This window comes from Aphelocoma coerulescens, chromosome 1 (assembly GCF_041296385.1).
Source record: "Aphelocoma coerulescens isolate FSJ_1873_10779 chromosome 1, UR_Acoe_1.0, whole genome shotgun sequence".
Taxonomy (NCBI): domain Eukaryota; kingdom Metazoa; phylum Chordata; class Aves; order Passeriformes; family Corvidae; genus Aphelocoma; species Aphelocoma coerulescens.
In genome coordinates this window covers 17758042-17888830 of record NC_091013.1, presented here as the reverse complement: position 1 = coordinate 17888830, position 130789 = coordinate 17758042, and the positions used below count along the sequence as shown (strand labels likewise).

Sequence of the window (130789 nt, the reverse complement as noted above, 5' to 3'; positions counted from 1 at the left end):
CTCGGCGCTGAGAGTGACACGATGCGCCCGTAGGCACCGCTCCGACGGGAGGCTTAGCTCCCTGCAGAGCATGCAGCCAGCACTGCACAAACACTGCTCCCCATGAATGCAGGTGAACCCACAGGGCTGATGGAAATGCTCCTAGCTGGTATGGAATAGGGGAAAAAATCAGTTTAAAAAATGCAGGTTTGAGAGTGCAGTAGCCTGCAAGGGAACTCCTGGTATGAAATTGTGACAGACAAAACAAAGCGTTTTCTCTCTACAAAATGGGTTCTGTCTTCACATTACATCTGCAAACAGAATGACTCAACAGTGGAGAAAACACACCTTTGTAAAACACAAAAATACCATGCTCTTCCATAATAGAATTCTGTGTGGATTTTCAGAAATGGCAAAACGTCACCTGTGTAGGAGGTAAAACAAGTGTCCCATGTTATCCAGCTGGTTCTCCATTCTGTCTATTGCAACATATTCAGAGGCATCTTGGGAAATGCCTTTACATGCTATGTATATAAACTATAGTTAAAATGGACTGAGAAGCATTTTCCTTGGGAAAATACATCCCAAGAACATTAAAGGATGCTTCACAACTGTATAAGGTTCTAATGAGGAGCTAAGAAATTGATTTACTCACAGCAAATGTTGATTTTATAACAGAGTTCTCTAATCACAAAGTTAAATTATCTGTCCTTTAAAATTATTCTGGTGGCCAGTTTGTTGCATGTAATACAGCAGTGTAAGCAATTATGTGCAATTCCTGCTGTAATCACTGGGTGGCATTTAGATGTGTTGGAAGAGTTCAATTTTGGATGACAAATGAAACGGAATATTGCATTTTATACAGAGTAATGAAGTGTAAGCAGCAGACCAGTGACAGAAGTAAGAATGCAGGTAAATGCTAGATATAGATTCATAAAAATTCTAGAATAAATATATAAAATAGGTCATTAAAACACTTTAAGATTACTGTAAGGTGCTTGGTGATAAGTAGTGTCACCAAGGCTAATCTCAGGATAAGCTTGTTATTGAGAGAATAGTGACTATTAGTCTTGTGGCTGTGTCCCAGACATCACCCTACTGGTCAGGTGGGATCCAGGTACATTGCTTATCTCACCCTTAGGCTCACATAAACTATGGAAAAGCAAACAACCACTGGGCTCCCATGATGACCCCAGGCAGCCCTGGGTGCACCAGGATGGCCCCACACAGACCCAGGTGCAGAGGCCACATCAGTCTGTGATGCTGCTCCTGTACAGGTCAGACTCCCATCCTTCCTTCCTTCCCCATTCCCTCCCTCCCTCATGCATATCCATCTTGGTCACTCCTCACCAGACGCAAAGGGCTGTAAAAATGCAGCTGCCTCACCAAATGCAGCAAGATCACAGTGAAACAGGCCCTACCAGTTAGGAAACAACTGGGCAGCAAGTTCCTCTCTTCCCTTCTATTGTACAAACCACTGCTTCATACTGACAGAGATGTAAGTGCTGCTGAGCCCTCGTGGTCAGTGAAAGTATGAATTCAGTGTATAATGAGGTGCCTTCTTGTTCCAGCAAAGGATTAGAAAGAAAGAGATCAAGTTTTGTTTGTCGTCTGAAGGACAAAATCAAGGAAGAGAAATCTTTTAGAAAGAAAAACTATGCTTTGTCTGCTCTTTGAAATGAAGAAAAACTAATCACAAACTGCCTCCTTCATTTTGCTTCTAGAATTATTTCTAGACAGAAGGGAAGGGGGCTAAGAAGTTTTTCTGTTTTAATCACAGGTCTGGAAGTTTTTACCAGGAAAAAACAAGCAAACTTTATATTATTGTGAAACTGTAGAGCAAAAAAGTTGGGCAAATAAAATGCTATGAGGGAATTAAACGTTTTCTCTACACAAGAATGCACCCTCCCTCATCTCTAATATGGAAACCTGGGGATTTTGTACTGAGCAGAAAAGTACCAGCAAAGACTTAAAAGTATGTAGCTCCCATCAGTATTTCCCTATTCAGTCATCTGTAGATATATGACTGTTGAGATGACCCTTTCCTTAATATTTGCAAAAATGGTACTGCTGGATGTAAGTCACTGTGTATTTATTGATCTGAACAAGTATGCTTTAAGAGGACAGCCCCTTAGTTTCCATCAGAAATTCTACTGCCACAATGCACATTATAAAGGAGCCTCTTTTATATCCAAGGAGGAGGTTGTTTCTCAGAAAAAAGTGGCCACAAGTCTTTTATTGAGCCATTTATTTCCTCTGCCTCCATCATCATCACCCCTTTTCCAACAAACACAGTCAGGGCCATGAACACCAATTGTTGACTTAGTAAAGTTGCAGAATTATGAAGATTTCCTACATACTGCTTTACTTCCCTCATGCTGGACTCTCTCTGGCAAAAAGCAAGAATTGAAACAGGAGGTCCATCTAAAGGGAGACATCTGCATGAGACTGATGCATTAACCTACTCACCACAAACGATCCCTGCTGCATCCTAATCACCACACGAACACGACCCGTCTCCAGTCATGATGTCGAAAACGCTCCCTTCCTGATGTGTTTGCTCTTCAGTCTGCCACCTGCATCCACCCACTGGCAGCTGAGTGCTTCACAAATGGATCCATCAACTACTGCTGGGAACAGAAAGTCAGTGACTACAGTCAGTCAGGGGCACTCCCTGTTCAAACTGGAAATAGAGATGTTTATTTTTCAGCATTGCAAAGTTACATCAAACCACCCACCTCAAAAACAATTTTATTTGCTTCAGATCTGAATCACGAAGTCTCTGGGTCATTCCCAGCCTGGCAGCAGCTGCAAAGATGGGGCTGTCCAAGCCTGTGTGTCCTGGTCCTCTGTGTGCAAACAGATAAATCAGTGCACAGCTCTTTCTCTGGACTGCCTGTAAAGGTACTCCCAAGCTGGGATCTGCTCCTTAATTTGGTAAACTTCATTTTGGTGGCTATCACTGTAGGCAAGAAACAGACTGATGGAGAAAAACAAGGATTTTTATGAATCAGATTGTGTTGAGGGGGAAAACAGTCAAAATAACTCACAGCACAAGCCAGATACTCCGTTATGAAGCTTGAGGCACTTCCACAGATATAAATAAACCCACAGCATAGTACCCTGCCACCATCACTTTAGCAGAGTGTGGAGCTATTTATACATGCAGGAGCACTATTTCTGCCACCACACCCCCGCAGCATTTCCTCCGGGTGAGAAATGCCACCAGAGCCGCAGCTGGGGCCACCTCCCGCAGGCTGGGGACACACTGCAGGGCACAGGGCATCCCCAGGGCCACCGAGTGCAAACTCATGGGGAGAATCTCCCAGAGAGCAGAGAAGTCTGTGAAAAAGTTGTCTTAAAATTCTCTGTGCAGTTTTAAGAAAGACATCCACTGCTCATAAACACAAACAATCTCATGGCATCATCTCCTACTTTACATATTCTCAACGGCCAGCTGCAGACAGATGTGCTTTCACTTATTGGCATCTTAGTCCACCAAAAATTATTAATCAGCAGACATGCTGTAGGCTAAAAATAAGTAAATACCAAAGGGAGATTTAAATATAATTTTTTCCCTCCGTATTTTGCCAATTTCAAATAATATATTGAAATCACTTCCGCTTTTGGAAATAATATGCCATTTTTCAGGTATCAAATGACCTTCACTATTCTTTCTTTAGTGATACAGTCTTGTTTTTAAGACAATATAAATTCAATTTTTTTTTTTCTTTCAAAAACCACAATTTTGCAAGTGTTCTTGTAATGGCAGGATGTTAGAAATGGAGAAGCACAGCACAGTTTACTGAAGTAAGATTTGCTCTGACTCATAATAGATTGGGAAGGGATTACAGCACAAAGGTGAGGTAAATCAATACACATCACCTGCAATGAAAATAAGAATTGTAAAGCAATAAGGGAAGAGTAAGCCCTGTTTAAATGTATAAGACACAACTGAGGAATTGTTTTTTTTAGTAAGTAATCTGAGGTAACAATGTTGTTTAGAACCAACAGATGCCTTTGAAGCATTTTATCAGGATCAGCTATCTTGTAGAAACTTCTTAAGCTAAATAAGAGATTCTGTACTAACATCACTATCTCCACAAGACTACAGATAAAGTATATAAAGAATGCCTCAAAGCAAGGAAGCTGATTTACAAATTGAAGTCACACAGATCATCAAAATCACCTCAGAGTACCCTACAGCTAGCTTGTTGGTGGCCTAATGCTTCTGTTCTTCATCTTTCAGACTCATAAGATAGCCTATGTAGCTTAACTATGTTCGTTATTCTAGTCTCACTTTTTTCACTTAATAGCACCTGTCACAAGGATGCTGTGTGAGTAGAAGGGTAATGGACAAAGAACTCCTTATGTTTTCATTGGCATACTCAAAATAATTTGGTAATTCCTTTAGGAGATGCTTATTTGAATATCTGTAAGGACTCTAGCTTTCAAGTTACTTTTTGTGTCTCTAAAGCTTTATGATAGAAGTTGGAGACATGAACTCACAGGAACATGAACAATTTCAAATAAAATTGAAGCATCACATCTGTTGCCATTGTAAATATAAGTAGGAACAGAGACTCAAATAAACAGTGCCTAACTGCAAGATAAGTGCAAGTCTGAATTTATTGCTCTGTTTGGAATTTATTAGTTCTTTGCCTTTAAATTCAGAAATGCAGCCAAGTCGTACCTACTAAAAAATTACACTAATGGCTGATAAAAGCCTGGGCAAAGGAGTAGAATATTTGTGAGTCTGGGTCTGTGAAACCCACTAACTCCCCTGTTAAGAAAAGAAAAGCAGGTTCTGAATCATGAAGCCTCATCACTCTCTTGCATGAGGTCAAGGTTTAAGCTAAAGAGGTGTAAGAGGTGTAAAAATGAGTTCAGGATGAGGGAAGGGGAGGCAGTGGAGAATGTGAGGCATTGCATTGGATTCCAAGAGTTTTAAAAATTGACATGCAGAGGGAAAGGGCAGTTAGAGCTGTATGCAGATGAACCAACACCTCCCAGCCACATGAAAACAAAATGCTGACAAGTCAAAGATTCTGTGTTTTTTTAGAAGTGAAGATTCTAGTTTTTTTAGGTGTACAGCTGCCGTGCTGGCATGGGGGGTACATGAGGTGGGTGAAAAAGGCCGTGTTAGGAAGGCATGAGAACCAGTACTGGGCAAGATGATGGCTCATGAATGGCACACAGTGGTGTGAGAAGGGAGCTCTCCACAGATGAGCTGTATCACTGGGTAGACTTACAGGGGTATGAGCAGGCTCATATACAACAAATTCTTAATAACTTCCAAAAAAAAAAAAAAGGCGCTTCAGATGGAGTTAAAGGAATCATTACAATAACCTCGGGCTATCTACAGCCACTTAAATCATTCAAATCCCGGATCATTCTTACTGTTAATGTGCTACTGTTTTAGACATGCTACTCATTTATAGAAGGTTAATGTGGATTGTTGAAGAATTCAATTCACTCTGGGTGCTTTCAACAGCCAGTAAGAAAGAACATTTATTGTAGAAGGAATCAATTTCAAAATGACAGGACTCCTCTATTCTTTATTCTCTTTAATGTTATAACATGCCTATTTATCAAGAAAATACACCAGTTTACACAAATTCCTACCTCTTTAGTGGGAAAATAGAGGAGGGATTTATTCTTTCCCCAGGTCTTTTTATAATTTTTTTTTTATTATACACTATATAAGATTATACACTTTTTTTCACTCGATTTCTTAGTTATAACTTCACAAGAAAATATAATCACGTTTGGGGAAAACACAGTAAGCAGGGATCATTTATTCACCCTATTTGATTAATTCTGCCAAGTCTACTTCATTATCACACTCCTACAAAATACAGGGAAAAGTTTTTAAATTAGCTATTCCTTTCTCAAGTTAAACACACCAGTACTAAAGTATCATGGATTTTACACACCGGGTCACATGCATCTGTCTGTATATATTCAGAGCACATTTTGAAAAATTGAGATACTTTGAAATGAACAAAACTAATATATTCTTTCCAGAAAAATAGTAGAAAGCTGATCTGTAGCTAAAACCTGTCACATTTATTGGCAAGGTGGTGTGTACTATTGAGGTACTTTGCATTGGAATAGTTACTTACTTCAAAAGTAAGTGAAGAAATAAGATAGTGCCTCAGGAATTTTTTTTTTTTCATTTCTGCATTTACACAGGCACTCCTCTGTCCAAGTGGCTGGTAAAATATGGAGTAAACTGAAATTATAAAATTCTTGAGCATTTTAGTAAAACTATCACAACAGAAACACCCTTTTAAAGTAACTAAATACAAATCATGTACTTTTAAAACGGGGACATCATTAGGGAAGAACAATCCCAGTAAAACCATTAGCATTACATCATCAGTGATTATTCCCCACTGGAATGTGTAATTTCAGCTCTGTTCCTGCTGAGGTCACAGTTTCTGTTCTCCATAGGGTGGCGGTCATATTTACCTTCCTGTCATTAATTCACAAACAGTCTTTGGATGGGACAGTGGAAGAAAAGTCCACTCCTGTGTACAACACAACAGCTACACTGACTCTCCAGCTTGGGGAAGAATTCATAATCTAATGAATGTGATCACAAATGAGAATTCTCACAGACACTGCATATTCTAAGAAAGGTCATGGGATCTTCAAATTCAACAGCTCCTCTCCTGGACTATTTTAGCCTGTGCTGACAAACAAACAAAAGCTGTCAAACAGGGAAGATTGCTGAACTGGCCTGACTGTCTTGTATTATTTCTTCTTACAGTTGTGTTGAAAAACACATGTAGCTCCAATGAAACAAAATTTTCTTTGCTTTCTCTGATGTAACTATCTCATGCAGTTGATTTGGGGTGATTAAAGAAGCTGGTATAGTGTCTGCATTCCGACACATAGAGATGATTTGATAATTAGGAGATTTCATACTATTTTGAAAAAAGAAAGGAGATTCTGATAAAACCCCCAGAAATTCACTCCTTTCTGGAAGCTTGTGTGTTAACAACTCATATCCAAATACAGTTTAAAAATTCTAGTAGTATACTAACCCATTCAATGAGTGCTGAATTTTCCTAAGTGAGGTTGAGAAGAGGCAAAATTAAAAAAAAAAAAAAAAGCTTAAAATGTTGTAGGCAGCATTAAAATCTATTATCAATAAGTAAAGTGGAAGTGTGAATGGGATTCAGCTGCAGAAATCTTACAAAACAATCAACCAACCCTTGTGCAGCTTATCAGCATAAACAGTCATGAAGAGCTGGTAGAAAGCTCAGGTCAGGGCTGTGGAGGGGAAATGCTTTTTTCTGTGTTTCACAATTACTTACAACACTTGAAAATTTCATCCAGTTTGTTCATGACTTTTGTGTATAGGTTCTGTGATTTAGCAGTTTGGGAAAGAACATATACCTGCTTCCTACAGGACAAAGTAAGGCAAAGTTGTTTTTTTGCATTTTAGAAGTGATTGTGGTTTTAGTTTTCAGTATTTGATCACTGAGGCAAGAGGAAGAGAGAAGCACGGAAATACACAGTAGAGCCTGTGCAGAGGGAATAGTACACTTTACAGAATAGTACACACTTTACAGAAACAGCTGACTCCCACCAACCATGAATTTTGGAAGTTTTTGGCAGTTTCTGTGTTTCTGCTCTTGCTTGAGAACATTTCAAAGGCAGGATTACAAAAGAAGACATCACATGTTCAGTTCGAAACTGTAACTGGGGCTCCGGGGACAGGGAAGGGGCAGGTACGCTGGTTTGAAGGACTCGCTTCAAAGCCTTTCCTTTCTGCCTCTGTGCGCAGGTAAGGATCACAGCCCGGCACATGAGTCACCGCCTCTCCATTTAGACAATAAGGAGGAGGATTAGTTAACCTGGGACTGCTTTACCGACCTGTGCCTCTGACCTAAATACCACAGCTAAGCACCAGGGTTCTGTGAATGTAGGACTTGAGGCAGGAACAGGACTGATACAAACCTGGCACTGGTCAGCCTTTGCTCTAACCAAGCGCTTCACGAACATGCAGCTGCTGTCTTGCACCTATGAATTATGAATTTCTCAATATATTCACGGAATAAGGCTGTCACATACCGCAAACCTGAGGTCGCAGAAAAGACCAAAGTAGTATCACCTCGTTAAAGCAATAATTAACATGACTAAACAAGCATTAAACCTCCTACCCTTTTGCTTTTCCTCTGGGAGGATTTTATTGGCTAGAAACTCCTGCTAAGTACTCATGTTCACCTTGTCCTTACCCAAGGATGATGCATGCCTAGAGTGCAGAAAGGAAAGTGCTGAAAAAAACTGCCACCAAACCCAAAAATAAATGAGACTTGGCAACAACTTAAATGCTCAAATTTATAATTATTTGACATTTTGCGTTAATTGCATTAATTTCTGATTTAATCACTTTCCACTGCTTAAAACTTCATTTCTCCCAGGGAAGTAGAGAAGGGAGGAGAAGGAAATTACCACTGTTTGAATACTCCTTTTGCTGAGCCTATCATCACTGTTAATAGCCTCTAATGAATAACTCACTCAGGGATAAACATGCTACCATCATTATTTTGTCAGCAGAGTCACTATGACTCAGAAGAGAGCAGTCATATGACTGTCACAGTTCCCAAACTGTCAAAAGATGTGGGAAAACAAAAATTAGCAGCTGAGAGAGAAGGCTTAACTTTCACTATGAACAATTGAGCAGTCTGTGGCTGATTTGAAATACATACACACACAAACTTAAAAAGGAAGTATTACTGTCCAACAGAAACCGCTCTAGACCAGACAGTTTTCTTCTGCCTGAGAGGCCTTAGAATGACAGAGAAAAATCACTGTAAGTTAACCTATTTGTTACTCCAACTTGGCCAGAAAAAACAGAATTCTTTGACACACAATCCCTCTTCTTAGGGTCTTAAATCATACTGACTTTAAAAGTGCTAAGATGGACGTAAGAGTGCATCCAGGCATGACAGATCATACTTCCTATGTCAGACTTCCCTTTCGCATCCCAGTCTTTGGAAACATGTAATAAAATAGCCATTGCAAAGTAAATGTCTGCACACAGAACACTGCCATGGCCAGAAGACTGGAACCATTCCATAGATACCTGTCAGAAACCACTGGCATCTGCTGGTTTCCAGAAATCAGAACTATTGGGGTTAAGACAAGCTGATTCTGGACATAATTTTACTGCCTTATCAAAGGCCCCTTTGTCTGAGTTTATGTGACAGGGTTCTCAGCTCTGGAGGGAGGAATGTTGACCAGCAAGCAGCAGCCTGAGGAGATTATTACATGCTGAGAAGCAGCATGTGAAAGTCTTCCTTCCAGGACTGGTAAGCTCTGGAGACCAGTTGTTCTGTTAAATCCACCAGAACTGATGAATTCAGAACACCAGGAGCCTGGCTGTGCACAAAGCCACAGCACACATTAGTATCAACGCTGGGTTGCATTAATTTGGATCGTGCACAAACAGGTAGTGGTTGCTACATGCAAACAAAAAACCCTACAGGATTACATATACACACCCGATGAAGCAAAGGGCTCTTCAAAGGACTTTCTAACCTACCTAGGAGCCAGAGGTCCCAGGGTGGGGACTGACCTCCCAGCTGTTAATCCTACAGAGTAGTTATATGTGTTAGACTAAGTGAATGTGTGGTGTGAATAGTTATCTGCTATTAGTAACAGCATTAGTAGCAAAAAGCCTTCTGTTCCCTGAGATGTGTTTGTCTCCCAACTTGATCTGCTATCATGGAATCAAATATCCAACTATTTTATCAGTTATTTCTTGGCAATACTAATTCCCCCATAACTAGGACTGCTGCTTCCACTGATTTAATTTCTCAAATGACTTGTTCAAGAAAGTACTTACAAAACCCACTTTATGCAAGATCTCTCTTCCAAGAGTTTCTTGGAAGTCCAGAAAATGGGACTCCAACTGTTCATGACAGAAATATGGTTAGCTTAACCATTTTTCTAGTCCATGCAATTTAGACTTCTCCTTTGAACACCAGCATGTGCAGACATTAATCAACAGGAGAGATCAAATAAATAGGTTAACACCTTTGGTTGCTTTTACTGGTGAAAGGCAAGTTTAGGAAAGCAAATACCTCTAAACAAAATGCCTGCTGCTGCCACTTGAAGATAAGGTTCTAGAGAGCCTGAATCTTTGTTAATTTTTCCATTTTTCCTGGCCAAAAACCATGCACACCAGCAGAATCCTTTCAAGTGTTTCCAGGAGACCTTTAGATTTTGGCACATAAAAGTATGGCACAGATGCAATACACCTAGCAATTGCATCACTACCATTGAAAGTTGTGCCATGCTATTATGCTTTACTAGTCAGTTGGAGAACTGCTCCCAGGAATCTTAGAGCTGTTAGGAAAGTGTTTAATGACCTCATCTGAAGATTTACAAACCAAGCATTCATGCCTCAGGAAAGTCTCTTTAGTAGGAATATGTTGTTACTATTCTACTCTAATAATTTCACTTCTACACTGCTGTGATTTCACTGTTTGGTTCTTTAACAACTCCATGGAATTAGAAACTGGCAACATTTGTGCTTAGCAGCTTCTCTTCATTTGTCCCACTCTGTTGGTTCAATAAAGGGATATGAACACAAAAGGAAGTTTGTGTTTAAAGACAGACAGACCAGTGATGGTTAGTTACAACACAAGAGCAGGCTGCTACAGTAGTGCTGACAAAAATCAACTGCTGGACTGTTTACACTGCTTTGCAAAATCTCCTTCAAGTGCCCTGAGCTGAACAGTAGCTTTGTTGCTCTGAGGGTTTCTGCTCAGATGGCTTAGCAAGGTCTTGCCCTCAGCTGCAAGCTAAAGGATTGCACTTGGAGATTTTTCGCTTCATTTAAGCGAAATATAATCAGGAACTTCTGGAAGTTCCAGTGACAACTGACTGCCAAACCCTAACAATGGGTTCTTAAGCTTTGATTATTGCCTGACTGTGTCTTAACAAAGAAGGAATTGTAAAAAAACCTCAACCTTCTCATCTAGTAAATACTGAGTTTCAAATACTCATGACAATTTCTTAAGACATTCTTGACATCTTAATGGAAGATTTCCCTTCTGTGAAGCTAAAAAGGAGTAATTGAATACTTTGAGTATTTCAAAAGTGAAGCTATATCACTAAACTGGATTGAGCTTACAAAGCACAGTTCTCTTATTTACTGTTTTTCAAGCCAGTGTTTCCCATTTAATGTGCATCAGTTCACTCCTGTTGCCAGTATGAGAAGATGCCTTGGACTGAAAAATGTCACCACTTAATGCTTCTAGAGGCTGTACATACGGAAGCTGAACCTTCTGATGAGAAAAAAAGAATTATTCTGAAACATCAGTATTTCTTTGACTCAATAAATATCTTCTACTTTTCCTGCCAGACTTCTATTGTCTTTCATTTTAGAGAGAGTTCATGCTAGAGATGTCAATTATTAACTGTTTGCAGAGAAAATGAAAAGCAAAACTCAGACAACTTCAGAAAAACGGTGACAAGCAATAGGAATATTTTACTTACATAAAGCAGGGATCAAAGGAAACAAATTATTGTGACTTGGGATTTTCTAACCTTTCTGCCCCTCATGAAGCTAGTGGGAAAAATTTGATTTAAAAATTACTATCTCAGCAAGTAGTACAGGCCATTCTCTTCCTGGAAGCATAAGCAGGATCTTCTTCAAGATAATGAAGGGACAAATAATAGTAAGAAAAGAGTTGCCCAATATTACTTAAACTACTTTTGAGATAGGCCAAAACCACTGAGCAGCTAGCATCAGCAGTCATCTGACTCTGGGATTGAGCAAGCTAATCTTCTGACACGGAAGCTAGGTTAACATCCAAGGAAGGACAGTTTCCTCCCAGATTTACTGGTGAGATCAGCCCTACCACTAAATTGTGTGGGAACGGACCTCTCAAACCTGAAGCAGCCTTACTATGCTTGAAATTTGGTTAAGAGGCCTGATCTGGTTCTCCACCTCCAGTAAATACTCCATAAATCTGAGGGTGGACTCCAGAAGACAGGGCTGAAAGGTACAGTTTTCTTCCTCAAGTGGAATCACTAGAAGTTATTTAAAAGGTTTGACATATCATGAAGATAAACTGCCTCTTCTTTGAATTTGTCAAACTCCACACTCAAATTATGAATTACAATTGGTTGTATAACTTAGGTCCTCCCTATACCTGCCTTAAAATTTCTAAAAAAGGCTTACATTTTACATGTGTAGTTATCTTTCAAGTTCAATAGAACTATTTTAAAGACTACACACTTATTAATTTTGTTTTATAAAATAGTTCTTTTTTAGTCCAAGAATTATGATTTTGGAATAGGAATTATTAGAAAATATCTTAAGAATGTATTTTCAAAATCTGTAAAAAATAATGACTTAATCTTTAATATTAAATTCTTCCCATAGTCACTAATGAAAATACCAGTATTTATCTCTAGAAATAACACAGAAATGCTATAGAATACAAATCAGTATAAGTACCCATGAAAACATAAATATTATTTAATAGTATAACTTTAATAAAAATTTTTTCAAAATAAATTTAGTCAATAGTTTCTAGGATTTGCTCAGTCTCCACACAATCACATCTGAACTGAGCTGAGCTTCTGCTATTTTCAAGGCCGTTTTCTGGTAAAGGGCACCATTCATTGTTTGGTTCATACTTTGCACATTCTTTTCCTGCTCATTCTGAAACTTCTTTCTGAATTGCTGGACTCCTTCCTCAGTGTCCAGTAAAGAAGCCAGAGGAGAATTACTGATTTTCTTGCCAGACTCATTCCCCCATGTCAAGCTGTTTTCAGCTTTAGTTTCTTTTAAGAAAAGAGAATTCTTCAAGGTGAGCATTTCCTTTTCCAAAGCCAGTGCTAACTGTTCAGTAAGTACTGCTTTGCTTCCAGATCTCAGGAGTTTTACACTGCAGCTTGGAGGGAGAACTCTAGTAAGGCTGTGAAGGCACTGGAACAAGATGGTCAGATTTCTGTAAAACAAAATGATGATGATGTCAGAAAAAGAACACTCTGTAGTTTGCACCTATCACAGAAATATCCTAGCCAGATAAAAGATCAATGCAAACACAGGAATAAAAGAGACAGAAAATACAATCATAGTTAGCCCATAAACACGGGGCTCACTGTTAATGCGAAAGGGGATCAAAAGTGAATAGTACCAAGAAAATCACTTTTCAAAAGGAACCAAAAGTCTTGAGACTTTAAATTTTACTGATTGATTTCTTAAACATTTCAGCCTTTCTTCTTACATAAAGGAAATCAACTCCTAATTTAAGGAAAAGACTGAACCTCACTCCAAAATACACTCTTAAAAGTTACACCTTTTCTTTTTTACTTTTTAGCTTGAACTCTTCAAAAGAGCAACATTTGTCAATATTCCAGAAGTACTTTTTATGTTATAAGCCTCATCCAGCTAAGTCATAAATTATGGCAGTATTACTAACTTGCTTAACCTGGTTTAGGAAATATTTGTCCAAAAATCTGCATAAGAAAGGACATCAGTGAGACTTCAGATTATTTCCTTTTCATAATCATGGTAGATAGGAAATAAATATAGCAGAAACATGTACAAAATGAGACAACATTTACATTGCAATATTAAACAAAAAAATGACCTAGCAATAATTTTTAATTTAACATAACTTGGCATTTGTGGTTTGGTTGCTTTTTTGTTTTAATATTCCCATAACGATTTTTTTTTTAATTAATACACAATGAAGAAAAAAATTACATATTATACTAATAATAATGTAAGAAAAAAAGAATATAAAATTATGATGCAGCAAAATGAAGAGAAGGAATAGTACCAAGCAGGTATTAATGGAGAGTAGACTTATTTGTAATTCTGTGTTCTAGCCTGGACAAAATTAAACAATACAGTTCAGGTTCTGCCACAATTCTGATCTGAAAACAGCTCTGTTACTGCTGATTGTTATCACATCACATTGGCAGCCTATTGGTTACAAATTCGGTTGCTGTTTATGGTACTAGTGAGAAACATCATAAAGTTAAAAAGGGTGTATGGAAGATGAATATAAGCGATGCTTTTCGAGTTATTTTACCTGCAAAATATTGTTAGAACACCTTCAAATGGATTTTTCAGGGTCCAATTAAAAATTGTACCATGGACATTTCCTGCTTTATGACAGAATACGTTGTCCTGACATTCCTTAAAGGGTGTGCACTCCATTTCTCCCAGTAACCACGAACTGACTGGAGTCAATGTGAAGTCAGAAGACACAATCTGAAAGGAGAATCTGACAGACACTGCAAGGACAGCAAGAATATCTTCCACAGAACCTGCAAGAAAATACAGTAAAAAAAGGTATTTGAACTAAATATTTTGATCACGCTGCATGCATTAAATGAGCTTAGATTTTTGGCTCATACTCCCAGTTTTTTTGAGAAGCATTTGCACCTGAATCTTTGGGAATTTTCAACTGAATTCTTATCCCTATTCTGTCAAGCAAAACAGTTGATTAATGGAGCACCACCAATATAATGAAAGCACTTAAGATAAACATCACCTTGCCAAAAGAAGGCTATTAATAGCCTCCTGTGATAGTAAGATGACATGTTGGCTTTAGCAGTGACACAGCATTAAAGGAAGAAAAATTAAAATTCATTGCAAACAATAAAAAGGATATTTCCTGAGCAAAAGCCCAGTTCAAAATCAATTCAATCATGAATATGAAAAAGAAATGAAAATAAATTACCTTACCATACATGTAGATGAGGAAGAGCTACAATTACTTTGGTATTATTTAAGAGGTAGTAGTATATCAGAAAAAAATCTTATGTATCTAATTACAGTAAGTATCTTATTTATAGAAAAAACATAGGCTTCAGCATTCCGTACTCAAACTTATCTTCAAAATTATCCTTTCCAGATACCCTTCATCACCAATGCTACCAAAACCTTACAGCAACTCATTAAAACATCTTTTCCATTTTGAAATTTCCATCTCCTATTTCACCTAGCTTTTAATTCACAAAAGGTCTATGTAGCTTGTGTTCAGAGAGAAATTTAGAGTAAACAAAATAATCAAATATATTTATTTATAAATCCAAAGGTTATAAATCCATTTACCTGTACAGTAACTATTATCCCTTAGCATCTTTACTGAATATTTGCCATTTGAAATATCTTCCAGACTTAACAAAATTTTCCCACAGAGTACAGCAATCTTTTTGCTCTGCTGTAAACTATCATTCTGATGGTTTTGCTTCCTGGCATGCAGAAGAACTACACAGCACACACGATGAAATGCCAATAGTGGTGAAAGGCTGGTGACAGCAGTGAGTGTCTTTGCTCCATCCAGCTGAATACTTGAAGATCTCTTAGGAAACTCTTTTCTCAGATAATTCTTGCTATGCAAGTCCAATTTCATCTTTTTTGGAGGAGGTTCAATTTGACTTGAGGAGACAGCCAATGCTGAGAAGGCTTTGTTCAGCTTAATGATTTTACTTTGACACTTGATAATTGGAGAAATCGAAGAGAAGTCTTGATCCATCACTAAAGATAAACTGACATCACTCAGTGACCTGTGAAAATCCATACAATATGACTGCACTCCCAGTTCACATTTTTGTCTTCTGACAAATAACCACAACTCTGCAGATGTATACAGACACTTAAGACTAAATTCCAATACCATTCCAGATTAAGTCACAGACTTTGCAAAGAGGCTAAGTCCTTCACATGACTGTTTCATATGAACTCAGGATAAAGATTTTTCAAAATGTGAACTGAATTTTCAAAGAGCTTCTAGGAGTTAGATGCCTCATTTCAACCAAAATAATTTGGATATTTAATTCAGCCAGAAAAAGCTGAAAATTCTACATAACCTATACACATAGTCTATGACATTTATAAATTATTTTCTAAAGATTTAACTTTCTTTTTAATAAAAAACATGGCAAATATAAATTCTGCCCTTTTGAGGACTAAAAGGTCTTCTGATACTGTACATTTATATAGATATTCAAACAAAATTGAATGTAGAGTAAAATAAAAGGTTTAAGACATCATTACATTGAACATGCAGCAATTTCCTGAAATGTATGGAGTACTTTATTCAACACAGGGTTCTCTCAATGAAATCCTAGTATTACTGTTTCAGATCCTCTCTCAATGAATATATTATTCTGTCAATCAATTAAATCTCAAGATGTCACTGACATTTGAAAGTCTTATGAATGTCTAATTTTCTTTACAGAGAAGTATCACCATCTCATAATGCAATCTATGATATCACTGCAATCTCACACTAGTAGGAAGCACAAAAATAATCAATAAAGAATTACAGTGATGGGGATGGAGAGAACACAAGTCTTTTTCCCCACAAACACAGGTTGTTGCACACAGTTCTGAACTGGAGCCCAGAAGACCCAGTTCTGCTGCTGGCCTGCCAGGTAACCTTGGACAAATGGCTTCTCCACAGATCTTTTCTCAACTGTAAAAATGGGGGAGAGGGCTAGATTGCTGCTGGTTTTTAAAATCTGCTGAAGATCTCTGAAGTTATACAGGAATGAAGCGTTTCACTTTAAAAAAAAAAGCAAAGGCATCATCATGAAAGCTAAAAGAACAAACACTAAAAAGGCAAAAACCAATCTTTTGCCTCAGTGGCTCTTAAGAGAGGCTGTCAAGAGGATGAGGTCAACTTTCTTGTAAAGTTACAGCAATCTGGCAGTTGAGAAAGAATATACCCACAGCTCCAGCAGAATGGCCAGAGGGCCTAACAGGTCAGCTCCCTCACAACCACCTGAGTGATTTTCAGTGGCATCAGTAGCCTTTGAGCTCAGCCTAACAGAGTCTCAGCTACACTGCTTGTGGGAACATGGGTCAGAAGGTAAGTTTATATTACACAATTCATATTATGTTTTATGTAATTCTGTTTTTTCACATTGTGTTTCAAATTAGTTCCCTCTCTGTAAGAGAAAATTACATAAGTCGTATTTACAACTAGGACTGAGTAATTAAAATAAACAGAATAAACAATTAAAAGATGATAATAAGAATAAACAATTATTTTGAAGGTTTAAGTATTGTATGGCTGATTTTTCCACATAATTTACACAATATGCAAGCTTTGCAAATATTTTGATTATATACTTGACTAGAAGAGTTCAATTCAAAAGCTAAGTATTTACTTAGTTGGCAAGAGAATTTAATATATTTTCTTTTGTGCTTCTTGAAGCAAATCAGGAATGGCAAGTCACTAACAGTAAAGCACCAGGAACTAAGCTAAGACAGAGTTTTATTTAGAACACATACTGATGTCAGCATTGCTATGTCAACATGGACTATAAAGAACCATAACTTTTGTCAAAGAAAACTCTTTTGTAAAAAGTCTCCAGTAATGTTGCAATTATACTCACACAACTGATTTCTGCCTGTACAACATATTTTTCTACACAGTGCTAGAGAGAGATAAGCAGCAGCAAGAATGCTGACAAAGACACATTTCAAACACTTGACAAGCAGATGTTCAAAATGAGAAAGTACAAATTTACTGCAGACCTTAAGCTACATATTCATTTTCTATAAAACTACCAATGAAATTATTAGATAAGTGTATATACTCACAAGTAAAATGATTCAGTTAGTTTTACTCCAACCACCAGCTTGTCACCCACAACACGCTGCCACAATTCCTCTGTGAAGTGCTCTGGGACTTCAGACACCAATGATGTCTCTTTACTGAGAGAATGAGGAGGATTTTCTACGTCATCCCAGAGAGACACGAGGCCTTCCTTACAGAAAAGTGTGGTTTTTTAGATAAATTAAGTAAGATATGGTTCTTTTTATACTGCATTACTTCATGTTTTACCACAAGTGACTGCTGGAAGAGCTTTTAAGATACACAAAATGAAACATATCTATCAACTAGCTTATTCTCTACAATAAATAGAATTGAATTTTCTTAAAACAGATGATATCATCATGTAAAGTATAACTTGTTCTCTCCTTGTAAACATCACGTCGAAATCTTGACCTGTCATACAATTAATTGTCCAAATATATAAGATGGTAGAATTTATCTTATATTATTGCATTTAGTTGCTCAACACTTTGCTGTCCAAACCTGGAAAACTTGAAAGATATCACAACAATAACTGAAAGGGAGATCAAGACCATTTCAATTAAATTAGGAGCCTTCTTTTGAACAACGTATTAAGATAAAAATTTTCCCAACCTCCATCAGCTTCTTAGCCCACAGTTCACTCTGTCCCCATTATAAAATCAATTTTGCTCACATAGTTCTATGACAACTCCCTTTCTGTAACATGTTAGATTACAGACAGGCAACTGTGCCAATGAGAACTGTACACTCCCCTCGTGTTTGTTGGTAACTCTGTTAGAGGTTGCTCCTCCATACCACTCAGTTGTCAGGAGGTATTGTGCACGTCAATTTCAAGTAGAGACAACTAAATTTACTCCTAACTACATATACTGGCAAGTTAAGAAAATGAACCAGATTTAAAAAGCAGACTAATGAGTTTTGATAGTGGCAAGCCCTACAGGTGGAAGTGGTAAGTGGTTGAGGGCAGCACCCTCTACAAATGGCTTGGCATAATTCAGAAGTGATCTGGCCATCTCCTGCATTTTACCTGTTTTGCATTTGGTAGAATATGGGTTCTTTCTTCAACAAGATCTATTAATGCTCTGCAAGACTCAAGAATAACCCTCTTTTGGAGTCCTAAATGCTGCTGTAGCTCTCGAACAGAAGTCCAACCAGCCTGTAAAAGAATCATTAGACTACTGCACATAAGAAAGGACACTGAAGCTATCAAAATACCTTTTTGGCTTTTTTTTATTTTTATGCAAGTATCACAAGTAACATTTCTAAAAAATGTTCAAGTCAGGCTACTCTGTTTCTAAAATATGAATCTCAGAATCTTGGTCTTTCAATATTAAGCCTAGAGTTTAAGATAAATATTAAGGTAAACTTTATCAAATTATGTAGATATTCAGATATATTTCTGTAGATATCTTTCATTATTAATCCTGCTTCACTTTTTCATGGATAGAAGTTTCATTTTCTGTTCAAGATTTGTAATGATTATTGACCAAATAAATATATTGAACAGTTGACAGATTTACAAACAGACACACACGTTGGCTATGTCTCAGTTAAACAAAATACAACAAAAAAATCCCCCAAAAAACCAACTGGAAAAGCCCACAAACCAAACAACAAAGAAAAAAAAAATCATGCCAGCTTCTCAGGTTTTAAGAAAGCTCCTCAAAAGCTATTATCTGGAAAGCAAGATCCTGAGAAGTCCAGTGCTGCCAAGGAGAGAACAAACTCACCTCTGGAATGCAAAACCAAACTTTCCTCTTCCTCATTCCCTTAGAAAATCCCCCCAAACACATAACACACAAAACACTATTATAAGCCTGAATAAAAAAGCAGTTCTTGTAAGTGAAGTGATGTCCTCTGCTCAAAGGCAAAGGGCACTTAGACCAGCAGCACTCTAATGAAAAGTTCTGTAAAAAAATTACCACCTATCAAACTCTGAATCTAAGCATCAGATTCCAAGCAATAATCCACTGCCAGACTTGAGTCAGGAGACAAAAAGGAAGAGTTAAGAACAAAGACGAGTCTACAACACCTTCCTAATTTAGGTCATCAGGATACTAAGCCATCATTTACTCCCACTGGGGCTAAGTCCTGAATAAACAACTGAGAAACAGAAAGCAAATGGAGAAGCACAGATGTGGAAGCAGTCAAAATCGCCAGAAATTCACTGTTGTATGCTTGCTGACCTATCTGACTTTTGCAAGGCCTTTTTCCTCATAAGCAACACAAGAAAGAGGCCTGAAATTTACCACATGGCAAACCCAAGACTGAGTTGTGTCCCCCATCAACTCTCTGTCACAAGTGACAGGCACATCCTTCCTGCTATATGCCAAGATGTACTGCACTACAAGCATCGGCAGGAGTTACAAGTTTTGTGCTGTGAGACCAATAAAATATACCAATAAAATAAACTTCTGAGAACAGAAAATAAACATGAACATAAAAACAAGGCAGTCCAGAGCCAAAGTAATAGAGCTGTGAGTAAAACCAGAATTATAGTCCTTACAAAACTGTCAAGTAATGGGGGGAAGAACAGACCAGTGAACATTAAGACACTTCTCTGTTTCTGCCAAAACAATCAACTAAAACCAAGAGAAACCCTGTAACCTCAGCTGTTGCAATGTAACTGCAGTATTCTGCCAAAGGATGTCTTCCTCAGAAGATAACTAAACACATGTTAAAGTGAAAAAATCTTCAAAGGAGAAAAGGCTGGATTCAGGCTCAAAAGAGTGTATACAAAATACACAGTTCAAGAACGCACAAACTGATCTATTTTTCAATTTCGCTACCTGCAAAATGCAATTTATATATATTACTGTGTATAACTTAAATGCAACTTACTTATACAGTGGACTGTAATTCATTCCTGCCAAAGTTCTCAGGTGGCTAAGAAAACAGCTGTGCAGATGTGAAGCAAGGGTTAAGGCAACAAGGATGAAAAAGGGCTGCATCTGCTATTTCATTTTGCTCTAAAACACAAGATTCCATGGAGACTGTGAAAACTTGATTTGATAGCAAATTTCTAGAATACCTGAATTTTGATGACAAGTATCAAGAGGAACCACTCCAAGACTAAATAACCTTTGGAAATTCCCAAGCTAAGCAGAACCCATGCAGTATTGCTTCAAAACAAGCATCCTTGAAATTCAATTACACATTAGATTATAAAAGCCAGCAAGAGTACTTCACTGTTCAGCAAATATAATACAGAACAACGGGGATTTCAACAAGGAAGCAACTGCGAGGTTAAAAAAAGAAATATCTGCACCTACTTCCAAATGCACCAGCTTGACAATTTCAAAGATTTACAGCATTAAAACACAGTAAATTTCCAACTTGCTTACAATCTTGTGCTAGCATGTAGCTTTGAAAATTAGAGATTAAAAAGATCTAAAAGTATAGAAATAAGTTAGGTCTTATGAAGGATTCTGTGTCTGTAAGAACTGTACCAGCACACGATAGATAAAATATCCAGCCAGCGGCTTGTTTCCAGCAGAACCAGTAGAAAGTGCAAACCAGATAATTCATTTGATCCTGACACAGATTCAGAGAGCTCTGCAGCTGGAAGCCACTTGGTGTATTGAAAGAACACAGTTATGTAACATAGAACATACAGCTGTCAATGGCAGGGTGGAGAACCTTCATTACAATTGTGGAAGAAGCAGCAAATAAGACACAGAAACTGATTTCTGTTTTGTAGAAAAGGAAAGCAATGTAATGAGTAGGGCAAGAAAGCAGCAGTAAGGTAAGTTTTAAAATATGACTGTCAGAAAAGAAAAAAAAAGCAGAAACAGAAAAAGATGCATTTGGAAGGAAGATTGCACTTCTGCATGTTAAAGCCAATAGGGCTCTAACATGCAAACTGTAAAAATGTAGGATTGGAAAGGACCTCAAGAGGTCCTCAAAATTAATCCAGCTTCTATTTTCTTGTGCCTTCCATGAAGGAAAAAACCATTTTGTCCACTGTTCTCCAAACAGCTTTTATCTGCACAATATCTCTTCAGCCATTTTGTTTGTTATTAGAACTAGAAAAGTCTTCTCCTTTTCAGTCTTTTCCTAATGTGTCCTAAGATGTTATTTATTAACCGGCAAACTATTGCCAATTAATTTGCTTCACGTTTAAAGGCTGGAAATAAAACTGCCACAATACCCTACTTAGTTTTCACTCATTCTCAAGTGACAGGAACAATTACCTCATATCTCATCTTTAAAGCACCCTTAGCAAACTAACAATAACCTCACATCATTGACTCAGTATGAGATTTACATTCTCTCCTAAAGCTTTTTTTTTAAATAATCTTCCTATTTTGTCAAGTATTACCCATTTGGTATAGCCTAATATACACACTGCAAAAGCACATATTGGTGAGTATGCTGGGTGGGAAGCTCTAGCAAGTTTCCCTCAGGTTGTCTTATAAATGATGCCAGTTAAAAGAAGGATACATTTTAGCTTTATCTACAGTACTTTTCAAAATTATCCTTATAAAACCACTAGTAACAGGAGCACAAACATCAGAAGGCGGTAAAATAAACACGATCACCAATTTGTGCAAATGCACTCACTGAGAACCTGCCACTACATGACCAGAAATCTATATAATGGGGAGCAAAAGAAGTAAACATGCTAATTTTTTTAAGCTGGTATTTAAACATCTATGAGTAAAATGACTGCTAAGAAGCTCTGATAAGATAGCTTCAACATTATCTCAAACTTTTAAAAATTAAATTAGACCTCTACAATTACCTAAATGCACTTATAACAACAGAGAGAACTGAAACACAGACTACCACTGATTCAAGAATAAATACTTAACCATGTTGTCCTTTTCCCTGAACCACTTCTTTAATAATAACAGTATCATTAGCCTTACCCTTTAGATAATGTAATGATACAGAACAGTAATTTATAGAAAACATGGAGGCAGAACTGTTGAGTACAAACCTGTAATCTTGTTTCAAGGGCTCGGACAGTAAGCAAACCATTCTCTTGCAATCCTTCTGCAGCAGGAACATCATGTTTATAATTGATACTACTCTGAAAGAAAGAAACAAAACCAAAACCCTGAATGAATTAAAAAGCTGAAGGGAGGGTACAGGCTGCTACACAGCATTATAAAAATCTGGGGGAAAATACAGCAACCCAGCAGAATCACAGTATGTCTTTTAAAAGAAAAATCCTATTTTCTGAAAGCAAATACAATTTGATAGTACATAATGGAAAAACCCAATTATGAGAAGATAATTAACAAGCACTATGGCCTTAATTAAATTAAGAGCTCTCAGCCAAAAGGTAAGAATTGTGGCAAAACTGTTATGTATGTGAAGCATTTGCAACTGCATTTATTTCCCAACAGAATGTTGATACAATCAAAAAAGCAAAATAAAATCTTCAGATAATTTAAGATTACAGCAGGAAATATTGTATTCAAACTTCAGAGCATTTCACAGCACACATCCAATTTCACTTTGCATCAATACTTTAATGATTTGTTGAGGTTTTCTTAATTTAGTAAGCACAGACTGAGTAGCTGAGAAAAGGAAAGCTCAACTTACTGCATAGTTGACCTCCCCAAGATCTGTTATTTTGAATGTACTTAACACGTCTGTATTGGAGTCATCCTTAAAAAGCAGTAACAGTTGCTCACTTCCAGAGCCAATAAAATCATCCACCAGAATACATTTCACTTTTGGCCATTTGGAAACCACCTACAGTAGAAGAGGTTTTAAAATACATTTATTAGAATAAATCTTGTATTTGAGATCTCATTTTGATGAAGTGTGCTCTCCATTAAGAGGGAGCCTATTCAGCTGTGTGAAATACAGTAATATTTAGAAGTTTCAAGCTCTCACTCTCACTCCATCATTTAGAGCCTATGTAACTCTGGGAAAAATTAGCCATTTCTCTTAAAAGAACACTTTCCAAATTACAGGTTGCAGAGAGGATGACAACTTTTCAGTGTATTCAAACAGCTTAAGAGCTGAATGTTGTAACATTTATTTAGAAGCGATAATACTTGAGGATCAGTTAAAGGCATTATACCTTTGATATTGAGACATATCTTTGTTTCACAGAAGACTTAAGTATGATTGAAAGTTAAAGACAAATTTTTATAATAATGCCAACAACTAAATAGTACAAATTTTTGTTTCCTAAGTTATACAAGTCTTCCTGCCAGATTATTACAAAACCCTAGCAGAAACTTTGTCTCTCCTAATTTTAGGAGACAATAGCAAGGACTTTTCTTGTCATTTTCATAAAACAACATTTTCTAGAAACAACTTTTTGTTATTAGGAAATGACACTCAATAAGCTTTGATGTTCCAATGAGAAGTTTATGCTTTGCAATGATATCAGGTTCCTTCTAACACAAATCATCTAGGCACATTCACAATTGTTTTACAGCTTCAAGTTCTCCACTATTGCAGTTTTCAATTAGCAACAGAAGCTTTGGTCAGATTCATAAATGTATCACTAAATGAGAGAATCCCAGCTTCATTTTCAGATAAATAAGCAAGCAATGGAAGCAAAACAATGTCATACTTTAGACAGGTTATTTTACCAGCAGCAACAATAATAAACAAACAAACAAGAAATCTAAAGAACTTAAACATGCAGATTTTCAGTTGCAGGACTTTCAATAAGACAATACATACAAAAAATGTATCGGTAAAATGGAGCTCTTTAAAGCCACCAGTACCTGTAAGCTGTCTCTCCTCTGTACAACACAGCTATTTCCAGAGGCAAAAGACACAACAAATAGCAAATCATTGCTACTGGTTACAGCTGGTTTTACTGAACATGGCTTTTCATAAGGAAGCTCACAAACACCTTTAGGGACACCATTTTGGAAGCAAATAAGCTGGTTCTTGTGTGTTATGGCAACAAGTGATATTCGGAGCTGTTTTTTCCATCTCTCACTCTTGCAGATGTAGACAGAAGATACCACTCTGCTGTAAGCATGAGGCATGAAGCACGTGCCAGCCAGCATTTTTTGTGTTTCAATTGCGTATCCAAAGAACTCACTACCCCAGATGGCTCTATCTGAAACAGAAAACCCATCTGCATCTTCAGTCTCTGGCAGGCAAGCAGTTCTTATCCCTAAGACAGCAGTGCCTTCATCTACAATTTCACCTGTCCATACTATAGAAGAAAGCTGAACAGGAGCACTTTGAACCACACAGGTGTTGGAAGAGATGTAGAACAGCTTGTTGGCATGTCTCCACAACACAGATGGGCCAGTAAACAACCTGATGTCTTCTTTCAGCTCATAATCCAATTTAAAACAAAAGGACTGCTCAAATTGATTTGAACTGTGAAGCAACAATACAAAGTATTTGACATTGTTCCGTTTTTTCTTCTTCATCAAAATGCAAGGAAGAGTAATCCCTGTTCTGGAATCTGTTGTGCAGCTACAACAAATCATTTCAATTTTTGAGTGACTGGCATGCATGCTGAATACTCCAGAAGACTTCTGAACAAACAGCTTAGTGTCTCTGTTGAACGCCATCCTTCTGACACATAAATTCATTGTTTTATCATCTGCTTCCTCTGCATGCTTTGGTTTTGACAGCTGAAATACAAGGACTTCGCCATTGTAGGACAAGAATTGATCTTGCTCACTCAGAAGCATCTTGATTTATCTTTATGTATATTCCTCTACACGAAAACCATATGTGTCCCCATTTCTGTCAGGCTTATTTCTTTATGGAAATTTTAACCTATCTGGACATTTTCCATCTACAAAAGCAAACAAGAAAAAAAAAAGTTAAATTGTTTTGGGACTAGCTGAATAGATCCTTACGAAAAAGAAAAACTATGTGTTGCAAAGCAATAACATAGAAAAATTTGAGAACGAGGACAGTATGTGACTTAATCTCACAGATTAATAATGGTGGTAAGCAATTTTGTACTGAGAGATTTAAGTAACAGAAACATTTCAGAAATATTTCTTTACCAAAGTATGAATTCTCTGGTTATCAACAGCTGCACGGCATAATATAAATTGATAGAAACCAAACCACACACTCACAATTTGTGTGATTGCATTGAAGGTGTCAGTGCCACAAATATACTGATCAGACTGGAAAGTAACGATGCTTTCAATTCTCAAATTAAAGAACCTTCCCTCGGCCGTAGCGTTTATTAATAACGATAATTCATTTTTTGTTAAAATTATAAGGCCTCGAAGGAGAAAGTTCTCTGCAGAAGCATCCAGTCATTTTGCGGGCAAGTAGGCTACCTCCTTCTCTCCCTCCTCGCCCAGAGAAGGCCCGGGGACCCCGAGGGAACCGCAGCCGTCTCACCAACTTTCACTCAACTTCCGGGGTCCGCGGCGACGCCCCTCGCCCGGCTCAGGCCGTGTTGCCGCCCTCCCTGCCCGGGCCCCGCGAACTCCCGCACAGAGACCGGGTATAGAGAAGGGCAGTGACCACGGGCTCCGCGCCGGCGGGGCCGCTCCCGGCGGGGCCGCTCCCGGCTGCTCCGGCGGGGCCGTGCCGCGGTTCCCGGCCGGCCGGGCGGGCCGCTCCGAAGCTCCCGCCGCGGGGAGCACGACGGGAGCGCGGGCGGGGTGGAGCCGCCGCGAGGGGCGGGGCGGGGCGGGGCCTGTCCACCGCCGGCTGCCCTGGGCCCCGCCCCCCGGCGGAGTCACGCGCCGCTCCATCCCCTTTTCCCGCCGCCCCTCGCGCTGCTGGAGCCGTCTCAGTGCGGGTGGCGCGGGCGGACCCGCTGGATCATGGCTGAGGTGAGTCCCTACGCCCCTGCCCCCTCACTGCTGCCTTCCTGCCCACCTGCTGGGCCTTCCCTCACCAGCCGCCGTCCGCAGCCGCCCGGGGTTGGCGGTTTGGCGGGACGGGTGGCCGGGCCCTGCTGTACAGGTGAGGGAATGGGGCTGTCTGGGGCCCCGGCCTTTCCTTTCACGGTCCTCCTGTTTCTTGTTTCCTTTCAGCAGCGACAGGATAAGGCGGCGCTGATAAGCGAGACCCGGCGGCGTTTCGAGGCGGAGTACCTGCCAGGTGAGCTGGGAGCGGTGGACGTGGGCTCTGGGGCTTGTCCACTGTCGCTTTTCCTTTCGGGGCGCCAGGTACCCCACTTTCCCAAGTCTGTGAGCGTATGTGCCCTTTCACAGAATCGACTGGGTCGGAAAAGGCCTCCGAGATCATCGAGGCCAGCCTGTGACTGAACACCTGTCAACCAGACCATCGCACTGAGTGCCACGTCCAGTCTTTCTTTAAACACCTCCAGGGACGGTGACTCTGCCACCTCCCTGGGCAGCCCATTCAAATATTTAATCAGTCTTTCTGTGAAGAATTTCTTTCTAATGTCCAATCTAAACTTCTGGTACACTTAAGATGTCCAAAGCCATGGACGGGTACGATGCACCGCAGGTTTCTGTGCTGGCTCTCGGTGCTCTCTGTCTGCTGGGTCGCTCTCTTGGGCTGCGGGGTGTGTTGGGGTAAAGCTCTCCTTCGTTTTCTCTTGCAGCTGTGTTTGGTTAGCTGTAGAGTGGGGTCTGGGACACTGCTGTGCTTGGTGTTCTTTGGACATAAAACATGGCAGGGAATGGAGGCATTCTGACCTCGCCGAGTTTGTCAAAGGAAGAGTTGTTTTTCTGGAGTAATTTGCACTTGAAATTTATGCAGGCCATAATTAAGATCATGCTGCATGTCCAACTTGATTCTTAAGTGCAGGTGCATTTAAATTTGTAAATGAAGGCCGGGAGATGCTGGGGATGCCTAGGGGAAAGGGAAGACTGGGGTAAGCCTAGTGTGGTTTCCTTTTATTTCAAAGTTAATTTGCATTGCTTATATTGGAAAAACGTAGAGTACACTAACAGCTGCAGTAAGCAGTATGTTTCATTATGACTGTCTAGAGACTTTCTATTGAAAACATCCTTCTGTGTAATTTTTAATGCAAATACAGTAAAGTCCAGTAATTGTGTTGCCTGCATCTCCTTTAATAGGAGCCTCAGTTCTGCAAACAAATGCCTTGCTTTGATGTTTCTGATCAGAATTATTGAGGTTATCTAGCTATCTGTCACCTTTATGTAATGGTTACGTGCTTCTATGACTTCTTTGCACTGGGCTAGAACACGCTCTTGGAAAACTTTGAAGGTCTTGAGGGTGGTACAACTTTGTCTCGTATGGTTACTCTGCTAACTTTCAAAAAGGAGACTATTTTGGCCTTGGTTTGAGATGATCTTTATTTTTGATGACAAAATTTATTAGAAAGTGTTGAAGTAGAGAGAGCTTATTTTACCTTTTGATATTTATGAGTGAATAAAGATATCTTTGCAAAGATCAGGCTTGAATGAGTGGAGGATCATCTTAAATGCTAACTTTTTCTGCCTCTAAAAGTTTTCAATTAGTGTATATTTTCATATGGTAGGTGATTCAACTTGCTTTGGATTCTATTATCCCAGAGTCACACTCATAAATAATTACTTCAGAAGGCCTAGGACTGCTCTGGGACAGTAGTTGTGGAAAAGGAGTATTACTCCTTCAGTTGATCTACCACTTAAAATCTTGAAATTCCACAAGTTTCTCCTGTTGTAAGGATGCCTCTGTTGGGCTGGCTGATACAGCCATTACAATAATTGAATACTGTTGCAAGGTAAGCTGTAATCCTATTTGCAGTATTTTGAACACTTTTTCTCAGTAAGCCCATTTTTGGGTCATGGTTTAGGGCTCTTGGCCCTTTCAAGAAAATAGGATTAAGACTTTTTTGAGTTTGTTTTTAAGATTCTGCCACAAATTTAGGAATGCCACAAGCAAATTAATGTTCTCATGACCACATTCAAGAGTGTAAAACACATGATTTTAATTTTGTACTGGTCTATTAACCTTTACTGTTTAGGTTCTAAAATGTATTATTTTATGCTTCTTAATCAAAGGAATATGGGGGTGCAGGTAGGCAGACACCCTCAAGCCTGTGACTTTGTGGTGTAAAGGTACAGATGATTGCTTCACACCCAGCAATTTCAGTCTGCTTTCAAAACTAAGGGCACTGCCAGGCTACACTGAGAAGCTGATCCTTCCTGTAAAGTTTAGTGTGGTCATAGAGTTGTGGGCCTCTACAGAGCAAACTCTATTCCATTTACAGGTGAACTGCAGTTGTTAAAGTTTGAGAAGTTTTCAGGCAGGTTTTTTTCTGGAGGTTGCAGCTGCCACTGTTTTGTTTTCCCTTTGAAGAAAACAATGTAACTGGTTATTCTAGAAACAGTGATTCTGATCTTCAAAAGTGAAGTAGTTCTTCCATATTCTGTAACTCCCAGTTACTGGTTTCCCTCCTGCCCCTCCTCATGCAGGAAGAATTGATATTGGTCAAAAATACTGTGATGGTCTTACAGTAATGTTTATTTTTGTTATGAAATGAAAACTTAGAGGGTCTTTGAAATCCTACTTTTTCATTGAAATTATTTATTGGCAGAATACATTTTTTAGATTAAAGTAGAATCTACAAAAATATATTATTATATAGATGATTCAGAAAAGTCTAATATTACAGCATGTATTTTAATTATTATTATAGTAATATGCTGTGGCCTTGATAATTTTCAAGGCTGGATGGGAAAAGTTCTGTTCAGCAATTGAAAGCACCATAAATCTGGTTTTTTGAATTATACAGTTGTTTCATTTATGTGACCAAATCAGAAAATGCTTTTGATAGTCAGATATAGTGTGAAAGATGAAGTATCAGAGAACCTCACTGGCTCATCTCCTCAGAGTCTGCAAGAGAAGTTTCTTGCTGAAGTTGTTCAGCAGATTTGGCCATTGAAGTGTTCTAGAAGGAAAGCTTGGCCACTGTTGGATCTTATCTGCAAAGCAGTGTTTAATATTAACGGCGATCTTGTGGTGGTTTTTTCTCTTCAGTTAACTTTCTAGCTGGGTTCCAAAGACAGCTTCAGCTCTTGTGAGGAATGTATGTCCCAATAATGAAACCTTTGCATTTAAAAGGTTTATTTCCAATAGTGGAAAGGTCATGTTAGTCCAATAGACTGGCAAATGCTGTCTGATGTGCTAGGCAGATGGCACTTTGTCTTCACTGATTTTGGGGCCTAATTTTTGTTTTGCCTCTTTGGATTCTTTGTGAGAGTTGGTGATGTAAATGATTTTGCTGGTGAAAGGAACAATGAAAACAAAAGATTTTTTTTCTAGTACTGACTGGCACTAACAATGTTTTCTATCAAACAAGCATGTCTTTTTCTATAGTGAATTTCCATTCCTTAGAGGATTTCTAAAATTAGGTTTTATTTCTGGGCTATTACTTTCTATTTTAATGTTACAGTGGAAATTGTTCAAAATAAAGTCTTGTTAGACTTTTTCAGTAAACTAGTTTTCTTCACATTTCCTTTTGTATATTAACCATTTCTAATTGCCTGTTATTTCCTGGACCTCCCCATTAACGTTGTTTTCCTTTCTTTTAGGCAGAGCTTAATTTTTGAAAAAGATTTTGCAAGAGAGGTTTCCCATCCTTCCAATGTAAAGGATTAAATTTCATCCTGACCTTCTTTAAGCCAGTAGCAAAGGTGTTTTGTTAATCATATGGGTTGATTGTAAATAAAATTTTTGACATATGGGACACCCTTAAAAAACAGTGATAAAACTATTGTAGAAGACTCTTAAAGTAATGTTTTGCATACCTGCATGTATCTTTTTATGCTCTGAAAAGTCTGTTTTCCCTGGTTCTTGACTTTCAAGCTGAGAATGGTGGAAGAATAAGATGGGAAACATACTTTCATAAAAAGTTCTGTAAGATTAATGATTGAACTTTTTATTGAAAGTAGTCTTTATTGTCACTGAGAATGTTCAACTTTGCTAAAAGTTTGTTTACTGCACTTTGTGGAGGCAAATATTTTATTTATCGCTGCTTGAGCTCATTGAAATAATTCTTTATTGGATGGAAATGGTGTTCGGTTTTTTCTTCATCCCTGTCCCTTTATGGCTACTTTTTTTACTTCTTTAATTGTTTCTAGTTTGCTGATTTTTCTCATCTAGCAACTGAAGGCACATACCTGAATTGTTATAGTACTTAGCTTAATGTTTGGCATCAACAGCCAATTAAAATGGGCTTTGTCTTTGTAGCCAAAGTCAGAGAAATAATTGTGACCATTTTAGACAGAGACTTCTTGGCTGAAATAGCTTTGAGTTAAAATAGTTAAATTGAGTCTCTTTGTGTAGTGTAACACTTGACATACTTTTCTAGGTTGCTTTTTTTTCCTCTACTTTGTACAATTAAGTTTTTGGTTTTTTCTCTATTAAAAGGCATGCAGTTGCTGTCCCTACTTAGCTTTATATATGGCTTGTTCTGTAACTCTACTTTTCTAGATAAGAGTTTTTTCTGAAGGGAAGGGTCATTTCAAGTTTTAAAATTCTGAGCTTCTCTGGATTAAGTTGGTGTGGGGTGTGGGACTTTGCTGTTGTGCCTGGTTTTGAGTTCTGTAGTTATTCTTCTATATTCCTGTTGAATATTGTCAAATTTGTATTATATTTTCTAAAGCATGAACACTAGAAGAAAACACAGCAGCACAATGCTGTTCTCTTGGTAATCACAGAATGGGTCAGGTTGGAAGGGACTGTAGTGGCTTGTCTGGCCCAGCCTGCTCAAGCAGGGTCATCGCGGAGCACAGGGCACAGATTTGCATGCAGACAGTCTTTGGATGACTCCACACCCTCTCTAGGCAACATGTTCCAGTGCTTGGTCACAACAGTAAAGAAGCTCTTCCTCAAAGTCAGGTGAAACTTCCTGTGCATCAGTTTTTGCCATTGCCTCGTGCCCTATTGCTTGGCACCACTGAGAAGAGCCTGGGCCCATCCTCTGACTTCTCCCTTCAGACACTGACAGACACTGATGAGGTCTCCTCTCAGTCATCTCTTCTTGACGCTGAGCAGGTTCAGCTCTCTCAGCCTGTTCTCATAAGAGAGGTGCTCCAGTCCCTTAATCATCTTTGCAGCCCTCCACTAGACCTGCTCCAGGGGCTCCTGGCATTGTAATTAAATGACATTGACAAAAAAAAAAGTGATGTAAAGAGAAGGGATTTTACAGTTTCTGCCTCAAAGAACTTAATGAAACCTTCTAATGAAAGTATTGCAGTGAAATTTGTGTGCGGTTAGTTTTGTGTAATTCTGCAGTTGTTTTCAGAGCTGTTGTCTGTGTTATAGAAGATCCTTTACGTTGAAATGTAGTAATTAAGTGATACAGTTTCACTGGAAGCTTCTCAGCTTGAAGAAAACAACTATTAAAAGGGCAGAATGTGCTCATGGAAAGAACAGAAGTCCTCACTAAAGCAAAAAAAAAAAAAGAGAAGGCAAGTAATATAAGAAGTTGCTGTTCAAACAGAACTTTCTTCTTTTCTCTTGACCTCAAATGCTCAATGGGAAAATGAAAGTAACTTTAACCAACTATTTCCAAAATAAAGTTAAATACCTGGTCAGTTTTGCTCACTCAAATTTTCCTGAGGAACTTTCAGTTAAAGGAATAAAGAGGGCTAATAATGGCCACATCTCCTTGCTACTGTCACTCCCTTATGCGTAACTTTGAATTTGGCAGATTACGCTTTTTCTTGCATTTTTGTATCTGAGTCTTGCTTAGTTTCTGCAGTTTTCTGGGTCAAAAGTATTGCAGCATCCCAGTTTTGCCTCTTCCCTGGGCTGTGGGACTATTCTATGATACAGAAAGGTTTGAGTGTCTTGGACTGAGGGAGCAACCAGATTTCCAAGCCTCTGGACTATGAAATGTTGCACAAAAATCTGGCCCTGCTGCTACACACGTGGTTTTCAGTAGCTCGTTCTGAACAGAAGTAGCTGGTCGTGCTGTTCCTTGTGTTACCTTTGGGGCAAGTGATGTGGGTTCCAAATACCTTATGAAATTCTGTTCATTATGGACTTAATTACAGAGATGTCTCTCTTCCTGAGCTGAGGGGGCCTAAACTTAATGTCTCAGTGTCCTAGTGGCAGTCCTGCAAGTGTGAAGAAACAAGTACCTAATTTTCATTTGAGAAAAGCATCAGTATATGTTTACAGGTATCTTAAATGGATAGGCTTGGAGATTGTCTGAGGTAAGTTACTTCAGTTTATAGTTTCACCTGAATTTCCATATGGATGCCTCTCAAATAGTGTTTCTTTTTTGGCCTCTTAGTTGTGCAGGATGTATTTAAATTGTATTGAGAATCCCAGATGTCTTATTTTCTTTCAACTAATTCTCATTTAACTCCAGAAGTTTCTAATAATACAGTAACTACACTCAAGTGTTCCATGAGTGATTTAAAATTAGAAACATTCTGATAATTTCACAGCATAGCTTGAAAACAAGTTTCCAGATGTCTGTAGAATTATGCGATGTACAGATTTGAAGAGGAATTCCTCCTCTGAACTGAAACTTTTTCAATAACTGGGTGCTTGGAAGGACTCCATCAATTTTATATCACTCTGCTTTTTGTGTGTGACATAAAACACCTTTCTTTTGGATTCACATTCTCATTCTAAATTTTACTTAATTTGTCACAAGAGTTGGATAAATCAGGTAAAAGTCATTCAGTATTCAGTACTCAGTACTGTTGTTCTGTCAATCTTGTTAGGCTAACCTGATTCAAATACTGGCATTCTGCAAGTGCTTGTGGATGCAGAACTTGACTATCTGTTTCCCCTGGTTTTAGGGGATATTGTAGCATATATGTAAATTCAGATTACATGTGCCTTGTTGAAAATTTAGTTAGAGAAGAGAGGGAAAAGTACTTTTTCAACTATACCTATCTTTGAATTCAGCTTGCTTTCCATTGATGTTGGAAGTTTGGATTAAACATTTTCTGTTTCTCTTTCACTTTCATTTTCTTAAAATATCCACAAAGTTAAGTGTCTGTTTTTAAAAATATTCTTTAAGTTCAGAGTTTGGGACAACTTGTTGGTGGCCAAGAAATGTGTTCTGAGGTTTGTTCCATGTAATGATATGTCAGTTTTAAATTACAGTTTGATACAAGATGCACAGTTCTCTCATTTTGACAGATGTGCTCTCGAACAGATACTGAAAGCAAAGGCAGCCTCAGAAAGTGGTGAAATGATCTCCTGTTAGTTTTTACCTGGTAGTGGGTTTTCTCTTTAATTACACAGTACCTAAATTCCTTATTTATATAAGATATATGTGGGACTGATTTCAGCGAAGTACTTGGCTGATTGATTAGCTGCAGTCACTCATAGCTGGAAGCCAGTGTGTGTTAGAGATTATTAAACCAAGGTGAAGTGGTTAACTTGAAATAAGTACTGTTACCTTTTCTCAGACAAAACTTCCTAAATCATTGGGGGAACTACAATTTCAAATGAGCTGTTGAGACTACAAAATTTCACACCCAGGGATTTTTGCAATTCATCCGTGGTTCCTCTAGAGCCACAAACATTCCAGTCTGGTGCTGAGTGATCACTTCACTAGGCTTAGTCAGAATATAGGAAATCAGTTGTCTGGTGCAAGAATGGAAATGAAGAGAAAAGGAACTTCAATAGTTAAAAGTTTTTAGTGGATTAGAGGCTTTTGGGCAGAGGAGAAAGTAGGGGACTAAGATTAAGGAAAGTGGGATTAAATTCTAGGCTTATCTAAGGAACAAAGTAAAGTAGTGGGATGGGATCAAGGGAAGGAGAAATCTGAGGCTTAATGAAGAAGGAACGTGGTAGATGATGTATGTGAGAAGCAGACAGATGTGAAAAGATGCATTGGGGGACTGCAACTATAATGACTCTTAGTGAATGGACACATTTAAATTAATATATTCTTACAGTTACATTGACTAATTATAGCAGGAAACAGTATAATTTGAAAGACAAGAAAAATAGGTCATAGTTTTTGCATGTAGGCCAGTAAAACAATGTATATTAGCAGAACTTAATGGTGTCTTTTTCTTAACTCCTTCCTCAGAGTTAAGATGTCTGGTGTTAATACACATTCCCAAGCCATCCCATCACAGTTTTAAAGAGTTGTAAATGGCTCTGAAAGCAGTTTATTGCTGCTGATAGAGGAAGAGTCTTTCCAGTATGTGAAAATTAAATCTCTTATTAACAGCCTTAATTTTTTCCATGGTAATCATGAATTTAAGTGAATAGCTTAAGAGTTTATGGTTTTTTAGTAGTTAGCAGAGATATGTATCTATTGCTTTCAGAAGGCTGTTTCTGTTATGGGCTCTTGATTTACATTCTATTTATACCAATTTCTCAGAGGAGCATTGATCTAAAAACTGAGCATTTGTTTAAGCATATCTACAATAGAAATAGGTTCACTTAGCATTTGTGTTTAAACCTTCCTGTCTAAAAGTGAAAAAACCCAGAGCAGCAGCAAGTCTTGTTTCATCTGAAGTGCTTCCAAAAGTGTGTAAGCCTGTTACTGTGTTGCTAATATGATACAAGAAGATATAAGAAGCCTTGGGGGCATTTGTGCTAGAGTTGCATGCAGTTCTTATTGCGTAGCATAAAAATTTATGACAAGTGTAAACTGTAATTTTTTTTAAAGAAAACAATTTTGTTTAATGCAATTATGTATAGTGAGTACTCAAACCCACACATTTGAATAGTTGTTGTCAGACATTTTATGGTCTAACATGCTGATGCCTATAAATTTGAGAACTCAAGCATGTGCTAGTGATGTTTAATATATACATTCATCAGTACACAAACTCTAAGACTATATACTAATTCATGTTAATTACAGAAAACTGGTTTTAGGAAGATTATACCTGTCCCAAATGCACCTTGTTGTTTTCTAATGTTTTTTCTTTGCGTAAAAATCACAGAAAATATTTTTATAGTGAGACTAATCTTGTAGTGTTCCTAAATATCATTGCAGAAGATAGATGGTTTTCATCAATTTATCATGCTGTGCCTTATTTGCTTAAATTTGAAACTGCAAGAGAAATCCTATGTACCTAATAGGTGCTTATAGACATACACTTGACAAATCTCTTCATGTTTTTGTAGCAAATGCTATAGAGACTAACTTATTTATTTCCTAGATAAATCAGATAAATATGATTCTAGAGATGTGGAAAGACTTCAGCAAGATGATAAATGGGTTGAAAACTACTTGATTTGGCGTCATGATGTTGTGGATGATACTTTAAAGATGATTGATGAGAGCTTTCAGTGGAGGAAAGAATACACAGTTAATGGTAAGCTATGTTACATAGTGATTTTGAAGGTGTGTGTTGCTTTCCTATTGAACTATCACTGACCTCTACATGTAGTTTCATTAAGAACTTCTTAAAGGCTTGCAAGTACCACAGAGAGCTAAGCAAGAACTTAAAAATTAAAAAAATAGAGAGAGAAAAATTATTGCTTTTTATGTTGACCAGTAGTCTCTCCATTTTGTTGTGGTTCCATATGTCTGTTGAAAGGGTGTTTAAGAGGAAGGAAGGCAGCTATCTCTTGTTTTGTCTTTTTGCATCATAGAATAGAGTCCTTAAAAAAAAGACCAATAACAAAAAACCCCACAACAAACAGGGCTCTCTTGTTCATTTTAATAGCCCTGGTCTGGTGCATTAAATAAGAGATCTCATTCTTGTGCTGTGAAAATACTTTGAAGGTGAACACTATCTACAGGACTTCACCCTCTGAATTTAAGGATAGAGCATGGTGGGGGAGGCTTCAAATATGAAAAAAATAAATGTTTGAAGCATTTTTTTCTGTAGATTTTTTTTCAATTATTCTTACTTCATAAATAGATCCTACTCTAGCATGAATAGAAGATAGTAAAGATTTCAAATTATCTCAATATTTGCATTAGTTTAATAAAGGCCTTGGAAAGAGGCTTATAAAGATGTTTTTGTATTTTTTGTTAGAATTTTGCATTTTTAGTGACTTCTGTTAACAACGTGATTATTAATGTGATTGCTGAAATAATATTTCATTTGGTTTTGCAGACTTGTCAGAATCTGTCCTTCCAAAATGGTTATTTGAAATTGGTGCTCTCTTTCTGCATGGATATGATAAAGAGGGCTATAAGTTATGTAAGTTATACAGAATAGATTCTTTTCAGTCATTGATCATTATTTTGTTTCCAGCATTTTACGAACAGACATACGTATGTGTTGGTTATTGTTTTTACTTAAAAAGGTAATTGGATAATAAAGTATTTTTTTATCATAGAATACACTGAGTTGGAAGGGACCCAGCAGAATGATGGAGTCCAACTCCTGACCCTGCACAGGGCAGCCTCAGAATTACACCATGGGCCTGACTGTCAGACAGGCTTGGTGATGTGATCACTGTCTCAAAGAAGAATATAATAGTTTAATGTATGCTCTGTGTTTGAGTAGGTGTTTATCTTAATCTTGAAATACACAGTGTAGCTAACATGCTGTATTTAAAAACATTTGTTTCTTTACATGAAACAAAGTACTATTTACTTTAATTTTGCATTTGGAAGTAAAAGACATGGAGAAGAAATCTGTTTTTTACTAAGACTTTCCATGTTTCAGGGAGAAGAATATTGAGCATATCTAAAATTATTTTCAGGCTTGTCTAACTTTGATATTGTAAAGGTAGTAAAAATGAAAGTCACTCTTCGCATTACTGCCCTGAATATTTCTTTTCTCACTTATTGTATAATCAGTAACTTGGTTTCAGACATTTTTATAAAGTCTTACTTTGAATTATGCCTGTAGGGTTTTTTTTCCATAGAAAAACAAGTCTCTGTATGACTCATTTTTTTTGTTCCCGAAGAATATGCACTGGGCTTTCATTTATACAATGTTGCTCACCTCCAGAAATTTTAAATTTTATTTTAGAAAGATCTGTTGCTTTTTATATAATTCTTAATGTGTGTATAAGTAGTTTTTCAAAACACATCAACTGCAATGCTGTAGAAAACCTAAGCAGAAAAGGAAACATTAATTTTGCAGCAATACTTAGAATATATGCTGAATACAATATTGTCTGAAGACCATGTGTCTTAATTTTAAATTATGAAATGCTAATCTAGGTAAGTAGTCTTTAAATACACAAAAAGTGGTTTTCTACTTTAATGTTTCTTCTGGAGTGTAGTTCTTTGTATTTTCAATTTTTAAAAAGTTACAGTAAAAATCAGTTAGGGGTATGTGAAGAGGTGTACAGTTGTTTTTCTGGCTGTTCAGTGATCACAAAGTCAGGACAAATGTAGAATATAAACTCAGAGGTGTTAATGCATTTCAGTGCATCCTCTATAGTTGTTTGCATGATGTTTTCTGTTAGCTTGGATCTTTCATTTCAACTTTTGTGTGTGTTTTTGTCCAAGTTTGGTTCAAAGTGAAACATCATACAAGAGATCCTAAACAGCAACTTGACAAAAAGAAACTGGTTGCTTTTTGGTTAGAACATTATGCCAAGAGAGATCATGGAAAGCCCTTAACAGTGGTATTTGACATGGCTGAAACTGGAATCAGTCACATAGTAAGTATTTTTACTGTCTTGTCTTGATTGCTTTTGGGATTATATTACCTGTGTTCCTAGAAAAAAGGAAGTCTCTGTACGGTCGTTGACACCTAAATAACTTAACAATCATTGACATTAGTAATATGTAGGGCTTTTTCCCATGACATGAGCAATTTCCAAAATCTTTTGTTACATATTAAACTGTGTCTTTTGCAACATGCTGAAAACTTGATTTTAGTTTGGTGACTGAGCTAAGCTGGTTTAGATTGCAAGGTTGAGATCTTGCCTATCAGTATATATTTACTGATTTAATCTAATAACTAAAAATCTCACAGATTGTCTGTAGGTTAAAAACCAAAATGTATTTGTATAGAATAATTTAAATTTTCTTACCAAGTGCCATGTGGTCCTGTTATTACAGGTATGGCTGAAACTTGTATCTTTGTGCCTTTTTTTTTTGTGGTGGTAGTATGGCAAGAATGAATTTAAATATAAGCAAAAAAAAACCCACCCCCAAACCCAGTTCCAAAAAGTTGTTTATACCTAGCATAGGCAAGATTATTAATATTGCATTTAGGACCTTGCAGCTCTGCTTATGAGGAGGTATTTTGGCAAATAAACATGGTGTGATTCTGTTTTGTGAGGTTGGTGCTCTTACCTGTGCAGTGACAGCTGTCTATCCATACTCCTAAAGATAATACTGGAACCACAGCTTTATGTGACAGGAGTAAAGGATTGTAATAATTTCCTTGGTGTGAAAGACTAATCTGATTTGGGTTTTATGGAGCATATCCTGAAGCAGCTTTTTTTCCCCCTGTGTCTTTGAGACTCCAGAGACAAAATCTCAGCAAGTGCTTCTGTAACTGTCCTGTTGTACAGTCTTCCTCTGTTGTTAGTATATTTATCACAGAACAGGAATATATTTTTAATGGCTGTTCATAGCCATGTGGAATAATTGATAAATTTCTCCTAAAAGAAAAAGAACTTGGATATCTGAGTTCTTTTCCAGAGCATGCCTCGTTTGTTTGTTCCATTGCTATGGATATCTACTATTACACTTTTATCACTGGTATGCAGGAGATAATTCTGATAGCTCATGGCTTGTTCCACCAGTTCAGGTAACTAGAATAGATGCAGTTATTGAATGGTCTGTGAAATCTGCACTTCTAATTCCAGACTTTCATCAAAATAATGGATCTATCCTTCTGCTGTCTGGTAGTGCTGCTTTTGGATAGGCAGCAGAAAAGAGAGCAGCATCCTGATTAACGGAGATTCTCCTAATCATTCTGATCTATCGCTGTGTTTATGCTTTTAAATGAAAGATACTGCATTTAGTACAAGCAACAGACAGTTGAGATAAATGCTTCTATTAGAGGCCACCTTCTGCCTGTAAAGATGTCAAACTTTCAGTTAGTTTCTAGTTGCTGAAGCCACTTAAAAAGCCTTCAGGTGGTGGGTAGACCTCTTACACAATGTTAGTTTTTTGAGGTTTTTTTCACTCTGTCCACAAGTGTTTTGGTAGTGTATTTACATCAACCTAGGAGCCCCTTCCCCATTCTTACTGTTACGACAGGCTTTGGATCCTCAGCCAGAAACACTCTGTACTATTTCTGAAAGTAGTAGTAGTGGTCACTTCTGTTAAAAGGACTGGGGAAAGTACTCATGGCAGGCTTCCCACCTGAGTACCTTATTGGGGTATCTCTTACTTTGCTTCTATACCTGTTTCATAAAAATCCTTCCTTGCCCTTTACTGTGTAGCCAGTTCCATTATAACTGGATTTTGCAAAGGAGACTGACTGTACTATTTATGTGCAGTTGCTCATTGGATAAAGGCATCCTGAAAATGGGTGGTATAGAAGCAGCTCTTTTGAGTGCCCACAGTTTCTCTGCATGCCACCAATTAATACTAAACCAAACAATTCTCTTCAAAGGAAAACCTATTTTTTTTCCTTTGTAAATACAATACTGAGTGCAGTAGTACATTGAACAGTATGTGGGATAATTATTGATGGGAAATTTCAGTATATTGAGTACTCTTCCATCTGTCGAGCTTCTCCAGTGCTAAAGGTTTATTTTTCCTGTATCTTCTGTGCACTTCTTAAGCCCTGTTGAAACTCTGCAGTAATTTATATATCCTAGTTATTGCACTAATCATAGGTCTATTGACTTCTTTCTTAGATCATAAGGGGAAGTGTGGCCACAATTCTGTAGCAGTTTAATGAAGGAAAAAGCCTTGCATTGTGTTTTGAGGATGTTTGTAGTGTATATAAAATTTGAACACAGTTGGCTACAATATAACTATCTTGTGCTATTCACTAAATGCCTTAACTAAGCCTGTATTTTTTAATATTTTGGTTTGCTTAGCATTTATGCTGTGATTTACTTTTTTTTGTTGTTTCTTAGGACTTGGATTTTGTCCGGTTTATTGTCAATTGTTTTACAGATTATTACCCAAACTTCCTCAGTAAGTATTGTACATTAAATATTAAGCACTGTAGACTTGTGTAACAAGAGCATTTCATAATATGGTAGAAGATAGGGAAGATGAAATGTTTTTTTCCATGTATTTTCTGGAGTAACTTCATGGAACATGTGAATGTTATAGAGTCAGGATATTCTTGTGTCCTTAAGTCAGCACAACTTTGTATTGTGAATAAACTCTACTTTCATCAAAAATCAACTGTCTTTTTGTGAAGTAATAATCTAATACATGTTTATACATAGTTAAAATTATTATAAGCATATAATAGAAAGGAATTGACTTGTTTTCCTTTGCTCCCTGTTACTTGGGTAGAAGCTTTACAAACTTTCATGACAGTGTGTATCCTTTATGAGTCTTCAGGGGTCAAAGAATGAATGGCTCTAGAAAATTATGGGGAGCAGTGATTTCTTCTGAAAATGAAAATGGTTTATTTTGAAAAGGCATTTTTGTGTGCACACTTAGAAAACCCTGCATTCTCGCCTGATAACTTTTTTAAGCATAGGCAAACACTGCATAGTTTATGCTAGCTCATCTTAAATATGTTGTAAATTTTAGGTGAAAATATCTGTGAATATTGAAATTCCATACAGCAACTGCTTAAACTCTGAATATTAGATTTCAGCTTGCTGATCAAAGTTCAAAGCTTTGATCAAATATTAAACCTAAAGGCAAGGGCAACATTGTTTTTTTTATTTTGACATTCAAGAGGAAAAAAATTGGGACACTTAAGTATTTTCAAATTTCTATGCTAAAATAAAGAATATTTGGAAAAAATAGATATACAAAGACTTATGTTTGTTTCTTTGTGAAGTAGGGGGTGCTGAATGTACTTGTTAAACTTTCTTCTGTTCAGTAGCTGCTTTTTTAGGTTGGATTGAGATCTTGCCTTTCTTTGCCTTATTTGGGAGATGAGTTATTAGTAACAATAGCTCAAAAAAGTAATATCCCAGGAAGTATATGAACAATGTATAACTTGGAATTTTATTACCTGTTTTCCAAGCAAGCAGCTAATGTTTCTAAATAGCAATAGGTTTGTACAAAATTGCTTTTACAGGAAAGTGAACATGGAGGTTTGTAAAAGTGAATATTTACTTTTTACATGCACATTACTGCTGTGCTTTCTCTTAAACAGAGAAATACCTAGCATGTGGTATTCAGATTTTTTTTTTTTCTTTTCAGCAAAGATAGTAATATTTGAAATGCCATGGATAATGAACGGTAAGTTGTTTTTTTCTTTTCGCATTGTGATAACTTTTAAAATATAGCAGCATAAATAAGAAGCATTTTTCTGCTCCGTGTAGATACAGATGAATAATGAAGTTTGTTAAACATGCATCTTTAAATCTGTTAGTTTAAAGGTTGCATACTTTTTATTTTTCCTTCTATCATTGTATTTTGGATCATACTTTACATGAAGTTTGTATTTGTCCTGCTGTTTTTAAAGGTTGGGAGACCTTGATAAATAATCTATTTCTTGAATGCTTTTTAACTAGAATCCTTTCAGCAATTCAATCATCAGCAGTGATGGTGACTTATAACCAGCTCAAAACTAGAATACCCAGTTTTAAGTTAGATGCCTGACACTGCATGCTGATGTGGTTACATTTGTTCTGATATGGGTATTTCAATAATTATCTGTAGCTATAATGTACAGGATAGATATATTATTCCTCTTCTGTTGTCTTATGAATATATATTTTTATGTTGGCTTTATATTTTCGTACATATTCATGTTTTACTATCACTGAAATAACAATGGTCTTTGTAGATGCTCTGTAGATCTAAACAAATATCCTTTACATCAGCAAAACATTTCAGCGACAAAGAGTGTATGTGTATCTTTCCCAACCTCCCTCACACAGATTTGGAAATACAACTGGTTTTGCCCACTCTGTACTTCAAGGGCTATATTCCAAGACAACAGAGTTGTCAGTTATTAAATCAAAGATACTTTTTCCATTTTCTCTGTAAATAATACCTTTTTCCCTTGCATTGCTTATTCCAATCATAATAGATACTACAGAACCTGCTCTGAAAGTATCTTGAGGGATGCAGCTCACTTGTGTTAAGATCTACCAATACACTGAAAAAACCCTACAAAAACAGCCAAAATAACAAAACTCCCTTCCTGATGACTTCTATATACCTTTTGTTTTGTTTGGTGTTTTGTTTTGTTTTTTAAAGCTGCATTTAAAATCGTGAAGGGTTGGCTTGGCCCAGATGCAATAAGCATGTTAAAGTTCACAAACAAGAGTGATGTGCAGGAATACATCAGTGGAGAGTATCTGCCACCTCACATGGGGGGAACTGTAAGTATAATAACATCTCATGTTTCTGTTATGATAGATTGAGACACCTCTATAAATCCCATATGTGGCGTCGAGGGTTGGCACCTCACAGATGAGAGATTTCTTGAAATTGTTTTGCCAATGATAATTTTAAAGTCATGGTAATATAGAATAGGTTAACTTCATGAGAATTTGGTATTGGCACTCTTTAAGTAAAGAACTATTTTTTTCTGAATCATTCATCCCTTTATAAGTCAATGGAAACCACTTAATTTTTCTTAAAGGTCTGAAAAATTATCTTTTTTAAGTGTCATTCTTCCTTGTACTTTTATTCCTCTCTGATGAATTAGAGGTGGTGTTTGTTTATGAAACAAGTTCTATGAACAGAAAGTAGGTTTCATGGTTCTAGAACTAGGTTCTAGAACATAGGACTCCTGTTCCAAAGCTATAATTCACTGAAGACAGTTATATTGTAGCTATTTTTCCTTTGTTGTCTCTAGGGCTGCATTTTAAGACATAGCTGTAGAAGATTGTCATCAAAGAGTATAGTAGGGCTCCAAAGTGGTACAAGCAGCATCAGTTTAACAGAATCAGAATCCAGTTTTAGTGCAATCTAAAGAGTGGAACACCACAAGCAACTTGCACAACAGGTTTCACTCTTCACAAGGCTAGTAGATCAGTATTGCATAATCTTTAGAATAAACTTGCAGAAAAATGATGGTTTAAAATGTTTATAGGCCATTTATGGTAGTAGAGTAAGCCCACTGCAGGGGAGTTACTTTTAAATGGTTTTTTTTCTACCTTTTATTTTCTGAAGTACTTTTGGCATTATGGCAGTAACAATATGGAGAAAAGGAGGGTTGTGTTTCAGCAATAGTAGGGGAGGACATGTTCCTTTGTATATGAGTTCAGGGTAGTGTTATTGTGGCCAGAACATATGAAACTTGTTTGGGGAACATAAAAGGATGTTAACCTTGATTTTTATTTAACTGAGATTAGCAGCCTTTAAAAAGTGCATGTGATTCTTGAAGAAAAGATACTGTTTTTCTCCATGAAAAATTGCTGCCCCAACTCCCAGTCTCATGCAAGAACTTTCTCAGGTGGAAGAAAGCTGAAATTGCTGCACCACAGGAGTGGGCATTGAGGGAAGGGCTGATGATGTCTGAAGTGGTTTCAGTAAGGAATGTTGTTTAGCAGTGGTTCTGGGCCTGGCTCCTGTGGTGTTGTCCTATTGTTGCAATAGAGGGGCAAGTTTTTTTCCTCATTAAAGCTGAGTATCTCCCATCTGCTTTTTAGACTATAGTTCATTATGTCTTTAAAGATAGAACCTATGGTTTTGCTAAATACCCTCCTGAAGCATCTGATGGAACATGCAGTCTTGTAGTTATCTCTAATCCTGCCTTGGGCCTGAAAGGTCTCATTGCTGGTTAGTGATTGTTGATCAAGTTGCTGGCTCCATGTTGCTCATCTTCTGAAAGCATTAACAAGTTTCAGAATCACAGAGGCAGCTTATCCAAATCATTTATCTGGGGTAGGAAGTTGCAGTGGCAGAAATAAAGTAGTGGAATAGTAGTAAACTTGCTTGACAAGGACTCCTGAGGTTTTGACAGTTTCAGAAAAACAGCTGTATCTGCCTATTAAAAGCCCTGTATTTTGAACCAGCACATGCTTTGTCTAACTACTGAGTTTCACTTGATGGGTGTTTTGAGCTTTTAACCTCAGAACTGTCATAATTTGGAAGAATCGATAGCAAATACTGAGACTCCAAAACTGTGCTCTGGATCTTTCTTCCCGAGGCTTCTTCAGTGTGAACAATAAAGCAGGATCTTTGCATCTCTCTAATAGCAAGGAGTTTTTCAGTAACCAGACAACAGACAATGGTTTTTCTCAGAATTTAACTTTTCTTCATGTCATTAACCTTCGCTTCTCTTACAGCAACTAGGTAGAGTACAATTCACCATTATTAGTATTGTCAGGCCTGGCATTTTTTCAAATGCTGTATCTGACTTGCACAAATTGATTCCTTCCATTTTTCTCTCAAGTGTTTGGTTTTGTTTGTGAGGGACTTTTTTTTTTGCCTTCTTCCAATTCTCTCTCTGTCATCTTTGATTTCTACACGTTTAGTTACAGATCTTCATATTTGCAACGAGCATAATGCCAGTGAAGAGCACAGCACTGTGCATCCTTTGTATTCAATACAGTAGCTGTAAGACTCATCTTCTTTCTGCTGTGTCCCCTACTAGGATCCAGCTTTGAAAAGCCAGGTCTTGCCAGATGTAAACAACTAGTGAAGCAGATCATTTGGCAGGTTAATTTGGAGAGATACCAAGATTCCACTGCACTTATGTTCTTTGTGTTCCAGAAGAATGTTAGAGACTAGTTCTGGAAGTAACAAAAAAAATCCATAGAACTAATAATGTTGGAGTCAGTGACTACTTCTCTTGACTAAGGGAACTGTTCTTTGTCTCTGTTGGAAGCCTCCAAGCTTCAATGTCTCAGTGAAGTTATCTTTAAGCATGTTTTAAATCTGTCTCAGGGTCACTCAAAAGATGAACCGGAAACTTTCCATAGCTTTAAAGTCCCTTGATCGACTGTCAGCCAGCTGAGAGAAGGAGGAATATTACAGGCTTGATTTGAGACAACTAGTAGGCAAAGGTGTCTCCAGAGTATCAAAACCATTAAAACTAATTATGGAAAACAGAAACTTGGATTTTGCAGGACTTTGGAATATGAATTTGATCGAAGTTCCATTCAAGTCTTCATCAGTGTCTGTTGGCTGTGGCTATTACCATACTGCTAATCCATACATGCTACGCACCACATACGTGGCTTTGAGTGGTTCTTGTCCTTAATGCACAGAGGTCATTTTCTTTATAGCAGGTTTGTTTTGGAGAGCTTGTCAAAATTGCCCAAGACAGATCTAGGAGCTAGCTAATGCTAGGCAGCCTGGAAAATTAGGGTTAGATGCTCAAGAGCCACTTGGTAGTATACATTTATTACTAAATGAAAAATACTAACATCGTGTTTCCTGGCTTTCTTGTCTATTGTATCACACATTCTGCCATTTCCAGCTGATGGAACAGTCCAGTTCTTAAGGCATACAGATATCTGACTGACCAGGGAGATTTTTTCTCTCCAAGACTATTGTACATATAGTGTACACTGTGATGCAAGGCATGTACATACAGTAGGGTTTTAATTTGCTGTTTTGCTCAGTCTTTCTTTATCAGAAGATGGATTTAACAAGGATCAAGATTCCCTCAACTGGTGCCAACATTGAACAATGTATGCAGCTGCTGTGCTCTTCACCTGGGTATCTAAATTGATAGCCCACAGGTTTTCTTGGAAGTACCTTGTATAGGTCAGTGGCCTGAAGTTAAGACATGGCTAAGCTTGCATATGGCTTCATGACTGCTGTATACATGTAATCTTTGAAAATATCACTATGATAAAGACACCTCTACAAAAATTGCCAAAAATAGTAGCATGAATTCTCTAGATCTGCTATAAGAAAGAGCCATAAGTCTGTAGAATGAATGTATCAGGCATTGAATAAATCAGTCTTGTTTACCTGGCTGAGGCTTTCACCCTGTTAGTAGATATACCCATGTCACTGAAACTTAAGCATTGTAACTATGAAGTGTGGACTTTGACTTGTCCCACTGATGAGATTTTGTTCAGCTGTTGAAGATATCCAGCAGCATGGATTAACAAGGCCAAGTAAAGCATGCAGCAAAATTAATTTCCCTTTATTAAGGTCACTTTGTTATATGCCCTTCATCCTATGCTGGAAGGGAGTGAAAAGGCTTTATTGGTTTGGATAAGGGGAAGCTGGATATCTCTGTCTTGTTTTTGCAAATGGGGGATGTCAGTGTTCTGCAAGACTACTGGAATATTTCTAGCAGACTGGAATCTTTTCTTCTAATAGTGATTTAGTCTGTAACTGATACTTAAAGCTTGTCCTTCAGGCCCTTAATAGGATATTGTTTGAGCCAGGGAATACCTGTTTCATTCAGTTAGAGGTCTTTGACTGTTGCTACAGCCTGAAGAATAGATGAGATTTAGGCCTTGATTATAGATGAGCAGGAGGTATGCTGTTTTGTTTGTGGTTTCTTTGAATGGTTCCATTTAAGACTTTTCCCTTTTAATTTTTCTTAACATCACATTATTCCTTGTTTTGAGAAAATGCACTTAGTTATGGAGAGCTCTCTTGAAACACTTTTTTGTAACTCCCTGCTGAGGGAGGCATTGTTTGGGGAGCGGGGGCATTGCTCAAGTCTGCCTCACAGGAGTCAAAGCTATGTTACTTTTCTCCATTGGAAAAGCTGGCAGACTAATTCAGTTTACTCAATGCTTAAAACTGTTTGAAAATGCTGTAGGAACAGAGATCCCCATTCAAACACTCTCTGGCATTACTTTTAATGAAACTATTTTGAGAATGTTAAGAGAATTTCTAGTTAGCAAAAATTGTTTTTTACTGATCTTCCAATGGATCTACCTTTACCGTAGAGTCATTGAGAACTTAAGTATTCTGCTGCTGCATTACTCAGATGTCTTAAGCATGGTCTTTAAATCGATTTGGCATTCCAAAGACTAAGATCTGAATTGCAGGATATGCTAAACATCCACACATTATGTTAAACTTCAGGGATTATTTGGGGTTGTTTCATAATTTTGGGGTTTATTTCCTTTTTTTAAGCAGACCATTATGAAACTAACATACAAGGAACAACTGATGCTTTTCATCACTTTTGTAATATTTTTAGAAATAGCTATCATAAGTTTTAAACCACATTCTTGAGAACTTGAGAACTTCAGCAATAAGACTCTGAATGCTGATCCTTGATAGCACAGCTTGTGCAGTTCTGCTGTGAATATAAATAACAGTTATAGTTTACTGGCTTCATTGGATGACTATTTATTTGTCTGTGGATAAAATAGAAACTCTTGGTGTCAGCTTTCTGTATAGGGGTGCAACTTGAAATAGATAAATGAAACAAAAGTAATGTGAAACAAGAAACAATGACAGTATTTCCATTTTAAAAACCCTAGAGAAGGCACTTCTAATCCTCTTGAATAACTCATCTGTTATAAATCTCTTTATCTTTTAGGATTCTTTCAAGTACAGCTATCCTCCATTGGTTGATGATGATTTTCAAACTCCTTTATGTGAAAATGGGCCCATTACAAGTGAAGATGAGCATGAAAGTAAAGAAGAGATAGATGCAGACACCAAGGAGGCTGGGGAGCTGAATGAAGCACAAAACCTTAATCAGAAAAAGGTATCTAACTGAAGATTTAGGCAAGACTAGCTAGATGGTTACAAAGTGGGACAAGAGGCATATAATTTTGGTTACTTGTCTGTCTTTGTGTTGTATTTTTTCAACAGTTTTTCTGTCTTCCAATTTGACTAAAGAACTCAGGAAAACAAAAATTATAGTTGCAGTTTCAGCGTTGACTCTTGGTCTATTAAGACAAGTTTCTGCTTCAGAATGCATAAAATGTGCACTAAATATTTAGTCTCTCTTGGAATATAGTGAATTGTGCAGTAAAATGATAAAAGTTTCTGTATTTTGTTTTCAAAGGCTGACTTTCTAGTTGGTTTCTTTTTAATCTTGGGATACCTAGCAGTGACCATGTCAAAATAGGTCTCGTTTTCTCCGAATCTTAAATCAGTGTGTACATGAGAAAATATTAAGTTAAATATTTATGCACTACTGGATGTTAATTTGTTTTCTTAAATTATTGATAAAATTTTAACATATGAATGTTTTCATTTATTCTCAGGAGAAATTGGAGTATTCCTACTCCATCAATCATGTTTTGCAACATAATCTTCCTGCAGTGTTGTTTATCCAGAAATAAAGGCATTGTTTTACACAAGTTCATATTAAGTGAAATTTAGGAATATGTAGTGATAGTAACAGTAACTGGGGATATTGTTCTTAAAAATAGCAGAAAAAAATTTGAAATTCACTAGCTTATTGTCATAATTAATTTTGGAATATGACTTGCAAAACTTCTGTTTAATGGAGTAGAATACAATTTCATTTACTGTTCCAGGTTTGTCAGAATAATTTGAAACGTACAGCTCACTAAGTAGTCCAGCTGATATTTGCAACTTGGCCAGTTTAAAAAAAAAAAAAAAGATAATTTCACTGACCTTAAGGTCAAAAGGAAGCATTACATAACCACAGTTAGACTCAGTAGCTTGTTTTGCTTGTAGCACATTTTTCAGTCTATGATTCTTAGATATGGAAACATGGAGAATTTCTGCTCAGTGTATGAGTTCCTTTGGTGCTTAATAAGCCTCAGTGTTTGTTGGCTTTTAATTTGCTTGGGTGACTTAGCTTTCTAGTTAAGGTATTTTGGCTTTTTTACTTTTTTTACTCTTGAAATACCATAAAGCAAATAATTGTTTTCACTTTTATACAGTGTAACCAAGGTGCTACTCATTTTTTTTTTCAGTACAGGGAATCATGAGTGATAAACTTGGTTAGTAAGTGCCTGTCCTGTAGATGCTTCCACTTTTGTGTCACCCCAAGACATACAGTAATATTTTTTCCTGGTAGTTTATGTAGAGCAAAGCCCAACATATAACAAGTGCAATGTATTTGCATACTAACCTTTTACTATCACTTTTATATAATTATAAACAAAAAGATGCTGTGTGGGTTCTTTTTATACAGCCTATTTCATATAAAGTTTTGTATTCCTTTCATTCCCATACTTCAAACTTGCATGAACTGAATTCTCTTCATGTCTTTTCTCTGTATTAAAAGTGGAATAAAAAGGAGGCTAAACAAACTCTTCAGCCAGCTGATCTGGAATCATGATGTCACTAATTCTTTCAGTCTTCTGCACATCCCCCCCCAGCACCTGCCCTGTTTTGCATGTATTTTCTTAATGTTATGGAAGAAAACCCTCAGAACCTAAGATGTGCCTGCAGTTTTGAAAGCACCAATTCAATCAGCATTATTTCTTTTATGTTCTGCAATACTTCAGTCTCATCTAAAAGCAATGAAGATACATTTAGCAACCCTGCAATGCAATGAGTTGTGGAATTGGTACTAGGTTTTCTGTTTGGTGTTACAGTGATTGTATTGGGGCATCTGTTTTAATTTTAATTTGCAGTGGATGAATAATACCAGTGCTTTATAATCTTAGATATTTGAAGTGCTATAACTTAGTGTGTCTGGAGTTTTCAAAAACTGACCTGGGCAGCAGGAAAATACATGGAAAAAAACAAAGCAGAAGTTTTGTTTCATGCATGTTTAATGTGTTATGTAACTTCTATAGTAAATCATTTTATTCAGTGGACTTCAAGCAGCTTCAGGGAATGAATATATATAATGCTTGGTCTGTAATATGTAAACTGTTGAAATAAGCCTCACCATATTCTTTAAAATACATGCATGGTTCTGTAACATGTAATCCAGGTTTCTAGTTAATCATTATAACTATCATTTTTACTCAGATGAATTCTATAGAACAAATTTCCAAATCAGAGGAAACTGACAAAACAGAGGTCAAACCAAAAAATGCAAAGAAAGCATTAACCACTTTTAAAGGACCTTTATTACATATCAGGTAATAATAATTTTATTTAATTTTCTTTTTACAATGTGCCTTGGACATTTGAATACTTAACTCTAGTTGGTTTTCAAAATAAACTTTTTTCAGACTATTAGAGGAAAAGAAATTATAAACAACTTTTAAGAAGGCTTTTTGAAAAGCTCAAAGAATTTTTCTAGTTTTACAAGTTTTTAGTGAATCTTCTGGTGTCACCAAAGATTGGCATGCTTTTTGTATGAATAGGTGTATATTCCATAGAATTGTAGAAGTGTTTTGTTTATATTGAGAAACCATCTGACTAAGTTAAGCATGTCCTTACCTGTATTGAGAGCAGTGGTTGACATTGATGGCACTGGCTTAACAAAAAAAACATGTTTCATCAAGCCATTTTTCACTGTTGTATCTTGCTTGAATTGTTTTAGCTTGTGATGATATAAATGTCTACACTAGTAGTTTCCTCTAGTTAAATTTAAGGAATGGGTCCAATTCATTTTATGTGGAAAGGGCTCTATAAATGACATATCTACTCAGAAGGTTTTGTTGTCCGAGATGCTACATCTTGCAGTTAATTTGCTTTTTATCGTTAAACTAGGAAAAATAAATCAATTAGCCAATACAACTTTTTCTTTTCACTGCCTTTCAGGTTAAGATGCTTGTTTAGAATTTGATTTAGATGGTAACTTTTATTTTCACTTTCAGTTTGCTATTAGATGAATGAAGAAAATATCTAATTTTTAGGTAATTTCTTAGCTAACTTTTTAAGTACTGTATTGATTAGTTTTGGAATGAATTTGAATAATGATGTGCTCATTAGCATAAATATATTTTATATGGGTAAATTTTTCCTAATTTGGAAATGAAAAACCTCCTCTATATAGCCTTAGTTTCTTGTATGGCAGGACAAAGGCATAGACTGCAGAATTGTGATTATAAAGAATGTTAAACATTTTCTGGAACAATCACAAATGTAGATGTGTTTTTCCATCCACTTTTTAATTAAAAAAAAAAAAGGGGCACAAATCATAAGCAGCCAACAACAAAAAAATCCAAACAAGCTAAAACACCTCCAACACCCCCAGAAACTGCCTTTTTTTTTCTCTCAAAATACTTCAAGCTGTCATTGAATAGAAGTAACTCACATGGACTGCACCACCTGGAAGCATAAACTTAGTGAAGAATAGCTGTGTTAATACTTGTAGTCTTGCTGTCATGGAAAATAAAATACTGCTCTCTCCATTGTCCTTGCTGTTTGTTTGTTTTGTTTTTAAAGTAAACTCCTGAGCGCAGGTGTTGCTCTTCCTTAATGCTCTCCCTCTGTGGAAGCTAGAACTAGTTTTCATCTTCCTGCACTGATTTACAGGACATTGAACTGAAGGTGATTGAACCAATAACATATAGTGCCATTCAGAGCCAGTTGTAGGCACCTATCACAGAGACCATAAGCTCTGCCCCCAGGAATTAACTTGCATCCTTGCTTATCTCCCAGCATTGTCCTATGAAGGGAGCAGCCTCGAGCCTGAGCGCACAGCTGAGGCACTGCAGCTCTGGCACCATAAAATTGTGGACCAAAGCTGGGCCCTTGTGTTCTTTTGTTTCTTGTATTTTTAGTCATGCTCATGAATCAGCTGTCTCCCTCATTTAGACCACAATTGTATTTGCCATGTGTACCTTACAATGAAAGGCTGCCTCTGACTTTCCTTCTCCATAAATGAATTTGTTTGGTCAGACAAAAAGCAGCAGTTTCCTTGCACCGTCTGGAAGAAGAGCAGCTTGTGCTGTGTTGTGGTACAAGAATTTCTAGTACAAGCTGGTTATGTCACACACATCAGAGTATAGAAATTTTTGCTTCTGTAAAAACAAACAGCCAAGCTTTTTTATTTAAACAACCCCCCCTCCTCGTAGCTACAGACCAACTACCCCCAGTGCTGTGGAACTTGATTTCACAGACGAGCCATACAGCTGTGGTCCCCAAGCCTTTCTTTTTTTTTGATCAATGGCCATAGTTGGTAGAACAAGAGAGATCAGGCTTGATCCCTTGATCTCTTTTTTTGTGGCTTGTTTTGATGCTAGTTAATGTTACCTTGTTTCACTTACGGTTCATCTTGCAATTGCTGTTACACACAGCTGCAGTAGTATGGTATTAAGATAGCTAAAATATTTTGTAGCTACAATCCTTCCCTTCCCTAGCATTGGTTACTTAAACTGAGAATTTGGAAATGAAAAAATACTGAGAGGAGGCGGGAATTACCTGGTTTAAACCCATCAGTTTTTTAGTTTCTACCTTATTTGGCACACTTCCTTCTTTCCCACCACAAAAGAAGTCATGTGGACTGACTAATGCATTGTAAAACATCAGCACCCTATCATCCCAGTCGCCTTCCTTCCGGCATGGGCGTTCACACTTGTCCTACAGCACCAAAGGGTTTTCTTCTCAGCTCATACACTGGTTTAAGTGGGAGGAGAAAGAAGGACTGGTACTATAAAAGGAGGTCTTTTGAGGAGGAGGTCAAAGTAGCATGAATTTGGCATTCTAAAAAGAGGACATGGGGGAAAATAATCACGTGTTTTGAAAAAGAATATGCAGTTCTGTAGTATGGAGTAGTACAGCAATTCTTTGTGTGCTCCTAATGTGGCATAATGAAAAAAAGTTCTTCACTTGCTACTCAAGTTTCCTTTCAATTTTTATTATATGAGCATGCCCTGCCTTTTACCTACTCATGTTCATTTGAATGCTTATCCAAAATGAGTTGTGTTTGATGTGGTTTAAAATATCTCCTGCATGACTCTTAATTGTGCAAGAATATTAAAAGCAAGCAGTAACTTTATTTATGCATGTGATAGCACAAGTATGTGAAGACTGACTCTAAGTACAAGAGAATTCAGCTGTCGTGGTTGAAATGATTGCCAGTCATGGATATCTGCCTTCTCTTATGTGTGCACTATATCCATGACAAGGATAGATGTTCGAGGTGGAAATTACTCCCTGTCTGTGACACCTTATATTCCTTAAAATGAGGATAAATTAAAACCAAGGACGCTTTCCCTTAACACACTGCCGAAGGATTAAGCAGCTGACTGTATATCTGTTGGCTGTTCCTGCTGTTACAGATGGCAGAAGTCAAGGGCAGTAATCAGCTGAGGCAGCTAGTTCCACTTGTCATGAGTCAACCCTGAGCTTCACTACAAAATTTCTGCGTTTTGTTTTCACGGCTTTTTTTCATGACAATCTGTTTATGCTGACTGTAGCTGCAGGGTAGAAAGTATTTTATTTTCCTGGAGGTGTGATCAGGTTTTTTTATGATCTGTTTTAAAGATAATCTGAAGAAACTAATTCTTTTAAAATTTCCTATTAGCCCAGCAGAGGAGCTATATTTTGGATCCAAAGAAACCGGAGAGAAAAAATGTTTGATAGTTCTCACAAACGTCACTAAAAATGTAGTGGCTTTTAAAGTAAGTGTTTTATGTGTGGCCTGGTTTACTAAATGTGTAACTTTTTCTTGTTTTGTGTCAGGAGGAAGGATACTATTAAATCCATTTTATAGACAAATTTTTTTATTGTGTTGTGATGTCTGAGGCAGGTTAAAGAAATCTTCTGGCTGAATTTATCCCTATGATGTACCACCTTAAAGGGGATAATTAGTATTACAAATCTTTGAAGCACTGACTAAAAAAGAGCTAAAGTGATGGTTAGTTTTTTAGTGAGAGTAATACTTCTTGAAAAAGAAAGGCTTGAGCATTAAAAAGTCACCTTTTTAGAATTTTTAAATATTGGCTGGAAACAAGTTGCTCTGAAATGATGCAGATCCATCTGCAAATGTCACCATCAAAGGAATTAATACTTATATTTGCTTCAGAAATACTGAGTTTACTTGCATCTTTGTGGGTTTTTTCCCATCTTTTGCATTCTCTGCACATTAAAATAACTTAAAGTTTTCATATTTTCATATTTATTATAACACATTCTTGGCTGGTTTTAAATATGTATGCAAAAGAAAAGTAGCAAATGCAAGAAAACAAAGGATAAAAGCAGTTGAGAGGGAGGAGAAAGGAATAGGCAAGAGTCCTGTTGTGCCTACAAAATGATATATTTTAGAGACTTGTCCTAACAGTGAAGCTTTTGGGGATTTAGTTATTACAGAACGAGAGGAATTATGAAGCAACCGTAGTTTGTGGATGCACTTACTGTATCCTTCGTATTTCTTGTTTATAGGTGAGAACAACTGCACCTGAAAAATACAGGGTTAAACCCAGTAACAGCAGCTGTGAACCTGGCACATCATTAGATATAATAGTCTCTCTTCATGGTGGTAAGTAAAAAAATAGATTTTGTAAGAAATCTGGGCAAGTTGTATTACTAGGCTTATGCTCTAGACACTGATGGTTGTATGTGCTTGCCGCTGCGTAGGACTGACTGGTGCCCATGTCTACTTGACTCTTGTATGAAAATGGTACTATTTGTTAAAAAAACATGGGTGTCAGAAAAGATTTGAGTAACTGGCTGTACTGATTTACTACTCTGCTCAGGCATAAGCAGCTGTTGTCTGCAACCCCTTTTGTTTCATATCTTAAAAAACAGAGAGTCTTGAGTGGCAGTTTTCTTGCTGGTTCATTATTACAGTGGGAGTTTATCTGCAGTATTCCTAAACTGTTGCAAGCACAGGTGAATTTTCTGGAGAATACATTCTTTACAAAATGTTGGGTTGTCTTTGAGCTATTCAGATGAAACTAGTTCTGTTAAAATAAACCTATATTATTTTTTGAAAACTGTAATTAGAATTATTGAGCTTTAGAGAATGATTTCCATATATTTATTTGTAGTAAATCAGTGTCTCGTGTCCTGCAATAAACAAGCTTTCATTTTGTGGTACTTCTGTGCAAAATACTTCTCTCCTCCTTGTAATATTGTCATTTTATCTAAGCACACTGTTGCCTTTTTTTTTTTGTCTTCCTTGAGGGCAGGTTTTGCAGCTTCTTTGCAGGATCGTTTCCTTATAATGGCAGCAGAAATGGACCAGTCTTCTGGAGCAGGTGTGCCAGAACTGACTCAGTTTTGGAAAGAAGTCCCTAGGACCAAAGTGATGGAACATAGGTAAGCATATGGTTTTCTGTTAACAGGGGTTTGGGGTTTTTTTTAGCTTTTATTATTTGGCTGAGTTCTAGCACTTGTATAGCATAATCAATGAACGATTCTCCAAACTCACTTGTGGGCTTACTGACCAAAATACATTCCTGAGACTTTTGCTCTGTTTTAACTGATTATGTGTGGGTTTAATGTATAAAAGTTCATGGTATTCCGTACATGCTCTTCTTTTTCTCTTGTTGTTGTTCTTGTGCAGGTTAAGAGTTAAATGGAAAAAATAGGAGTGTATGTGACAATACTCATGGACAATAGGGGTTTTGGTTTTTTAATAATTTAATAAGAATGTGTCGCTTGAGTTTTCTAAAAGGAAGCAATCAAGGAAAGCAGATGTATTAAATGCAAAACTATTTTCTAGACAATATTAAAAACATTCCCTTTCTACTAGGGAAAATCAGTATTTTATAGAAAATGTCTGTAAAACCTGTCACATGTTCATATGTGTATTTTTGATATTTAGCAGTGAAAAAGTCATCTAGAAAAATCACTAAAAAAATACATTTTCCCATACACTTTTTTAAATGTGCCTGTTGCTCTTCTCTCTTATCCAGTCACATTGGGTTGTATCACTGAACATGTCTAGGAAAAGTTCCCTGCAGTTTTGACTGGTTTTTTGCCTTAGATTTTTCCTGGGGCTTTTCTGTGAGTTTTGCAGGGCTGGTTTTTTTGGAGCTGCCTTTACTCCTTCATGGCCAAAACTACTGTGGAAAAAGTATTTTGTGAGTCTTGATGCCTAAATCTTGCTCTGTGTTTGCTTCAAGTGCTTATCCCTTATTTCCCTTTTGAATAAAATCTGCATCATGTGAGTGACCTTACGCTTCCTTGCATAAGTGTCGCAGTTTATTTGGGTTTTTTTAAGACAGACCCTGAAACAATAGAGAGAGGTTATTTGCTTACAAGTGTGCTGTATACATTAGTTACTGATGAATACAAACCTGGCCTTTACTTTTTGTAAACCTGGACTAAATGTAGTGTAATTATAATTACTGTCTCTTAAATTTTAAATGTGCAGGTACTTTATCCGCTTAAGATGGATTGTTTACTGTTAATTATACAATGTTGCATTAAATTGTGATTTTTGGTGCGTGTTCTTGTTCCCTTTTCACAGGCTCAGATGTCATGTCATAGAAAGTAGTAAGCCCTCTTCTCTGACATTAAAAGACAATGCATTTAATATTCCAGCAAAAACTAATGAAGATTTACATATACAGGTAATAGTGCATTCCTTCGTGCTCAGTACTCAGCAAAATTATAGAATACGCTAGAGATAAAAAGAATTTTTACTGAACCTTTTTGGTATTTTATAAATTATACTGTTTGAACATCTCAGCAATTGAAAGTAACTACATCAGTGATAATGATTTAATTATTTTGTTTAATCATAATGATTTAATAATCATCAAATTTTCAGTGGAGTTTGCTCATCTTCTTGTGTATATACAGATCTGGCATATCAATGAGCGTTAGTAGTATCTTTTGCTTCTGAGTGTAAAGATGTCACCTGCCTGATACAGGCCATACTGGTTATCCATAACTTAAGATTTGAAGCTCCTTTAGTGGAACAGATTCCTGAAGTATGTAGTGATAGAAAAGGTATTGCTGAGATACTGCTGTGAGAAGGCTTTTTCTTTTCTTTTCTGTGGTTATAGTTATTGCCAAAATAGCTCAAAATTGCCAAGTACTTTCAAGTGCAGTAATTCTAACTTAATGAAACTGTTCTATTTTCAGCTAACTCATTTACTGCAGATTAATAAAAGACTTGAAGAGCAGATGAATCGCTGCCTCTGGTTCCAGCAGCTGTCAGTTGTTTTATCACTGCTATCAGTTACTGTTGCTGCCTTCTGCTTCTACCTGGCCTATGCCCAGAGAAGCTAAAAAGAATTGCTGTGCCCTGGATGTGCCGCTGCCTATCATGGTTCGTTGGAGTCAAAAAGATTGCAGTGCTGCACTTGGATTCTGGAACTGCCAAAATGAGGTTTGTGAGCCTACAGCAATGAACAAGGAACAGTTTACTGGGGAAAGAAAAGATAGAAGAAATGAATGACCAGCAAACGAAATTACTGAAATTATTCTCTAAGTTGACACTTACAATAGGGCATGACGAAGATGTTAAAGCTAGGACCTATTTTCCCTGTACAACTCAATAAAAACTACTGAACTCGGAGGAGGAAACCAAATACAACATTATTTAAGACTGTTTTGCTTTTTTTTCCTCTATTCAACTACTTTAAATACAATATTTCATTTCTTTCCATCATATTCATTCTTACATTCTGAATCACTCCCATTGAAGATGCAAGCAGTCATCTTAGTGTAGTCCAAGGTTAATCTGTTCATCTAGGAAAATTTACAGAAATTATGTAATACAGGTGGATTTTTTTATATAATCTGTGTATGTACATGCACATAAAGGAAGATATTTGTTGTTAGTAATTATTTTGATAATGCAGACTCATTGCTTTCATTGGTTAAATTCCTTATTTTTGTGCTGCTTCTAAATGAAAAGTTATTGTAAACATTTCTTACCAAGTAACACACGCACAAGACAAGACATTATTCCTATTGGTTTTTTTTTTTTTTGGAAAGCAGCTTGTACTCAAATTTCAGAAGGAGTGTAGGAGTTGACTTCTTTACTGTGATGGCTGATTATTAGTTCATAAAAAGGCTATTAGTCAGTGTAAGAACTTACTCTGAGTTGTGCAATATGGTTGAATTGCATATGAAATTAAGAAAAAAGCAAGTCAAATCCAGAAGATTAAATACACTTGAAGGCAACATAAAAGTATTGCATCTGCCATTTCACAGAAATTGTTGTGGAAATGGTGCAAAAAGCTAGAAAGAACTTTGATAACAAGGATTCTTTGTACTCATTGCTGTAAATATGTATATTAAAATGATAAAAGCTTAAAAGGAGACTGATGGTATCTTTCATACATTTAAAATTTTCACTCTTTAAGAGTTTTAAAAATTTAAAATAATTATGTTGCTTGAATTAATTTTTGCTCAAAATTGGCTTTGTAACAGATTTATTAGTTTTGTCATCTGACTTCAGTAGATGAGAAGTGATTATTAAGGAAAAATAAAGGTCATACTCTACTTCTGTCTTTTTGCTTACAGTGTGTTGGTGATGTAGGATCATTTCTAGGAAGTAGAAAGGGGCAGTTTAAAATAATAAACAGATTAACTAATAATGCCAGCAATATGATTACTAAAAAATGCCATGTAAAAAGCAAGTCTGCGGAAATGTTTGGTGCACAGTCTTCTGTCCTCTCTTAATTTATAAAATGGTTTACCACATCTGCATTTTTTTAATTTTTCACTAATCTTATTTCTGCCTAGTTTGTTTCTCAGTATTTTGTATTCCTAATGAGTTGGCAATTTATATTGTTAACTGCTTATAATGAAGCTGTTACTTGGGTTATTTTTATGTGCATGCAACTCAAATTCTTTGCCTCCAACAAAATGGGTTGTTGTTGTAGTGAGAAAAGAAACAAAGTAATTTTTAACATTAAGATAATAATAACCATGCTATTAAAATGCCAATTTCTTAATTTGAGTGGATTGAATAGCACTTTACTGTAAAATTGCCAGAAATATATTCTTAGAGTCTTTGCCAATATGAATATTTTAATGTTTTGGTGCTTTCATATATTTTCAGTATTTTATTACTTATTTTATTATTGGTATTTTCTTTGTATGAATCAGATGAACATCTTTTCTATTTTAATATGTTTTAGAAAAATACAGTTAAAAAATAAATATGAGGAAATACATAGTCTTGAATGTTTAGTCTTTTAAAAATAGTGGCATCTCCTGAGGTTTTTGCTTTCTTGTTAGTCTGAAGATATTTAATATGGGAGGGGCCAATATGGTGATGACCCACAGTCTGTTGGGGAACAGAAGTTGTGATGGTAGTTGTCAGACAAATGTAAAATAGGTGATGATGGCTTCTTGGACAGAATGCCTGACATAATCACATAGCACATGATCCTGGCACGTCAGTGGCTCCTGTCACTATGGCACAAGTGATGCAAGTGCACACAATACTAAAATATATATGGATCTTGGTAAAATGAACTATTGTTTAAACATCACACAGAAAATGGAAAAATATATATAACAAAAAAAGGGCAAAGTGACTAGTATATTTTAACTTGAATGGACAACAGTCAGTTTGTATTTTTCTTCTTTGAGAACATCATTGTTTCCATCATCACAGAGTATTTTCCCAGTATTTTCAAAGCTTTCAGTTGTTAGTTGGTTCAGATTTTGTTTGCCAGCCCTTGAAAATGGGTCTCAGTGTGGAAAGTTTTGTGCTTAACATACACTGAAGTTACAGAGTACACACCAATAACAATTTGATACCCAAAACTGAGATAAGAGACAAAATATTTTTCCAGGATTTTGTTGGGTCGTTCCCCCCCCCCCTCCACTACAGGAAACTCAGTTTATAAACCTGGGGCATTTTAGAGCTTAGACAATTCACAAAATAGGATTTTGATTACATGAACTGTCAAGATCTAAGATTTAGTTTTCCTTTCCCTCATTGTAGATTGGCAGTTACTTTTGGCTTTTACAGACAATTAAGAGACTATAAAGATTGTAATCCTAAAAATTAGCAATTTGTGCTCCAAAAGAGCACATACTCTTTTTCCTAGCAAGGAATTTTTGTTCCCTCCTCTGAGCCTCATTGTTTTACTTTACTATGTAAAAGATCAGACATTCTGTGAAAGAAAAACAAAAAACAAACCAACATGGGGGTGCAGGGCAGCAGGGACAAGAGCAGGGGTTTTAAATTACCTTTGTATTTCATCAGTGATTCTCTGCTGTAACTAATTTGTCTCTACTGTTTGCCCTCAGAATCTGTTTGTCCCTATTCCAGGGGTTGCTGGTTTATATGGGGTTTTTTGACTATATGGGGTTTTATGGGATTTTAAGTTTTATGGGATTTAAGCATTTTAAGTCTCTGCAGTGTCTCAGTGGTCCTGTGTATTGCACTGGCAGCATAAGGGTGTAAATGCTGTTCTGTTGATAAGCACAGTGTTAGTTCATTCATTTTTTATGGCTTTGTTGTGAAAGTAGGCATTCAGTCAGAATACAGAACATCAAAGCCCATCACACGTGGCTGTAAGGATTCATTGGTTTAGGTCTGTTATAGCCCCATAGGGTGTTGGGGTCAAGACACGAGGGTGTCTATGTACAGTATGTGTATTGATTTTGGAAGAGCTAATCACTTCTAATTAGCCAGGAAGAGCAGGTTGTGTCCTCATTTCTGAGGTTAAAAAAGACATCTTCAGTCAATTTCTGCATGTCTTACTTTCCCTGGAAGATGGCTCCCTGAGGAATTACCAGCCTGGTGTTTTGCAGGTGCTACATTTCCATTCTGTTTGTGGTAGCACAGGTACATGATGGTAAGTGATGATTCCAATTAGGCTTTTCCCTATGCCTATTCCTTGGTGCATTTCAGCATCAGCAGCTTCTGGCTCTGTGCCTCCTGCAGCTGATGAGAAATAAAACCTCCCCCTTTCAGTTTTCTCAATAGTTTCAGTGCCACTTTTCAACTGGAACCTCACCATTCTTGCTTTTGACCCTTTTATAGTGGTTGCACACAGTAATAAAATATATGTAGACACAGAATACAGAGGCACAACTCAAAACACAAAGCACAGGAAATCCATCTCCAGGAGCATGGCAGGGGTGAGAGGTTTCCCTTCTTTGTGGAGGAGCTGAGTGAAGTTCCCCGTGCTGGCCTTTTCTGGGACTGATTTAGGCAGCTTCCTGGTAGATCTGTGCAATTACTGCTTTGCTACTTCTGAGCAGAAGCACTGAAGTTCCCAAGCTGTATGAGCAAAAAGTAAGCAGCTGGACATTTTTGCTGGTAGGTATCTCCTCTCCTGGCTTACTTTATTCACAAGAGTGGTGCATCACCCAGTCTGTTTGTCATGCTGTAAGTCACTTCTGTAAACACTGAAAGAAGCACTGTGTGCTCAATTATTGCTGTATGATTGTTTTTTAGATTGCATTAGGCAATTCATTCTAATGTTAATAATAAAGTCCTTATACAAAGCCCTTTAAGGGAAAAAACCCAACTATTTATCAGTTGCCCATTGTTGTTGTCACCATGGCCTGAAGTGAAGCAGCAGCCCACCCAAAGGACTTCTACAGTCTTTCTCATGCCAGTTTGGGGTCTCTTGATCTGTTGGTAATTCTTTATGGAGTTTTAATTCTCTTAATACTAGTTGTGCTATACTGTATTGGAGTTGGTTGAAATCCTGGAAAACCTGGATATGGAACAAGAATCTGTAACTTTTGGTTATTTATCTTTCCATTTTTTTTAGGCTGCAATAGAATGTACTCATTATTTCACTCTCACTTGGTGGTTTTGCACAAAATATTTTTGAACGTTTTCTTTTCTCTTAAAAATACCTTGTTAGAATGGTGGTAAATTATGTGTTTCATTCATCTTGATTAATCCATAAGATAGGCCAGCACCTGATGGTGATTCAGCTGGCAAGAAACAGGTATTTCTTTGAAAGTATTCAAAGATTTTTTTTTTTTTTTTTTCATTTTTGCACAAACACTGTGCTTGTCTTTTCTTTAGTCCTGATAGAACTTCCTCCTGAATTACACAAGTTTACTCAACCAAGGAGCGAAAACCTCGGCCTGTGGGAACTTCCCAGAAGGAACAGATTGTAGGATATGTACTTTCTGTTACAGATCCAGCTACAAATAACAGAGTTCCTCTACTCATATTGTTCCAGTATGTGTCTGTAGGATACTGGGAGGTAGCCTCACAATAAACTTGCATTGCAGCTCAATGAGAAAATTGACCCCATAGGTCAATAGTCAGGAGGGCAAAGTGGAAAAATGCTGCACAAGGTTATGGTCTTCCCCAGCAGTTGATATAAGTGGTCTCTCTAGAGTAAGTGTTCCCCTAATTAGGCCTCAGGAAAGGGATCAAAAGCAATCTTTACAGGTTCCAATCCACTGTGTTTTCATTAAGTTTGCAAAGAAATGTAAGACAAGAGACCTAAAGTCCAATCTCCACTATCAGTCCCACCATAACCATAATCCCATTTTGTGTTTATGATGAAATCTATATTAAAATATCCTCTGGGCAACCATGATGTAGTCTAACAAATCCTCTGTGGCATTTAATTTTTAAAAATTACAACTTTCTTGTATTTCCTCAGCCCTGTGTCTGTTAAAGTCATTGCCAGTTTTATTTTTGACACCTTGGAGCTATATCTGAACACCTGTTCTTCAAGCCGCAGGGAAAATGACAAAAATATGGAACACCATTTAAATAAACATAGATCACAATAGTAGTGTGAAAAAGAAGCATTAACAGAGTTTCTTTAGCTTTTTTTGAACAGAATGCTACAATTGATAAATTGCTGAAAGGAAAAGTGAGTCTGGGCAAACACCACAGATGCTTCATTAATCTGGTACAACTAAAACTTACAGATTGATGCTTGACCTCCTGGCATCTGAATTACTGTAATTTCCATGCCCCGCAGTACAGTTTCCTCTACCCAAGTAGCATTTATCATGTTTTCTTTTTTTCTTACAATTTTGTTTGGAATTTAAACTTGCAGCTGATGGTGATGATTCACAAAAACATTTTTTAGTCTGTTCTAAATAAAGTAGCATTTTCTTCTTTAGTTCATGGTTTCTCAGGCTTTCTTCTGCAAAGAGGATGTATAAACATGCGTCCTGAGTGCAGTCTGGAATTACAAGGGACACCTCAGAACAGGAATGTTCATTCATGCTAATCTCTTGTGAATTTTAGCTACAATCCCAAACAAATATGTGTTGATGTATATGTAATCCCAGACACTGCTGCTCCAGCAGGCATTGTGATTGACATGATGTGTCTTCTTACCACTCACTGGATGTGTGTTGGAGTTCCGAGTAGGTGTTAAATCATATGTTCCTTGCCCAGACTGAAAATAGACTCCAGTATTCCTATGCTGGCTGTCCTGTACTGGTATGTGGATGAGGAATATGGGGAACTGGTACAGCAACTCTGTTCTGAGAGTCTTCAGAGAGAGCATTCATTTACTCCAAGTTCCCAAATTGAGGAGAATTTGCAAAAGCATCAGAGAAAAGAAACTACTTCGTTTCACTTTGCCTGAGTGCATCTGCTGGAAAACATGAAGTATTACAAGATAAAGAAAAAGTGAAGTAGTCAAGGAATTGCCTACTCTAAACTGCACATTGAAAAGACCTGGTAGACAAGTTAATTTTATACTTTGCCTGTTTTCAGTGAGATTTACCTTCCATTAACTATTCCACCTTGGAAAAATATCTGAAGTTTCTTAGTCACATAGATGCCCTCTCACAGCAAAAGTGTAAGTAGAGCATATCACATTACAATCAAACCACAAAGTAACTCATTTGGAAAGTTGTATATGATGTACTTTAATGTTTTGCTTGACTGCTGCTCACTGGGGCATGTGAGAGCCTCCAGAGAGGTGGTGCCACTTTAAGAGAAGCAGTGTGTGTGCACAGGGGGTTTCTGGGCTGCAGAAAGGGACAGGCATGGAGGGAGAGAGCAGGAACTGGAGTCTTTGGGGAGAGGAAGCTGAATTTCCTTTGCTTGACATGATGCAAAGAAAACCATGAAAAAAGTTGCTCCAGTTAGACTGGAGGGAAGGCCCTGACCTGCAAACCAGTGACCCAGGGCAGGGAGTTATTGCTGAAACTTTTGCTTCCATCTGTCTCATCTAAAACCTCTTCCTTTCCTGTTTGTGTTATAATACACCAATAGAGGCTGAAAATAGTTAAAACTGTTCTTGGAACAGTGGCCATACAGAGGAGACATACACAGATTTGTGTAAAAGCTCTGGGTGATTTGGAATTCGGTCATGACATGCAAAATCACAGTGCTTTCCTTACAGGAACTTTTCCAAGCACTGTTTTGCCAGCATGTGTGAAATTCCCATTGGGAAGGTACCCAGTAGAAGATGTCCTAGTCTGGCCCTGCTAACGAAAGTCCCTGCACAGGCAGAGTGTGCCCTGTGTTTGTTGGCCTCATGCAGGACTGAGGCAGAGGCTTTCAAACTTGCCCAAGGGGGATGCAAGCAAGACCGACACCTTCTCATGTTTGCTGTGTGCAAGCATAAAGCAGCTTTGGTGTCCTTGTGGAGCAAATCAAACACTCTCCAGGAAGAAGTAGTCACAAAAAAAAAGTGGATATTGCTTTGGTAGCCAAACTGAAAATTGTTTTGATCCATGCTGTGAAAATGTCTTGACCAGCAAAGTCATCTCTGTGTAATGATGGGCAGGTGTCCATGTGACTGCCCTTGCAGGTAAATTTGTTGTCTCTCAAAGCAAAATACGTGTGAGGGGTTTTGAACCATATTCATAAACACAAGGATCTTTCTTGCCGACCTGTCTAGACCAGCAGGCAGGACACCTGGCTTTAGTGCTCTCGTGTTTTCTTCCAAAGAATTTCAGCCTGGAAGAGGAATGATGCTTCAAATACAGCTCTGTCACACCAGCAAAAATGGCCTTCATACATGTATAATACCGGACAATTTTTAGGCTGAATAGTGAGTTGATCCTCAAGAGAAGTAAATGGAGAAATAGGGGACTATTTAGTGATCAAATTGCCAGTTTTTTCAGTATTTCCCTGATATCAGTGTAGGCGGTGACTAGATACAAAAACTGTATGTAGAGGACTACAATTTTAGCTCCAAGAAAAAATAAATCATATAAAAAAACTGTAAGTACTGAAAATTGTATTGACACTTCTATCTATCTCAGCTAAAAAGAAAATAGCAGTATTTAGTAATAACTAGAAGAGCTGGTTGTGCCTATACTGATACTATTCGCATCAAGCTATGATATGAATGGGCAGTTTTCAATTTTACAGTAAGTGAGAATAAACTACAAAAACACCTCACTTGCTGAAAAGAGAGATATTCCTGAAACTCTTGCTCTTCTTAAGTAAAGAACTTGATACCAAAATTTAATCTTAACCATCTTATATGAACTGATAACCAAAAATGTAAGTAAATTATTTTTCAAGGTTTTTTATTCTGTATTAAAACATCTTAAATATTTTTAGGTTTTTTGGTTTTGTTTGGGTTATTTTTGGGAGTAGTATTTCTAAATGGGTGTATTTCTTCTCTAGAAAATGTAGATTTCTGCATCAGGAAAATGAGTTGCCAACTCTCCATCTAGGGACACTTTTTTGGAGTAGGGATCTGTGTCTTCTTTGAAGTTAGGGATATATTGTGCTGTTATTTACAATCAGATTTCCTTCCAGAACACATCTGATAACTCATAGCAACTCTGCCAGAAGCTGTGGGAGAAATTGATAGACAATTCCTAATATAGTTTGCAACATAGTGCTGGAGGATAAGGCAATCAAAATATTATGGAATTAGAGAAAATATTTAATAACTAAAGGCAGTATGTTGCTAGGATTTAGACCTGGAGGGCCCTGGGTAAAGGTGGTAGGTACTCCAGGAATTCTGGAGGGTTGGAAAGCAATTTTAGGTTACTGAATGTAAAGGACAAATTGTTTAGCAGCTGAAATTAAAATAATAAGCACCTTTGTTCCATGTGTCTCAGCCAAGGGGCACTTGGGGATGCTGAAGTGAAGGGCTGGCACACACTGCAGGCTCCCAGGGAGGATGGGGGCTAATGGCCCTGGGTGCATCTTTGCTGGCCATGCCTAACTCGGGAGGCAGAAGGCTGTGTGGAACAAGGAGCCCAGCAGGCAGGGAGTTGCCTGCGGTCTTTTTTCTATTAGGTCTGCATCATTTTATGTAAATTGTACTATAATTCCTGGCTAGGATAATCTTCAGCACTGAGGGTGATTGAAATACAAGGCTGACATTAAAAATACAAGGCTGACATTACAAGGAAGTGATTTACCCTGCCTGGATAAGCTGGTGCCTGTTGGAAAAAGGGAGCAGTTCCAGACAACTCCATCACAGTAGTGCTGTAGTGAAAAGCAGCAATTTTCCAAAATCCATGCTGAAACAGATCTGAACTGCCTTATCAGGTCTGCTTTGCAATCTGATTGTATAGAAAAAATGAAACAATTAAAAGGTCTAAGTCTTAATAAAAACCCAGAAGAGACAGGACTGAGCTCTACTAATACCGTATCTGGAAACATTCTATGTAGATATTGCATATAATAGTCATTTCACTGCCACAAAAGAGAAAATATTTTTGCAGATGACTAAATTTTCAAGGAGTGAAATAGAACCCCCCAGTTTACTGCTCCCTTTCTGACAAGCCTGGTAAACAATTGGGATTACGCTTGCATATACACTAGTGATATACTGATGTTGAGTGGTCTGTCAGCACAAATCAGAGATTTCTTGGCTGTGGATAAGCACTATTCATAATTTATAACAATCACGATGCTGCTGAATGCAGACCTGTTTATTCTTCAGTGTGAGACTCAAAACTCTGGTATGATGAAGAGCTGTTGGGTCTCCCATTGCTCAGCACTCTGACCGCAGGCTCTGACATGTGTGAAGAACAGAGAAAATCTCTCAAAGGCATGACAGCCAGTAATGTTCTTTAAGTGGATTGATCTAAATTAGACAGATGGGATTTGCACAGATGGAATGCCCAGCATCACTGGCAAAAATTACTCAGTTGCTTTACTGGAAATGTTGAAACCCAAAGCTGAGTAGTACTCTTGCCATATTCACCAGGAGACTATTTGTGCCAAGCGAGTTTCACGAATGTTTTAAGTACTGCTCTCTGTTGTATCAACAAAGTCGGTGTGAAGGCATTTGATTTCAGAGAGATTTGCAAAACTGACAAGCTGGGGAAATGAGTGCTCCTTTGCAATGCTTGTTGGCTGTCAAAGAGAAAAGCTCTTGGAAAGTCTAGGAACTAAGAAAACCAGTGCTAAATTTTCTGATGGAGAGTGAATATGCTGAAGACTGCAGGCTACTTGGAGATGAAGAGTGGGTAAGCAGGCTAGCGTTCCTCACAGATATTTGTTTTTTCTCTTTGTGAGCTCAATATGTATCTCCAGGGGAAAGATTGCCTATTTCAGTGCTGCATGAGGTACTTTCTTCTCTCATGAAAAATATGTAGACTTCCACATAGCAATATAAACCACAGGGTTTTTTTTCCACAAATTTTAGGAAATGAAACTTCTTCCTCCTAAATTCATTCAAATCCAAGCCTGAGGATTATGAGGCAGAAAAGAAGTTTCTGTTCACTACTTCAGACATGGGTGCTCACAAATGCAGGGTGCTGGGATGGATGGACCACCTGTCTGACCCATGGCTGGGAGAAACTGGGCTACAACATCAGGAGTGAGTATCTGCATGTCTTACTGCATGGAAAGCTGGCCCACCCAGCAAAGACACTTCAGTCTTCAGTCTGGGGAGACCAGATTAAAGTCCATGCTCCATTCCAGAGGAACTGCAGTTCCCCTAGACAGTCTGTGCATCTGCTTGGAGGGGAGACTCCCAGTATAAACACAAAAATAATGAGGGAATTTCTTCACACTGCTGCAGGCTTTGCTGCCATGCCACAGAGATCTCGATGCTCACTGCATGTCCTGCTGCTCCCAGAGCTGGCAGGAGCTGAAGTCCTGCAGGGCAGGTGGGGGGCTGTGAAAGAGGAACTGAGTGAGCAGGGGAGAAGAGTGGAAATTCTCACCCCAGACTCACAGGATATCCACACCTCTTCCCATGTCAGATGTCTCCTGTGCTCCCAGTGGAGACAGGAAGCAAGAGGGAGCTCCCATTTTCCCTACAAACAGCATGACCTGTGACCAGCACTGCTGGTGCTTGTGCCAGGACAGAGCAGCACATGCAGGTCTTTGGGCCCAGGATGGAGGCTGACATATCTCAGCGTGTTTATTGCTACTGGATATGGGGATGCTCAGCACCCCTGAGTAATCCTGCTTATCCTGGCATGCATTTGACACCTAAGGAGTCTCCTCTTCCCCAGACCCTGAACAAACCTTGCTCTTCTCATATGGACTCATAGTTTTGCAGAAATCAAGAGTAACATCAGGGCTGTTGCATATATTCTGTTCGTGATTATACAGGTACATATGCATACATCTGTATGTCTGTCTCTATTTACCTGTGCACTTCTATTTGCATAAATACTTCATTTTTACCCATTTCAACAGATTCTGCAGCATAAATGTCAGTGATTTCTGGAATTGTCTTTCAGCAGAAAAAGAAAAATTGGGAAATGGCTGTCTCTCTGAAAATGCTTTTGCCCTGACACCACTCTAGTTCTGCTGTTATTATATGAGAAAAGCATTCAAATCCCTTTTCAAGAGACTCGTAATTGAGACCCACAGTGGCTTGCTGCTGTTTAAGAGGTGCAGAAATATGCAGAGTGCACCAGGCATAAAACATGACCTTCTCTTGCTCTTGTCAAACGTAAACCAGCCTCCCCCCAAGCAGCTGGAGAGCTTTGTGGACCAGCTCAGAAATGTGTCTTACCAGCCTGAGCAGGTTTCTGCTGTGTCTGTGCTGAGTGTTTCCCCTGGGAGCCCAGAGCGAGGCTGGTGGGAACAGATCCCTTCAGCATTTTAGGTCTAACAGGGTTGCAGTGATGACAGGGAATCAAACAGTGCCAGGGCCTCTGGAGACACTCCCAATTCTCACTCCTTACGTGATTCTGGCTGCAGCTGAAGCCCATTATTTCATGAGCTGTTTCAAGAGGCATCAAGGGCCATCTGAGTGCTAGGTAGAGAACACCCTTAGCAGGACACCTTTAGCAATGAGACAGGTTCAAAGGCATTGGGGTGAGGTGGTGATGGCGTTAAATGGAGGTGAAAATACTTTCTCCTCAAAGGATGAAATGGAGAGCAGAGTGGGGAGAGGGAATCACAGCAGCAGCCAGGGAGATGCCCTTTTAGACACAGGGATGCAGGCTGGAACTGACAACTCCTCAGATGGCAAGACGTTGAAGGAGATACCTGGAGATCAGAAAGTGAGTTTGGGTCAATGAATTAGTCTGGTATGTGGGGGACAGCACAAGCACGGGTTTTCTTTCCACAGAAGGACCCAAAACCATTTACATGGAATCCAAGGAGAATCCAGCCATATGAGGAAAGGCCTGAGCCACACAGAGTAGCTTCACATTAATGTGTGCTACAAACACTACTGAACGTATCTGGATAATTTTCTCTCATTTGAGAGTGGGTTCAAATTCCCTTATTGCAATACCTCAAACATGACACTTATATGGGATAATTTTCTTCCAGCTGCAAGAACTCATTTATAATTTAAGTTTTCACCAAATTGAAATATCATTCAAGTTCATATGAATTTAATGTACAGTGTGGAGGGAAAATAAATATCAAAACATTGAGAAAGGGCAATATTAAAGTTCTAGGGGTTATGATCTCTCCTGTGACAACCTGACATCATTATTTGCAGTCATGCATATCCTATTAGCTGAATATATTTGGATGCTCTGGTTACTTGACAATCCTAATCAGACACAGGGGGCTCCAAGCCGTAACTGCTAACATATATAAAAAAATCAACCAAGCAAAGAAAACCAACCTGGGTTTCCCATAATTTATAGCTCAGGTCTGTCTTGTTTCTGTAGCCTAAACAAGGCCATGACTTTTCTCTCTCTGATTGTCCTGCAATGTTTTGCCCTTGGTTGGCAAGAGTGGTACTTTGAGAAGAGCATATCCAGCTAAAAACAAACCAAATACAGGATATGATTTCCTCTGCCTCCTTGTGCAATTTCCCTTAAAGGTTGTGTTCAAACCTGTTTCTTAAACAAGAGTGTTTATAACAGCATAATGACTCTATCTAAACCTGGCAAAGGATAGGAAATTTACAGCAGAGGCTTTTGCTCTGATATTTGGAAGTTATTTCACGTTACTGTTCTAGTGGATTCTTTATCACTTGGAAGTTCAGGAACACAAAGTTCATTGTCTTTGGGAATGGCTTATGCCATCCTTGTCAGATATTTGCTGCTTCCTGGCAATCTTTAATATTTCCTAGACAGATTTACTTCTCAGCTTGACTTCAGAAGCAACTTACTGGTGTTTTGAAAATCTTCAATGAGGATTTCCTCTAGCTTGCTGTAATAATAAAAGCTGTGTCTTACAGCATTTTTTGAAAAACTAGTGGCCAATCAATATATTTTTTGCATTGCTTTTGTTTTCCATTTAAAATCCCATTAGTGTTCTCTGGATAAGGCAGTTGCAGGATTATCACTATAGTTGTTCATTTCATCCCCTAAAGTGAGGATTTACTGGGAAACACTGAGCACCAAATATTTGAACAGAACACAGAAAAATCTGTCAATTGAAGAGCTGTTCTCCACAGGGTGCTGGACTGCAGCCATCTCTCCTCAGGTTGGACTCCAGGAATGAGCCAGGTGCGGAGCCTGACTGCTCAGAGGAGGATGTTTCACTGTAGACCATGGGATACTGTGGGAAGCAGCCAGAGACAGGCAAGGAGTCACAGAAATCTGCTAGGCCTCCTGGGATGAAACAAGTCTAACTGGAAAACATCTTTAATATTCATGTGAACAAAACACAGCAGAGCAGCCAGGGCAGCCACAGGAAGGCAATGGGTAAGGCCAGAGCTGTCTCCTGTATCCGCCAGCCAGATCGAGAGGGAAATGGAGCACTAAACTCACAGACACCTCACAGAACAACCCTCAATAAAATCAGTCCCATGTGGATCTGGATATGACTTTCACTGGTGCTTCCCTGCATCTATTTTTTATGGTGAAAATGAAATAGGGGTTGTTAAATGTCTTCCAATTTAGTTCTTATAATAAAAATGACAGACTTCAAAGGAGTCATTAAAAACAGTGCTAAAAGCAGCCACTGGGTTCAGAGGTGATGGGAAAAGAAGAAAAATTTAAAAGGGTAGTGTGTGTGTATGGAGGGGTAGGACTGCAAAATGACAACTGTGTCAAATGTAGTGGGGACAAGGACAGTCATTCCCTTGCTGATACTTATAATGTGGCAGAATTTGATGTTAACGAGTGAAAGCAAAGTGTATTTAATTTCATGTTCAGAAATATTTGTCGCTGACAGAAGAATTAAATTCATAAAAAAGACATGGTAGGTATCCCTTGGATAAGAAAAGTATTCAAAACTCTAATTTTAACATAAAGGCATAGTTGTGGGGCTTACTTGAGCTTGTTTGAAATTATACTCTTAATGATCGTTTTAAAGAACCTTCCATATTTGGATTGGCTGGCTAACTGTAACTTGTAATTACACAACTAAGTCTGATAGTGTATTGTCTTCCTTCAGTGTCCATACTTTGTTCAGACAGAAATCAGAGATAACAGAATCTATTACAAAGCTAAAAGGAGAGAGTAAATTTGGCTAAAAAAGGAACAAAGTGATATAAATCATGTAACACACATTTTCTTTTTTCTTTCTTCTTTTTTTTTTATAAAACTGTGAAAAATTCCATATCCTGATGCATATAACTTCTACATCAGACATCTCACAGCCTTTTAAAAGTACTGGTTTTGATGCACGTTATCAGGTAACAAATACAAAATCAGAGAGGAAAAATATGAGAAATAGGGATGCCAGCAAGGGAAAGGGGATTATAGAATAAAACTTTTGTTATTACATGGATGTGTATAAAACCATCTGGTCACAAAATGTGGGGGAAAAGAGTAGTCTGGGTAGCCTACAAACAACATGTATAGAAATATTGAAAATAACCAGGTATTTTATGCCTGCATAATTATGTGCAGAATTAGAGAAAGATGAGGAAAGAAATTACTTTCAGGGTTTTTGTTTGCCATTGACATAAGATCTGGACTGCCAAAAAGGCCATGCAATCAACATTACTAACACAGACAGGATTATGGGCTGGGGCAGCACTATTGAGACAAATAGGATGGTTTTACACTCCATTTTTAAAATAACAGGAAAACTGAGGTAAAATTCATTGGGCATAAGATTAACAGCATCCTTGTGAAAAAAGAAAAGAGACCGGATATCAGTAAGGCTTTGTCTTGTGTTCCTGTCTTAATTTTATTGATTTGTGTAGGACATGATAGTTTTCAATTTTGGAAGAGACGGAGCTCACAGGACACTTTGAAAATGACATTGGGTCAAGAAAGATGAAGGCAATGTCATCAAGAGATCAGACCAGAGGGCTGCACATCAGGAACCTCTGCATCTATTACTGTGACTTCTTGTGAGACCTCACTGAGCTTATTTCATCTCCGTGTTCTGACTTCCACTTTTCCCGGATATCACCTTTGTCAGTAGATTGTTTTGAAACATTTTGAAAAGTGCAAAACTTTAATTGATTGAAACTTGACAAGAACTCCTCTCTTTTAGGACACATACTGTGAGAGAAGGTAAAGTCTAGTCAGTCAATACAGTCAGAAGCTTTATTTCAAGTCACCAAGATCTACCAAGGAGGGTCCCAAAATTCCTGGTTCACCAAAGAAAATTCACTGGTCATACCAAGAGTAAATATATCTGTGTGTTACAAAAAAAGAGGAGAAACACTTCCCAGGTCTTTGCCAGCAGCTTGATGGTAAAAACACTGTTCCAAGTCCACTCATTTTCCAGGGCAAAGGACTGGGCTTTGGGCTCTGCTCTGCAAACTGCTTGGGCATATAACAGTCATTGGTAATTTTTAGATTCACAAGCCTGAAGTAATTTAAAACTTAGCTCCATATTCAGTGACTAAGTGGAGGTGAATCTCCCAACCTTTTCCGAGGATGCCAGTCTTGTCCAGTCAGTGTCCTGCTGGCATGAAGGAGGTGTGTGTGCCTCTGGTAGAGGATAAAGCAGCATGAAGTCTATCTAACCTTGAAACAACTGAGAATTTTAGTTGTGCAATGTATTTTTATGATTAACTAAAATGTATAAGAGGCAAATAAATCCAAAATTTCAAAATGTAGGAACTCTGCAAAATTATGTTCTGTGTATTGTGTACAAAATTTTGTACTTATGTATTGTGTACAATAATACAGTTTCAAACACTGAGTAAAATCCAGGCCTACTGACTTGATGGCACCACAAAAAAGCATACCAAACACTTTTAACATCACCACTGCTCTCTTTCATTAAGTAGGAGGAAAACTGTGTTGTGAAAGATGCTGCCAACTGCTTGGTCAAATACCTAACTCAGATAATTCAGGTATTAGAATAGAATAGAATAGAATAGAATAGAATAGAATAGAATAGAATAGAATAGAATAGCTCAATTGGAAGGGACCTACAAGGATGATCTAGTCCAACTGCCTGACCTCTTCAGGGTGGACCAAAAGTTGCAAGCATGTTTTTAAGGGCATTGTCAAAATGCCTCTTAAGGACTGACAGGCTTGGAGCAATGACCATCTCTCTAGGAAGCCTGTTCCAGTGTTTGACCACCCTTTCAGTAAAGAAATGCTTTCTTGTGTTCAGTCTGAACTTCTCCTGGTGAAGCATTGAACCCTTCCCATGCATGCTGTCACAGGAGCCCAGGGAGAGGAGATCAGCACCTCCCTCTCTGCTTCCCCTTCTTGGGAAGCTGTAGAGAGCAACAAGTTTGTCCCTCAGCATCCTTCTCTTGAAACTAGACAAGCCCAAAGTCTTCAGCCACTCCTCACAGGACATTCCTTCCAGCCTCTTAAAACATCTTTGCTGCCCTTCTCTGAACCCATTTGAGTTCCTTCACATCCTTCTTAAATTGTGGGGCCCAGACCTCCACACAGCACACAGGTGAGGCTGTGCCAGCTCTGACCACAGTGGGATGATCACCTCTTTTAACTGACTGATTACAATGTGCCCAGTGTGCCCTGGGATGTGGTTTGCCCTCTTGGCAATAAAGAAGTGACACCTCTTGACCCAGATCAAAGGGAGAGGCAGGAACAGTCTTGAGGAGATGCATACTTGCAGCTTGTCACTGGACTAGAGTTCTGCTCACCACATTGTTCTGAACACCAGGCAGCCTTTGCCTTTCATGGTTTAAACAGACAAGTAATTGGTTCAATGTCTTCTTCAGTGACAGCCCAAAAAGCAGACTCATAATCTGAAAAAGCAGGCACACACAAGCATCAGCCATTAGATTTCAGATAATATCATAGAAATACAAGTTTCAAAGCTCAAAACTTTACCCTCTGTTTATAGCTACATGGGGAAAAAATGCCATAATTTCTTCTTTGTATTTTTTACCTTTGGTGATGTGCTGCTTGGGGATATCTGCTGTCCTACACCTGGATGAATCGCTATGGAGAGTCACAATAAATCATTGACAGTACTGCAATTCCAGGAACCATTTATTATCATCCAAGGATATTAATTTTTATAGTATTGAAAGATAATAAAGGAACAGGAAAATCTGTGCTGCTATGGAGTTATCTGGCTCACAAGCCATAAACAGCATCACAACTGGAGGTCAAAACCTTTGGGACCAGAAACAGTGCACAAGGTGCAGAACGAGGTGGCAACCTGTGCTTTTTACAGACACACTGCCTCTTTGGGAAAGAGACAGAATGTGTTTCTTAATGGAAATTTTCTCATAACAGAATTTTTTAGAGAGAGATATTTCCTAGTACAGGTGGTGAGGTGCTTCCACAAACCTTGAGCAATTGTCTTTTTTAATCAAAAAGGCTGGGAGGCATGTTGGATAGCTCAGAGAGTATTGTTCCTTCTCCTTGACAACTGAACATAAACAAAGCAATATCACTTCATTATTTTATTATGTAACTAGTAATAAGAACACCAAATGACCCAGGGTAATATAAACAAAGTCTTTGCCACTTCCCACATTTTAGCTGTCTCGCAGTTTTAACTCTATCTGTGAAAATCTGTTTATTCCCTAAAGAAAAAAAACAGGATTTGACACTAGCAATAAAAGCTGTATTTCCTAATATTTTCTACTCAAATGCCTGACCTTAGACTTGCAAATAACTGTCCTGAGGTATAATATCAACATTAGCTGAATTGTCCACCTCATTTTTTTTTTTTCTAAGAAGCCTTTTTTTCCATTACATACTAGTTTGTGGCTGACAATCATCCTTGACATTGATTGTCAGGTTGATTTGATTGACAAGATGAAAGGGAGACTTTTCCTAGGCTCTTCCCTGTGGGATATGTCACTGATTTCTGTAGCAACACTGCTATCATTTTTAGGATCTGCTTCCACCAGCAAAGATGATAAATAACAATAACTGCACACTGTAATGTTGGTTTTCTTGACTGTAGGTCCCTGTCATCACAAAACTGTGTTTGTGAAAAGCCTTAATGACTTCAGCGAAAACACCTTCAAGTAACTTTGTTGAGTGCTGAGGATAAAGAAAAGGAGAAAGAAGAAGAGCAAGGAACCAACTTTGTGACACTTTGGGCTACATTAACTAACTTGTCAATTACTCATATGTAATAACAAAAAACTTAATGTCTTCCCTAATGTCAAATATTGGAAACCTCACGCACCATTCATCACACATCTATGCATCTAAATGATAAGCATAAATAATTTTTTATATACTGATCTCTTTTTAAGATCCAGACAGTCATTACATGAGCTTAATTTGAGAATGAAGAAAAAAAATATCTCACCCATTCCTGGCTCCTTAATATTCCTGAGAGGTCGATTAGATGCTGCACTAACTTAAAAAAGTATTGCAAGTCCTTTGACCTTGTTGGATCAGACAGATCACCAGCCCATGCAATGGTAGACATATTCCTTGAAATAGTATCTCATAAGCACAACCAGAGGCATAAAAATTCGTGAAGTTTGGATATTTTCCTCAATGTGCAGGCATCAAGTCATGGCAAGGGCAATAGAAAATGCATGCAAAAATGAACGACTGGGCTTGAGAAGAATGACAAGTAACTTTTACAAAGGGACTTTCACCCAACAGCAAAATTGCAACCTAGTATAAAGACATATTTAAGACTTTGAAAAATAAAGTAATAGGATATTTTTTTAGTATCTATGTATCTGTATTGCCATTGCTTTTAATGGAATTACTTTAAGCAAAATAAAAATATTTATCTTTACCCTTAGACCATCACAACTCTTAATTACTCTGTTGGTAATTGCTTTTGTTTGAAGTTTTTTGTTAACATATATTATAATGATGAAGTTTTGGTTTTGATTGTGCTATGAGGTGCAACACAGACAAGTGCAGGAAATCTGAAGTAATTGGGGCAGAGAAAACAAAGTGCCCAGACCACGGAGCAGCACTGCAAGATGTTCTGTTGTACCCAGTCCCTGGTCCCAGTGCCCTCGGTGGGAAAGCACAGCTGGCCCTGGAAGCACAGTTGGAGCTGTGGCACAGCTGCCTGGCACAGAAGCAGCATTTTCAAGGTAGTGTGAGGCAAAGCTGTGGAGCCAGGTGAGCACAGGCCATCCAAGGAGACTGGGACTTTTGCCACTCCACAAGTGGCAAAGAGACCCAGTAAGGCTGGACTGTGATCCCAGCAGCATCTGCTGCTCATGGCTGTAGTATCAGCAGACCAGGGACACCAAACTGGTGGTAAGAGTCCATTGCCTACCTGGAGATGACTGTTGCCCTTGGAGATGAGCCAAGGTATCCAGGATTTTGTGGCATAAAATGGAGTCATATGACATAAGACATATGGGATACCCCATGTCCTCGTGAGGGAAACATTAAGGGCCAGGCAGGAACACCTTGAGGCCCATGTTTTGCAACTAAAATGTGCCTTGTGTATCTGGATATTGATTTCAAGCACTACTAATCAGAGTAGTGAATTTGGACAAGTAGCTGAAGACAGACATGAGAAATTATGTCTTGTCACAGGCCAGCTGATCTCCTTGGGTCTCTACCTGCATAGGATTTTGTGAGGATGGAGGAAAAATGGTCTTTTAAAAATACAAAGAAAGTATATGCAACAAAGGTCTTTAAAAAATGTAATAGCATGTTCATGCTTGCAGTAGCAAGAGTTCTCCCTTGCAGATATCTATTGATACACTGTAATAACTAGGCACAACAGGATACCATGGTGATTAAGTGGAAACTTTAGGACTGAGTGCCACTGCTCTTGTCTGCAAGGCTTTGTTCATTTACAGGCTTCTGCCTTCTCTAATATTTCCTGTATCAGAAGATGTTTGAATATTTTTAGAGCCTTCACTGAGAGAAACAGCATAACCAGGAGAACAACAAATAAATCTTATCAACCAATAGAAGCTTTTCCAGTAGCTGGAGCAGTCTGTGATGTCCCAGAGGAGAGCAGGGGGGCACACAGGAATGCTCTCACCATCAGCTGTGCCTAGTGGCATGTGCTGGACTCCTTGTTTTCCTACCTCTTTATTTTTCCCCTTGGCTATTTTGCAGAGCTGGTGACTTGACCTCACATTTACTCATCACTTACTACAGAGATATGCCATTTCTCATCAGTTACAATCAACTTCATCCACACCAGTATTAGTGTACATAACAATAGACTTCATTTCAAAGCTAGCTAAAGTAACACATCCGAGTGAAAGGTTATGTGGATGTGATTAAATATCCATGTCTTCACCTAAGTATCCAAGTAACAGTAAATCTAGAAAAGGAGAGGTGTGAGTTATCCCTGCTCATGTACAGCATTTGTCCCAATATCTGAATGCATCCCTTTTATCAAATTGAACTCTGATCAGTTCTCCTAGTCAGAGAATATGTCATTAAATTAATTTGTCATCTTGAGAAAACTATGTTGGACAGAGTCTCAATGATAATGTTATCAGAGGACTTTTTAAAGAATTTAAGAAAATTCAAAACAGTATTTGGCATCTGGACAGTGGGAATGGGGAGTTACAGTGGAAAATGTCTAAATCATGTTGAAGACAGTTTGTGACTTCATAACTAAATGACAGTAGTTAGTATGGTAATAAGCTGCCCTCTGATAATTCTTTCCACTAAGTGACAAAACATTCCTAATTTCTCCTCTGTAGCATAACAGTTACATTACTCACAATTAATTACAGCCCTTCTCCCATGAGTGTCAGACTTACATTAATTGTATAATTAATTATTTGGCTTCCCACCATGCAGGGGCTGAGGTGGTGTGCAACAGCTTAAAACCACCAGTAGGAAAAGGCACTATGGTCTATAAAGTGCTTTTGTCTGAGGTAGCAGAGAGGTGCTGGTGTGTGCAGGGTGTGCTGCTGGTGCCTCCCAGCATCCCTGAGGAAGATACACACTTCCACGAGCCAGGCGAACTGTGTGCACGTACAGCTTATCACTGCAGCAGCCAGCCAGAACAGCAGCACCCCTCACCATCCCTTAGCACACAGTCTGCTACAAAGGACACAACGGGAGAGGAGGATGCCTTGTCCTCCAGAGAAATTTCCTCTGACTCCTCACAAGCACTACTGTTTCCTGTCTGAGATGTGCAGAACAAAATACAGCCTTTGTTTCAAAGCTGTAAAGTTAGCAAGCAAGGAGACAATGCAAAGCATCTCGAGGGAAAGACAACATTCACCTGGAATCCTCCTGAGTATGAACTGGATTAAGAAGAGGTCTCTGTGGTGTATTACATTTGCATTGTGCAGTGAGAGTTTCCATTTGAAAGGCACAGAAAAGCAGTCCCTCTTGGTATCATACATATTCTTTCAATACCCCAAGGCTGCCATGCACTCCAGCCATGCATGCACCTGGTCTCCAATTCACAGGGACTCCCTCTGGGCTTTCAAAAATTGTATTTCAGGGAGAGAACTTTAATAGCTTTTTCTTGAATATTCTCCACATTAGCTATGCAGCAGTCATTTGTCCCAAAAATTGGGTAAGAAAGACGAAAATTGAAATCTTTTGCTAAACTATACAGGCCCTAGGCCTGTTTCCCAACTGCCATCAGGCAATGTGAACAATGAGTCAACCTCTTATTCACCTGGGAAACAAGCATCCAGGCTAGATAAGAGCAGCAGCACATCCTTCATTTACATCCTTGAACTGGTTCCCCTTCTGTTGAAAGTCAAAGGGCTTTCCTGAGCATTAACTAACAGGATAACTACAACAGGATCCCCAGATCCATTCCTGCTTTGGTCCTAATGGATTAGTTATAGATAGATCTTTACAATGCAAATTATATGTTGGGAGAGGAGCATGGAAATGGAAGTTTTGGTGTTGGTTATACATGCAGAATAAGAGATTAAGGATTTTTAAGATGGTGTAGCACAAAGAAGCCGACAGACATTCAAGACTCAGCTACTACCAAAACAGGATGGACAGAAAGTTTTCATGTATTCTTTCTGGAAAGGCTGTCTTTTTTAGGGAACCTAACCTAGGTTTTGTACCAACCCTCACCCAAAATCCTTTCATCTTTGACATGAGTTAATGTGGTTTTTCTCTTTCCTCTGCACTTCCAAAAATATATATTAACTCATGTACAGCAAAGGCTTTGTTATCAGTTGCAGCCATCTAACACTGCCTGGAACAATACCTCTCAGCAAGATGTGCAGCAAGGTTTATGTAGCTTCTCTTTCAAAGCTTCTCCCCTTTCCATGATGGGAGAATGAATAATATTGTCAAAATAATGTGACCAGCCTTGTTCAAGCACTGCACTGTGGAAATACCCACTAGCTTCACCTCTCATTTTTGGATACGAGAAAAACACTGGACTGAGCTCAAACATCCTAGTGTTGAACCAGTGAGACTTGGAAGGTTTCTGTTCCTTCATCTTTTTTCTTCCCATCCTGTCCTTCACTATGTTACCTGAAGCTGATGTGGGATGCTGGGACTCCTACATTGTATGTCACATTTTCATCCATGTGGCTACTGAGTTGTTCCTCACAGGCTGGACTCTGTGTCTGCCCAATATCCAATCTTCTTTTATAAGGCAGAAAGGAAGTATTGTTTCCAAGAGAATTAGGCACCAAAAATATCACTGGAGCTTAAACAGGGACCAGGACTTCCCTGATTTTTAATTTATAAGAAAGGTGGAAAGCTCCATGGCTATTTCTGATTTGTTTGTTTGTTTGGTTGGTTGGTTTTTGTTTGTTTGGGTTTGGGTTTTGGTTGCTGGCTTTTTTTTTTTTTTTTCTTGTTACAGACCTGGCCTGGCCTACTGGACCCCTGTTCATCTATATTTAAGGTTTGGCCACAATCTGGTTTCGATAGCCTCTCCCACATTACCACTGATGGGGAAGGACAATAAGGGGGAATAATAAGTGCATGTCAAAATCTAGATTTGACATGAAATCCTAATGTGCCCAGTGCAGCACACATGAATCTATTGTATATGTGACATGGGTTAGGTTTGAATTTAGGTTTAGGATTGGGTTTAGCATTGATAGCAACAATACCATACAGCTATTTGGTTTAGGAAGTCCTGTAAAGCCAGAGTGAAGTTTGGTGCTGGAGAGGAAGAATGGCTGATGGGCGGCTTTGCAGCGGAAGTGGATCTATAGTGATCTTGTGACTGAGTCATCTTTGGGATTAGGACTAAAATTGGGAAAATTGAGGTATAAGGCCTATTTTTAGGCTTTGCAGGAGGGGAGGGAATAAGATATAAGGGCAAGAGAAAACCAAAGAGTAAACTGTATTGCTGTATCAGCCCAGGTCTGCAGTTCCACTGGACTCAAGTCAGGGTTAGGGGTACTGTTCAGAAGCTTTTCCTCCAAGCTCATCAGGGCAGTATGTGACATGATGCCATCAAGGGTTAGTAGCATACCTCAAGTTCTAAATCAAAACTTAACTGCAAAACCAAGATTATGGTCAATGCCAGGTTACCAAAACATTGTTTATCCTTGCCAAGAAAAAATATCAATGTGTCCCATTTAAACAAAACCAATTCTAAATATGAATCTGAAATCTGTCCCACCCTAAAATAAAGTTTCTATTATGAGCCACAGGAAACTAACTCCTTGGCCTGACCTAAATGGGCTGAACAACGTTGGTCAATCAGAATTGCTTTTCTCAAAGAATGCCCTTAACCACAGCCTTCAGATATAGACCCTAATATGGCTCAGCACCATTGTACTGAACCCCATTTCCCCATTTTGAAATCTTGCAACATTTCTATTTGGTTGGCAAACTCAAGCCCAACACTATCCCATTTGTTATGCTGCCATGGTTGGAGGAGTCACAAAGGAAATTGTTCTTCAAGTCCTTTTATCCTGAATACTGACCTAAATCCCACAAAAGTCAAGACATTTTTCCCATGCCTGGTGATAGCAGTACTAGTTTCAAATGTTCTCATAAAAAAGCAGTGCTATAATCTCCATGGACTGAAATGAGAAACATAGCCACAAATCATTGAAGGCTCCAGGCTCAGTATCTTTGAAACACTATTAAAAAAAATGAGAAAAGCTGACACCATTGGTCAACCAATCTTTCAGAATTCCACCAGGAAAAAAAACAAAAACAACCACTCTTTCAGACTTGTTACTCTACGTTCTTTTCAAAATCCTTGACACTGTAAGACTTACAATAGGTCTCTGGACACTCTGGATAAAGATCTAATGAACCTTTAGACTCCAGTCAGGATAGAGGTGGACAAGATTGAGTAGGTTAGTTAACAGGGTCCCATGGTTAGTCTTAGGTAGGTTTTATTTGGGATTATAGCCTTTGTGTAGAGTGAGGGACTCAGCACACACTAAACCACCTTGCTTTTTAACCTCATTTGTAATAGGCATACAGACAATATATCCCAGTGAATGCTCTAGGGACCCCTAACAACAATAGAACTGAATCCTAACCTTTTTTCCAATATTAAAACTTTAAAAATCTATCTATCTATCTATCTATCTATCTATCTATCTATCTATCTATCTATCTATCTATCTATCGTGATCCAACAACTTGAAAAGTATTTCTACCCCAGGTGATCCTACTGCAGCTGGTCCTCATTTTAACCCAGTGCCTTCTAGCAGATTATGGATGTTTGCTCATCTCACCATCACCCACATTCAGCACCCAACCTTTCATTTCAAGATTACCCTGCTGATAGCAACCTTTCTGGCAATTCTTCACCCTAAACCAACCCTATCCTTTACACTCCAGTGACTATCTTAAATGCTAAGATGATGCCATTTTTGCCTGTCAGTATCTGCCATGCCAGGTAACAGTAGCAAATCTTGCTCCTTTACCTTTGCTCTCTCAAAACCTAACAACATCCTGCAATGAGTGTGAAGTAATTTACCCAGAAAGAATCTCACTGCAGCTGATCACTTCTCTTGGGAGCAAGCTATAAAATGTATTCTTCAATTCTGTTGTTCTAAACCTTTGCTTTTAAAACTAAATCTAACCTTTCCTCTAACATCAGTCTGGCAATCCTCGCCAAAAAAAAAAAAAAAGAAAATAACTTTATACAATAAAATTTTATTAAGCCCAGACATATTAATGGACAATGATGAGCCAAATATAAGCCTGCATCTTCTGTCTTTGCCATTAAAAAAACTTGCTCTAATCCTAACTTTAGATGTAAAGGCTGACCTTTCATTAAACCAACCTAACACAAACTTCTTTTCATCTGTCACTGGAAAATGCCATGACAATCTGGTGGTCAGCCCTTTCATCACTCCATGTGCTCTTAAATGCCTTCTCTGACCTGTTCTTTAAGACTCCAGTAACTCTCTTTAGCATAATTTAATTCACCCACAACACACCTCATTCTAGCTTTACTAACCTTCCATTTTCCATGGTAATCCAGCTGCAAACCTAGCTTTCTATTTTCTCTAGCCCAGAGCCTAATCTAGTCCCAAATAAAATCTACTTTTAATATTAGAGACCAGTGATAGGCATTCTCAAAAACCTGATTCAATCACATTGGCACGACCTGCCAACAAGCCTCCTTCAGACTTTTACTGCCTGAAAGCAGGATGGGGATGCTGATGTAGTCCCAGCTCCAGTCCTAGCCATAGCCCATCTTGGAATCAACTAAAAGTTACTTGTATTTGTCATTGTCTGACATCACCTTGTCTCTGCAGCCCTTTCAAAATCTATCAAAAAGTTGTCTGGCCCTGTTGCTCCTTAAGGCTAAACTAATCTAAGCTCTTACTAAAATGCTGTCTGACTTGATCATTGGATATGCCTCCACCAGATAGCTAAATGTAAGTAATTTTTTTCTGGAAATAATCCCTTTCAAACATAGTAAACTGTTGATGGTTGGTCAACAAATTTATATCATCAATACATGGTAGCTTAACCTTCAATTTTGACACGTGTCTCTGTGTCACTGCCTTATCTCCAACCCCTTCTCATGGCTGAACACATCATTTACACTGTTTGCAGCAGCTCTTGCAATAGGCCTGCAGACCATTCAGGGTCCAGCACCAATGTTACTTTTCCACCTTTTTCTGGCCATCATTCTCATTCTATCCCCAACCTTCACTTTGGACATAAAAACAGTGCAGAGTCCCTGGACTGCTCACAGGCCAGAAGCTATTCAACTCCAACAATGAGCTGGAATCCTCCACCTGTCTGAGCCCCAGCCAGTGCTGGTACTAATAGCACAGGCCTTTGGTTCTTACTATTTCTGTGGGACTGTAAAAAAACCATTGGCTGTTCTAAATGCAAATTTGGGTGTCATCAGTTCCTGACTTGGAGCAGCAGTAGGTGGTACAATATCTAGGATTTAGGATGTAGCCTTACTGTAGGAGATCCAGACACCCACCATCAGTTAGAAGAGCTGATGTCTCCCTAGTGACACAAAAACCCATCATACCTAATGTAAGCATGTACCCAAGCCCAGGTTACCTTCTGAGGCCACCAGGTTCTCAGGATCCAGAGCAGGTGAAAGGGGAATAAGTGAGTACCTAAGAATTAACAATGTATTAGCAATGATCTCTCACATAATACCCTGATGACTGCAGGATTTGTGAGGCTGTGAGACTTTGACCAAAGTCATCCTTAAGCAAAGGAGGATCAGATCCCACACCCAGAAGCTCAGTCTATGGGCTTTGGGCTGTTGGGACAGAGGACACTCTTCACATGAACGTGAGATATCAAGCACCCAGGGCTGTAAGGCAGATAGATGGACGACTCTGTGTGTGAGGGTGTGTGTGCACCATGACACACAGCGGGTAAAGGGGATTATTTGGGTGGTTTGGAAAGCTGCCTGTAGCCTAGATGACTAAATTTTTCCTGAGCCTCACTGAAGGAGGAAATTTTGTTAAGCAAGGCCTCAACCTCTGTGCCTAAACCTCTGTCTCTCATCCACATTCAAAAAACAAGTTAATTCACCTTGTTTCAGTACTACAATGCCTTGTCCCAACAGTTCTGATTTACCTCCACCATAGCTGACATAAATGTTTTCACCTTTCCTTCCTTGGAGGTGCAGAAGCTTTGTTGCCATATGCCAGGTGTCGATGTGCATCACCCACATCCCGAGCAGGATATGTATTTGAACTGGCAGTGTAAAGAATTGACACTGGCCACAAGTAATCTTTGTGTCAGGGTGTTGGCATGTCACCTGTCAGATGATGTTCCTTAATGAAGCCCATTCCTTCTTGCCAGATGGGTCACTGGTGCAGACATCAGACTCCTGCACAGAGGCAGCTTGATGCTCAAGACCAATGATCATCTGGGAGAAGGGGGATTTTCATTATCTCAGAATGAAGAAAACAGCTAAGCCCTATTCTTGCTGAAGTCTGTGGCTGTCAGCAATGACCCTCAACTCTGGGCTGAAACCAATGTTATTACCTTTTTTAAAAAATAAAGAAAAAAAATAGATAAAATGTGTCATTCAATCAGTTTTAGAAAACTGTGAAACTCAAGAAATCAAAATAGTGCTGTGGAAATAAGGGATTTTGGTCTTAATGACGACAGGTAGCTTCTGTTGAATGATGGAGATATTTGCCAGAGTGAAGCGGGTTATTTTTATCATAGCTCTCTTTCTACTACTACATTCCCTTTTGGCTTGGAGGATTATATCTATTTTGGATTGGAGGATTACACCAATTTGTTTTGCTACAAATTCAATAAAAATAAAAGCTAAAATGATAATCAAATCCAAGAAAGCTCAGCTGGAGAGCATGCAAAATTCCTCTTTTCTAATTAAAGTCTGTGCAAAGCACAGCTTTACAGAGGCATTGGGAAGGGAGGGAGGGAATAAAAGGAGCATGTTCCCATTAACACATTTATGGTAGCTACCTTTCAGGCCAAACAAATTACCACAGAATGTTAACTCGGAGCTTTAACAAGCAGCAAGGTTTGCACGGCTTCCCCATTTTGAGAAGAGGAGGAGAAAAGTGAGGCTGAGTATGTAGGGGGTACGTGTACACCATCTCTTGCTGTTGGGTGTGAAGACCTTGCCATGTTCCCTGAAGACCAGTGAAGTTAGTAGGAACTGAATTCAATGGGCTTTGGATGACATCTATGTGATTAGGAAGGTACAGTATATGCCAGACAGTCTCCCTCTTTAGTCTGGGCAGCAGCAATTGGCAGATAGAGCTGCTGCTTTGGAGACAACATATATGAAAGTGGGGGACTGGATAGTAAATAAACCCAGAGGCTTTCAGTGAACACACCATGGCAGGCTGCTGCCTTCATCTCCTCATGTTGCTTCCAGTGCAGCCACTGAGAAAAGCCACTGGCACTCCTTAGAAGCCAAATAAATAAATAAACAAAAGCTCCAACAACCAAAGCGAAACCAAAGAACTCTGACAATGTAAGAGAGTAAAATACAGATAGGCAAATGAGGTGCATGGAAAAAGTCCCATGAACTACATGGATAAAATTTTGCACTGCTGTAAATTGAATGTGACAGGAAAAAAAAAACCAGAGGAGGATACAGAATCTATATTCCTGCAGAATGGGTTGCAATACTGAATCTATGGACAAAGCAGGCCACAGGCTGCCCTTCCATATCAGTACTTTATGGTAGGTTATGCTGGATTGCTTTCTCTTAAACCCAAATTTACCTCTTTTGGCATGACAGCACAGTGTCTTCACAGTTGGCTGTCATCAGCTGGACGTGGTAAGAAGACACTGTTATTAATGGAAGGCTCTATTGCTAAAGTCCCTGTTTACCTTTAGTGGACAGGCAGAACGAGATTCAGTTTCCATATGGCTAATTCATTTTACATAACCAGTGCCCAGCTGGAGCTGCAAGTGATGAAGTGATTGCAGAGCACCTGTGTCTGATGCTGTTGCCCTTTGAACAGTCAGCATTTCCTACCAGTGAAATGAATGGATCCACCCCACATTAGCCCTACGGACTGCAGATGTTTTCAGGTCAGTCAGAGAGGTATTTTGCATCACTAATTTTACAATGAAATGTTCCAGACAGAGTGCAAGCAACACTTTCCCACTGGAAATGCTTGATAGCTCCTGAAAACCAGGATTTGTACCTCTAAAAGAAGAACAAAGCACACATGTTCATTCTGACAGGGGCTGTTAAACTGCACACCTGGCCACTCACACCTGGCTGTGAGGGAGCTGAAGCAAAGCCTGCTGGAGAAGGACACAGCTATGAAGGGCACAGGCTCATCTCTCAGGCATGTTCTCTCCATGGACATGCAGCTCTGCTGGGTAATGCAACCCTGACAGCCACAGGGGAATCCCCCTAAAGTAAAGGTAAAGCTGTCTCTCAAAACAAGGATACTTAAGCTGACTACTTGCCTGCCTACATAATTCAATATACACTGTGGGTTTTGCTGGCATGGCTGGCATGATGGGGAGAAGGAAGTTTTTTCCCCTGCTGCTTTCATTGATATTGAGCTGTTGGCAAATTTCACAGTGAAGACCACATTTAGGATTGCAAGATTATACTCCGCTTGAGAGAGCCTCAAAAAGGATGCCTCAGGCATAATATTGGGATTGATGCTGATTAGCTAGTCATGACAAAAATTGTAATGAACCCTGTGGGCTCCAACAGAATGCCTTTGCTGCTCGTCCTTCTCTAACAACATGCTGGCACAAACCACACAAACCACCTCTCCCCAATCCAATCTGCTGGTCTATGCATAACTCCAGTACTTAACCTTGATGGTCTGAAGAACACAGCTTTAAATTTGATATTGTGTTCATTTCTAACCTTTGCTGTCGAAAAATATTAAATCTTTCCTCAGCCACTTGCTTTGCATGGTGAAAGACAGATGGTTGTGTTGGATCATTCCACAACAGAGCAGATGTTGTAATCGAGGACACAAGAATTCTGCCAAATTAATTAGACTCTTCCACTGATCTGGATAAAAAGAACAGCTCTCTGGCATTTCAAAGAGGTCTTGGTTCTAATTTATGCCACCCTGCCAGGTTATCTCCTGTGAAATATAGGTATGATGGGGTGTTCTGTGGCATCATATCAGATTATTTTGAAATAGAGTAGAAAGTTGGTAGGCAGATGTTAACTTTTTAATACACTATCCTAAAATGTATATAGGAAAATAATATTGAATTACCAGGGTAGAAAGACCTATGACATATATGCTCCCATATAAAATTTATCTTTAATACTTTGGGGAGCAAAATTTCCTTGTGTCTAGTGTTTTAGCTTACTTCTTTGTCTGCTAAATTTGCCACACATAAATCCATGAAATATAAGATACATGCAGTTTTTTCAGAATTTCACAGTCTTTTCCATAACACCCATGAGTAGTACTCAGGGTTTGCATATCATTTTTTGCCTTTCCACAGCACCATCTCAGAACACCTTGATTCTTGGCATAGGGAAAATGTGTGAGGAACATAGAAAGTTTTTGAAAAGAAGGTTTTGTATAGAGTATGTAAGGCATGTACAGGTGTGGTGTTGCTGAGCTGCACACTCTGAAATAATGTTCCTCCTTGTGGACCATATTTCTCCTTGGTGCAACACCAAAGATAATTCCCTTGGCAAGGCATCAGTATCCACAGGAAGATACCAACAGTGGTTGAAAAAAACTTGGTTCTAGAAAAACAACTCTTCAGTAAGAAACTCACTGAGAAGGAGAAAGGGTCCCTATGATTTCCCTGATAAGCTCTTGCACTGTTAAAAGGGATCTGTGCACACAGATAAGTTTAAAACTTCTGTTTGTCTGTTATGGCAAACAGAGGGACTTCATTGCACAGATGGATTTGCATGTCAGCATTCATGGGTTTTTTCTTCCTTAAGACTTAAGACACCTATTTTGATTACTATACAAACAAAGGCATTTCTCAATACTGTCAAATCTTTAATGCTAGAGAACATGAATAATCTTGGTTATTCTAGAAATCACTTTTTCCTTACCTTATATTTCTAAAATACTAGAAAGCAATAAACAAAAACCCATGTATGACATTTTTTCATACCAGAGCACTGTTCTTTCTGTTTAAAAAGTGAAACTGAAAGGCAACACCTTTAAGTTGTGCAAAGCTGTGCAGTTCCATTAATTTTCATAGAACATTGTCAATTAATACAAACTAAAATCTGACACCTAAATTCTTTGTCAAGCTGCATAACCCTCTGTCTGTTATCATGGCAGCCAGGGCTTAGGTAGTTTCAGAAGCTGTGGCATCAAAGACATATCTAGAACACACAAAAGCTAAGACTGTAAATGTTGCCAAAATGTACAAGATTTACCAAGTGATGTGATTCTGTAGCTTATTGACTTTTGTTGTGTGTCCCATCTGATTCTCTTGGGAAGTTAACAGCAGTCAGGGATTTCTTGAGGAAGCATCTTATTTTACAAAATCCTATCCTTTCCCCTGAGTATGATTGAACCAAGCCAGGACAGTTTCCTCGCTCCTCAAGCCTGAGTCAGTCTCTGCAGCCTGTGCCTGGAATAGCTCTGATGGGCCATCCCCTTTGGGTACTCTCCAAGTTCTTTTCCCATCCTCTCTTGGTGACCACTCTGCTTCCTTGCACACGGTTTCATCCATGCAGTTCCCAAACTGCCACAGCTGGGGCTTGAAGAGGTTCCTGCTCTTCTCCCCAAAACACTTTGTGCTCAGCCCTTGTGGCAGCAGCACTGTTCTCCAGTCCAGACTCCAGAAGGAAAAAAGTGCTTAATTTCTTCTTGATCCAGACAGAAGGAAAGCTCTTCCATCAGCTTACACCTAATGCCTCTTGTAGCCCAGGGATCATGGCATTTTAGCTGTCTACTGCTAAAACTTTCAGCATCACAGTGCTTCCTTCCTTGTTGTCATCCATGGTAGAGTCCATTTCTCTGCCTATAATTCTGCCATCTGTCTAGATGCACTGTGTCACATTTTTATCCAACAACACAGAAACCTCACCTGGCTGCAGATTTGGAATTTGCCTGAAACTGTAAGCATTGGTTAAACTGGATTCTGAATCCACAGTACCTTCATATTCTCCCTACAGTAGCTAAACAGAACTAGTGATGAAATTATTCCCTTCTCCTTCCTCTGGTAAAAAATCTACGTGCCAGTCACTGGCCAGGCTGCTGCTGTACACACACACAGAGTGCCAGCATCTTCTGCTAGCTCTTCCTAAAAGACATTTCCTGTTTCCTCAGCTGCAGGGAAGGTGTGCCTTCAGAATCACCTCCAGCTTGAAGGAAGAGGGCCAGTATTGAATTTTACAGTGTTGTACTTGTATCTTTTTGAGAAACAGGTCTGAGTTTGGTTCCCCTGCTCTTCCTCAGGTTATTCCTCAGCAGCATGAGATCAGCATGTAGCCCAATACAGGTCATTACAGGATAACACTTTCCCAGTTACTCATCGTGAGTCTGAGCCATTAAAACAATGCTTTGGGCAGCTGATCTGTCTCCCCAATAGTTCTGCTGTGTTAACTCTGCAGGGGGAAGTCTGCTATGAAAACACATAGCTCAACAAAGTTAGTTGCACTGTCCCACAGACCTTTTTACTATATAAAGGCTGGTAGGTTGTAGCTTTTAGTGCAAATTAGCACAGAAGAAAACTGAGCTTCTGAAGTGTGTCTAGAGATAAAAGATTCTGAAATTAAAAGTCGCCAGTACAGAAAGCGAACCACATGTGAGGGAGGTATCAACACACATGGAGGGAGGGTTTGCTGACCTGGGCAAGAAGCTGGTGGCAGCATAAGGTGATGCTGCTGAAGCCTCCTCATCCCATCCTTTCAGACAAGTTAAAGGCAGGTATCTCATGCATGAAAGGCAGCCATTCAGTGCAAGCAACCACAAAGACAGTGTTTTCTGTTAAACCCACAGTACTGACTGGGAAAGGATCATATGGAAATCAATGGATTTCTTCATACACCAGCATACAACAGTAATTTGTTTTCAAACTCTCTACTTTGCTGTAAAATCCATGAACCATGCCAGCTAAGAGCAACAATATATTTTCCTCCCTGACTTGGCTGTATTATATGCTTATTATATATTCAAGGAAACTGGCAGTTTACAGAGGCTTCCTAGAACAGGAAGTTAAAGATCTATCAGAAAATATTAGCACAGCGTGAAGGGCTTTCTTCCCCACATACTTTCAATTGTAACTAGTATATCCTTCCTGGTACCATATTTTGGAGCAATCTATCACACCTTCATTTTCATTAAGGAAAATTGGCACTTAAGTGCCAATGACTTACAGCACTAATCCATTATCAGAATGCCATGGAACTGATAATGCTCTGGTGCAGTGGCATAAGCCATCATGGAGTATGTGCACTCTCTGTGTTTCTACAAGGTCCCTTAATAAGCAGAGAGGACTTCTGCTTACCAAAAGCAAGCAAATTTTAGAAGAGAACGTGTTTAGATTATTTTTCCCTGAAATTACAAAGAAGTTTCAGAGAGATGCAGAATTTATATTACATCACTATTTATTTTATGAGGTAATTTGAGGCTCATTTTAAAATGAGCTGTTCCAAAATCCAGATTTGGCATTAAACATAAATATTTGAAAGCCAGCTAATTAAAAATGTAGTGCAAAATGTCAGAGTTTCATATAATGAAAGATGTGAGAAGCTGTGTTCTCTCCCTATTTCTCTTACTTCATATATTATTATTCTCAGCTGAATGCCTGAGAACAGAGATACTTTCAACTAAATGATGGTCTTGTGCAGTGGGGATTGTTAGTTCTATTTTGTTCTTTTTCGCTTTCTAGGTCATAAGAAATTCTGGCAGATACTTAAAAAAAGATGCCCTAAAGTCTGGAATGTGCTTTGTCTTATCACTCATTCTGGATACATCAATAAAACTGAAAAAAATAGCCAAGTCCTGAATCCCAGTGTGGAGAGAAGCTTACTTCACTTCCCCTCACACTTTCCTGTTGTGGCATGTCCATGGCAGTGGCTGATGCAGGGACCCCCAGCCTGCTCCCAGCAAGGTCACTGAGTACCAGAAGCCACCCAGCTGCCAGGACAGGGTTCCTTTCTGGTCCATTTGCTCTGCTCCACAGCAAGCTGCTCCTGCCACCCACGCTGGTTTGGGAATCTCCTCATGGCCCTGGCACCTCCTTCTGCTCCCCCAGCTAGTGAGTCATGCTGTTTTGCATTCTGTACTTGCTTGTGCTGGCTTTTCACAGTTGCAATTCAATTGACTCCAGTGGCATTACTCCTGAGGCTAGTGAGGGATGGGGACAAAGGCATCTTTACTCCAAGATGAATGCAGATATGGATTCACAGCCTTCTCATAAGGCAGCTGTGGAAATGTCATAAATTAGGTTTACTAATCTCAAAGGATGTTTATAAAAAAATGCTGACATATCCATAAACAATATTTGGTTCCTTGACTTCCTAAGGAGAAAAATGCACCCATAAAGTACTGCATCCCTGGATAACTTTCAATTAAATAGAGTATCCAGTGGCTCTGGATTCCTATCACTGACAGATGATTTTGAAGACTGCTTAACTGAGTGTAGTACTGAGCTCCTGGCATGCCTGGGATAAAGGATGCCTTCTGGTAGAAAGGTTTCTGTGTGCACCTGTGTTTTTCTGAGCTGGTGGAAGCCATGTCTGCATTTTTGCTGTGTCCAAATCAGAGAGCACTACGCTGTATGGGAACAGGAGCACCTGAATCCTCCAGCACTGGATAAAATCTGCTATGATAATGTCTTCCTGGGCACAGGGGCTTATTTGGTCCTGTACAGATGGAGAAAAAGAAACAGATCCACCAGCCCAAGTGTGTGCCTGTAAATGAGCCAGGCATTCCTCTGAGGTCCCTGGTCCTGAGTGCTGTCAGGTTGGGTGGCTGCAGCCATGGAGATGTATCTCAGCATTGAGATGGGATGCTGTGCCTTTGCAATATGAAAAAACAGCCCTGGGTCTCTGGGACTGAAAGGTTTACTTTGCTGAACACTGAACTGACATGTTATAGCTGGTTCCTACCAAGAGGAAATTCCCGCTGGAGCTGAATGGAAGAGAGACTGTGGAAGTCAAAGATCAGGACAAGGTGAGGAGTGATCCTGTGGCACAGCCTGGACCAGGACTCAGGTGACCTGAACTCCTGTCCCCATTCACTAGGGAAAATACTCAGTTCACTTCACATGACTCATCCAGACAGGAGACATTGAAGCACCAAACAGACACCAGTGGTTTGCTTCTTTTTCCTCTAAAATACTGTATAGCTTTATAAATAGTCTTGCTTGCACTGTAACCAGGTAGCCCACTGCCAAAATAATTATCTGCTGATTTAAAGCAAAAAAGATCCTTTAATATTCTGTTCTTATGACAGTCAGACCTAGGTACTCACATTGCTACTATGAAAGAAAAACTGAGGAAATTAAGGCAATAGCTGCAATTTTAAAGAAGACTGAAAGATTTATTGTTTCTTTTTTTTTCTCCCTATATGTCTAGTAAGTGCTGGCAATAATCAAAAGTGCATTTAATAACTTGTGATGTGTTCCTTCAAAAAAGGATAGAAATCATATACGGTCCATGGGCACATTTTTATGGTAATATTTATTACTGTATATGCACATACGTGAGGGTATAGACACTGGCTGGCGTATTGATTATACAAGGGGTTCCCAGCAAACTACTGGTCAGCACTGGGAAGTTATTTCTCTTCTCTGAAAGAAGGCCGTGCCTAGGTGATGATCTTAAGAATTGTTTAATGATGACTGTTTTTAAACCCTGTGGTTCATCATTTATTCTCCAGAACAAAATCCTGCCTTTGGTGGAGAACTACTCCAGTAAGGACTTACAAACTCACTGAGCTCCAAAGGATGGAGTTAACCAACCTGTTAACATTGTGGAGTTAGCATCATGATGCATTAACATCAAAAGTGGAGCATTTTGTGTGAATAACACGTCAGGAAATATCAGCAATCTTCAGGCTATGGCTTAAGACAAATGTGATACTCTGGGGTGATTTTTGAGGCCAGGTGAGGGACCTGGGATCACCTCCCCAAAGCCTCTGTGTTGCATGTTGGGGAATTCCACACCAGCGTCAAACACTTCCCCTTTCGACCCAAACAACTAATTTCTACAGATTGCATACATGGTCTTCCACAGACTCAGGAAAATAGGCTTTGCACCACTTCTCTCTTTTTCACAAACTCTAATATGTTTTACAGTATTTTTTCCTATAAATACTTTTTTCAGCTGGGGTCTGCATAAATCCAATTTAATTTTATCTAAGTGAAATTTTCCTTTGAATGCATCCACCTTGAACACTGCAGTACAGTGCAAAGAGCTCATTTTGTGGCAGCCATGCCCAGTAAAGCAGTTTAGCCATGGAACAAACAATGCTGCACAAATTTACTCCACTGAAAGTCTTAGACAGTGTGACTATGTAGCACTGAAGTTTATTTGAGACACACTTCCTCCTGTCATCTGTGCATTTCGGTTTTGCTTTGTCAGATCTGATTAGCTGCTATTATAGAAATCACATTAATTTATGCTGAAATTCATTCTCTTGTAGAGGCAGAACTTTCCAGCACTAAGCATATAATAATACCAGCATTACTGAGAAAATGACCTGCAAGCATAACACCAAGCAACATTATTCTATTTGTCAACTGGGTCCAGATAGATCAGATCAATAGATTCTGTTAACACTGGTTGAAAGCTCTGTGAGGCAACTCAGTATATAAACCAGTCCATTTATTTTCACTGGAAGTTTTCCTGAACCTACATTACTTAGAAAGTGTTAGTAATGAATGTTCCTAGTTTGAAGTTGAAATACCTTTGCTCTCACAACAAACTGAGATCCTTGAAGATGAAAGTGGTCTCTGCTGTTAGATAACTGGCAGAGCCTGTGAAAATAACGAGCACTTGCATTGAGCTACTGAAAAGGGACTCCAAGCTTGGAGTGGGTGAATAATGATATCATCCACAAAGTTCACAAAAATGCCTCTAATGACTACCCACAAGAAGTATCTTTTGAGAAGAAGGCGATAGGTTGATGCAAAGGATGAGTAGAAAGGACCCCCCCAAACTGTTCACCATCTGACTTGGCAGGCACTCCACAGGCAATAGGACACAGGCATGGATGGGAGAGCCACTGCCCACAGGGGAATTGGGTCAATATTCTTACAGGTTCCACCTCCTCACTTTTTGACAGCCTGGAAGTGTTTGCTTTGCAGTGCTGCTAAGGCACTCAGACCTCCAAACTGCAGGTCTGCTAGCAGCACAGACATCTGGAAAATGTCTCTGCTGTTCTGCTTGGAAAGCCTTCCCTCCTTGCATGCCACCACTGTCTTCCCAGTTACTGTGCTTTGTTGACAGGATCCTGTCAGAGAGGGAGGAATCCTGGCAGGGAAATGGGGTATTACTGGCTTGGACCTATCCAGTGGAGCTGCCCTGTTCATGGGCTCCAACTTATCCCAGGCACAGGCTGGGCTCACACCACAGATATCCCCACTGCTCCAGAAGAAGCCAAGCCACTCTGGTGCATCACAGCCAAGGGACCATTTCCAGCTTTATCTGCCTCCATCACAGCTGACCTTGCCTCTGCCATCGCACCCGCGTTCCCTGCGCTCCCAGGCCAGTGCAGCCAGGCATGTGGGCTCCCTCAGAGCTACCCCTGCTGCTCAAAGCACTGCTGTGAACTGGAAACTGTTTACAGTGAAATCATCTTCCAGCTTTTAAGGAAACAATCAGGTTTTTCCTTCCTTTGCTGCTATTTGAGTAGAAAGTCCTCTCCAGACCAGGGATAGCTGCATGCTATGCAGGTTTTTGTGCCCACTGATGGCTTTCGTCACACCCCAATAGGAAACATTTTGCTCAAGAATTCATCCATTCCTCTTGTTCATTCCTCCCCCAACACTGCAATCCTTAATTTATGATAATTTATTATCCTCTGACATGCCCAGTATGGAACTTGCAGGTCATGAATACAAGCAGAGACAGCACTTGTAGCCAGATTTGAGACCTACCCTGTGAGGACTATAGCCTTTCTTTTGGTGTTATTTTGGCAATTCCCCGAGTCCTGTGAGCTGTTGCACCTTTTCTCTAACATGTCAAAGGCTCCAATCCCAGTTTATGCCAGGGTTTGAGAGGAGGTCCTGTGACAGCAGCTTAGCTGATACCTTTTGTAGTTGCTGCTTCTAAGAATGTCCTCTATAATAAATTAGAGGCCGTTAAAATACTTTTACTGTCTCCAGCCTATATACCAGCAAATGAAATATGCTATGACCCTACAACTACCAACTCAGAAAAGTAACAGAAAAGTGCAGAAAACGTATAAATGCAAGGACCTTCTTGTTCTGAAAACACCCTTATTGATCTGTAACAAAGAAAGACAAACTGAAAGTTTCAGAGGAATCAAAAGGATAGGTGATTCCCGGATTTCCATCACACCTCCTAGTGTATCCCAGACAGGACAGAAGCACTGCATCACCCTTTTCTCTTTGTCAGAGGGGATTGATTTCTAGTATTAGTCTTGCACTGCCTTCAGTAACCTCTCTTTGCCAGGGAAATATGGGAAATATGTGGATATACACACACTGACCGAATATATCAATATAGCCCTGTGGAGCCCAAAGTAGCATATGTGTTCACAAACACCACATGGTGTACATGCTGGTGTATACAATATCCAGAATATCCCAAATCAGATACCCCTGGGGAGGGGCACACAGGATTACCTCTGGGGAGCTGGACTCTGATGCTGATGGGCTATCCCAGGAAGGCTCAGGCTGTAGGCTTTTCATGCAGGCTCTTATGTGCCCTGTTGCCTAAAATCAAAAGAGAAAAAAACCCCTGCATCAGTGTTAGAATAGTAAAGTAAAAAGCAGACCTTTAGTGGAAACTTCCAGGTGTCCCAGTGATGATGGGCACACTGAGCACTGGCTGTCTACAATTTTACAAGGTTAATTAATTAGGATATCTAACAGGTACATCCAACAGGAGATGCAGTTGCCCCAGTAACCCACCCCTGGGTCCATCCCTTGGAGGTGGTCCAAGGGCTTCTTTGCCCCAGCTCTTGTCATGACTTCTCAGATTCTGGTTGGAAAACAAAATGTGCTGCTTGTAGGTCCTTTTCCTGAGAATAAGACCAACCAATATTTCAGGAATGTATGACAAAGTTAGCTTATTGTTCTAAAATCTAGGGGAAAGGGGTAGGAAAAGTACTGCAGCTGCATTCATGCATTAGCAATCTACAAAGCTACAAATAAATGAAAAATATATTAAAAGCTTAGGCATCAGCTGTAGGATTGAAGGCCTAATAGCAATATTTCAAGTCCTATTGATACGAGATGGCTTTGGCATTGACTTCCCTCTCAGCCAACAATACTTTATTTAGTAGTGACAACCTCCATCTCCATCAATATAGGCAATCAGGGCAAATGAATCACCAGTCTCTACGTATATAATTGTATTGTTTTTGGTCTTGAATAGTTGAAAATAGATGGGCATGTTTTATATTCCAAGGCATGAAGCAGGTAGACAACGACTGAATGCAGCTGGGAATTCATCTCACCTAGTTCAAGCAACATGTATTATTCATGTGTAGTCAATGACAAGGATGAGTAGTCAAGCTAGAGAGTCCATTAAAAAAACAAACACAGATCTGTGCAAGCTAAATTGGTTGGAGCTGCTTCGTGTTTTTCCAGACTGTGGCTCTGACTGAAGTCAAAACTCGTGATCCTTCTGAGGAGCCTTTGGGATTGCAAGACTCGTAATAGTGGGAGACAGAGAGTCCTTGCACATAACAAAAACTCTAAAGAGAGTAAGGCATGACTGCCCATGGTTGCCTGAAGCCATTAAATTTAAATGAACTGTAAATAAAGTTAAACCTAAAGGATTAAAGAAGGTCAAGAACTGTCAATTCAATATTGGCAACGGAGCAGATGCGTTCAGGCAGCATCAGGTTTTGAAGCTATCTATGAGGATCAGGAGTCACACCAGCGGCAATGACTGCTTTTCTTCTCTTTGGCTTTCAACTGATATTCTCTCTGCACAAGTCAGAGCTTTTCTGGCATCTCTGACAAGTGTCCACAGGCACAGAGACACAGACAGTGACTGCATCCAGTGAACCCAACTGTTAAGCCAGCACTGCCAAGTCCACCTTGTCCCTAAGTGCCACATATACATGTCTTTTGAACACCTCCAGGGATGGTGACTCAACCATTTCCCTGGACAGTCCTGGACATCAGAATGTTTAACACTTTTCACCCTTTTGGGGAAGAAATTTTTCTTAATATGCACTCAAAACCTCCCCTAGCACAACCTGAGGTCACTTTCTTTCATCATGTCACTTGTTACTTGGAGAAGAGACCAACCCCCACCTTGCTACAGTCTCCTTTCAGGTCACTGTAGAGATTGAAAAGGCCACCCCTGAGCCACCTTATCTCCAGGCTAAACATCCCCAGCTCTCTCAGCTGCTCCACATAAGACCTGTGCTCCAGATCCTTCACCATCTCCATTGTCCTTCTCTGGACACTCTCCAGCACCTCAGAGTCTCCCTTGTACCGAAGGACCCAGAACTGGACACATGATTTGAGGTGTGGCCTCATCACTGCCAAGCACAAGAGGAAAATCACTTCCCTAGTCCTGTGGGTCACACGATTTCTGGTCCAAGCCAGTATGTCACTGGCCTTCTTGGCCACCTGGGCACACACTGGCTCAGTGGCTGTTGACCAGCACCCCCAGGTCCTTTTCCACCAGGCAGCTTTCCAGCCATTCTGCCCCAGCCTGTATCACTGCAGGGAGTTGTTGTGACTGAAGTGCAGGACCTGGCATTTGGCTTTATTAAACATCATACAGCTGGCCTCAGCCTGTTGATCAAGCCTATCCAGATCCCTGTCCAAATCTTTCCTACCCTCCAGCAGATCAACACTGCTTGACACCCAAGCAGAACAACAGCACGTGACACCTGTGTAAATGCTGTGGTCTGTGAGCTGTGTGCGACAAAGAATGAGATTCAGCTGCCTATGCCAAGGTGTCCAATACCACTTGAGGTGCTGTACGAGACCACATGACACCTGGGACCACATGTCTGGAGAGGTCTCTGAAGGGACCTTGAAGGTCTTGTGCCATATCTGCTGGCCTAGCAGAGATCTCTCAGATACCCTAGAGCTGCCTGAATTAGATGTCTGGGTTTAGATATCTGATCCATTCCCTTCTATCTATGCCAGCCACTCTGGCATTCTCCCTCTGTGCTCTGCAGCAACAGACATGCTTTATCCAATCTGAAGACAGGATAGATGGGTGGCATCTGCGAGCTGGGTGCCATGTACAGAGACTGAAGTGACCCATACCAGATTGCCTTCTCCAGACGAAGAGTAGTTATTGTCCACTTCAGTCTCATACTACTTAAAGGGGGCACATATGGCAGGAATTGCAGAGAAACACAGCAAGACTTAAAAAATAGCCAAAGTTGACTTGTCAGGAAATTTTTAAGCTTTTCTATATTCATTATATACCAAAGGTCAGAGATAGATCTTGCTGCAGGTTAATTTCTATGTTAACTTTGTGTGGAGGGAGTTTATTTTGAGACTAGGTCTGGCAGATGGATGAATATTGTCATCAGTGTCTTTAAATTCTTAAATTCAGAGGACAAAAAAAATCCCTCTCTGGTTTGTAAAAAGATCTGAAATATGTTCATAATATTACAGGTCTCAATATATTCTTCTATCAGCAGTTTATATTTTTCCCTTAATTCCCCTCCCCAGAGAACTACAAATACTAAATAAATGCCTGGACCAGAAGTCACTCTGTGTCACGACAACTGGCCCATGTAACAAACATAATTGGATTCACTTTACACTCCCCTGAGGAGGCAAGAAATTCAGAATATAATTAAACTGAATTAATCTGTTTGGTATTAACATCCCCAGATTTAGCTTTAGCTGAAATAGGATGTTTTGTCTCATCAGATAGAATTTAGGCTGTCTCAAATCAGCCACCTGTTGTGCTGAGTAAATGACAGACCGAAATTCACAGTAGGCTGGATGCTGTGCTCAGCACATCCTCTGATTAGGACACCCTTTCAAGGGATGTGCTTTTCACAGTGCCTTGTGGCTGCAGAGTGAACATGAACACCACGGGTGCCACCTGCCAGGTGCTGCCTCACACCTCAGCACAGCACCTCAGTTCCTGCCCAGGTTCCCTTTACACATGTAGCTGTGAAAAAGAGGCGTTAGCACAACCACACTGTTGGCCAAAAATAACCAGTGGGGCTTCATTCTCCAGCAGCAGGAACTCCAGGTGCCCTCACCACAATGCCTTCCTAGGCAATATCTGTGTGTCATCACACTGAACAGAATCCCACAGCAGGCTGGCTGGGAAGAGGAGCACACGATGTGTGAGAAGAGGCTGAGGGAAATGGGCTTGTGTGGCTTAGAAAAAAAGAGCAGGCTGAGGAACGGGAATGGTTGTGGTCTTCTACCTCTTGAATGGAACAGATGATGGTGGATGGTGAAGAGGTAACACTCACAGGTTGCAACAAGAGAAAATTCCATCTGGGTTTAAGGAGAAAAGTGTTTACAACGGCTTAAAACTGAAACAGTTTATGCAGTGGAGTTGTGTAATCTCCATCCCTGAAGATTTGCATACCTCGCTTGGAGAAGGCTCTAAGCAGCCTGACATAACTTTGAAGTTGGCCCTGCTTTAAGCAGGCAGATGGACTTGTTCACCCCAGGAGGTTCCTTCCAAAATTAATCTTTCTGTAATTTTATGATTTATTTATGCACACCCACACATGCCCTCAGTGAAATGGTTATGTGTATTCTAAATTATTTCGCTGTGTCTGATGATTTAATGCATAGTCATGCCTTAAACACCCACTTACCTGTATAAATGCTCATATCCTCATCATGTGTTTGTCATTCCCAGACCTGTACCAGTTTGAAAATGATCTCTGATCTTTCTGATAACTGGCAAAAATATATATGGCTGGCTGCAGAGCAGGCTTGACTCATCTGAATGATGAGCTTCTCATTTGTCTTAGCCTGCTGGCACCAGCAGTACCCAGTGCTGCTCCATAATAACCAGCCCAGCTGAGCAGTGGCAGCAGACACCCTACCTGTTACTATCACACCTCTGCTCTGTGGCCAGCACGCACAAACGTAAGGCATGAACTGCTGGAATGGACTCGATCACTGGTACTGGGGCTGACTGGAAGGAAATGTGGTTCACAAGGCCTGGCATGCACCTTCAGCAGTGCCTTCTAGTCACTGCAATGCTTAAATGGTGAAATACTTACAGAAGACTTACCCTTTGGCCTTGCTTGTTAGCTAAGATGATAGATTTTGGCAGACCCTGTCTGAATAGTTAATTGTAAAATATCTGTTTACTTTGTGCTTTGAGAGGTAGAGAGAGCAGGATAGGATGACAATTTCACACATCCTTTGTATGCTAATAATGAAATTTCAAGAATTTAATCTTATCTGACTATCTGAATATCATCTTATCTGAATATCTTCTATCAGCAGTTAATATTTTCCCCTTTCTTTCCCTCCTCAGAAAACTACAAATCCTAAATAAATGCCTGGACCAGAAATCATCCTGTGTCGTGACAACTGGCCCATATAAGAGAGATGATTGAATTCACTTTACAGTCCCTTGAGGAGGCAAGAAATTCAGATTATAATTAAATGTCTGTGAATATCTTTCTCCTGGCAGATACTAGCAATTAAAAATCTGTAGAAGATATTATTAAAAAATATGAAGGTAATGCTTCAAAGAAAATGTCTGTGCCTACTTCTGAAGCAACTGCATGAACCCAGGTAAAATGTTTCCTCGATAGGAACCAACCATAATTCACTCACTTGAGAACATAAAGCAAAATATTTTCAAGAGTCATGCAGTGATTTTCTAAATTCTTTTTTTCCCTGAAAATTTGTTAAGTATAACATACCTAGGTGAAACATTAAAATTCCTACCAAAGAAAGCAAAACTTGCTTCTTTGCAAAATGGATTAATATAAGAAGAAGAGTTTAATTTTCTTCGCTTTCCTATAAAGTACAGCTACAGAATCCTAGTACTTAGGTGACTGCAAAGAGGATGGAAGACCTCTATGCACAAGGAACCACATGGAGAAGAGAAGGGGCAACAGTACAAGCTGCCCAGAGGAAGGTTTCACCTCAATATAAGAAAGAATTTTTTTGCAGTAAGAACAATCACTGACTGGAGCAACCACCCCAGGGAGGTGGTAGAGACACCATCACTGGAGGTTTTCAAGATGCATTTGGACAGGGCAATAGATAATATCATCTAGGCTTCCTTCCCACAAAAGGCTGGATCAGATGATATCCAAAGTTCCTTGTAGCCTGACCTGCTCTGTGATTTTACAATTCTACTAACTCAGAGGAAAGTAAGCCACAGCAGTGTGCCTACTGAGGCTAAGGACACTAAAATACACTTTTCATTTGAAACAAAGTCTAATAAACAAGGCATAATCTGACTTTCTTCTAGTGAGCAAAATTCTATCCATCAAACACATTTGATGCTCTCTGCTCACTGAATTTTGGAAAATAAAAAGATGAGGATCAGATGAGCAACTGTTGAGACAGAAATTGGTAACAGCAGGACATGAGTATAGAAGTTCATTTTGATGTAGGTAATACATTTTAATTGAAATAAAAACTGCTTAAATACATGTATTTCTATTCTCAGAAGAAAGAACAGTCAATACAGAAAGTTAATTCCAGCAAGAAAATTTACTTCTAGAGAATAATGGAATCATTTGACTTCTAGTGAAGAGATAGAATTAATTTTTCAAGAACTTTTCCTGGATATCAATCATGTTTTGTAGCTTACTGATAGTCTGATTGCCAAACCTCAGCTTTAACTTGCCTTCACATGCCTGAAGAACATCTCCAGTGTTTGTCCCTCTGATCCTTTGGAGGTTCAATTATTAGCTCTTGCTCAATGTGGCTAAACCCAACCTCTGTCCCCTTCCTCCTCCACAATTTCTTGCTCAGTTATTATATTACCAGCAAATACTCCTGTCACCTGCTAACTTCTGTAAACCAAATCTCACCTGATGTTCTTACTCCCAGCTTCATTTCAGCATTGCTGCAAACCATCTGAACTTGGCTGATGGTGCCCACCCACGTGACTGCTGCTGCTCTCCTTTCCCCACATTTACAGGAGGCTCCACTTGCTCTTACATCCCATCCTTACTCTGTCTATGCACGCAGAAATGTGGTTGCAAAAATAACTTTACCTCATATTTTGACCTTGTTGCCCAACCACTGGTATCTGTCAGGGTGCAGAGGACTGAGGCAGGGCTGAGGTCCTGGGCTGGAAGTCAGGACGTGAGATAAGGCACGTGGGCAAGGCTGCCAGGCTTAGGCAGGACCCAGGCAAGAGCCAGAACCAAATCACAGCTTCCATAGAGGGAGCCATGCCCCATTTCCTGCAGCTTTTTCTCAGACACAGAGAACAGCATTTTTGCCACAATTAAAGGTCCCTTCTGGCCTACCTCACTTCTCTGTCATCTCTTACTGAGAATTAAGAAGATGATTTCTATACCCGAGCTTCTCTAATTCTATTATCATCATCATCATCATCATCACATTTTTAAACAATACTTTTTTCTTTTACCTACACAACTTTCCAGCTGTGGGATGCTCTCTTTGTGCCAAGCCACATAGCATTCTCCTAGAAATCCCTCCTTAATTCTTTTTTTGAGTCTGGAGCTACTCAGAAATGCTTGATATATTTTAGACCACCAGTGTGCTAGGATTACTGTCTGATATGCTGACCAATATTGACTTGTTTTATCTTAGTATTCTCCAGACTGTCTATATTTCTATATTATCACTTCTCCCATGTTACAGTGTCCTTGGGCTAGATCTAAGCTCTTTCCTATCTTTGTTTGTATAGCATTGATCACAGTAGAGTCCTCCTCCGTGAGCAGTGTTTTTAAACACTTGGGCTATATAAATAATAATGCTTTATTGCTAATGTTAGCAAAGCATCTCTTTGAATGAAAGCCAGGCATGAAACACAGGCAAGTCATTCTCAGTGATCCAGCTCTGAATGTGAACTTTCCCATTTCAAAAAGGCAATGCTCAGGTGTGGGTTATATGCTTGTGATTCTTCAAAGCAACCTGACTGTGGAGATTTATACTCCTCTTATTCCTACTTCTCTTCCAATCTGCTGATCATGAAGCAGTAGCTGAAAGCATTGATAGCACCTGAGAAGCCCAGCTGAGACTGGGTCAAGCATCAAATAGATACACTGACTGAAATCTGATATCTGAAAGTCAAAAAAATTATCTTTGAGTACAGCAAAGGCAAGACTTTACATAGTGAAATTCAAGCCAGCAGTCATGAAACATTGCAGAAGAGAATGGATGAATTGGTGAAAGATGTGACTGAAAAGAGGATTACACCAGATGCCCTTTTGGAAACTATTTAGAAAAAAATAAACTTCCAAATCTCTTGTGCCAAGGAGTGCCCAAGTGTCATTTGGAGGTTAGAGATTGGAGTTGGGATAATGGAGAAAAATATGTTTAAATTAATATGTTTTAAAGTCTTGCAAAGTTGAGTGAAACCAAAGTCTCACTTTCCAAGTGCTAAGAGCTTTGGATGCCTAATTTCCATGGGCACCTTGAAGAGTTTGAAGCATAGGCATTCTTGAAAATCTTTTTTGGTTGCTACATAAAAACTTGGCCCTTTTCTAGACAGCTCTCATTGAAAATCACTATTACAACACTTTGGAAAAATCCTCTCTAAATTGCTTTATAGCCTGAAAGAGAGGGAAAAACCAATACAGAAGATGACTGCCAGGATTATATTGCCCAGCCATACAGAGAGAAGCGTCACTGATCACAAAAAGATATATCCAAGAACTGCCAAAGGGTGAGTCCAGCACCTGCACTGACCAGGACTGCATGTTTGTTCAGCATGAAATATTAACCTGGAAAACAGATACTGGTGTTCCTGCACTTGGATGGGATACAGGTCTATTTCTGGCCATGTTAACACATTGTATTAATTTGATAATTATACACTCAGTTCACCTCACTGTTCCTTGTGGCACAAAATGTAGATGCACGTTGCAGCCCAGGAGTGCAGAAATGAGAGATATTTGCTATGAAAAGTAGTTTCATACTCTCCCATGTATGGCAATTACTGTCTTGATGCTTTCTGTGCATTTTACACTCTCGTTTAAAATAAGACACTAAAATGTTACATGTTTGATTAAGGAGGTGATACAGATTAATTATCAGTAGAAAATCAGATTTGAAGATTTTAAGGATGCATTAACATTCAGATACTCTGTTGCTGGCTATACGGAATTCACTCATAAAAATGACAGCAAAACACATTGTCTCACTCTATTATTCATTACTTGATAGAAATTCAGTCCTGAATAAAGGCTAGCTAGAAACTGAAAAAAAAAAAAAAAAACCAACCAAACCAAAAAGCACCTAAAATCAGTGCTTCCTGTTTCAGATTAGGGCCCTGTAGACAAATCTTCAAGAGAAAAAAATGGTGAAACCCTTGCTAAAATTTCAAGAGGAAGTGTCCTGGCTCCCAGACAGCTGGTCCCCTTGACAGTGGTTGCTTGGGGCTCCCAAGCCTGCTGAGTCACTGGGAGAGCAGCAGAGCCCACGGGCTCCTGGCCACAGGGCAGAGGCAGCCAGCCCTGCTGGGGCTGAGGGACAGGCTGGGAGCAATGGGCTGCTGCCAGACATGGACCATGGACGGGCATCCAGGAGGCTGATGGAATTTTGTGATTCTCCCTCGTCACTCAAGAGCTCTGAGCACTGAGTTAACTTGTCTGACTTTCAGTATTAAGGGGTTCTTACTGCTATTGCTGTTAAAATAGCTGTTTCTCAATACTGAATGTCAAATACATGCTGCAGGCTCCTACTTCCAGACACGTCAGAAGGCAAAGCCCTACTTTGCCAGCCCATGGAGAAAGGTAAAGATACCCTGATGGACACAGCTTTCTCTACATTAAAGGCAGCAACTCCTAGTGATTCAAAAGAAAAGGGACATAACTACATTTCCTCTTCCTGGCCTTTCTGAGGTGAGCAGGCACCGTTTTAACTGGCAGCTGTGCCAACCCCTCCTTTTTCTTTTCCAGCAGCCTCAGACTCTAGGCAGAGCTGAAGCACAGAACAGCCATCATCTGTGTCCACAGACAGAAATATAAACCCAGCCTAAGCACCAAGAAGTCATTACTGGATTCTGAACTGCCTCACCTCCTTGCCCTTGTGTCTGCAGAAGAAAATAGGGCAGAAAGTCTGACAAGAGTGCGTGTGTTTGAGCAGCAAAGCTAAAGGTATCCCTGGGGTTGCTGGGCCTCTAATTTATCACTTTTCCCTGTGCAGAAGCAAATACACTGATATTTGCTGGCTATGGATGCCCCTGGAATGGGAGGCTTCCTCCCATTCCAGCAAATCCAAGCCATGCTTCATTACAGGAAATGTACATCTAAGGTGTAAACACTTGCACAGACTTGAGCCTGAGGCATTGACATGACAGAGACCTCAGCCACAGCTGGACTATGTCCAATGAAAGTTGAATATTTCTTTTTTGTTTATACTTGCTTTTTGTCTTGTTTGTTGCTTGGTTTTAGCACAGATGAATTATTTCTACTTTTTATCCTCTGGAGAATCATCCATTGACTGCAGTAACATCTTGCTTAAAGGAAGATGGTGCTGAGCAGAAAATACAGCTGCTGTGGGGACAGTGTGTTGCTGTGCCCAGCTGCTGACTGCAGCTAAGGTATTTCAGTGCAGGTTTCTGTTTTTAGGACAGTAGAAATCTGTGATTATCAGAGCAGCTGGGACAGCTGGGTTCATTGTGTCTACCTAAGAGAAGGGTAAGGGGTGTGGGAAGGTCTTGCTGCTGCCTGTAACCCTCTAATGGGAGATTACAGACAAGACTGAGCCAGACTGCTTAGTGGTGGGACGAGAGGCAGTGAGCACAGGTTGCAGCAAGGGAAATTCTGATTGGGTAGGAAGAATTTTGCACCACAAGGTTTTCCAGACACTACCCAGATAGTTTGCATGGATTTTCCCCACAGAGACTGTCAAAACATGTCAGGACATGCGGTGTTGTATTTCCCACTGATTCATTTATTAAACGCCTTTCACATTGTTCCCCACTTTCCCCTGCCCCTAGCCCTGGTCACTCCCTCGGGTTCTCCCTAGTGGTTCCTGTACCCCAACTCTGCCCATGGACCACCCCGGGCCCCTGAGAAAACCCCCCTGCTGCCTGACTGCGTGGTCTCTCTGCCACTGGGGATTGTTGTTGGGAGATGTAACCATTAAAGGTCCTCTGAAACCCTCATGGAGGGATCCTTCTTGCCTCCTCTGCTGTTCACTGTGCTGCAGAGCTGATAGCTGCCAGAGCAAGAGTGCAGAGCTGTCCGAAAAGGACCACAGGAGGACAGAATGGCTGCCCTGCCCTAAGCAGCCCCTCTGAGCTCCCAGGGAAAGCTGCAGCTTGCTAAACTAAACCTAGCACTACAACAAGGACAAGAAATCTGATCTAGGTTTTACCATTATGAGCAGACTACCCAGCCTTCAAAGCCCCTCCCAGCATGAATGATCCTGTGAATCTCTCCTTAGAATTCCAGATACAAAAGGTAAGAAGATCACTTTCCAATAAAGCTGCACAGGCACAGATACACCTGGGTGAGCATCCAAGATAGCAGTGAGGGAACTTTTATACAGGCAAATGCTTTTTTACTTGGCAGGTAGTTTCTCAAGGTACCCTCTCATTTTTTGTGACATTATTTGTCACAATCACCTCTGACTTGCAAAAGCCTTTTGCAGTCAGGTGCTGCAGTGAACCATGGCCAAAGCCAGGGTCAGCAGGATCAAGTGGACCCAAAGGTCCATTGGTTTGATGCTGCCACAGCCCAAAAGCCCTGAGCATTCATAAGGCTGTGAAAAATACATAAATCTGTGCCTTATCATTGGCTGGAGCCCTCCCCTCCCCGTATTTCTCATATTTGGTTGTGTTTTCAGAGAGTCAGGTGCTGCTGGGAGCCACAAGGCATTTACCTGGGCATGCATCACTGCCCAGAAAAGAATCTCTGTCTTTTCCAGCTTCTAGATCTGAAGTTACTAAATATGCCTTGAACCACCCCATGCCTTCCAACTCAGGGAAAACATACAGTAATTGGAGGGTAAACCTTTCACTGGAAGGTAAACTAAAACAAGTAACCATGTGTTTGATTTGGGCATGGAAAGTATACGAAGATTACTGCACCCCAAATCTATGTGTGACATGCATGTGGTTTGTGAGTCTGACAACAACATTCATACCTTCTTGCATCCTTCTGAGATGTTCAGTGTCTGTGCCAAGATTCAGTGGAAAGTTTATTTTAAAAAAATTATGCTATATTTTATCATTATATTTTTCAACTTTGTAAGAATTTTAGAGCCACGGAATTTTAAGCTAGACTTTTTAGGTGGTTAAGTTTTTAAAAATAATATACACTGTCGAGTTTCTACAGGTTAGGAGGTTGTAGATATGGCAGGTTAAGTTGTTTGAAAAGTCATTTTTGCTCTCACAAAGTTGAACAGTTGACTGTAGCCAGAATATGATATTAAGAGTAACTGGATTCATCTTGTTCTTGAAAACAGATATAGATCTTTTCTTGGAAGAGTACTAAAAAAAGTGAAATAAAGCAGAGTTCTGGCCATTTTCATACTTAATTCAAATGTTCATCTCAACAATTTCCATTTGTTTCTCCCCATTTTTATGCTTCTTTTTTTTTTTTGATAAAATGTCCAGACATCAAACTGTAAGTAACTTGATGGGATCTGACATCCAAAGATAATCTCCAGTCAACGGACTGCTAGGGCAGTTTACCTAAAAAATTATTTTTAATCTCTTCAGGCTAGGGATAAAAACAAACCAACCATTTGAGAAATTTATTTAATCATTTATTGGGGAGGGCAGGGCAGCTCAGCGAGATTTCCCCATCAAAAGGAGGTGCAAAGTAAAGGAAGAAATACGTGGAGAGAATCCCAGAAAGCAGTGCAGAGAGGGGGCACATCTGAAATGGTGGATTAGGAAGGGAGAGTGGGGTGTCTGCCATGGGATGCCAGATGTCACCTTGCAGCTCCATTTGTGCATGGTGGACATTGTTAAACCTGTATATCTATGTTGGACTATTCCAACACCTGAGAAAACTGCAAAGCATGATTTCAGTGGTACATGCTGCTCAGCATCTAAATGTGGTGGGTGTGGTGATGTGGCACTTCACAGGAACAGAATTGTCTCATGACCAAACCCGTGAGCTACACCTCACCGTGGAGCACCAGTGTGAATCGTACAGCACTCTGGGATAAAACACTTCTGCAAACAGGACCACTGTTACTCAAAATCAGGTTTGCATGTTTTAATCATTTTTATTTCTTTCAGTGAGTAGAAAAAATACCAGATGAGGTGACAACATCCAGCAGATCGTGACTGCAGCCTGCTCTCTTCTCTCCACAAGTCTTGGGGAAAAAATAAACACAACAAAACAAAACAGAGAACTCAGGCAGAAGGGCTTTCTCATCAACCAAAAGTAATTTCTCCTATAATGTGCTTTCCATGTTATAGATTTGATACTCCTAACATCTTTGAAGCAGTAGGAAAGCAGGTGACAGATATAATATGCCTTAGGGACTTGGAAAGTTAATGAATTCAGAGAACTCCATGATTTTATGTGTTTGAGTGTTTTTAAGTCAATCCTCCTAGGAAATTTTCAGATTCAGGATTTTACATTTTATTTTGAACAGATCATGAAAAGTAGTCTTGAGACAGCACACTAAACTTGCATTGCAGTAATGGGCTTAAGGTGGGGCTGAGTAAGAAGATGAAAGATGTATATAACATCAGCTCACGTGGTCTAAGCCTCTAAAGGCTTATCAGATGCAGAAATAACCTTGCAAACCCAGGAGGAGTGTCTGCAGATGAACACATCAGTATTGTGTACCAGACAGTGCACTGGGTAATTTGAAAGTCACAACTGCTTTCTGAAATTCTGTGTTCAAAATTACACCTCATTAATATTTATATTGCAGTCTGACAAGACCTGCAAATATTTAGTGTTTGACTAGGAAATATTTTAATTAAGGAAATGTGCTTTGAAGTGCTGTTTTGAGTTCACCTGGCAAAGACTGGACAAAGCTTGATGTTTCTAATTATTCAGGCTGACTAAGCACACTGATTCACAGAGGATTGCAGAAGAGTGCTGTATGAATTTAGCTGACTACTGATGGATACCATGGTAGATGAATGTCACTTAAAAACTATATCTGAAATCCTTTTCATGTTTAGAATTTGCATTTAATCATTGTATCAATGTCCCAGTATTAACCATGCTAGAGTAAATTGTCTTTTGCATATCATCAGCTAATCAGGGAAGATCCATAACATCCTTTGCTTGCTTTGCAAGTGTCAAGTGTACCTAAAGAGCTGTTTCTAACAACAGCTTCAAATCCATCAGTGTTGTTATGATCAACAGGTCACTGACAGCCCTGAATGTCACAGCTATCAGATAAGGGCCAGTACCCACATTTCCTGTCAAGGGACTCCTCCTAATGCCTAAATAACTGGCACAGCCCTTTCTGAGGTAACAAATAAGAGTAGCTGTAGAAAACGGGCTTGTGGCAGGTGACTGAGAATGAGGAAGGCTTTGGCCTTTGCTGTTGCAGCAACCTGAAAGAAGAAAACCCATGTGAATGTGTTCTTGTGTGTCTAATAAAACACCACAGGACACAGATCTTCCCTTCGCCTCTACCCACTTCTCATGGAATTGTTGTGCAGGAAAGTTGTGGATGTCCCCTCCCTCGCAGTGTTAAAGGCCAGATTGGATGGGGCATTGAGCAGCCTGGACTAGTGGGAAGTGTTCCTGGCCATGGCAGGGGGGCTGAAACGAGACAATCCCTTCCAACCAAAATCATTCTGTGATTCTATGGCAATACCCAGGTCTGTAAGTCAGGTCTGGAAGGATACAGAAATCGCGTATTCCTACTTAATTTTCTAATCCTTGGTAAAGATCAGAGCATATTCTGTGGATCTTGTCTGTATCTTCTCAGATATATTGAATGTGTGTTAGAAAGCACATTTGAAAAAACAAATGTACTTATTTCTTCTAGTTAATTCCCTTGGTAATGATGTACCTAAAATTAAATTTATTGGGCTCTATTAGAAAACTTATCCCTTTCTTCATTTTTAGTTACAACAGAAAGCCCATAAAGAATGGTACTATCTGCAGTATTCCAGAGGCTAAACCAGAAGCTATTAGGGATCTTGCAAGATGCCTACTAACTGCAAATCAGTGTATTATTTTCGTATTATATCCTACAGCTCCTACTTGAAATGTGCTAGAACATCCACTCAGCTGAATAAATTGAGCATAGGATATAAATCTCACAGATTTCTGCATAGCATGAACTTTCCTGTCGAGAAATGAAGGTTAGATGCACACCATGAAATACAACACTTCCACAGGTAGGAGTAGCTCTTTCAATGAAGTCCAAGTCAGAGGTTAAGTGATGAAGTTTGCTACTGATTCTTCTTTAAGGTAAATGCAGATTAGGAGGGTATTTAAATTGGCAATAAGGAATATGCAGTTGTGAAATAATGGTGATGATGATGATAATGATGAAAATAGCAATAATAATAATGATGATAATAATATGTAATTTAACAGATATTATCATGTCCCTAGATGGATGTGTGAAATGACACATATTTACTTGGAGGACTTCCCAACCACTTTGCTTTTAAAAGTCAAATGAAAAATAATAGTATCCCAAATTGTAGTTGGAATAAGGATACAAGAATGTGCTAGGGTTAGGGGGCATGTTATTAACATGAGAGTGACTAACATCATCAGCCAGATGGTGGACATCAGATAGGAGCTGTGGCAGGAGCAGTGTGTTGGAAACACCGTGTGTTGGCAGTGATGCTGCTGTCATTTATGTTCTTGCAATGAAATAGTCTTTTAAAAACTAGGGTCCTCGGTCTGTGTTTAAAGATAAGGCAAAATCTTCCCAAAAAGTGGCTACTGAATGCTCATAGGCTCAAAAAGTTCAGCCAAATATTTACTGAGAAACACTTCCTGCAACACAAGAGCAGAAAGCTTGTGAAATACAGCTCAGACATATTTGGGACCCACAGCACACACTGGAGTGAGAGATACAAAATGCCTTGTTTTCCATGGGGTTGTGACTGGATACTTGGCCTTCAGCCCTCCAGACTGTGAAGGCAATGAACACTTACAGGCTGGGGAATAAAACCAGTCCTGTTGGTTCTGGCCAGTCGAGCAATGCTCATTCTGTTAAGTACACTGTAAGAGTACATTTTGAAACTTTTTTTTCCATTATTGAGTCCTGAAACACCATTTCATAGAGGTGTGGAATCCCACATAGAAGGTGTGAGCACATTGCCTGACCATTTTTTTTCCAGGAAACCCAGACCACAGCAAGACATGCAAGGACAAAGAAATTCTTATCAGCCTGCTCCATGTCATGGCCAAGGCAGCACAGCCTAACATCCTGTTACAGGGGGAAATAGAGAGGATGCCTCCCTTTTCCCAGAAAAGTGTGGGACAAGACACTTCATCCCTTTCAAAAAAAAGAAGCAGGGACTCTCCTTCTGACTGAGCAGCGAGGGTGCAGGTTTTATTTGGAAATCCTTTCTCAGCTGTGCAGCAAGTCACCCACAGCCCTGTGACTTGCTTGTGCTGCATGTGAGGTGTTACTGCTCATCCACAAGGCATTACCTTGCAAATCAAATCCTATTGCAAGCTCTGACACCATGCTGCATGTGTAGGAAAAAGCAGCTAAATTATTACCCAAGCTCTGTACATCCCACTGGGAAGCTACCTTTGGGAAAAGCTGTTCTAGTAGAGACCTATATCAAAGAAAGGAAACTATAAAGAAGACATACAGTTACTTCTTGTTCTGTAAATCACTGAAATAAAATTTAGGGATTGGCAAATGTGCCATATGTGCGTGTGCTAAGAAACTAAGAAACATTTGGTTTTCTGTGTTCTGCACCTTTATGTTTTCTGGGTCTGAAACCATTTGAGCACTGCTTGGTTGTGCTAAATCATTAGCATGTAGAGAAAACAGTGTTCTCTCTTGGAGACCTGACTCTTGCTTTTGATGTTTTGTGGCTTTTCCTTCATTTGGAATAAGTTATTTGGGCATAAATAAGTGCATTTTTGAGCCTGTAAAAATGTATTGACAAGAATAAACATTCTTACTGGAAAGTGAGTGTATTTAGCCAACATGTTAGCAATGGCTAGTATGTGAAAATGACACGTGACATATACATAAAGAGCTCACAAATAGAATGCATTAATGCCTTGAAATGTTGAGGCTTTATTTTAGAGGTCATGCCAATAAATTCACCTTTATTGTGGCTCAAGAGTGGTTATTAACGACTGTATTACACAAACTGCAATAGTAAATTTTACTAATGCCCACTCTCTTATTTATGTGACTTAAACTTTAATTCTCAGGTGCCTCAAAAATAATGTTTATATTCAGCATCCCTATTTAGAGCTTGCATATTTAATGCATAGAATTGTCCATGTACTGTCTCCTCTCTATTATTAACAAGACATAGAGTAAGAGTAGTCAGAGTGCCCACCTAGGAAAGGTGAGATCTGGGGCTCAGCCCCAGCAGAGATAAATATTTAGTGTGCAATAGTCACATTATATTCATGTCTTAATAATTTAATCTCTAAAGGAATGAGAGGCTGTAAACCTCACTTTCTATGTAAGTCTTCTAGCATCCAGGCTCCAAGATCTGCATAGCCCTTTTCTCTGACTCGGACTAGAGGTAGCCTTTTCTACAGCAGCAGATTAGCATTAGCAGGGTAAATTTTGGACTAGCTTGTCCTGAATGCCTGCTCACTTGGACAAGAGCTGTGTCAACAAACCAGACTGGGCCAGGGAGTTAGTTTTCCAAGGACCTTAACCATGCACATTTTGGATCTAGCAACCCTGTCTTTGGAAAGGCTGAAGAGTGTAGGTAATGACCTCAGGAGCTGTGCTATGCCAAGTTTTAGATAATTTTATTCATTAGTAAAGTTGCTGCCATGGCACCCTGGTCTTGCTTATGGATGAGAGTGAGGTTTGATCCTGCATGTTACCTTGCAGAGGTCCTGCTGCATCCTTCACATCTTTTGGTAATTTGGTATAATTTCCATCTCTTTCAGCTGTGTTTTGTGACCAGGGCTGCATAATGTGCTGACTTGTCTCAGGTTGTGAAGTCACGAGTCCCCATAGTAGGGCCATGAGCCCCGGGAGCTACATCCATCCCTGCAACTTTTCTTGTTTCAGCCAGTTTTCTCATTTATTTCATCAGCTGTGTCTCAGGTAAATCCCTCTTGTGGGATAGCAGATATACCCATGGGCTGGGATAATTGATACTGTGAACTTGGGACACCCAGTGCAGGGCTGAGGACTCTGTGTGGTGCTGAGATAGGCAGAGCCAGGCACTGCAGTGCTGGGCTCTGCCATGTGTAAGTGCTGTGGTGGGTCGAGTGTAAGAACTTGCTGTGAACACACTGTACTGACATAAAAAGTTTTGAAATACCTGTAGTCATGATGCAGCTGCTTCCTGGTTTTCTTCTGAGGAACTAGATGCACATGAAGCACCAGAGAGTCCAGTCTGCCTTTGGGATGTGATACTAACATACAATTTCTTTCTATTTCTCCTCTTATTGCATAATCAGCTGTGTATCATTCTCCATGATGTCATGATAGTGCAAATGCCGTTTTGTTAGACCATCCCCTTGGAAGGAACAACTCTGTAGACTTTAAAAAGAGCAGGTTTGGTCCATCAGCTAGTCAGGTAACGAAACACCGACCACAAGTAGAAGGGGAAACCCTTATCTTATTTAAAATTGAGCCAGAGAAATAGTCTCACAGATGCATGCCAAAGTCTTGACTGGTGCTTAAAGCTCTGAGTTCACTGGTGCAATGGTGGCTGGAGTCTCCAACATCTAATTTCCTTAACATTATGTTGTACTGCACAATCTGCTGTTGTTAAGATGATACTTCATTATGTGGGTTGCATTTTTTTTTTCAAACAATGCTGCAGTTGGAGATGCTCCTGGTATAATAAAAAACCACAGGGTCACAAAACCCACTCACACAAATAAACATAATCTAAACACCTATGAAGCACCCTCAGAGTTGGTACAAAATTATATGCTCATAGCTGAGTTTTGGATAACTAACCAGGTAAAGCTAAAAACCTGTCTGGCTGTGTGTGTCATCAAGAGGAAATGTTGGCTTAGTCTAATTAGCACTGCAGAAAAGAAACAAAAAGCAGAACCAGAAGCAGCATTTTTAAAGGGAGTCTTCTGGTGTGTTCTCAACACTGTGCAAACCCTGACTTAAAGTTCATGTAATAAAGTTTCCTATTTAGAGTGGAAAAGTAGGATTTATAGTTTATTTATAATTATGATTTATGATTCATAATGTCAAATACTAAAGAAATGAAAGTGTTTTTGAACTCTTAATCTTTGTAACCATTAGATCAGGAAGCTTTTCTGATACATGGTATTGACTGATGTTTTTTGCCTATTTGATTATTAACTCCTGAAATAAATTTGGAACTAACTTACTGCAAACTGGCTTTGAAAGTAGATCAAAGAAGGATTTCAGAATTACTTTACTGTATTTTCTGTTATGCTTGTGCAGTAATCCGAACAAAGAGGATTTCAGAAGATGAGGGTGATTTAAAGTGAATCATTGGTAAGATACTACACAGTGTTCACATCTAACAGAACTAAGTTGATCTTGCATTTCATCGGATGCTGAGGAAAATAAATGTTTTCATTATAGATTCTACAGGTAACAATAAAATAGAGACCACATTTCACAGTAAGAAAGTGAGACATCTAATTTGTGGGATTTTTTTCTGCTTCTGAAGAGTGAGACCTAAAAAAAGTAGCATAACTGCTAATAAAGCTGCAGTAGGTACTGTTAATGATATTACAAAATCTGAGAAGAGTAGGGGTTTCCCAGATAAAAGTACCTTTAGAATAATGCACTGGCTGACTTACACAGATCCTTTTTCTACTGCAGGGCTCTCCCCAACATCATAATTTCATTATGCACTGACACATTTAATGAATGTACCTATTGCACACAGAAACTACCACTTTGATTCTCAGCCTCATGGAGTTGGTCTGAAAACTTACTCTGAGTGACTTGAATAATCTTGGAAGAAAGTGGTGTGCTTAAAAGGAGACCAGCTGTCAATCTAAACTTTGAGGCATGGGCTGTTGCACGCCAGGAGTGCAGTGGAGGGTGATAAACCTGTGTTTGCATTTCAGATGACACTTCTATATAAAAGGAACACCTATGAATAGTTTATGGAGGGTTAATTAGTGTTACCAGCGTGTTACAGACATAAATAGATAGATACATGCACCCCAACAGAAGGCAGCAGGTAGGGATGAGATACTGTTTTAGACAGCCTGTTCACCTGATGGTCTTGCTCCAGCTGGATACAGCAATTTATTAAAATGTCTATTAATAATGTAGACAGACGTAAGCTAAATTTATATATTCCAGCTGACTGCAGCATTCCCTACAGAGGTTTGGCTATATGTTTGGATCACTGCAGTGTGAGCTGGGAATAAAGGTCAGGTCACCTGACAGCGGTGCCAGGGCTGCTGCTGTAAAAGCAAAGCACAGGTGTCCTGATGGAGAAATGGGCTGCAAGAGCCCAGCTCCATGAACACAAATGTCTTTCAGAGCTCTGATCTGTGACAAGGCTCTGTTGGAGCACTGACTTCTGGTCTCTGGGCTGGTGCAGTATTATGGATAATAAAAATTCATGGGCAATTCATGGAGCTGTGGCTGCAGGGACTTCAGTCAGTCCCTGCATCACCACAGCACAGACACATTCTTCCTCTCTCTAACCCAGGTGAGCTGTAGTGTGATACTAGGAGAGAGGGTGGATGCATTCACCACCAAACAGCCTCTGACTATCTGCTCCTTTGAGGGTAAGAGATACAGATGTGAGCTGCCCAAGGGTGAGGATGAGCCTGCATCCAGTTTTTCTAGTATATGCAAAGACACTTGAAAAAGGCAAGAAGAGCAAAGTCTTTCTCAGTTTTCATTTGCTTTGGGAGATATTTCAGTTCAAGGCTTAATGTCCTCATCTCTGTACCTCCACACTGGACAAGACTGGGCTTTCAGTGCATTTTCAGCCACATCTTAAAGATGAGCGAGACACAGACCTCCCTTACCACTGGGCTGCTCTGGCTCTCCATCCTATAGTGCCCACAGCATCCGTTCAACAGTAGTGGTGCTTGGCATGAAATCACCTCCGTAAATTAAATGCAGTTTTCTTGGTTTCTAGTTGTATTTATTTCCTACATGTCACAGGGTAGGACTGTTAGCTACAGGGAAAGGGGTGTGGGTGTGTGGGTGTATGTGGGTATGGGGTAGAGAGGGAAGGGAAATACAGACAGAGGAAAACAGGCTATGGTAGCCTGGATCGCTGTCACTCTTCCAGAACACAGCAGCTCCAAGTTCTCTGGATTTTTCAACTGAACTGGAAGAAACCGAAAAAATATACTTTTAAATGAATAAGGCAATTTTTCACAGCAGGTTTTTTTTGTTCTGGATATTGCTAAAAGTGGTCCTGTGATGTCTACCTACATAATTAACCTCTTGCCCATTTCAGTTTTCCTTTCGTAAGACTGCATCTGCTGCTGATACACATGGCTAGGACTAATCCCATTTAAAATGTTATGTTAATTAGAGTTTGCCATTGACCTTTCACTTTCACATAGACTGTGGCTTGAAGGAATCTTTTTCACTTACTACATTATAATTCTTCTGCTTTGTGATGGCTGTGTTGGTCCTTTCAACACACCAGCTGAAAAGTTGTCTCTCCTTTCTATGGGATATATTTTGGTTCCCTGCTCTAAGGGGACCTCCAGTCAATCTTTCATTATTTTCTGAGGATTACAGAGAGGATAAAGACAAGATTTTCCTGAGTCTGTGTTTTCTGTGCTACCCTGTTAGAGGGAAATGCAAAGAGTACAAATCCAAATCCCAAACATACCTGGCATCACCTGACTCCCTGGCTCCTTCTGTGACTCTTCCCCTCATTCCCCTATAACTGGGGCACCTCTGTGGCTTAGTGAATGGATTTGTTCTTGGAAAAACCTTAAAGCTCTATCTACAGTACGTTTGGATTTACAACAGAAATTTACAGTAGGAATTGTAGTAAAAAGCCCAGTGATAGTGGAAAAATTCACAGGCTGGGGGAAACAAAGAGGAATTTTTAATTGTTGCCATTTCTTTGCTTCAAAAATAAAAAGGAGGTGCCAATATTTCAAAATGAGAATCAACAGAAAAGTTAGCACTCAAACACAATAGTAATAAAACCCCCACGGTGTTGAAGCACAACATATTAAGAGGCAGACACTATTCAGAGAAGCAAGTAAGTTGCTAGGGAATATCTTTGTAAAATATAAATGTTCACAAAGCAAGAGAGATTTCTGCTTAAATAAGGCAGCAGGAATTTTTGTCTTTCTAATTATACTATAAAGTGACAATTGTCGCAGGGAGAGTCTGGTTTTTGGGAGAAACAGTGAAGGAGGGAAATGTATTTTGAGTAATCAGCCAACCAAAATTTGAGATACAGTTGCTAGGATCCAGATTTTGATCTCATCATCAGGAATGTGAGTTAGGAATAAGAACAGTGGTTTACCTAATGAATCCTGGTGACACTGAAGACTTATTGCAGATTTTTATGCCACCACTACTGTGATCACAAATTGACCACTCATGTTAAAATCTTTAGAAAGAGGAGAGGCTCTCTTCACAGTCACAGCAAGTGTCCTGCCCTGCCACACTGTGCTAATTAAGGAAGAGAGCTCTTGTGATAAAATTCTCAAACAAGTTGTGTTGAGCTGATGACAGACAACACAGAGCTTTTTCTCTAGCAAAGTGATGCCTATTTAGTTTTCCAGAGTATGCAACCATCCTGTAAGTACAGCAACTTTTGTGTCTTCAAAGAACAGTAAGTAACCTGCACCTAATTACTGTGTGATTATTGAAACACTAACTTTCCTTAAGAGACCTAAAGGTTTCTCTGGGCAGACTGACTATTCAGCAATAAAGCCAGTAGAGTCAGTCCAGAGGAAATCATATAGGAAAACCTATACTTTAGAGGACATAATTCGTATTTCAAGATTCCCTCTGTACTCCAAATTTTGATGAGAATTCTCTTTCAGGTAAGGACCCATTCTACACATGTTCATTGCTATGCTAATTCATGCTTTCCTTAAATTTTTAATGGCTAACAAAACAATTTGGCTATCTTCTCTGTATTACTGGTGTAAGCCTCAAGAAGCTCCAGAATTATTGCAGCTCACATCAGCAAAAACCTATGGAATTCAACCCTTAGCATCTGAAAATCTATGGCACATAATTCAGTTGGCATGATCTGATACTACTTAAAGAATTCAGCATACCCACATATACAAGATTTCCATAAATGTTTGCATAGTGAGACCTTACATTTCCATATTTGCTTGTATTAATACCTTGTATCAGATAAATTTGCTTGCTCAGTCTTTTATGGTATTTAAATCTCAGTGTATGTAACTGCTTATTAAAAATACAGGTGTGAATTCCATCCTCTAGAGATAAAGTGGTTTAAGGTGTCTTCTGTTTTGATCCCATTAAGTTAAATTAGAGACTGAATAACATTTGCAAAGGTACCTAGATGGCTCAGGAATTTACCTATTACTTGTTTATTTACCTATAATTAACCTCAATTACTTCAGAAAAAAAGTTATTTGGACCTTTGGTATGCATCCTGCATCCTGTGATATTCACACAGGCACTTAGAGATTTTACCTTATGTCATTGTGACCAAGGTTTTTGTGAAGGATCTGTGTGGTATTTGCAGTCCACTGAAACAGGTGTGTAGGACACAATTGAAAATAATGCCAAAAATACTGAAAAACCAAAGACAAAAGCCTGACTTGCACCATCTCTATGAAAGAAGACCACTATTTCCTGGCCGGCTGACATGTGAAAGGTGGAATATTCAGAAAGCGGAAAATCAAAGAAAGATTGCCCAGGGTGGGATTTTCTCTCACAAAATGGTCTATGAGTGGAGTAGCAGGACATTCACTGTGTCAGCCCAGCAGCACCACCTTGTGTATGTGTGCTCGCTTTACTCTGTGTATTACCTGTAAGGACCTAGTAAGGTTTGCAAGTTTTAGGGTACATACGACATCTTGCATATAACTCTAGTCAGTCCTAAAGGAACTGAAATACTTCTAGAAGCCAGCAATCTTTATGTGCACACAGTATTGATATGTGCATGTTTCTCTCCATCTGCAGGCCTATATTAGTGATATTTTCACTATGTGCATCTCTGCAGAGTTCTGTTATATTTTTACAATGAAAGTTGAAACTGTTTTTGGACAGAGTCTGTTGTCATCATAAGGCAAGTTTGATCCATATATAATTTGTGAACCACTGTATGAAACTTGTTCCAGATTTCAGTCAGCTGGAACAATTTACTCCAGGAGTACAGAACTGGGTGTCCATAAAGGTTGGAAGGTGTTTCTAGATCGTGGCATAAAAAGGTGCTCCTTTTTCAGTTTTCAGTACTTGTCTAGTCCAGCTTACACTCTCTACCTTTACAGCTGTATTAAGGATGTCGTCTTCAGACTGAGGACATACTTTAAAGCCCTGTCAAAGCTCTGTTTTCAGAAACAATCAATCTGAAAATAGAAAAGCCTAATGTGTACAAGACTGAGAACATAGAATGTGATGAGAACTAACACACATTCATACTGAAAAAACATCTTTGTTTCTATTTCTGTGCCATGAAATGTGTCTGGCTAATATGTGATCAGTTTGTGTTTCCCCCCTGTAGAGGATTCCACGATCGAGATTTTGACTTGACAGGGAAACCCCTGAGTCATCTGCAGAAGGAAAGAGAGAGAACATATTCCTGAGCTTGCATCTACGGTTTATAACTTATTCTGTAAAAGCTCTTACTTGCTTTGAAGGATAGTAGGGTAAAAAGGATGATTAATCTAACTTGTCTGAAGTATTTTGCCAAATATAAATATATACCTTGTAAATGTTCCACCAGTTCACTTTGGTATCCAGAACTAACAGCCCTGAATATGCCCTGCATGCCTGCCTTTGTTGCTTGGGGCAGAGGAAACTCTGGAAGAAAAAACTGCTTAAACTGTGTTGTGAATCACAAAAGTAGAAAAAGCATGAAAGTAAGCCCTGCTCCTTACAAATCTTCTCTGCAGGGAAGTAATTTTGGGTGACATAACTAGAAGAATGCAAGTAATCACATAGCCAATAAGGGGGGTTATTTTCTACCATGATACAGTTCTCTATAATAGGGTACCATACTACTGGTTTCATTACACGCATCTGCCAAATTTTTGACAGTGCTGCCTGCTGCTAAATCAGTATTTGCTGTTGGGCAACACCCTTTGGTTCATCACATTCAGATTAGAAACAAGTAATATCTCCATACCTGACTATTTTATTCAGATTCTCTACATAAACAAAACCCTATTTCTATGCTGATTTCACAAGGCACCTCTAGAGCTCACAGCTCTCAAGGGAATTAAGTCACACAAAAGCTCTTTTGTGGCAGTAAATTCCATTCCTCCTTTGCACATGTGAGAACAGAGGTCTTGGAGAGACCATCACAGCACCCAGACCACAAGGCAGGTTCTAAGGCTCCCAGCACTGCTTGGCAATAATTCTCGATTGACTTCTGTTTTAAGAAAGTTTTGAGCCAAAGGTCTTCACTGTTTTCGCAAACATTTACCACTGTATTCAAATGTTTTATGGAGTGCTAGTGTTAAACCCCTGCTGAGCACGAGGCTGGCAAATGACTGTGCTGGGCTCTGCTCTCACCCCTGCTGTGACTGCAGATGGTCACATCAGAGTCAGTTCCAGTGTCCTGGAGTGGTGTTAGCCAGGAAGCTGCAGTGATGTGGGAAATACTGCACACATCCCAAGCACACACTTGGGCAGTTAGACCATGCTGGTGTCTAAATAGCACCACTGATGGCTTTAGCTGACTGTATCTAGCTAGTTATTAGCTCTGGCTGCAGTCCTGGTAGTCACAGAGCTGACTGCTCAACAGACATATCTTAGTCAACAGTTCAGCTTTTACCCAGTGAAAGTGGCAGGTTACTACAGACTCCTCTGTCAGCAAATCCAAGCCCATTAGACCTAGAAACTCTTCCAAGCTAGTCCATTTTGTCTTTCTGTTATTGAATAAACTTTAATAATGTTATCATGGCAAGGAAAATACAGCCACTTGCTATTAAAGAAAGTGAAGAAATTAAATCTACACTAGCCACTGAAGTGGTGAACGTGTCTGAAAGCAAATATTATCCTTTCTAGTGAGAGGCAGGTGGTTACCAGGAATTTACGGAAGACATTTCCTTTAATGTCAGTATAGCTTCCACTTCTTTTCTGAGCTGCACTGTTGGCTAAAGCTGAAAATGGGCAGTTGTCAGTGACAGATTTAAATTACTATTCTTTCTGTATTGACTCTGAAGACTTTTGACATGATGGATTAAATCATCAGTGCTGTTCCTCTGATCAAAAATAAACTCAACAGCAGGAAAGCCTGTGTATCCTTGCTCCTGTGTTACCCACTCAAGGCCCAGCTCAGAGTTTACTCATGCCCATTTAAACATTGAAAATCACACTCTCTTCAGCTGAAGGCATGTCTGCCTTCCTGCAGTCTGCACCACACTTTATGTGGGGAAACTGAGCATCCATATAATTAAAAGTTATTCAGAGTCAGCTACAGAAGACAGAGGAGCACTCTGGAGTGTGTCCACTCTTCCTGTGCATAGCAAGAAGCCTGCCTAGCAAGCACTGCTGCATTCCTTGTGTTTGCTTCCCTTGTTGCCTCAGCTGTGGGAGCACTAACCACTACCTCACTGCTTGGCTTGGCTTCCAAGCTGTCAGATTAAAGGTACTCTGACTGCTGGTATTTCCCACTATGCACAAGGAAACTCAGAAGCACCCTCTCCTGTGAGGTTTTCTAGCTAGTTTTCAGGCTCCACTTGACTCTTTTACAGGAGAAAACATAATGCTGTCACAAGTGCTGAGGATTCGCTTTGCTGAGTCAAGGAGTCTATAAATGGGCTGTTCTTGAACCCCCAAAACTCCATAATAGTTGTGATGCTATTGACCACAATGAGTTTCTGACCCATATTTCACTGATCCCCGTCTTTCAGGCAGCATTGCAAAATACAGAACCACTTAATTCTGCAACAATTGCAACTGTAGGTAAACTCTGAAACTACTTCCAGAAGTAGGAAGGTCCAGAACGTAGTAGCTAGTTGGCATTTATGAACAAAAATCACTCCTGACCAACCTGGTAGACTACTCTGACAGCCTGACTTGCTTGATCGACAAGAGGAGAACAGTGGATGTTGTTTATCTTGATTTTAGCAAGGCTTTTAACACTCTTTCCCATACCATTCTCATGGCACAAATTAATGAAGCAGAGACAAGATACATAGATACGTGATGTGGACTGAAAACTGGCTGAGCTGCTGAGCTCAGAGGTTTCTGATCAGCAGCACAAAGTCCAAGCAGTGACCAGTCACTACTGGTGCCTCCCGTGGTCAACACTGGGAAAAATAGTTTAATAACTTCATTAATGACCTGGATGAAGGGACAGAGTGCACTTCAAAAAGTTTGCACATGATGCAAAATTGGAAGGACTGACCACTGCAGCAGATTCAGCCTTGACAGGCTGGAATGCTGGCCAGTGGGGAATCTCCCAAAGTTAAACAAATGCAAATGGCAAAAAATACCCCAGGCACCAGTACATGGCAGGGGCTGATCAGCTGCAGTGCAGCTTTCCAGAGAAAGGCTCTGGGGTCCTGGTGGAGTTCAGGCTGACCATGAACCAGCAATGTACATGTGCAGTAATTTTACTGTAGAGAGTTACACAACCCAAGAATCTTCCTGGTCTCTGCTTAGTTGGCCAGAAGAGAGGTAGCCCACTATGCCAAACATGCCATGCCTTGTGAAAAATATCTTATGCTCATTGTTGAACATTTGCATGGAGTGTTCTCTGGTGAGACTGTTGTAGGGAAGAGTGTATTACTATCTAATACAAAGTCATAGCTTTCTAAAACCAAAAACAAATGCACAACAACAAATACAGTTTTGCCAAGGGACTTTCTTCCTTCACTGCTAATATGTCTTCTTTGGAATAATTTAATCTCTTCTTTTGTGCATAAGGCAAAATCCTAAGTTCCTTCCAAAACACCCCTTTGGATATGAGATACTGTAAGACATACATAGGCCATGTCTTAAATTTTTCCAGTCCCCAAGTTTATCTTCCTTTTTCTTTGCAAACTTTTCTATGGGAAATTAGTAATAAGCTTTCTGTAAGGGAAGGATAAGCCTGGAGGAAGACTGGAAACAGACATGAACTGCCACCAGGACACTGTATCTACCCACAGTCCTTAGTTTTTCTCTGAACTGAGCTTAGGAACAACACACAAGATAGCATGGGCTAAATTAGTGGTCCTCGTAGCCAACTGCAACCACAAGGCACAGACCCAGTGTGTCTTTGGTAGAGCAAGGGAAAAGGTTGGTCTGAACAGAGGGTCCATAGATGATCGATCCTTTCTGTGTGAGTCTCCATTACTGTTATACCTACCTTCCTGTGATACCCTGGAACATCTTTTGTGGCTTTGGATATCTAGATCAGGCAGCTGTATTGCTTGCTGAATGTGGACCATGAGAGGAGTCAAAAGACAAACAATACCTGGTGCCATGTGAGATGTCTGAGACACCTGCATAGGCTGGCAGGTTTGTCACAGGACCTAGGAAGATCCACTCTTCCCTAGAAGGGCATGTGTAACTCACCTGGGGTTCTCTAAGGTTTTTCAAACACATATGTGGACAACTGGATCCTACTCCCTACGATTTTTTTCAGAGACAGAGAGTGCTATTGGCAGTCATACAGCTGGCTGCAAAATGAAATTTATCTTTCTTTTTTCTCTACTGTAATCCCTCTTCAGCTAGTGGTGTCCCTACAGGTAATATCTGCATGAGCAAATGTCACCATCCAGGCCACCTGCAAAATCTTTGCTTTGGCTCCTCACTTACGTACTGTTAGCTTTTTCTATTCCCCAGCAGCTGGCTGGAGATCTTCTGGGAGACAGCAGAGGAACAGAGAGCAGACCAAAGCTGTGTGTTTATGGTATAAGTTGCTATGAATTCCTGGATGAAACAGCACTTTGTAACTGCAGAAAGGGCTGCAGCAAGTGCCTCATGACTGAGCACATGGATAATGAGTGCCACTGTGCTGCCAGCCACTCCAGTGGAAATGGGGACTTAGTGTAGAAAGAGAAAGAATTTTAAAAATAATTATAAAATAATTTCCCCCCAAGAGAGACATTTGGGAGGAGCACAGATGCAGACCTTTGCTCTGACAGGCAGAGTGCTCCTCTGCAGCCTCCCCTGCCACACTGTGGTTCAATCGAGTCATTCTCCTCAAAGTGCTGATTTACTTGTTTCTTTTTTTGTTAGTTGCACATATTTGGAGAATACACAGGCAAGTGAGGTGCTGTTTTGTGGAGTTGGCAGAAAATCCCATAAATGAGCATTTCAAAGTCCAAACTATGACTGTAGAAATCAGTGACCTGATGTCTTACTTCTTCTCTTCTAGCCATCTCTGCTTCATCTGAAATATATGATTTGCTACCTGTCTTTTTAATTTTCAGGTTCTCTTGTCCTAACTGAAGGAAATGGTACCTTTTAGTCTCCTTAAGTGGTATCTAAAGCTGCATTTTAAAGAAAAAGACCCTTTATGGGTCAAAACTGCTATAATGATGATACTTTAATCTGGAAAATTGCCATCTGTGGTAGCATTTTTCTGTGGTTTATATTTTAGTTTGCATCACCAAATGCAAAATGTCATTAAATACGTTTCCTTTTTCCTTGATTTCTTTTTTTAACACAATCTTGCTTTGAATTTGGATTCATTTTTCATGGACATTTCAAAGTGGAAGATGGACACCAATTTCAGTATTATAGCTATACTTTTCTCTGGTTGCTGTTGCAGATTCTCCGTATCAGAAACTTGGTTTACACAAAATACTTCAGGGCTTTACATTTGCTGTGCACACTTCTTGCCTGTGCAAGTCACTGACACCCATAGGATTCCTCACAGGGCAGAAATGTGCACTCACAGCACTGCTTGGGAAACCAATGGCAAACACAGATCTTGCTCTTTGTATGAGAAGAGTAAGATTTTGGTTTTTTCTTCTTTTTTTTTGCAATTCACTTCATGGTTTGCATTGTTTCAAATCCTTCATTTAAGCTGTACCCAAATCCTCAGGACAAAAACCTTATTCACAACTCTAATAAAGGGATTTTCCTCTGGGGACTGTGCTCAAGTTATGGTAGAACTGAGGGAGAAAATATATTGATATGTAACTTCTGGAGCTACTCAGTGTTATTGCTGACCTTATCTCTCACAGATTTGTGCTGTGCAAAACCCTACTGACTACTTTTGTTCTTTGTTGGCATAAAAAAATGCTGCAATGGTTTTTTACTTCCCTGTCATTTGTCATCTCTTGCCTCCTTTCCACCCCCTGAAATCCATCCTTTCTCTCTCTGTCCAAACCAGTAACATGCCTATTCATCTCCTTTCTCAAGGGCACTAGATTTTCAAATCAGCCTTTTGTTGCCTTCCTCTAGATCTGGACAAAAATGAATAGCTTAATTTAATGAAAAAAAAAAAAAAAGAAAAAGAAATCTCTGCACTCATTTCAGTCCACATTTGAATGAATAAAATATGTACAGCTGAAAAAAACCACAGAAGTGGCATGTTAAGCAGGCAACAGCCCTATTGCAGCATACCCACCTTCTCAGGAAAAGCCTGTACCTGCTTGGCAGCATTTGATGCTCATCCCATAATAACAGAGATGCTGATTTGCTGGAAAGTGGCTGGAATTTGGGTATGTGTATGTGACTACCATTCTTTGTCTTCTATTGTGTTAGTCTTTCCAAACTGGGTAGAGAAGCCTAAGTTAAATGAGATGAATGTAGGCTACACATTAGACAGATGGTTTGGGATAGAGGCCAGTTGTGTATTTAAGCAGTGCCTAACAACTTATTTAAGTCCTGTGCAAGAGTGGAGGGAGGTTTGTAAGTGCTGTGTTAGCACAGATGACAGGAATACACACAAGAGCTGACATAAACATTCCACACATAGGTTTTGAGATCTCTTCTGGGGTACTCATGGCACAGTATCTGAGAAGAAATATTCATCTGTGACAATTTCAGAATGTTTTACACAACTGAAATGTGAGATGATCATCCTAACCTTTCATTACATGCTCCTTTCCACCCATGAGCATATTATACTCCTCACATATGTCTAAATCACACTACTTTGAATAGATTTACAATTCATGTGTGATGTGATGTGATGTGATGTGATGATGTGATGTGATGTATATACATAAACAATGTAACCTTCTCTTTCAATATGAGATTTTAAAACAGGTGGCTTATACTGGAAGCTCAAACATGTTTTCAGTATACTGATCTGCACAAGCAGTTCTGCTTAAAGAAGATGGGCTGGTGATTTAGATTTATTTTCACGTTTATCAGGTACATTTTGTAAAGGTCTCTTCAGAAATTCTCTGCAAATGCAGCTGCTTTTTCTAAGATAAAGTATAACAACTAATTGGATGTCCATAAAAAAGTCCTTGAATGGAGCTGAAACCACAGTGACATGAACCCTGACTATAAGTAATTAATTGCAAAATAACATGACAATTGTCCTGTTCAAGACTGCCTGCCAGTAAGTGCTTAAACAAGGGAGATCTGCATCTAATTTTTTCCTGGTCCTGTAAATCAGTGGTTCCTTTACTCAAGACCAGAGTACACTTTTATTTCCACACGAAGTTAGAGTTAAAATGGTTTAATGAGGTTGTTGGAAGGAGTCCTACTGACTTCAATGGATGTGGGGTCAAGTCTCCTGACCCTGGACCGATAAAGCATTTCTAGACTTTTATATGTTCAGATACATATTAAGGATAGCTCTTTGAAGGATTTTTTAGATTTAGGTTTCCAAAGGCTATTCTATAATTCATACTTATTTATGTTATGTTACCACCTCAGAGTTCTTGTACAAATACAGGTTTTGACTGATGAAGACTCTATATCTACAGAACAAAAAGTCCTCACTGAATTGATTGAAATCAAAGGCCAAGAACATATCCCACTAAAGGACCCCACTGACAACTGAATTCTATACCCTGTCACATTTTATTTTGCCCAAGCACCAAAAGGATCTTGTTTTTGTTTTTCCTGTGTGTAAGAGAAGACTCCCTCGGACTTTGGAATGGTAGACAATCTGTGACAATTCTTCCATATGGCCATATACCATAGAGTGAACTCACTAAAATGGCTGCCTCTCCACTGTGTGAAAGGGATGGATTTCATTAAAAATCAACCAAAGAACATTTAAAATGTATGCGTTCACATTAACTATCCACAAACAGAAACAAAACAGAAACAAAACAGAAGGCATCATAGACCTTAAATCTCCCTGTAGTTTGATTAGCCCTGGTTAATGGTAATTTCAGCATGGTTTCATTTTTTTCAGTAGTTCAATGACATCAGACAACACACAAAAAGGGGGCAGAGCACAAAGACATCTCTGCACAGGTCACGAAGTAAAATTACTAAGGGAGCAGAGATGTGCCTCACTTATGCTTTTCGTGTTAAATTCAAAACTGGGACTCTCAGCCTTATGTTCAGCCATGACCTGGAAAGCTGAAATCACCCCAAATCCATAAGTGTGGAAAGACATGTTAGATGAGATACACTATTCAGTGCATTCATGGGGTGCTTGGTAGTTTATCACATATGATATAATATCACAGGTTAAGATCACTCCCACTGTTGTCATATATCCTATAAGGCAGTAGCTTCCTAAATCATCTCTCACTTAGAGTTTTACACATATCTCTGCTCCCTCCCAGTCCATCTTATGACAAAACCAAAATGGTGAGACTCCACAAAAGGATATTCTTCAGACCAGAAATTAAGATATTTACTCCCACATTGATATTCAAGAGTTCCTGACCAACTTCTCCTTCAGGGGTTTGAATATGCACTATATTACCTGCCCATCTGACTTAGCTAACCTAGCAGTGAGGCTTTTATCAACCCATTCTATTCATCATTGTTCCATTCTCTTCTTCCAGGGGATTTCAAACATTTTATATGAAATTGCAATCAGATCTGAGAATGTAAATCGCCTTCCCATTTCTTTTGTTCTTCAGGTGTCCTTTACACTAACACCACACTCCAACCAATGTGGTTTTTTTGAAGAAGGTGCAGGTCACAGAGAATTTGCTCCAGCAGATGGCCAGACTCCAAGGAGACACGGAAGACTTGACTGTAATGAGGTGTCTGCTACTGAGAGACATTGCACTGGATGTACAGTAGCATATGCCAACAACCTGTCCCTGGCCAATAAAATAAAATGCAGTAACTTTGGCTGGGGAATTCAGGCATACATCATGCTAAGACCTTGTTGTATTTCAATGATTAAGGCACATGAGAAATGAGTTTAAAACCCCTCTAGCAGAAGAGGAATTCTACCCATGTTGCTCAGAAATGCTGGATAAAATTTCTGCTGCATTGTGAAACAAATAGTACAGGCAATGTAAACCTATTGTTTTGTGTATAAGATTCAGTTGCCTCCATATAATTTTCTGGTGCTATATCAGATGTCCAGGGTTATTCTACATCCTTCCCAGGTGGTATTCCAGAAATATCCAAGTCTCCCAGAGATTATTTATCAAATGTGTTCCCATGTGGATGTCACAAATATCAATGGGCATATAAAATGATGCTTAAATAATTGAAGACTGTCTTATTATCTTTTGAGATTAGGCTGTTGCAGGTATCTAACAACAGGACAGTTTTAAGGACATATGTTCTTCATTGGGGTGAGGAAGGAAACAGTCTTGTCCCAAACCTTGGATCCAGTTTTGGTAAGTTTCACCAGAGCTGGGAGTTTCATGGGGCAACAGGGTACAAAACCAGACTCATCAGTGCTGCACAGTCTTCTGATGTGTAAATCAAAGCAAGCTAAAACCGGACTCGAAACAATCCCCCAGGAGTGGCAGGTAAGCTATACTCTCATTGAGGACTGTGAATTTTAGGCTGTTGCATTCATTTAAGGGCAAATCATGCCTGGTTATACATACAGTGCATGCCCAGGTGAGCGAACAGAAATGCAGGCAGGAAGCTATTACTGATGAGAAAGTTAAAGTACAGCCTTATTTCTTTCAATAAAAATATTTTTTTTTTTCAGAGGTTGACTTCTTTCACTTTCTTATATAACTTTTAAGGACAGAGGATCTAATTCTGAGTACATTAAAGGAGATGTGAATGAGAAATAATTTGACTGGGTTGAATTTTGTTTCACTTACACATCAAAGTCACAATTTTTTCTGAAGGTCTTGCTCTTGGGTTCACATTCAATTGAACACATGTAGCCTTTGAAATACAGAGGAGCTGAATAAGCCTTTTAAGCAAATACAGAAATTACTGAAATGGTCATTAGACTATATCAAGGCTCAAAAAATTCTTTTTTTATGTGAAGAAATTCTAAATTACTAAAATAAATACAAGATGTTCACAGGGTTCTCTAGTCGCAACATAATGACTCATACACTCCAGCAATTCAGCTGGTGTGTCTAACTTAACTGCCCTTCATTACTGTGACACCGTTATTATATATAATTGTAACAAGACATTCAGATTGGCATCAGTGTTTGCTACAGATAAGAATTTCAGCTGATCAGTTAGATATGCTTCAAAGAGCATAATTGCTGCCCTAGCGTTACTTTAATCTACGCATTTTTGTGTGTATATGAAACTGTCTTTTTGCTTCTACTGTGTGAAATGCGTCAGTCACTTCAGTTTAGAGTACTTTACGTGTATATGGCACCAGAATTAAATGTTTCTGAAATTCCATAGCATTAAAGAAAACATGTTCTCCTCTGTCAATTAGTACTTGAGCTGGATTCTCAGTTTCTTCACCACTTTTTGCAGGGTAAGGTAGCTTTTTGAGGAGTGGCTGGGGAGAGGCCTGGGCAGTGGCTTACTACTCCTGATATTTTTTATTCCCCTGTGAGGGGAATTACAATGCAATTGCATGTGGTAACCAGATGGGGGAAGGATATAA

At 39.2% G+C, this 130789-nt stretch overlaps 2 protein-coding genes and 2 long non-coding RNA genes across 9 annotated transcripts; 3 read left to right on the top strand and 1 right to left on the bottom strand.

Annotated features, from left to right (window-relative positions):
* Positions 1–11184: 11184 nt before the first annotated feature.
* Positions 11185–26108, bottom strand: FANCB (FA complementation group B). Of its 4 annotated transcripts, none has more exons than XM_069003269.1 (9): positions 25610–26108; positions 24278–25317; positions 23133–23285; positions 22522–22614; positions 18607–18735; positions 17582–17748; positions 15083–15537; positions 14055–14292; positions 11185–12962 (listed from the first exon to the last, which is right to left on the bottom strand). In XM_069003269.1, exons 2-9 carry the CDS (start codon positions 25208–25210, stop codon positions 12542–12544), a joined length of 2589 nt encoding a protein of 862 aa, XP_068859370.1. In that variant the 5' UTR covers positions 25211–25317; positions 25610–26108; the 3' UTR covers positions 11185–12541. The 4 variants fall into 4 exon arrangements, with proteins under 4 accessions (XP_068859370.1, XP_068859361.1, XP_068859379.1 ...); XM_069003260.1 differs by having other exon boundaries at positions 25820–26108; XM_069003278.1 differs by having other exon boundaries at positions 25884–26108.
* A 123-nt stretch (positions 26109–26231) lies between these two features.
* MOSPD2 (motile sperm domain containing 2) lies at positions 26232–58994 on the top strand. 3 transcript variants are annotated; one of them, XM_069003225.1, is made up of 15 exons: positions 26232–26323; positions 26528–26594; positions 35567–35722; positions 36473–36559; positions 37825–37979; positions 40365–40425; positions 41623–41661; positions 42628–42752; positions 47843–48013; positions 50209–50321; positions 53660–53756; positions 54517–54613; positions 55266–55395; positions 56552–56654; positions 57172–58994. In XM_069003225.1, exons 1-15 carry the CDS (start codon positions 26315–26317, stop codon positions 57316–57318), a joined length of 1557 nt encoding a protein of 518 aa, XP_068859326.1. In that variant the 5' UTR covers positions 26232–26314; the 3' UTR covers positions 57319–58994. The 3 variants fall into 3 exon arrangements, with proteins under 3 accessions (XP_068859326.1, XP_068859336.1, XP_068859347.1); XM_069003235.1 differs by having other exon boundaries at positions 26245–26323; positions 26531–26594; XM_069003246.1 differs by lacking the exons at positions 26232–26323; positions 26528–26594 and adding an exon at positions 26762–26950.
* A 10172-nt stretch (positions 58995–69166) lies between these two features.
* Positions 69167–73243, top strand: LOC138117971 (uncharacterized). The gene is made up of 3 exons (XR_011154934.1): positions 69167–69387; positions 71884–71930; positions 72447–73243. It is a non-coding gene; the product is annotated as an uncharacterized lncRNA (long non-coding RNA).
* Positions 73244–113786: 40543 nt separating this feature from the next.
* Positions 113787–116702, top strand: LOC138117966 (uncharacterized). The gene is made up of 4 exons (XR_011154929.1): positions 113787–113874; positions 114234–114352; positions 115207–115260; positions 116441–116702. It is a non-coding gene; the product is annotated as an uncharacterized lncRNA (long non-coding RNA).
* Positions 116703–130789: the final 14087 nt, after the last annotated feature.

What these genes read in the sequence shown, in the direction of transcription:
- MOSPD2 (XM_069003225.1), top strand. An exon ending in AAACTGGAATCAGTCACATA is followed by an intron (nt 37,980 to 40,364) that starts GTAAGTATTTTT and finishes GTTGTTTCTTAG; the next exon opens with GACTTGGATTTTGTCCGGTT. An exon ending in AAAATGTAGTGGCTTTTAAA is followed by an intron (nt 53,757 to 54,516) that starts GTAAGTGTTTTA and finishes TCTTGTTTATAG; the next exon opens with GTGAGAACAACTGCACCTGA.
- FANCB (XM_069003269.1), bottom strand. Translation starts at nt 25,210, where the DNA reads ATGCTTCTGAGTGAGCAAGATCAATTCTTGTCCTACAATGGCGAAGTC. An exon ending in TTGGGGAGGTCAACTATGCA is followed by an intron (nt 22,615 to 23,132) that starts GTAAGTTGAGCT and finishes TCTTTCTTTCAG; the next exon opens with AGTAGTATCAATTATAAACA. An exon ending in CTAACTGAATCATTTTACTT is followed by an intron (nt 15,538 to 17,581) that starts GTGAGTATATAC and finishes GGATTTTCACAG; the next exon opens with GTCACTGAGTGATGTCAGTT.